The following is a 139,382-nucleotide window of genomic DNA, read 5'->3' as shown; positions in this document are numbered from 1 at the left end:
TCAGGAATATGATGGTTGAGGCCACTAAGTAGAAGAATGATGGAACACTCTAAGAGGCCCAGTGTTGTTCTTTGCTGCAGCTGTGGACAAGGAAACACGATCCAACAAACTCAACAAACCAACATGGAGTTTATTGGGAAAGGGAGCAAAGGGAGGGGAGCAGAAATGGAAAGAAGCAGCAAACAGGCTGGAGACAATTGCACATGTAGGGAATGAAACCACAGCACTTGGGGGCCACTGAAACCGGATTCATGGAGCGGCCGCTGGCCCAGCTCCTCGAGGCCCCAGCTCCACATGGTTTCTGCAAGCACGGCCCTTATGCAGCCACCTAATGCTAATGCATGCACAACACAGCCATGCAGCCTTTGACAGTGGTCAGTGAGGAGCAGTCACCTGTCAAAGATGGATCCCAGGGAGAGGGAGGGTAGCCCAGAGAAGAGCGTAGAGAGCCCTCGGATTAGAGAGGCCCCATGACCAGGAAAGGTTCCCTAAGGAGAAGGCAGAGGCCCAGGAGAGGGCTGGTGCAGAGTGACACACAGGTGCAGAGGAGAAAGCGTGGGGTAGGAGTTGGGCACAGGAACAAGGCCAGGTTGCCCAGGACCCAGGGAGAGGGAGAAGCCAGGATGTCAACACCCAGGACTCTTTGAGACACCCTTCTTTAAGGATACTTGGAACCTCAGCCCTCCTGAGCTACAGACAGTAAGATGTGCAGAGTGCCAGCTCTGGGGGAGTTCCCATGTAGCTAACCTTTTTCTTCCCATAGGAAGAGGCAAAAAACTTCATTACCCGGGAGAACCTGGAGGCTCGGATAGAAGAAGCATTGAACTCTCCAAAGGACTATAACTGGGCCATCACCAGAGAAGGGAATGTGGTCAGGAACTGAGCACAGAGGGTCCTAGGAGCCCAAAGTAAGGACAGTGCTTGCCAAGGACCCAAGTGTATTGGGACAGGAATTGGTGCACCCTATGTGGGATGGCTCAGCCTTTTCCAGAGCAGCCGCCATTCAGTCTAGGTCACCACCTGACTGGAAAATGTTCTGACACCACATCCAAACTCAGGACAGATGAGACTCTGGGAAGTTTCCTATCACACAGGATCAGACTAGACTATATCCCCTCTAGCAGCCAAGCTATCTTCTGAGTCTCGGGGAGTACTGTGAACCAAATGTTTGCTGCTTTTAAAATAAAGTTTTTTGGAACCCAGTCTTGCCTGTTCACTGACTGTAATTATAGTGCTGTAATGACAGAAATCAGTAGATGCAGTGAAGCTTAAACTGCTTGTAAAAATCAAAGGCATTTGTTATATGTCTTTTTTTTTTTTTTTTTTTTTTGTAGAGTAAGTTTATTTGTCTCGGAATTCTTGGGTCTTTAACTTACTAGGCAAAAGTAAGTTTCACCTAACTGAGACATAAGTTAGTTAACTGCTTTGCTCAATCCTGGGCATTGCTGACTAGAGTCTGCTGTGTCTAAGATGCAGTAAGGAAACAGAATATCTTGTTTCTCCTGGTAGTGGTTTCTGTGACATGCCCCTGTCCTGATATAATGTCACTAGATAACCCATCAGGTTCTTCTGTCTGGGAAGACCTAGTTGCCAAAAGTGATTTGACTTAAAAAGCTCTTTGAGTTCCAGGAATAGTAAACACAGTGATAGTACAGATCCCATTCAGTTGTAGGCCCTGGAGAAACATGTTATCTTCCAGCCAGTTGCTGCTCTTAGAGAGAGAGAGAGAGAGAGAGAGAGAGAGAGAGAGAGAGAGAGAGAGAGAGAAGATACCAGAAGATACCATTCAGTTGTAGGCCCTGGAGAAACATGTATCTTCCAGCCAGTTGCTGCCCTTCAGTGTGTGTGTGTGTGTGTGTGTGTGTGTGTGTGTGTGTGTGTGTGTGTGTGTGTGTGTGGTCCAAAAGTCAGCCTTATCATTCCTCAGGACTCTCTTACCTTAGTCTGTTCTTTCAGTTTGTTTTCTTTGGTTCTTTGAGGCAGGGTCTTTAGCTAGATGCTGGGGCTCACTGGTTAGACTGCCTAGCCAGCTAGCCACAAAGACTCCATCTGTGTCTGCTTGCCTGGCACTGGGATTAGATGAACATGCCATCACTTTGGGCTTTTATGTGGTACCAGGGATTAAACTCAGACCTTCATGACTACATTACATGCACTTTAGTGACTGAGCTGTGTCGTCAACTCCTGTTGATGCCTTTTTACTGTCATTGCCATGAACTTGAATCCATTGTCATGAGACACAGATAACATCCAAAGAGAAGAATCCTAGTTACTTTCCACAATTCTGAGGATTTTATAATCCCCAAGAAACTTCGGCGACTATGGCAGCCTCTTTGTAGTGAAGAAGCAGGTGTTAAGGTGCAAAGTAGAGGTGCCATCCTGCACGCACACCCCTGACAGACATGACCCCCTCTCTCCCTGACTGGTCAGAACAGGTGATGTCCTGCCCTCATATATCTGAGGTAAGCTGATTTGATCATGTCAGGAGCAACTTGGTCCATGCCTGTCTTTGTTGTCACAGTGAGAAGTTGACCTGAACCCAGGAACTCTGCTCAATGAGTAACCCTACCCACCCTGCCCAGGATCTATCTCCCCAGTCACAGTCAAGCACTGATACTCTACCAAGACACCTTGGGTCCTTGCCCCTTCCAACTTTGAGGCTAAAGCTGCATCATCAGTGAGTGCTGGGGATCAATCCTGTGGTCATCGCCTTCAGGGTTAGGTTAGGTCATATAAAACCAAAGGAGGCGGCCAGGGGATGTTCCCTTGGTAGAGTGCTAGCCTGGTGTGCACAGGCCCTGGGTTCAGTTCCCAGTACTGCATAACCTTGCTTTCTGGAGGTGAAGGCAAGAGCACCAGTAGAATTCCAAGGTCATCCCCAGTTACATAGGGAGTTTGAGATCAACCTGGTTCCTCATGAGACTCCCAAAAGGTGCCCAAGGGCTCATCAGTAGATGGGAGGTGAAGGTGCCCTACTGCTGGGTGAAGGCAAATGGCTTCAGTGAGTCCAAGGCTAGGAAAGCTGCACCTGCCAGCTCAGTAGGTGTTGGGTATTTTGTCAATCTGTGTCATCTAGGTCTATGAAGGACCTATGCTCAGTTTCTGCAGTGTACAGTTTCTCCTGAAGCACAGGTGTGCAACAGTCCTAGACATCTTGAGCATCCCCTGTGACTTTTCCAGAGCAATTAAATCAGAGTAAGCCTATTGAATGCTAAAGAGTGAGTCTGGCAAGAAATCAAATTGGGAATTATTTTTTCTTGCCAAAATCTGGAACTTATATTTTGCCAGAATTTCAGGTAGTGTAAATCCTCAATTGTCAAAATATATTACTATCTCAAATTTTATTTCAATAGCCTTTTGGGGGGCTAGAAGGATGGCTGAGTGGTTAAGAGCACAAGCTGCTTTTCCAGAGGACCCAGGTTCAATTCCCAGTATCCACCTGGCAGCTCACCATTGTCTGTAACTCCTGTCCCAGGGGATCCAGCACACTCACACAGACATACCCACAGGCAAAACACCAAATACTGGGTTTCAAATCCAAATTGGTTGGGGAAGCAAATGGCCCAGTGGATAAGGGGACTTGCCAGCCAGCCTGACAACCTAGTTTAGTGTCCGGAACCCACATGGTAGGAGGAGGGACTTGAGTCACCAGGCCAGCAATCACACTGCAGCCACTCACAGTGTTTTCTCCAGTTCTGACTCATTCATATGGATGTCTAGGTAGAAGCACACAGTAGGCCAGTCGTACACACACTCTCCCATCTCTCTTGGGGTGGTTTCTTTCTAAATTATTCTAATAATTATTTGAGATAGGATCTCATGGTGTACTTCACGCTGACCTATAATTATGTATCCCAAGCAGGCCTACGATTCATATCAACCCTCCTGCCTCAGCCTTCCAAATGCTGGGAACAGGTGTTAGCTACCATAGCAGGCCAACCTCTATTTTATTTTTCAAACTCACTGAAGGGCCCAGAAAGCCCTATGGTGCTCTGGTGTGACTCACTCAGACAAAGCATCCCCAGGAGTTAGTGTCTGTGCAGGGATCATCACAAGACAAGGCTGGACCTGAGCTCTACAAGCTCAAGAGGTGGGAATGGAAGACCTACAATATAACATGGATTCTTGGGATACACTCAGATAACTCAGCAATAACCCAATGACATATGTTTCTTAAGTCACATTTTGTCCCCCTCTGTGACATATGAATCCATAGGAACAGAGATTTTACTGCTGGTGCTGACATGGTACTCAAGGCTTCAAGTACACAGCCTTGCATATATGCTAGACAAGGGTTTTCCCTCTGAGCTGCAGCCCCAACCTGAGGACGGGGCTCTGTCTGCTGTTTACTGGTGTTCCCAAGCACAGAGAAGCTGGTGAGCACATGAAGGCATGCTGGCCTTAGGAGAGCATTCTGTGAGTATTATCATATGCTAATTTATGTGCATGGATTACCTTAGATGAGATCACCCTGCCCACAGAGTAAGTGGGAGGCTCTCTGGGGCCACTTTGAGGTGAAGCTTTTGGCCTTCAGTACCAAGAATGCCAATGAACTAATCTGGAGAAGAAATGAGCTGAGTGTAAGGCAGGTCAACTGATGACAGCTCAGCGGCTCATAGCTCACACAGTGACTCCGGATCTGTGACTGGACTGAATGAGCTCTGGAGCAGGCTTTGCCCCCTTGGCTTCAGTCCCTTGTGGAGGAGGTTAACCACTAAGACAAAGACCCTCGGGGCTTTCCCATTCTCCCTAGGGCAGAGACTGCCTGTGGTGAGCTGGTCTCTGGGACTTTGGCTGCCATTTCTTCCTGGATGCTGCAGGTCACTTCCTCAGAAAGGGGGCTGAGACAGAGTGTTGTAGGGAGACATCCTAGCCCCGCCCCAGGCAACCCGGACAGATGCCAGGTATACCGGGACACGCCCATGAGGGCGGGGTGAAGGGAAGTCGGGGGTGACGTAAGGGAAGAATCTTAAGGGCTGCACTTGGAGACCCCCGGCCCTTCTCTCTTCTGCTCCTCCCTCTCGTTTGATTGATGTATCTCAATAAAGAAAACCTTAGGACTATCTGCTCGGGCTGTTCACTCCTCAGAGTGTAGTGGCATCTTGCCTTGCCAGTGTACATATGGTAGTTGCCACACCCTTTGGGCGGGGTTTCAAGTGCAGATGTGACCCCTTAAGATAGAGGAGGTGCTAGCACACATTTTCTTGGGTGCAGAGAGCATTGGAAGAGCAGAGACGTCATCCTCTGTAGCAGGAAGACCTGGGTGGTCATTTACTCTTGTCTGTGTAAGTCATTCCCTAATAAACACCTGCTTGTCGTTTATCTTGGGTCTGGCGAACTCATTTACCCTCCCCTACCCCCAACAGAGATTAGAACACAGGCTTGGGACTCACCTCTATGGAAGAGAAGGGATGGATGAGCAGAACCGCCATGCAGAATTCAGCTGACCTACAGACCAAAGCTGAAGTGCAGTTAGAAGTGCCAAGCAAAATGGACCAAAAGTTATATGTGACCACTTGAGAAGGGCCATGGCCAGGGGGCTCTCTGCAGCTGAGACCATTGTTGTCCATACTCCAGCAGCTAATGGCAAATGTTTTCTTTAGGTACCTAGCATGGTGGTGTATGCCTTTAATCCCAGCACTTGGGAGGCAGATGCAAGTGGAGAGATGGCTCATCAGTTAAGAGCACCGGCTGCTCTCCCAGAGGGCCTGAGTTCAATTCCCAGCAATCACATGGTGACTCACAACCATCTCTAATGAGATCTGGTGCCCTCTTCTGGCCTGCAAGGATACATGCAGACAGAACACTGTATACATAATTAATAAATCTTTAACTAACAAAACAAAAATCTGGCCAATGCTTCTCCTTCTTTAACATTTTTTCAATTTATTTACTTTGTTTTCTGTGTATACATTCCGTGTATGCATGTTCTGCCTGCATGTATGTAATGCTCTATGTATGAGCCTGAAGTTCAGAAGAGGCATTGGCTCCAGTGGAATTAGAGTTACAGATGCTTGTGAGCCACCATGTGGGTGCTGGGATTCAAACCTGGCTCCTCTGCAAGGGCAACTCATTAACACTGAGCCAACTCCCCAGCCCCAGGATGGTAAGATAGTTAAGACTGGAACTCAGCAAGTGATCATCAGGTCATTGAGGCAAGCACGAGAGGGAGCAGTGACTCTTTTGTCCCTCCTGAAGATCTATGTTTTATTTTTCAGCCATGAATTAAAGGAGTGGAGTCTTCCACGCCTTCTTGTCATTATGCTTTTCTTTTTAAACTGGATAAAAAGTACAAAAAACACAGGCTAAAGAGAGATGGCTCAGTGGTTAAAGTGAACACTGCTCTTGCAGAGAACTGAATTTTGTTCCCAGGCTCCACAGAAGTGGACCCAAAACGCCTTCTAACTATTGCTCCTGGGACCCAGCATCCTTTTCTGGCCTCCAAAAAAACCTGCACAAACAAACATGCACACAAATAAAAATAAAAGTTAAAGGTGTAAGCAAAAACTGCTCCCAAAATGTATTTCTGCTACAGAACTGGAGAGTAGACCCAAGGCTCTCACACACTAGGCAAGCAGTCGCCTCTGAGATGCTTGGGACATCCTTCCCATGCAGACTTCAGCAGACAACAGCCCAAAGCTGAAGTGCATCCTGAGGTGTCCAGTGTTTGTGCCAAACTGGACCAACCATTGTATGTGGCCACCTGGGAAGGGTATGACCTCAGGCCAGGTGGCTGTCTTCAGCTGAGGCACCTATTGGCCACACTCCAACAGTTTATGGCAAATGTTTCCTCAAACAGGAGTCTAGGCACCTGGCATGGTGGGGAATAACTTTAATCTCAGAAATTGGGAGGTAGAGGGCAGGTGGATCACTGAATCCAAGGCCAGCCTGGTCTACATAGAGAGTTCTAATACAGAGTTTTAAATACAAACACAAGTTTTCTTTTGGTTTGTTATGATTTTTCTTTCTTTCTTTTCTTTGGTTTCTTTGCTGTGTTTTAGATTTGATCTCTATTGATATTTTGTCTTACCATCTAGCTGGAAGAAGGGCTGAACTACATTCAAAAGTAGAAGGAAGGTGTGATCTTATCCCCCATTCCAGTTTCAGGGACATGTAAGGCCTCCCACATTGACACCCCCTACCCTGAGGTACTGGACATCTGTGAAAACAGCTCTAGGCTGGGCTGGGCCTCCACCCCACACCTAATTCTGTCTATGATGTTGTAACCCAGGTCACCCCTTCCAGGCTGCTTCTCTTTCCAGCTCCAGGTCATTAGCTGAGGCTGTGACCTTGACCTAGCCTAGACCCTGCAAATGAATGATCTGCCTCTAAACAGTATGAGATGAGTTGACCCGCAGTGACCTTCTGTGACCAGTCATGCAGTCGCCCTCTTTAGCCAGTACTGCACCAAGCAGAGCCCAGACATAAAAAGGGTGCACTGGGCTGGAGAAACCATCACCTCTGCTGGGTCCTGGACTCAGAGCACCAGCGCCATGGCCTGCCCCAGTCTCGCTTGCTGCCTGCTTTGCCTAGTGGCTCTGACCTCTGCCTGCTACATCCAGAACTGTCCCCTGGGCGGCAAGAGGGCTGTGCTGGACATGGATATCCGCAAGGTGAGTCTCCCCCATCCGGTCCGTTTCCAGCAGCGCTAAGGAACAGAGAGGACACCCACCTGTAGAGAGAGAGCATCCTGCACCCTTGCCAGCCCTTCCCCAGCCTCACATGGGAACCCAGGGCACTGGGAATGGTTAGGCTCCCACTTGACAACCTGAAGGCAGAGACAAAGCCCAGGCACCCACTGTCACTCTGCCTGCCACAGTCCTTTTAAAGGACCATTCTTTGGCAACTGTGCACTGTGCCCAATTGCTGCCCCTCCCCTACAGTGCCTCTCCTGTGGCCCCGGTGGCAAAGGGAGCTGCTTTGGTCCGAACATCTGCTGTGCCAATGGGCTGGGCTGCTTCATGGGCACCGCCGAGGCGCTGCGCTGCCAGGAAGAGAAACACCTGCCCACACCCTGCCAGTCGGGTGGGATGAGGTGCGGGACCCGGGGCCGCTGTGCCACCCAGGACATCTGCTGCACACAAAGTAAGCAGGAGAGGACTGGCGGGACCGCCCAGCAGGAAGCCCTTAGATTTGCTGCTCAGACCACTGACCCATTTTTCTTACAGCTGACTGCTTCTTGGACCCTGCCTGCAACCCTCCTGAGTCTGCCTTCTCTGAGAGCTGAGCCCTCTGGGCGATACCTTCAGAGTGCATCCTTCACTTCCCATGGCCATCGCCAGAAAATATGACAAATAAAGCAGATTTCCTCTTCAAACTTGCCTTGTGTCTAATTATCAGGAACGGGAGGGAGGAAAGGCATCGGGATTCATGGGCCCTGGCAATTCAGAGCAAGGACAGCCCAACAGGCTAGGCTGCTCCAGGGACAGGACTGTCACCACCCACCCTACAGGTTAGCCCCACTCTGCACTCCCGACTGGGGTGGGCCTGCGGCAGACAGACTTGAGAGCAGCATGTGAAAGTCTGAACAGCAATGGTGGACATCTGTGGGAAAGACAGGCTCAAGAAGACATGTGAAAGGGGACTGAATAAAGAGAGTCAGACAGGCAGAGGAGCTCATCCAGTCTCACCCTGAGCTGAGACTTTACCCACCACCTCAGAAGTTAGGGGGAAGCCTGGCCTAGAAAGAAGGGTCTTGGCCAGGGGATGGTTGTTGCAGAGCCATAGGTTTCCCCAGAGCTGAATTCTCACACAGGCCTCACTGAGGCCACAGCTGGAAACCCCGAGAACTGGCAGGCCTCTCTGCTGTCTTCAGGTGAGGCACCTGAGCTCAGGGATCCTGCTTCTGCCTCTGCAGGACAGTATTCCCTGGGACAGCATGGAATCTAAGAGCCTGTGGGCACAAATGACCACAAAACTTAGAGCTCACAGGCAAACAGAGAAACCCACAATCTATACTGCTCATCTATTGCTGGATTAAACACAACCACCACCACCACCCCCCACAAAGCATGCCTCACTTAGCTGCCTGTGTTCTCAGCAGTGATGGCAGAAAGCACATGCCCCTCCTCCACTCCCCACAGGGCACCTGATTCATTGTCTGTTGGAATAAAATGCTACCGTTTAGGAGGAGTCAGTGCTGGAGATCTTGTCCCACATGTGTAAGGCCTGGGCTCCATGCCATCACTGAAAGTAAAGAAATATATAAACAAGCACTTTCTGTGGGCCTCACACCCAGCCAAAGAACACACGTGACCCCTGTCACCACATATGGGACTCACAGACAGAGGGGAGAACAAAAAGATACATGAAAGAGACTCCAGTTTTAATTTGTTGTTTCTTATTTTGTTGTTGTTTTCATTTTTCTGTGGCTGGGGTTTGAAGACTTTCAATTTATTTTTTGCTTTGTTTATTATGCATATAGTGTTCTGCCAGCATGTATGTCTACATGTCAGAAGTGGGCACCGGGTTTCATTGTTGATGGTGTGAGCCACCATGTGGTTGCTGGGATTTGAACACAGGGCCTCTGGAAGAACAACCATCTTAACCTCTTAGCCATGTCTCCAGTCCCAAGATTTTCAATCTTAAGATTTCTGTTCTGTTATATTTCTATTTCTGTGCATGAGTCTCTGTGTGAAGGGTATTTGCACCTGAGTGCAATGTCCATGGAGACCAGAAGAGGGCATTATACCCACTAACCCTGGAGTCCTCTTCAAGAACAGTGTGCTCTTAACTCCTGAGCCATCTCTCCAGCCTAAAATTAGATTAATTACATTTCATCATTTCTTTATTGTGTGTGGAGAGGATGGGGCACACATTCCACAGCCTGCATGTGGAAGTCAGAACTCTTGGCATCTGTTCCCATGAGCCCCTTTGCTTCTGCAGGCTGCAGAGGGGAGACAAGTGCTTACTGTGAACTCTAGAAGTGCCCTTCAGGGGTTCTGTAGCTGGGCAAGCAACTCCCTAAAAGAGAGATAGAGAGAACAGAAGGTCCAGTGGGCAGAAATAATTCCTCTCCTGAGGAACAGGAGACGGATTATTCTAGAAGCAGGTGTGGGAAAGAGGTGTTACAATTCTGCACCTGGACAGAGGGGTGGAATGAGGGGTCTCAACCTCAGCCTGAAGCAGCGTGTAGACCAGCCCTAGGAATCAAATCAAGTGTAGCCAAGCCTCTAGCCACTCCAACCTCCTTCTCTTCCTCTTTGGTCTGGTCTTTTCCTTGGCCCTACCCTAGTGGAGGTCAGACCCTGAGAGGGCCCCATAGGAAGGAGGCTGTGGTAGGAGGAGTCTGCCTGGCCCCTGTACCACCTGGTCCATCCCAGGCATGCAGATAAACTTAGCGGTGCTGAGATGGGAGGCAACCTGCAGACTGGGTAGGGCACCTTGACTCTGTGCCGGGCTGACCATGCTGAGCCACCAGGTCAGGTCACTCAGACTGACCTCTGTCTTCCACAATTGTGCCTGACCGGGGAGCCTTAGAACATCCCAAATTAGGGGTGTTTAGCTTACTAGGCAGAAGCAACTTTCACCTAACTGAGCCTTAAGTCAGTTACCTGCTTTGCTCTATCTTGGCCATTGCTGGCTGGGGTCTGCTGTGTCCAATATGCAGAAAGGAACAGGATAACCTGCTTGTTCTAGTAGTCACTTCTGTGACATGCTTCTCTCCGGATACCAGGTCACTGGATTACCCATCAGGTTCTCCTGTCTGGGAAGACCTGGTTGTCCAAAGGTGACTTGATTTAACAAAAGTCTTTGAGTTCCAGGAGTAGTAAACACATTGATAGTAGAGATCCCATTCAGTTGTAGGCCTCAAGCAACATGTTTCTTCCAGGCAGTTGCTGCCCTTCAGTGTGTGTGTGTGTGTGTGTGTGTGTGTGTGTGTGTGTGTGTGTTGGCCAAAAGGCAGCCTAGTTGTCATTCCTCAGGAATCTCACCTTGGTCTTTTCTTTCAGTAATTTTTGATTTTGTTTTGTTCTGTTCTTTGAGGCAGGGTCTTTCCCTAGAAGCTGTGGCTCAATGATTAGACTGTATGGCCAGCTAGCCTGGCACATGCCATTATATTTAGCTTTCATTTGGTACCAGGGATCAAACCCAGACCTTCATAACTACATTACATGTACTTTAGTGATTGAGCTGTGTCCCCAACTCCTGTTGCTGCCTTTTTACTGTCATTGTCATAAACTTGAATGCCATTGACATGAGACCAAGATACCATCTAAAGAAGAGAATCCTAGTTACTTTCCACAATTCTGAGGGTTTGGATTCCTCAAGAAACGTTGGGGACTATGGGAGCCTCTTTCCAGTGAAGAAGCAGGTGTTAAAGAGCAAAGTAGAGGTGGTGTCCTGTACTCAACACCCCTAACAGCCATGAACCCCCCCCCCACTGATCAGACAACAGTGAGGTCCTGCACTCAAATATCTGAGGTAAACTGATGGAATCATGTCAGGAGGAACTTAGTCCATGCCTGGATTTGTTGTCATAGTAAGACATTGACTTGTGCTACTGACCGTCCCAGCCAGTTTGGAGGTCCCTGGGGTGAGGCTTCTTGAAGACTAGGTGGGTAATAATTCAGTGGTGACAAACAGAAACAAACACAGAGGCAGTTTCAATCTGAGTGTATTTTGCAGCTTTTAAGTAAGAATTTTTATCCAGGATAAAGCATACCTTCTCAGAGTTTGTGTTCACTGAAGCAAACCCAGATAGAACAAATGACATCATCAACACTAGGCACAGTAACATACAACTTATCCAAGGCTAGCAATAAATCAGAAAATTATTCAAAGCTAACCACAGCTAACCGCCTATTTTCTAAGACCAGGTTAATACTTTTTATGGTCAGTTATTGTTTAACATTTGTTGCCTAGCTCTTGTGAATCTTTGAAACATTGAGCCATTTTGACTTTTTCTTATCAAAAAAACTTGCTTTATGAAACATTTAAACCTACTTTCAATTACACACGTACAGCATATGAAATTTTATTGTTGGGAAAGTTTTCATCAATACTAATTGTACTGATGTGAATGCCGTGAATGATTTGAAGAGCGCTGGTTTTCCTGGAGATGGGGTCATGGACAGTGACCATGTCTCAGAGCACGGTTTCTCATTTATATCCTTTGTTTAAAATGTCAGCGTAGGCTTTCAGGAACATTTCATTAATATAAGAAAATAATAGAGGATCAGTGATTGCCAAGAGAACTACCATTCAATATTTTTTTCCGACCTATTCCACAACTGTTTTCATGAGAACTCCTTCTTTTGAAGTTATTGCCTGTGGAACTTGTCACAAAGAATCTACTGGATTTGGTGTGGTAGATCTGAACCCAGAAACTCTGCTCAGTGGGTAACCCTTCCAACCCCTGTCCAGGATCTATCTCCCCAGTCACAGTCAAGCACTGATACTCTACCAAGACACCTTGGGTCCTTGCCCCTTCCAACTTTGAGACTAAAGCTGCATCATCAGTGAGTGCTGGGGATCAATCCTGTGGTCATCGCCTTCAGGGTTAGGTTAGGTCATATAAAACCAAAGGAGGCGGCCAGGGGATGTTCCCTTGGTAGAGTGCTAGCCTGGTGTGCACAGGCCCTGGGTTCAGTTCCCAATACTGCATAACCTTGCTTTCTGGAGGTGAAGGCAAGAGCACCAGTAGAATTCCAAGGTCATCCCCAGTTACATAGGGAGTTTGAGATCAACCTGGTTCCTCATGAGACTCCCAAAAGGTGCCCAAGGGCTCATCAGTAGATGGGAGGTGAAGGTGCCCTACTGCTGGGTGAAGGCAAATGGCTTCAGTGAGTCCAAGGCTAGGAAATCTGCACCTGCCAGCTCAGTAGGTGTTGGGTATTTTGTCAATCTGTGTCATCTAGGTCTATGAAGGACCTATGCTCAGTTTCTGCAGTGTACAGTTTCTCCTGAAGCACAGGTGTGCAACAGTCCTAGACATCTTGAGCATCCCCTATGACTTTTCCAGAGCAATTAAATCAGAGAGTAAGCCTATTGAATGCTAAAGAGTGAGTCTGGTAAGAAATTAAATTTGGAATTTTTTTCTTGCCAAAATCTGGAACTTATATTTTTCCAGAATTCAGTAGCGTAAATCCTAATTGTCAAAATATATTACTATCTCAAATTTTATTTCAATAGCCTTTTGGGGGGCTGGAAGGATGGCTGAGTGGTTAAGAGCACAAGCTGCTTTTCCAGAGGACCCAGGTTCAATTCCCAGCATCCACCTGGCAGCTCACCATTGTCTGTAACTCCTGTCCCAGGGGATCCAGCACACTCACACAGACATACCCACAGGCAAAACAACAAATACTGAGTTTCAAATCCAAATTGGTTGGGGAAGCAAATGGCCCAGTGGATAAGGGGACTTGCCAGCCAGCCTGACAACCTAGTTTAGTGTCCGGAACCCACATGGTAGGAGGAGGGACTTGAGTCACCAGGCCAGCAATCACACTGCAGCCACTCACAGTGTTTTCTCCAGTTCTGATTCATTCATATGGATGTCTAGGTAGAAGCACACAGTAGGCCAGTCGTACACACACTCTCCCATCTCTCTTGGGGTGGTTTCTTTCTAAATTATTCTAATAATTATTTGAGATAGGATCTCATGGTGTACTTCACGCTGACCTATAATTATGTATCCCAAGCAGGCCTACCATTCATATCAACCCTCCTGCCTCAGCCTTCCAAATGCTGGGAACAGGTGTTAGCTATCATGGCAGACCCAGCCAAAGTCTTTTTTTTTTTTTTTTTTTTTTTTTTTTTTTTGACAAACTCACTGAAGGGCCCAGAAAGCCGTATAGTGCTCTGGTGTGACTCACTCAGCCAAGGCATCCCCAGGAGTTAGTGTCTGTGCAGGGATCATCACAAGACAAGGCGGGACCTAAGCTCCACGAGCTCAAGAGCTGGGAATGGAACATTAACAGTTTTTCTAAGTCTTAAATGTCACAGGCAACAATAAAATATTCAGAGACAAAAGTAACAACGTGTCTCACATAAGGAAGTTCCTGAAATAATATAAAGACTCAGACTAGCTCATATTTGTAAACTCTTCTATCCTGTCTTGAAATGGCCCCTCCATGGGAGGTGGAGTGCCAAGGTGCTTACTGCAATCCCCACCCCTCTTACCTATCTATACCTTTGCATAATCTCCTGCAGCGTGTGAGTGGGACCCATAACTTCTTCTAACCTACAGACAAACACAGCAAAAGTGGTGTAGAGTCACCCTCACGGGTGCACTACTGTTATACCAGGCAGAGGGCTTTCATCGGTGTGATGTCTTGAAAGCTTCTACTCAGTCTCAGTTCAAAATGTAGTGACCCTGGTGGATCTGGCCTAATCAAATGAGCTGTTTGTTTATTTGCAAGGAGGGGTCTGTTTTCAAGACAGAGTCCCCGTGTAGCTCTGGCTTGCCTGTAACTCACTACATAGAATAGACTGGCCCCAAAGCCAAAGAGCTGCCTTCCTCTGCCTTCCAAGTGCTGGCATTAAGATGTGCACCATCACAGCCAGCCAAGGGAGCCCTTTACAAGTCAGCCTAACCCCTGAGTAATGGCAGAGGCAGCTGGACCTCTGCAAGGTAGAAGCCAGCCTGGTCTACATAGAAAGTTCCAGGGCTACATAATGACATCCTACCTCAATGAGTAAATAATAAATAATAAATAAGGGCTACACAGTGAGACCCTTTCTAGATAGGAGATAGACGATAGATAGATAGATAGATAGATAGATAGATAGATAGATAGATAGATAGATAGATGGATAGAAATGTGACCCTAGGCCTTCCTTGTAAGGGTTACAGATCTAATGGAAAGGTTTCCTGGCAGTTGGGAGCCAAGGAATATCACAAAGTCACAGCACACAAGAAACCTCATATAAAAGATTTATTAGGAGAGAAAAACCTAGGAGGTGGCTGCCTATGCTTGGGAAAAAAGCAGCAGGGAACTGAGCAGTGGCTAGGTTTATATAGAGTTTCCTGAGGGGAAGGGTAGACCTTTTCATGGTGGCCTGGGATTGGAGGAAGTATTTGGTCTGATCTTGGGGACAAACTCAGGGATTTGTGGGTTTTTTTTTCTAGTACAGCAGGGCCTAGCCATACTCCTGCCTTTGGACTGGGAATAGCCCTTAGAGTCTTTAGGACCATTAGAGAAGTTTGGGGGCAGGTCTGTCATTTGCACCCCTGGAGGGTTTATAAAGTTTAAAAGGGTGTGTCTTCGAAAACCTTCCTTGCTGCTTGAGTTGTCATGAATAGCCAGCATCCCCCATGCTCAGAGACTTATGGAACAGTCTTTCACTTTTCCTTTGTCTCCTGTTTTCAGAGAAGCAGGGACTGGAGAGACGGTTCAATGGTTAAGAGCATTAGTTGCTCTTCCAGAACACTAGGGTTCATTTCCCAGAACCTATATGCCAGCTCACAAACACCTGGAACTCCAGTTCTAGGGGGATCTGATGACTTCTTCTGGCCTCTGTGGACATTGTGCACATGTGAGTTAAACACTCATACACATGCATGTAAAAAAAAAAAAAAAAAAAAAAAAAAAAAAAAAAAACAAAAAAACTTTTTTTTGTCTGTTTTTTGAAGAGGGTTTCACTAAGTGGCTGTCCTGGAACTAGCTCTGTAGACCAGGCTGATCATGAACTCACAGAGACCTGCCTGCCTCTGCCTCCAGAGTGCTGCGATTAAAGACGTGTGTCACCATCTCCTGGTGCCCTATTTTAAAGATGTGAGTTGTCCTGTGATTTATAGCTGCAGGGTAATTGGTTTTGCCCACAATCACCAAGCTCCTGTAAGGAATTTATACCTGCTGACAGCCTGGTTTCTGCCAGAGACCATGAGTAGAGAAGCCCTGCACAGACTTTGTCCACATAACTGCCGTGATACATGGACGTTACTTTAAGAGGCTACATTTGTGTTCATTTGTTCACAACAGCGGTTTCTTTCCTCTCCTCTGAGAACTCACAGGTCACCCTAAGGGGAATGACAATAGATGCCATCTTTCTTTCCATAGCATTTACTAATGCTCCACCTGCACAGCTTGGGTCTGGAAACCGAAGGAGAACAGTGAGAGAATGAAGGACAGACACATGAAAGCCACACAGAAAGGCTGGGCTCAGGGGACTGTCTGCAGCACCCCAGGACCTCAGCGTGTTCATATTGCTGAGAGGAGAGGAGTATGAGAGGAGAGGCTGGCTGAGCATCTCTGTGGGCAGAAGTCCCAGGTTGTAAACCTCCTGGAGGAATCTGCTGTTTCCTTTGGCTAAAGCACTCTCTGGTCAATTCTTTGTAAGCACTGGGACACACAGCCAATGTTGAACCGGGTCCTCAGAGCACAGAGACGAACCCAAGGAAAGGTTTCTTTTTATTTCAATCTGGCCAGCTAGGATATCACTGCATGGCGGGCAAATGAGATGCCAACCAGCCAAAAAGAGAAGCTTTTAAAGGGGCAGACCATAAGGTTGTAGGACACAAATTTTAGAGTTTCCATGGTTACTTCAGGCCATACAAAGCACAGAGTAAAGCAGTAGCTATATGTTTTAAGTGAAATAAATTTGAGTGAGATAACACAGGGCATGGGCTTGCAGGGTTACAGGGTCACAGAGTCTGTCCATTATCCCCTGGCCGGGGGTGGGGGGAGTGGGGGGGTGGGGGTGATCTTTATAACCAGCAATTAGCAAAGGAATGTTAACAGAATGGTGGACAATTACCTCCCCTTCTCTGAGAGCAGGGGATCAGGCACCAGCCATGGCACTCCTGACTTAAGGAGTTAAATTTTCCTTTACCATTAGATGTTCCCTTTTCAGGGCCTAAGTCTTTAAACTTTTACTAATTTTAATTTTTGGTTCCTCAGTCAACATTTTCACTCAGAGCAGAGGAAGGCTTTTCCAAATCCCTATTCACTTCAGTACCCCCTCATGGGAGTTGCCAATTCGCATGTGTCCAAGGAACATCAAACAGTACACATTCATCAGCTCTCCTTGGGGGATCCAGACATAGACCTTGTCTCAGCACTCAGCATGCTGGTGCCACCACCAGTGCTCCTAGCAAGCACATGATAACACTGGAGTATGTTATGCTTACTTTGTGGCTTTTAATTGCTATAGCAAAACCACTGACAATTTTTAACTGGTAAAAACAGAAGGTTTAATTTGGTGGGTTTTGAGATAGCCGAAAGTGGTCTTGAACTCCTGATCCTCTTGTACATTTCCAGCATGCTAAGATGACAGGCGTGTGCCATCATGCCTGGAAGAAAGGTTTATTTTGGCTCACAGTTTCAGAGGCTCCAGTTCATGATCTGTTGGCCCTGTGCTTACAGGTCTATGGAGAAGAACACATCAAGGTAGGAGCACATGGAAAAATGAACTCCTTCATTTCATGGCTGAGAAAACAACAAAAAATAAGACCTAGGAGGGACCAAGGTCTAACCACCTCCATCAAGGACATGCCCTCAATAACCTAATGGCCTTCCACTAGATTTCTATCTTAAAGATCTTGGATTTTCAGGCCCGGTGTTGGTGGCGCACGTCTTTAATCCCAGCACTCGGGAGGCAGAGGCAGGCAGATCTCTGTGAATTCGAGGCCAGCCTGGTCTCCAGAGCGAGTGCCAGGATAGGCTCCAAAGCTACACAGAGAAACCTTGTCTCGGAAAAACAAACAAACAAACAAACAAACAAACAAACAAGATCTTGCATTTTCCCAATACACCTTCATAAGGACCTACAATTTAACGCACAGATTATTGGGATACACTCAGATAACTCAGCAATAACCCAATGTCATATGCTTCTTAATTCACATTTTGCCTTCTTCAGTGACACATGAACCAATGGGAACAGAGACTTTTCTGCTGGTGCTGACATGGTAATCAAGGCTTCAAGCACACAGCCTTGCATATATGCTAGACAAGGGTTTTCCCTCTGAGCTGCAGCCCCAACCTGAGGACGGGGCTCTGTCTGCTGTTTACTGGTGTTCCCAAGCATAGAGGAGTTGGTGAGCACATGAAGGCATGCTGGCCTTAGGAGAGCATTCTGTGAGTATTATCATATGCTAATTTATGTGCATGGATTACCTTAGATGAGATCACCCTGCCCACAGAGTAAGTGGGAGGCTCTCTGGGGCCACTTTGAGGTGAAGCTTTTGGCCTTCAGTACCAAGAATGCCAATGAACTAATCTGGAGAAGAAATGAGCTGAGTGTAAGGCAGGTCAACTGAAGACAGCTCAGCGGCTCATAGCTCACACAGTGACTCCGGATCTGTGACTGGACTGAATGAGCTCTGGAGCAGGCTTTGCCCCCTTGGCTTCAGTCCCTTGTGGAGGAGGTTAACCACTAAGACAAAGACCCTCAGGGCTTTCCCATTCTCCCTAGGGCAGAGACTGCATGTGGTGAGCTGGGCTCTGGGATTTTGGCTGTCATTTCTTCCTGGATGCTGCAGGTCACTTCCTCAGAAAGGTGTCTGAGACAGAGTGTGGTGGCATCTTGCCTTGCCAGTGAACATGTAGTAGCGGCCACACCCTTTGGGCGGGGTTTCAGGTGCAGAAGTGACCCTTAAGATAAAGAAGGTGCTAACAAGGACTCTCTTGGTTGGCAGAGAGCATGGGAATAGCAGAGACCTCATCTTCTGGAGCAGGAACACCTGGGCAGTTATTTACTCTTATCTGTGTAAGTCATTCCCTAATAAACAGCTACTTATCATTTATCTTGGGTCTGGTGAACTCATTTGTTCCCCTTACCCCCAACACCCCCAACAGAGATTAGAACACAGGCCTAGGACTCACCTCTATGGAAGAGAAGGGATGGATGAACAGAACCCCCATGCAGAATTCAGCTGACCTACAGCCCAAAGATAAAGTGCATCCTGAGGTGTCCAGTGTTTGTGCCAAACTGGACCAACCATTGTATGTGGCCACCTGGGAAGGGTATGACCTCAGGCCAGGTGGCTGTCTTCAGCTGAGGCACCTATTGGCCACACTCCAACAGTTTATGGCAAATGTTTCCTCAAGCAGGAATCAAGGCATCTGGAATGGTGGGGAATAACTTTAATCTGATTATTTAGGAAGCAGAGGCAGGTGGATCACTGAATCCAAGGTCAGCCTGGTCTACATAGAGAGTTCTAATACAGAGTTTTAAATATAAACACAAGTTTTCTTTTGGTTTGTTATGATTTTTCTTTCTTTCTTTTCTTTGGTTTCTTTGCTGTGTTTTAGATTTGATCTCTATTGATATTTTGTCTTACCATCTAGCTGGAAGAAGGGCTGAACTACATTCAAAAGTAGAAGGAAGGTGTGATCTTTTCCCCCATTCCAGTTTCAGGGACATGTAAGGCCTCCCACATTGACACCCACTACCCTGAGGTACTGGACATCTGTGAAAACAGCTCTAGGCTGGGCTGGGCCTCCACCCCACACCTAATTCTGTCTATGATGTTGTAACCCAGGTCACCCCTTCCAGGCTGCTTCTCTTTCCAGCTCCAGGTCATTAGCTGAGGCTGTGACCTTGACCTAGCCTAGACCCTGCAAATGAATGATCTGCCTCTAAACAGTATGAGATGAGTTGACCCGCAGTGACCTTCTGTGACCAGTCATGCAGTCGCCCTCTTTAGCCAGTACTGCACCAAGCAGAGCCCAGACATAAAAAGGGTGCACTGGGCTGGAGAAACCATCACCTCTGCTGGGTCCTGGACTCAGAACACCAGCGCCATGGCCTGCCCCAGTCTCGCTTGCTGCCTGCTTTGCCTAGTGGCTCTGACCTCTGCCTGCTACATCCAGAACTGTCCCCTGGGCGGCAAGAGGGCTGTGCTGGACGTGGATATCCGCAAGGTGAGTCTCCCCCATCCGGTCCGTTTCCAGCAGCGCTAAGGAACAGAGAGGACACCCACCTGTAGAGAGAGAGCATCCTGCACCCTTGCCAGTCCTTCCCCAGCCTCACATGGGAACCCAGGGCACTGGGAATGGTTAGGCTCCCACTTGACAACCTGAAGGCAGAGACAAAGCCCAGGCACCCACTGTCACTCTGCCTGCCACAGTCCTTTTAAAGGACCATTCTTTGGCAACTGTGCACTGTGCCCAATTGCTGCCCCTCCCCTACAGTGCCTCTCCTGTGGCCCCGGTGGCAAAGGGAGCTGCTTTGGTCCGAACATCTGCTGCGCCAATGGGCTGGGCTGCTTCATGGGCACCGCCGAGGCGCTGCGCTGCCAGGAAGAGAAACACCTGCCCACACCCTGCCAATCGGGTGGGAAGTGGTGCGGAACCTGGGGCCGCTGTGCCACCCAGGACATCTGCTGCACACAAAGTAAGCAGGAGAGGACTGGCGGGACCGCCCAGCAGGAAGCCCTTAGATTTGCTGCTTAGACCTCTGACCCATTTTTCTTACAGCTGGCTGCTTCTTGGACCCTGCCTGCAACCCTCCTGAGTCTGCCTTCTCTGAGAGCTGAGCCCACTGGGTGATACTTTCAGAGTGCATCCTTCACTTCCCATGGCCATCGCCAGAAAATATGACAAATAAAGCAGATTTCCTCTTCAAACTTGCCTTGTGTCTAATTATCAGGAACGGGAGGGAGGAAAGGCATTGGGATCCATGGGTCCTGGCAATTCAGAGCAAGAACAGCCCAACAGGCTAGGCTGCTCCGGGGACAGGACTGTCACCACCCACCCTACAGGTTAGCCCCACTCTGCACTCCCGACTGGGGTGGGCCTGTGGCAGACAGACTTGAGAGCAGCATGTGAAAGTCTGAACAGCAATGGTGGACATCTGTGGGAAAGACAGGCTCAAGAAGACATGTGAAAGGGGACTGAATAAAGAGAGTCAGACAGGCAGAGGAGCTCATCCAGTCTCGTCCTGAGCTGAGACTTTACCCACCACCTCAGAAGCTAGGGGGAAGCCTGGCCTAGAAAGAAGGGTCTTGGCCAGGGGATGGTTGTTGCAGAGTCATAGGTTTCCCCAGAGCTGAATTCTCACACAGGCCTCACTGAGGCCACAGCTGGAAACCCCGAGAACTGGCAGGCCTCTCCTCTGCTGTCTTCAGGTGAGGCACCTGAGCTCAGGGATCCTGCTTCTGCCTCTGCAGGACAGTATTCCCTGGGACAGCATGGAATCTAAGAGCCTGTGGGCACAAATGACCACAAAACTTAGAGCTCACAGGCAAACAGAGAAACCCACAATCTATACTGCTCATCTATTGCTGGATTAAACACAATCACCACCACCACCCCCCACAAAGCATGCCTCACTTAGCTGCCTGTGTTCTCAGCAGTGATGGCAGAAAGCACATGCCCCTCCTCCACTCCCCACAGGGCACCTGATTCATTGTCTGTTGGAATAAAATACTACCGCTTGGGAGGAGCCAGTACTGGAGATCTTGTACCACACGTGTAAGGCCTGGGCTCCATGCCATCACTGAGAGTAAAGAAATATATAAACAAGCACTTTCTGTGGGCCTCACACCCAGCCAAAGAACACACGTGACCCCTGTCATCACATATGGGACTCACAGACAAGGGGAGAACAAAAAGATACATGAAAGAGACTCCAGGATTGATTTGTTGTTTCTTATTTTGTTGTTGTTTTCATTTTTCTGGGGCTGGGGTTTGAAGATTTTCTTTTCTTTCTTTCTTTCTTTCTTTCTTTTTTTTTTTTGTTTATTACCCATACAGTGTTCTGCCAGCATGTATGTCTATATGTCAGAAGTGGGCACAAGATCCTATTATTGATGGTTGTGGGCCACCATGTGGTTGCTGGGAATTGAAATCAGAACCTCTGAAACAGCACCCATTCTCTTAACCTCTGAGCCATCTCTCCAGTCCCAGGATTTTCTATCTTGAGATTTCTTACTGTACATGTATCTATGTGTGAGGGTATGTGCACCCAAGTGCACTGCTCATGGAAACCAGAAGAGGGCTTTAGACCCACTAACCTTGGAGTCAAGGTGGTTGTGAGTCCCAGGAACAGAACTGGGGTCCTCTGCAAGAACAGTGTGCTCTTAACTCCTGAGCCATCTCTCCATCCTAAAATTAGATTAATTACATTTCATCATTTCCTTATTGTGTGTGGAGAGGAATCAATCAAATCAAATTTGGAATTATTTTTTGTTGCCAAATAGGAAGTCAAAAGCAGTATTTCAACCCCAAACCTGGCCAGTGTAGTGGTGATGCTGACCATTCCTCTTTGGATACTGTATCAAATACGTTGGATAGAGGCAAATTCAAAAGCAGAAAGTGGAAACTTGAATGTTTATCCTTGTCAAGGGACAGAACCAATCACTGTCTGGTCTGGCTTCAGGGCTAAGTCTCTCATTTTTCCCTTCCCCTCCCTCCCCTTCTTTTCTCTTTCCTTTCCTTTCCTTTCCTTTCCTTTCCTTTCCTTTCCTTTCCTTTCCTTTCCTTTCCTTTCCTTTCCTTTCCTTTCCCTGCCCTGCCCTGCCCTGCCCTGCCCTGCCCTTCCCTGCCCTGCCCTGTCCTTCCCTTCCCTTCCCTTCCCTTCCCTTCCCTTCCCTTCCCTTCCCTTTACTGTTTTTCCCTGAGACAAGATCTCTCCCTGGCTGTGCTGGAGCTCCATAGCTCCATATGTAGACCAGGCTAGCCTCAAACTTACAAAAATCCACTTCCCTCTGTTTTTCAAGTGCAGAGATTAAAAGTGTGTACCTCAAATCCAGTTAAGGGTTAAATTTCTAAAACCTTGAAGTGTAGAACCTAAAAGGGAACTGGGAAGCTGTCTCTGTGGTTAAGAGCCAGTATTGGGGCTGGAGAAATGGCTCAGAGGTTAAGAGCACTAGCTACTCTTCAAGAGGTCTTGAGTTCAAGTCCCAGCAACCACATGGTGGCTCACAACCAACTATAATGAGATCCTGGTGTCCTCTTCTGACAAGTGTATACACAATAAACAAATATTTAAAAAAAAAAAAAGAGCCAGTACTGTTCTACCAGAAGATCTGGATTCAGTCCCCAGCACCCATGCCAGTCAACTTGCAATTCCCTAGGTCTCCAAATCTGGGGGATACAATGCCACCAGCCTCCATAGGCATATGCACTTTCCCGAATAGACACAAAAATAATGAAAATAGCTGGGCATGGTGGCATACCCCTGCCAGCCCCTCAAGGGAGAGTTTAAAGCTGGCCTTACTCATTCACTGTGAAGCCAGCTTGGGCTACATAAAACCCTATCTCAACAAAAAAGGTAAAGGACACAGCAGGCCAGTTATACACACACTCTCCCATCTCTCATGGAGGTGTGTTTTTTTTCTAAATTATTCTAATAATTATTTAAAGATTGGATCTCATGCTGTACTTCAAGCTGATATAATTAACTGTGTATCCCAGGTAGGCCTACCATTCATATCAGTTCTCGGTGCCTCAGCCTTCCAAATGCTGGGAACAGGTGTTAGCTACCATGGCAGGCCAACCTCTTTTTTTCTTTTCTTTTCTTTTTTTTTTTTACAAACTCACTGAAGGGCCCAGAAAGCCCTATGGTGCTCTAGTGTGACTCACTCAGCCAAAGTATCCCCAAGAGTTAGTGCCTGTGCAGGGATCATCACAAGACAAGGCAGGGAATGGGAGACCTACAATATAACACATGGATTCTTGGGATACACTCAGATAACTCAGCAAAAACCCAATGTCATATGCTTCTTAATTCACATTTTGTCTCCTTCAGTGTCATATGAGCCCCAAGAGGACAGAGACTTTTCTCCTAATGCTGACATGGTACCCAAGGCTTCAAGTACACAACAAGGGTTTTCCCTCTGAGCTGCAGCCCCAACCTGAGGGCGGGGCTCTGTCTGCTGTTTACTGGTGTTCCCAAGCATAGAGGAGTTGGTGAGCACATGAAGGCATGCTGGCCTTAGGAGAGCATTCTGTGAGTATTATCATATGCTAATTTATGTGCATGGATTACCTTAGATGAGATCACCCTGCCACAGAGTAAGTGGGAGGCTCTCTGGGGCCACTTTGAGGTGAAGCTTTTGGCCTTCAGTACCAAGAATGCCAATGAACTAATCTGGAGAAGAAATGAGCTGAGTGTAAGGCAGGTCAACTGATGACAGCTCAGCTGCTCATAGCTCACACAGTGACTCCGGATCTGTGACTGGACTGAATGAGCTCTGGAGCAGGCTTTGCCCCCTTGGCTTCAGTCCCTTGTGGAGGAGGTTAACCACTAAGACAAAGACCCTCGGGGCTTTCCCATTCTCCCTAGGGCAGAGACTGCATGTGGTGAGCTGGTCTCTGGGACTTTGGCTGCCATTTCTTCCTGGATGCTGCAAATCACTTCCTCAGAAAGGGGCCTGAGACAGAGTATGGTAGCATCTTGCCTTGCCAGTGAACATGTAGTAGTGGCCACACCCTTTGGGCGGGGTTTCAGGTGCAGATGTGACCCCTTAAGATAGAGGAGGTACTAGCACACATTTTCTTGGGTGCAGAGAGCATTGGAAGAGCAGAGACGTCATCCTCTGTAGCAGGAAGACCTGGGTGGTCATTTACTCTTGTCTGTGTAAGTCATTCCCTAATAAACACCTGCTTGTCGTTTATCTTGGGTCTGGCGAACTCATTTAAACCCCTACCTTGAATTGGAGCCCACGTAGATTGATTCCCATTATCTGCCTGGGAGTGAGTGTCCCTGAAATGGCTGTCCCCTGCTTCTGTAGTTTGGGAAATTACATGTCTCCCAGTTTCTGTGGCCGGGACCAGGTTAGGGTGCACTCTCCTGTGCTCTTCGCCCACAGGTGCCAAGGCTTTCCCTGAGCCCATGTTGGGATTTGCCAGAGCTAGTGGACAGTTGTGTGCTGCGAATTTGCATGTGCTCCTGTGGGAAGTGGCCACAATTTCCTGTAGCTATAGCAGCTTTTTTAAAAAGACATTTTTATTTAAATTAAAAACAATCTTATTTTACATACCAAATCCAGTTCTCTCTCCCATCCTCTCATGTCCCATACCGACCCCCCCATCCCACCCCCATCCACTCCCCAGCGAGCATGAGGCCTTCCACGGGGAATCATCAAAGTCTGACACATCATTTGGGGCAGGATGTAGGCCCTCCCTCATGTATCCACCATGTGTCTAGGCTGAGAGAATATCCCTACATAGGGCATGGGCTGGTTCCACTATGAGAGGCCTCATAGACTGCCCAGGCCTCCTAACAGACACCCACATTCAGGGGGCCTGGTTTGGTCCTATGCTGGTTCCCCAGCTGTCAGACTGGGGTCTGTGAGCTCCCACTTGCTCAGGTCAGCTGTTTCTGTGGGTTTCCCCAGCATGGTCTTGACCCCTTTGCTCATCACTCCTGCCTCTCTACAACTGGATTCCAGGAGTTCATCTTGCTGCTTAGCTGTGGATGCTTGCTTCTGCTTTCATCAGCTACTGGGTGAAGACTCTAGGATGGCATCTAAGGTAGTCATCAATCTCATTATAGGAGACAGGCATTTAAAGTAGACTCTCCACTGCTGCTTAGATTCTTAGTTTGGGTGCCAGATTTCTCTTTAAACCTATAATGGCTCCCTCTATTAAGGTATCTCTTTTAAGGTATCTCTTTTCTTGCTCTCCTCTATTCTTCCCTCTACTCAATCTTCCTGCTTCCTCATGTTCTCCTCCCTCTCCTTCTCCCTTCCTCTTTCTCCTACCCCTCCCTCTCCCCAATTAGCTCAGGAGATCTTGTTCCTTTCCCCTTCTCCAGGGGACCGAACTCCTTGTTTCCTAGCTTCTCTGGTGTTGTGGCTGGTAATCTTTTGCTCTATGACTAATATCCACTTATGAATGAGTACATACCATGTTTGTCTTTCTGTGTCTGGGTTACCTCACTCAGGATGGTTTCTTCTAGTTCCTTCAAATTTCAAGATTCCATTGTTTTTTTCTGCTAAGTAATACTCCATTGTGTAAATGTACCAAATTTTCTCCATCCATTCTTCAGTTGAGGGGCATCTAGGTAGCTTCCAGGTTCTGGATATTTCAAATAATGCTGCTATGAACATAGTTGAACAGATGTTCTTGTGGTATGAGTGTGCATCCTTTGGGTATATGCCTAAGAGTGGAATTGCTGGATCTTGAGTTAGACTGATTCCCATTTTCCTGAGAAATCACCATGCTGATTTCCAAAGTTGCTGTACCAGTTTGCATTCCCACCAGCAATGGAGGAGTGTTCTCCTTTCTCCACATCCTCTCCAGCATAAACTATCATTGGTGTTTTTGATTTTAGCCATTCTGACAGGTATGAGATGGTTTCTCAGAGTTGTTTTGATTTGCATTTCCCTGATGGCTAAGGATGTTGAGCAATTTCTTAAGTGCCTTTCAGCCATTTTAGATTCTTCTGTTAAGAATTCTCTATTTAGTTCTGTACCCCCACTTTTTAATTGGATTGTTTGGTGTTTTTGGTGACTAGCTTCTTGAGTTCTTTGTATATTTTGGAAATCAGCCCTCTGTCAGATGTGGGATTGGTGAAGATCTTCTCCCATTTTGTGGGCTACCTTTTTGTCTTGCTGACTGTGTCCTTTGCCTTACAGAAGCTTCTCAGTTTCAGGAGGTCCCATTTACTAATTGTCGATCTCAGTGTCTGTGCTACTGGTGTTATGTTCAGGAAGTGGTCTCCTATACCAATTCCTTCAAGGGTATTTCCCACTTTCTCTTCTAAGAGGTTCAGTGTTGCTGGATATATGTTGAGGTCTTTGGTCCATTTGGACTTAAGTTTTGTGCATGGCGATAGATATGAATCTATCTGCAGTCTTCTACATGTCAACATCCAGTTATGCCAGCACCACTTGTTGAAGATGCTTTCTTTTTTTCCATTATATAATTTTTAGCTTCTTTATCAAAAATCAGGTGTTCATGGTGTGCAAATTAATATCAGGGTCTTCAATTCGATTCCATTGGTATACGTGCCTGGGTTTTTTGTTGTTTTTTGTTTGTTTTGTTTTGTTTTTTTTGAGATAGGGTTTATCTGTGGCTTTGGAGGCTGTCCTGGAACTAGCTTTTATAGACCAGACTGGTCTTGAACTCACAGAGATCTGCCTGCCTCTGCCTCCTGAGTGCTGGGATTAAAGACATGTATTACCACCTCCCAGCCTATGTGTCTGTTTTTGTGCCAATACCAAGCTGTTCTCATTATTATAGCTCTATGGTAGAGCTTGAAGTCAGGGATGGTGATGCCTCTGGAAGTTACTTTATTGTACAGGGTTGTTTTGGCTATCCTGGGCTTTTTGTTTTTTCCATATAAAGGTGAATGTTGTTCTTTCAAGGTATGTGAAGAATTGTGCTGGGATTTTGATGGGGATTGCATTGAATCTGTAGATTGTTTTTGGCAAGATTGCCATTTTTACTATGTTGATCCTACCTATCCAAGAGCATGGGAGATCTTTCCATTTTCTGGCATCTTCTTTAATTCTTTTCTTTCTTTCTTTCTTTCTCCCTTTCTTCCTTTCTCTCTTTCTCTCTTTCTCTCTTTCTCTCTTTCTCTCTTTCTCTCTTTCTCTCTTTCTCTCTTTCTCTCTTTCTCTTTCTTTCTTTCTTTCTTTCTTTCTTTCTTTCTTTCTTTCTTTCTTTCTTTCTTTCTTTTTTTGGTACATAAAGTCCCATTTTATTTTTCCAAGGTGTTTTTTTCTTCTGTCCTCATGAGGCCATCTCTTTACACAGGCTTTGGTGCAGCACCAGCAGGTCTAAATCGTGGTGGGGTGTTCTGTCCTTCCGGGCTTCCGGAGATCGATTCCTGACTACTTTGCTATAAATAGCACAGCTCACACAGTAATGCAGCTTGACATAGAGTTTGGGAAGCAGGTAAGCCTCAAAGACGCTTGCTTCTGATATGTCCCTGACAGCAGCGACTTCTACAATGTTCTGAAAGACGAACTTCTTAATGGCCTTGTCCTTGAGCATGCAACAGGCACAGTTTGTGAAGCAAATTGGCTGCACATGGCCGAGGCCCTTTTTTGGCATGCCCGTTTTTTCGTCTTTTTTTTTTTTTTGTCATCTTGGAGCCAAGACCCGAAAGAGTTTAATTTTTTTCTTTAAAGACTCAAAGTTCTTGTCATGCAAGTCTTTCACTTGTTTGCCTAGTGTTACCCAAGATAATTTATGTTGTTTGTGGCTATTGTAAAGAGTGATGTTTCAGCCGGGCATTGGTGGCGCACGCCTTTAATCCCAGCACTCGGGAGGCAGGCGGATCTCTGTGAGTTTGAGGCCAGCCTGGTCTCCTGAGCGAGTTCCAGGATAGGCTTCAAAGCTACACAGAGAAACCCTGTCTCGGAAAAAAAAAAAAAAAAAAAAAAAAAAAAAAAGTGTGATGTTTCTCTGATTTCTTCTCAGCCCATTTATCATCTGTATGTAGTAGGGCTAACTGTTTTTTTTTTTTTTTTTTTTTTTTTTTTTTTAGTAATCTTTTATCCTACCATTTTGCTGAAGGTGTCAGCTGTAGGAGTTCCCTGGTTGAGTCTTTTGAGTCACTTATGTAAACTACCATATCATCTGCAAATACTGAAAGTTTGACTACTTCCTTTCCAATTTGTATCCCATTGATCTCCTTTTGTAGTCTTATTGCTCTGGCTAGAACTTCGAGTACAATATTAAAGAGATATGGAGAGAGTGGGCAACCTTGTCTTGTTCCTGATTTTAGAGGAATCTCGGTGACTTTCTCTCCATTTAGTTTGATGTTGGCTGTTGGCTTGCCTATATTATGTTTGGCTGTGTTTCTGTTATCCCTGATCTCTCTGAGATCTTTATCATGAAGGTTCATTGATCATTGAATTTTGTCAGCATCTAGTGAGATGATCATGTGGTTTTTCTTTTTCAGTGTATTTATATGGTGGATTGCATAGACAGATTTTTGTATGTTGAACCATCCCTGCATCTCTGGAATGAAGCCTACTTGATCATGGTGGATGATGTTATGCCCAAGTCATGAAAATCCCCAAAGGTCACCAGGGACACAGACACACCAAACTGCAAAAGCAAGGTTTATTGTTCATCCAACCATGACAGGGACCTCATCTGTCCAGCTGACGCTGCAGCCACCAGAGGAAGTGGAGTTCCCTTTCTACTGCTAGATTTTTAAAGGAAAAAAAATCACAGGATCACATCTGTAGGTATGAGTTGGTTTCTGATTGGATGACATTTGGGAACAATTAGGGGAATTTTTTAAAGTCTTATTTTGGTATGAAGTACCTGTGTACCAATTATTCTCATTGGTCTGTGCTAAGAGGGAACATTCTGTGGTTTCTATGGCTTTGTTTTGTTATTTGCAGGTGGCCTGTTTTTTTGTGGATACCAATATTTTTAGAAATGTATCCTGGAGACTACATGTGAGTTTTTGGTCTCCCCAGGAGTTTCTTTTGTGGCCAAACAGTTCCCAGGAACCAAGTATCTAGGAGGCTAGGAGCAGGGGCAGTCTAGAGTTTCTTTGTGTTCAGTTTTGGTCCTAGGCTCCAGGAGGCCAGGGATCTGGAGTTTCTTTGTGTCACGTGCTGAGTCAGAGGTCTATATGCCTTTTCTATACCCTGTCATGGCTGCTAAAGCAGGGAGCTGAGTGAGGGTCTGGTCCCTTTGGATGACTTTTCTGATGTGTTCTTGGATTCAATTTCCCAGTATTTTATTGAGCATTTTTGCATCAATATTCACAAGGGAGATTGGTCTGTAGTTCTCTTTCTTAGTTGTGTTTTTGTGTGGTTTGGGTACCAGGGTAATTGTAGCATCGTAAAAAGAGTTTGGCAATGACCCTTCTGCTTCTACTGTGTGGAATAATTTGAGGGGTATTGGTATTAGCTCTTCTTTGAATTTCTGGTAGAATTCTGCACTGACATGATCTTGCCCTGGGCTTTTTTTTGGGGGGGGGGATTTGATGACTGCTTCTATTTCATTAGTGGTTATAGGTCTATTTAAATGGCTTATCTGTTCTTGGTTTAATTTTGGCAAATGATATCTATCCAGAAAATTTTCCTTTTCCTTTAAATTTTCCAGTTTTTTGGAGTACAGGTTTTCAAAGTATGACCTGATGATTCTCTGGATTTCCTCAGTGTCTGTTGTTATGTCCACTTTCTCATTTCTGATTTCATGAATTTGCATGTTTTCTCTCTGCTTTTTGGTTAGTTTGGATAAAGGTTTGTCTATCTTGTTGATTTTCTCAAAGAACCAACTCTTTGTTTTGTTGATTCTTTGTGTTGTTTTCTTTGTTTCTACTTTATTGGTTTCAGCCTTCAATTTGATTATTTCCTGGCATCTAGTCCTCCTGGGTAAGTTTGCTTCTTTTTGTTCTAGAACTTTTAGATGTGCTGTTAAGTCTCTAGTGTGACTATTCTTCAGTTTCTTCATGTGGACACTTAGTGGTATGAACTTTCCTCTTAGTACTACTTTCAATGTGCATAACCTTGTGTATGTTGTGCCTTCATTTTCATTGAATTCTAGGAAGTCTTTAATTTCTTTCTTTATTTCTTTCTTGACCCAGGAGTGATGCAATTGAGCATTGTTCAAGTCCCATGAGTTTGAAGGTTTTCTGCAATTTGTGTTGTTGTTGAATTCTAACTTTAAACCATGCTGATCTGATAAGATACAGGGGGTTAATCCAATTTTTTGTATCTGTTGAGGTTTGCTTTGTTGCCAAGCATGTGGGCAATTTTAGAGAAGGGTCCAAGTGGTGCTGAGAAAAAGGCATATTCTTTTGTGTTTGGATGGAATGTTCTGTAAATGTCTATTAAACCCAAATGGGTCATAACTTCTGTTAATTCTTTTGTTTCTTTAAGTTTCTGTCTGGTGGTCCTGTCCAGTGTTGAGAGTGAGGTATTGAAGTCTCCGACTATAAGTGTGTGGAATTTTCTGTGTGATTTCAGTTTTAGTAATGTTTCTTTTAGAAATGTGGGTGCCTTAGTATTTGGGGCATAGATGTTCAGAATTGAGACTGCATCTTGATGGATTTTTCCTGATTATGAAATGCCCTTCTTCATCTCTTTTGATTGATTTTAGTTTGAAGTCTAATTTGTTAAATAGTAGGATTGCTACACCAACTTGTTTCTTGGGTCCATTTAATTGGAAAATCTTTCCTAACCCTTTACTCTGAAGTAACATCTGTCTTTGAAGTTGAGGTGTGTGTGGCAGAAAGATGGATTCTGTCTTCATATCTATTCTGTTACCCTGTGTCTTTTTATATGTGAGTTAAGTAAGACCATGGATATTGAAGGATATTAATGAGCATTGTTTGTTGATTCTTGTTTGTTTAGGATTTGTTGGTGCTGGTGGTATTGTATGTGGATCCCCCCCTTGTTTTGGCTTTTGATAAAGTGGGATTATCTATTGCCTATGTTTTTGTGAGTGTTGTTAACATACTTGGGTTGGAGTTTTCCTTCCAGTACTGTCTGTAGGGCTGGATTTGTGGATATGTATTGTTTAAGTCTGGTTTTGTCATGGAATATCTTATTTTCTCCATCTATAGTGATTGAAAGCTTTGCTGGTATAGTAGCCTGGGTTAGCATCTGTGGTCTATTAGTGTTTGTAGAGCATCTATCCAGGACCTTCTGATTTTCAGTTTCCATTGAGAAGTCAGGTGTAATTCTCGTCGATCTGATCAATAAGTTACTTGGCTTTTGGCCTTTGGCCTTTGCTGCTCTTAATAGTCTTTCTTTATTCTGTATGTTTGATGTTTTGATTATTATATGGCAAGGGCACTTTTTTGTGGTCTAGTCTATTTGGCGTTCTGTAACCTTCTTGTACCTTCATAAGCATATCTTTCTTTAGGTTGGGAAAGTTTCCTTCTATGATTTTGTTGAATATGTTTTCTGAAGCTTTGAGCTGGGTTCCTTTGCCTTCATCTATACCTATTATTCTTAGCCGTTAGAGCGGCTAAAAGCTCCCCACAGCCAGGCCGCAGTGGTGGCAAAGAAAAGCTGATGCAAACCATCCAGTGACTGCTACCACTGGAGTCTTGGACCCACCTGCACCCTCACAGAGAGGTGAGCGCCCGCCTTCTCTTGCCCACCTCACCCTCCTCCTTGGAGTCTCCACACCCGGGGGCTGCACCTAGTCCTGCCCACCAATGAATCCTCCAGAGACCTGGGGGCAGACCAAACCATCCAGCATCTGCCACCATTGGAGTCTTGGACCCACATGAACCCACCTGCACCCACGGGGAGAGAGCCTTGAACCCATACCCACTGGGAGAGGACGAGACCCCACCTGCACCCACGGTGGGTATTATTCTTAGGTTTGGTCTTTTCCCCATATCCCTATTTCCTGGATATTTTGTGTTAAGGATTTGTTGGACTTAAGATTTTCTTTGGTCAATGAGTCTATTTCCTCTAGTGTATCTTCAACGCCTGAGATTCTCTCTTACACCTCTTGTATTCTGTTGGTTATGCTTGTATCTGTAGTTTCTGATAATTTACCCAGATTTTCTATTTCCAGCACTCCCTCAGTTTGTGTTTTCTTTATTGCCTCTATTTCAGTTTTCATGTCTTGACTGTTTGAATTGTTTCCTTCATCTGTTTGATTGTTTTTTCCTTGCTTTATTTAAGAGGGTTGTTGAATTCTTGCATTTTTTTGTTTGTCTTTTCCTCCATTTCTTTGATTTTTTTTTGTTTGTCTTTTCCTCCATTTCTTTGATTTTTTTTTGTTTGTCTTTTTTTCCATTTCTTAAAGGGAATTTCTCAATTACTCTTTAAGGACCTCTATCATCTTCATAAAGTTATTTTTAAGGTTGTTTTCTTTTGCTTCATCTGCATTGGGATGTTCACATCTTGCTGGTATAGATCCCATAGTCTCTGGTGGTGTCATATTGATCTTTCTGTTGTTGAATGTGTTATTTTACTGTTGTCTTCCCATCCTTTCTTCTAGTGGGTGCAGGTGGGGTCTCGTCCTCTCCCAGTGGGTATGGGTTCAAGGCTCTCTCCCCGTGGGTGCAGGTGGGTTCATGTGGGTCCAAGACTCCAATGGTGGCAGATGCTGGATGGTTTGGTCTGCCCCCAGGTCTCTGGAGGATTCATTGGTGGGCAGGACTAGGTGCAGCCCCCGGGTGTGGAGACTCCAAGGAGGAGGGTGAGGTGGGCAAGAGAAGGCGGGCGCTCACCTCTCTGTGAGGGTGCAGGTGGGTCCAAGACTCCAGTGGCAGCAGTCACTGGATGGTTTGCATCAGCTTTTCTTTGCCACCACTGCGGCCTGGCTGTGGGGAGCTTTTAGCCGCTCTAACGGCTGCCCAGCTCCACTGGCCCAGCGGCACCTGTTGTTTGCGCGGGTGTGTCCCTTCTTTTCTCTCTAACAAAAATTCATTCGGTTTGGGTTTGTTGAGTGTTTCTTAGAAATTGCAGATTGTAATACATAAGAGACAAGTCAGACTCCAGTTTCTTTGCCACTGGATTTGCTTCAGAGGTACACCTCTGACACCCGCTGGCCAAGCATAGTCACTGCAACACAAGCTCAACACTCAAAACCGCAAGCTCCCAGGCCTCACTCTTCCACAATTTTACCTAAGGTAAATAGTGCACGTTTTACAATTTAAGATAATAATTAAATACATGAATACACAAAATTAACTACTCCAGGCCAATAGCGGATAATATTACTATACGGTAATTAAAAAATATTTTCGTTTCTTCTATTGATGGGATTTTAGAAGAGGTTTATGATCTACCTGGAATGTATTTCCTATTTGCCACAGTTGCCATTAGCTTGATAATCCATGTAATATCCTTAAAGAAATGGTTTGATAATAGCGCTAAGAATGAGAAACTTACAGAAATTAGAGCTAAGAATGAGGAACTTATAGAAATCATACAGACTTTACAGATTGGTAATGAGAGCTTAGTGAAAAAGAATTCATACCATTGAAAATGACAATCATGATTTGACAAACAGAACTAATGATTTGACAAGCATAACGCAAAAAATGTAACATAATAATGAGCTGCTAACAGAAAAAATGTGCTCCATGTCTAATGTTTGGACAAACAGAACCCCAAGAATGGACTATACCAATGAACAGCTACCAAAAACACTTTGTTCCATGTCTAATGATTTGATAATCAGGACACAAAAAAAGGAACTTAATAATGAACTGGCTAACAGAAAAAATTTGCTCCATGTCTGAGATTAATGACAAACTAGCAGATAGAACATTGTTTTTGGAAGGCAATCTACATGCCATTCAGATAGCATGTTGGATGAGAATACTAAATCTCTAAAATCATATGTGAATGAAGGAAACAAAAACTGTTGATTCAGTGAAATTGTTGGAAGTCTATACTGTCCAGGAGATTCAAACACTCTGAGAAGCAATGGTGGATAGATTACAGGCCATGGAAACCTTAAAACTGATACACCAGGAGCTGAGGTGCAAGCCAAAGAGAATGAGAGGGATTTAACATCACCAGTACCATTCGGAGTCAGAGACGACTTACCAAAGTTCCAATCATCACCTCCTATGGTCTATCCTGTTACTATTACTCAAAAGCCAGCAAATAAGCAACATCCAGAAGGATTCAATGAATGCCAGTGGCAGCCAACAGGTATTAAATATTTAAAAGGTATTAAGGAAGCAGTAGTTTCTTATGGATGCACTCACCATATGTGAGGCAGTTAGTAGACTCCTGGGCTACAAGTTATAGAATGACAAACTCCAAATGACTGGATACAATTAGTCTCGGATGTCCTAGACCTTGGTCCTCAGATGCAGTGGTGGTCATATTGGAGGGAGGAGACCAAAGCCTTTGAACATCGGGTGAAATGAAAGGTTATAAGGCTTCCCAAGATCAAATTCTTGGCGGGGGGGGGGGTCCTTATGCTGACACAAATACTCAAGCTACATACAAGAACACATCTTGTCCCTATGCCATACAGCAGCCTTGAATACCTGGGACAAGATTCAAGAACCAGGGGAAAAAATTGAGTCATATACTAAGGTTATATAAGGCCCAAAAGAAATTTTAGTGACTTTTTGCAAAGATTGACTAAAGCAGTTCAAATAGGGGTAGCAAATCCAGAAGCTAGATGAGTACTCATTGAATCTCTCGGTTTTTTTTTTTTAAATACTAATTTAGAATGCAAAAAGGTGCTTGGGCACAATGGATGAATGGATGCTGCACACAGCCAATATTGAGTCTTTTGACTATAGCACTAAGGTTTGGATAGGAGAAGCAATCTCCAAAAGAATGAAAAATACCAAAATAGAAAAATAGACATAAAAATACCAAATGTGTGCATTGTGGTAGCATAGGACATCTGAGAAGAAATGGTAGACAAGGCATTTCTAGAAATAATGCGTCTTGTCAGGTAGTGGTGGCACACGCCTTTAATCCCAGCACTCGGGAGGCAGAGGCAGGCAGATCTATGTGAGTCCGAGACCAGCCTGGTCTACAAGAGCTAGTTCCAGGACAGCCTCTAAAACAATACAGAGAAACCCTGTCTCGAACCCCCGCCCCCCCCCAAAAAAAGAACAAGAAATAATGTGCCTTCTAGGAATAGCCCAAACAGAAGGCCCCAACCTTCTGGATTATGTAGAAGATCCGTCAAAGGCTGACACTGGGCCAACGAATGTAGTTCAACAACAGACAAGCAAAGCAACCCTTTACCATTCAGAAACTCCTTGGTGGGACATCTTGAATGCCCCATGTCAAATGTGGTCAGGTCATTCCCAGTCACTGTGGAGGACAATCCTCCCCAGTAGAATTAGGAAATTAAGTGCTTATTGTAAAAAATGGTACTGCTCTGGGTGGTAAATTAGCTTTGGAGGATGAATCAAATGTTCACAGAGGAAACAGAAACATATAGTTTGGCAGATGTCTATAAATGAACAAAATTAAGAGTACAGGTAAATAGCGATATGCTTGAAGGATTGCTGGACACAGGGCAGAAGTCACCATTATAACTCGAGAATCCTGGCATACAGGTTGGCCTCTTCAGGAGGTTAATTTATCGCATAGATTGCCTTAGATGAGATCACTGTGCCCACAGAGAAAGTGGGAGGCCTCTCTGGGGCTATTTTGGGGAGTCAAGCTCTTGGCCTTCTGATGGGGGATGTCCTTCTGTATATATGTTTCTCTTATTGGTTAATAAATAAAACACTGGTTGGCTGATTGGCCACGCAGGAAGTATAAGCAGGGCTAGGAGATGAGGAGAATTCTGGGAAAAGTAGGCAGAATGAAACTCCATGTGAGCCTGGGAAGAGAGGATGCTCCAGTCATTCTCCAGTAAGCCAAGACCATGTGGAAATACATAGGTTAATAGAAATGGGTTAATAATTAAGACAGAGCTAGCCAATAAGAAGCCTAAGCATTTGGCCAACAGTTTTATAATTAATATATATCTCTGTGTGCTTATTTGGGGTTGAAGCAGCTGTGGATTGAGCAGGAAATGGTTTGGAGAGAATGATGCCCAAATTCCCAAATATTGTTTATAAATGTTTGTTTTCATTTAAATGGGGTTGGTTATAATGGTTAATGGTCACAGCCAATCACTTTCTAAAAGGTGGGGGGATATGGTATGCAAATGAATACATTGGTATGGATTTTGGTTTATTGATATAAATTTAAGGTCAATATTGTTACATATATATTTCTCCTCTTTGTTTAGGTATTGTTTTATAGCTCATTTAAAATTATATATTATAACATATAATTAAATACAGATAATAAATAGTCATCTATATTAGTAAAACTTATAGTTAGGTTAGTACGTTTTTCCAGGTATACAGAGATATATTCAAATTGATATTCTTCAAACATTTCAAAGACCTACAGAATATGGCATTTAAAATGGTTTAGGGTTTTTCATGACAGTGAGACACAACTGCTCCTGGCAACACCAATTACTTCAGAAAGAAGATGGGCATTGAAGAAACTCCTTGTGGAGTTTGCTTTCAATATGGGCAAGAAACTGCTCTTGCCTAGAGTGTTTGACTGTCTGCTGTATAAACTGGACATGCAGGACCCACAGAAAAGTGACTGCTGAACTTGCAAAACAAGATGTACAGTCCTACAGGGTTCCTGCTATGGGGAAGAGTATGGCAGACATTCTGCAGGACACAGAGGAAAATGGCTGACAAACTGCCAGTACAGGCGAGACAGTTTTAAATTTCCCACTTTGCTGAGAAGTCTGCCAGACACTACGGCCTATGGGCTGAAGATGGATGCTCCAACATTACAGAATAACTTCGGGTGATTGTTCAGGCAGCGACATGTCTCTGTAAATTCTAGAGTTTATATATTATCTGTCTAAGATCTTTGATGGAGCTGAAGACAGATAGTTTCCTTAGTTATGACAAAAGATAGTTACATATAAAACTTTAGATTCACAAAGATAGGAGAGATGATAGAATATTTTCTTTAAATTTTGCCAAATGTTAATAGACTAAATATTGTAACTATAGTTCTTGCTTGATAACTGTTTTGTTATATATATTTTTACTATGTTAAAGTTAAAAGCTTTCTTTTTATTTAGACTGAAAAGAAGAGATGATAGGGGGTGTCCTTCTGTATATATGTTTCTCTTACTGGTTAATGAATAAAACACTGATTGGCTGATTGGCCACGCAGGAAGTATAGGCAGGGCTAGGAGATGAGGGGAATTCTGGGAAAAGTAGGCAGAGTGAAACACCATGTGAGCCTGGGAAAAGAGGGTGTACCAGGCATTCTCCAGTAATCCAAGACCATGTGGAAATACATAGGTTAATAGAAATGGGTTAATAATTAAGACAGAGCTAGCCAATAAGAAGCCCAGGTCACCAGCCCACAGGTTTATAGCTAATGTAGCCTCCGTGTGTTTACTTGGGCCTCAAAGGCAGAGTGACCCTGCCAGGCCAGGAAAAATACACACAGCTTTCTATGGGAACAATGCCAATGAACTAATCTGGATAAGAAATGAGCTGAGTGTAAGGCAGGTCAATCTGAAGACAGCTCAGCGGCTGATAACTCACACAGTGACTCCGGATCTGTGACTGGACTGAATTAGCTCTGGAGCAGGCTTTGCTCCCTTGGCTTCAGTCCCTTGTGGAGGAGGTTAACCACTAAGACAAAGACCCTTGGGGCTTTCCCATTCTCCCTAGGGCAGAGACTGCATGTGGCGAGCTGCTCTCTGGGACTTTGGCTGCCATTTCTTCCTGGATGCTGCAGGTCACCTGAGTTTACAACACAGGCCTGGGACTCACTGCTATGGAAGAGAAGGGATGGATGAGCAGAACCACCATGCAGAATTCAGCTGACCTACAGACCAAAGCTGAAATGCAGTTAGAGGTGCCCAACATTTGGAGCAGAATGAACCAAAAGTTATATGTGGCCACTTGAGAAGGGCCACAGCCAGGTGGCTCTCTGTACCTGAGACCATTGTTTCCCATACTCTAGCAGCTGATGGCAAACATTTTCTTAAACAGGAGTCTAAATACCTGGCATGGTGGTGTATGCCTTTAATCCCAGCACTTGGGAGGCAGATGCAAGTGGATGGCTGTGAGATGAGGACAGCTTGGTTCATACACTAAGTTCCAGGCTAACCAAGACAATATAATGAGATGTTATTTCAAAACAAACAAAAAACGAGAGTCTGAGCAATGCTTCTCCTTCCTTTAGAATGTTTTTAGACTTATTTATTTTGCTATCTTTGGATGCATCTTCTCCCTGCAGGTATGTAACGCTCTATGTGTGAGCCTGGTGTTTAGAAGAGGTATTGGCAACACTGGAATTGGATTTAACGGATGGTTTTGAGCCACCATGTGGGTGCTGGGATTCAAACCTGGGTCCTCTTAACACTGAGCCAACCCCCAGCATCAGGTTGGTAAGAGTGTTAAGACTGGGGCCCAGCAGATGATCACCATGTCATTGAGACAAGCTCTCGAATGGAGCAGTAAGTCTTTAGTCCCTCCTGGAGATCTGTGTTTTATTTGTCAGTCATGAAGTAAAGGAGTTGAGTCTTCTATGCCTTCCTCTCATGATGTTTTTCCTTTTAAACTGCGTGAAAAAAAAAAACAAAAAATCAACGGGCTAAAGAGAGAGAGCTCAGCGGGGCGGTGGTAGCACGTACCTTTAATCCCAGCACTCAGAAGGCAGAAGCAGGAGGATCTCTGTGAGTTTGAGACCAGCCTGGTCTACATGAGCTAGTTTCAGGACAGACTCGAAAGCCACAGGGAGGGGGTGGGGGGGCTCAGTGGTTAAAGTGAACACTGCTCTTGCAGAGAACTGAATTTTGTTCCCAGGCTCCACAGAAGTGGGCCCACAATGCCTTCTAACTATTGCTCCTAGGACCCAGCATCCTCTTCTGGCCTCCAAGAAAACCTGCACACAAAAACATGCACACAAATAAAAATACAAATTAAAAGTGTAATGCAAAAACTGCTCCCAAAACGTATTTCTGCTACAGAACTGGAGAGTAGACCCAAGGCTCTCACACACTAGGCAAGCAGCCGCCTCTGAGCTGCTTGGGACATCCTTCCCATGCAGACTTCAGCAGACTACAGCCCAAAGCTGAAGTGCAGCCAGACATGTCCAGTGTTTGTGCCAAACTGGACCAACCATTGTATGTGGCCACCCGGCCTGAGGTGGTACCCTTCCCAGGCCAGGTGACTGTCTGCAGCTGAGGCACCTATAGGTCACACTGCAGCAGCGGATGGCAAATGTTTCCTCAAACAGGAATCTAGGCACCTGGCATGGTGGGGAATAACTTTAATCTCAGAAATTGGGAGGTAGAGGGCAGGTGATCACTGAATCCAAGGCCAGCCTGGTCTACATAGAGAGTTCTAATACAGAGTTTTAAATACAAACACAAGTTTTCTTTTGTTTTGTTGTGATTTTTCATTCTTACTTTTATTTTGGTTTCTTTGTTGTGTTTTAGATTTGATCTCTATTGATATTTTGTCATCTAGCTGGAAGAAGGGTTGAACTACATTCAAAAGTTGAAGGAAGGTGTGATCTTTTTCCCCATCCAAGTTTAAGGGACATGTAAAGACCCCCACATTCACCCCGCCCCCCAGGTACTGGACATCTGTGAAAATAGCTCCAGGCCGGGCTGTGCCTCCACCCGCCACCGAATTTTTTCTATTCTCTTGTAACCCAGGACACCTACCAGGCTGCTTACTTTTGAACCTACAGCATTAACTGAGGCTGTGATCTTAACCTAGCCTAGACCCTGCAAATAGTGACCCGAAGTGAACTGCTGAGACCAGTCATGCAGTCACCCTCTTTAGACAGAGCCCAGACACCCTCTTTAGACAGAGTCCAGAAATAAAAGGTTGGGCTGGGCTGAGAAACCATCACCTCTGCTGGGTCGTGGACTCAGCACCAGCGCCATGGCCTGCCCCAGTCTCGCTTGCTGCCTGCTTTGCCTAGTGGCTCTGACCTCTGCCTGCTACATCCAGAACTGTCCCCTGGGCGGCAAGAGGGCTGTGCTGGACTTGGAAATTCCCAAGGTGAGTCTCCCCCATCCGGTCTGGCTCCAGCAGCGCTAAGGAACAGAGAAGACGCCCATCCACAGAGACAGAGCATCCTGCACCCTTGCCAGCCTGCCATGGGAACCCAGAGCATTGGGCAGGGTTAGGCTCTGGCTTGAAACCCTGAAGGCTGAGCACCCAATGACTTTCTCCCTGCCACAGTTCCAATACTGGACGGTGCCTCAATGACCTTGCACTGTGCCCATTCTCATCCATTCCTACAGTGCCCCCCTGTGGCCCTGGTGACAAAGGAAGCTGTTTCGGGCCAAACATCTGCTGCTCCAACGAGCTAGGCAGCTTCATCAGCACCGCCGAGACACTGCGCTGCCTGGAGGAGAACCACCGCCCACACCGTGTCAGTCTGGTGAGAAGCCTTGCAGGAACTTCGGCCACTGTGCCATCCGGGGCGTTTGCTGCAATCTCAGTAAGCAAGAGGGGGTTGGGAGGACCGCCCCGCAGTGAACCTTCCAGTTTGCTGCTCAGACCACTGACCCATTTTTTTCTTACCGCTGGCTGCTTCTTGGACCCTGCCTGCAACCCTCCTGAGTCTGCCTTCTCTGAGAGCTGAACCCACTGGGCGATACCTTCAGAGTACATCCTTCACTTCCCATGGCTATCGCCAGAAAATATGACAAATAAAGCAGATTTCTCTTCAAACTTGCCTGGTGTTTAATTGTCAGGAACGGGAGGGAGGAAAGGCATCGGGATTCATGGGCCCTGGCAATTTAGAGCAAGAACAGCCCAACAGGCTAGGCTGCTCCGGGGACAGGACTGTCACCACCCACCCTACAGGTTAGCCCCACTCTGCACTCCCGGCTGGGGTGGGCCTGCGGCAGACAGACTTGAGAGCAGCATGTGAAAGTCTGAACAGCAATGGTGGACATCTGTGGGAAAGACAGGCTCAAGAAGACATGTGAAAGGGGACTGAATAAAGAGAGTCAGACAGGCAGAGGAGCTCATCCAGTCTTGCCCTGAGCTGAGACTTTACCCACCACCTCAGAAGTTAGGGGGAAGCCTGGCCTAGAAAGAAGGGTCTTGGCCAGGGGATGGTGTTGCAGAGCCATAGGTTTCCCCAGAGCTGAATTCTCACACAGGCCTCACTGAGGCCACAGCTGGAAACCTCGAGAACTGGCAGGCCTCTCTGCTGTCTTCAGGTGAGGCACCTGAGCTCAGGGACCCTGCTTCTGCCTCTGCAGGACAGTATTCCCTGGGACAGCATGGAATCTAAGAGCCTGTGGACACAAATGACCACAAAACTTAGAGCTCACAGGCAAACAGAGAAACCCACAATCTATACTGCTCATCTATTGCTGGATTAAACACAACCACCCCCCCCCCCACAAAGCATGCCTCACTTAGCTGCCTGTGTTCTCAGCAGTGATGACAGAAAGCACATGCCCCTCCTCCACTCCCCACAGGGCACCTGATTCATTGTCTGTTGGAATAAAATGCTACCGCTTGGGAGGAGCCAGTGCTGGAGATCTTGTCCCACATGTGTAAGGCCTGGGCTCCATGCCATCACTGCGAGTAAAGAAATATATAAACAAGCACTTTCTGTGGGCCTCACACCCAGCCAAAGAACACACGTGACCCCTGTCATCACATATGGGACTCACAGACAAGGGGAGAACAAAAAGATACATGAAAGAAACTCCAGAGTTAATTTGTTGTTTCTTATTTTGTTGTTTTCATTTTTGGGGGCTGGGTTTTGAACATTTTTTATTTACTTTTGATTTATTTATTTATTTATTGCTTTGTTTATTATGCATATAGTGTTCTGCCAGCATGTATGTCTACATGTCAGAAGTGGGCACCGGGTTTCATTGTTGATGGTGCGAGCCACCATGTGGTTGCTGGGATTTGAACACAGGGCCTCTGAAAGAACAACCATCTTAACCTCTAAGCCTTGTCTCCAGTCCCAAGATTTTCAATCTTAAGATTTCTGTTCTGTTATATTTCTATTTCTGTGCATGAATCTCTGTGTGAAGGGTATTTGCACCTGAGTGCAATGCCTATGGAGACCAGAAGAGGGCATTAGAACCACTAACCCTGGATTCAAGGTGGTTGTCATCCTATGTGGGTCCCAGGAACAGAACTGGGGTCCTCTGCAAGAACAGTGTACTCTTAACACCAGATAGCCCAGGAGCTGAGGTGAGCATACACAGTGCTCAACGGAAAAACACCTGTACACCTAAATAAATTTAAAATTTTAGGGAAAAAAAAAAAAGAAAAGCTAATGAGAAGTGCGGAAGGAGACAGAGGTCAAGTTCAGGTGCCATCTTTGCTCCAAAATCGGATGTGCCAAAGGGGAAGAAGTACCTACGTCTGGGAGCTCCTTGTTGCTAGACACAGATATTTCTCTGGGTCTGTAGCTATGGTTGAGGTCTAGAGTCATGGAAATGCCCCTAGCAGCTGTTGTCTTTTCCTCCTCTCCCCTTCCATGTCCTTCCTTCTTCCTCTGTGGTGGGCACCAAATTCAGGCTAGGGAAGCCTTCTACTTCTGAGCCACAGTTGCAGCCACAGCCACAACCACAGCCTGGCTTGTTTATTTCCCTGCCTGAGAGTGAGTGTGGTGGTTTGAATATGCTCCTATAGGGGACGTTCAGCAGGACACTCACCGTGAGGTGCAGAGTGTCTACCCCGCAGTGGTTGGGCCTTGATGATAGAGAGCCTGGAGATGACAGCAGGTTGCACTGTCTCATTTAAGTCTGGGTAGGTCTTTGTGACTTCTCCCACCCAAGCTCAGTCTTGGGCAAAAGTGACATTGAAACCAGGGTCCCTCAAGCTGTTTGTCTTAGTCTGGGATGAAATTGGGGCAGAGATGGTCACCCTTGGCTTGTCCCCTTACTTCTCTGTCACCCTCGGTGATTCTGTCTCTCATACCTTGCTTTCTCTCTCTTGTCCACCAGTGCCCTTCCCCCACCCCACCCCGATTTTATTTCGGTCTTAGAGAATCGCTAAACCACCCTCTTCAGGGCCTCCCTGAGCCTCAGGCCCTTCCCTTCCTCTGAGCTTGGGGTTGCCTTTGTCCTGAGTATTATGTCCGGGTGTCCGGGAGCTCCAGAACGCTTCCCTTATAAAACTTATAGGCTCTGCCCCATCTGGGCATGAGGACGTGGATTGTGAACGATTTGGGGTGTGCGGATTAGCCAGTGCTGAGTAGAAAGCTCCAAGCTTTGCCCTCCCTTCTCCATGTCCTCCCCTCCCCTCCCCTCCCCTCCCCTCTCCTCTTCTCCCTTTCCCTCCCCACCCCAGCGATAGAGAAAGACACCAGGGTGCATTTTTTTTTAAAGTTTATTTTCCATGCTATAGGGGCGAGTCGTGGGGGCGATGGCTCAGTAGACCCGGGGTTTAGCAGAATCCACGGGCTCCCGCGCCCCAGCCATCTGCACCAGCCGGAGCAGCAGCGCCCGGGCGGGCCCGTCCAGCTGCGTAGCGTTGCTCGGCTCGCGAGCGCGCGTGAGGCGGAGAAAACCCTCGCGGCACTCAGGCTCAGTCACGCAGCTCTCTGAAGGAGAGGCTCTGTGAGCGCAGGCACCCTGAGGTGTGCGCAGCTCCAGGGGCGCCGTCCCAACGCTGCACTCCCACCCTGACACCCCCCACCCCGCCACGTTCCACCCCTCGCCCCCCTTTGTTTTCACACTCCAACCGGGCGTCCCTGACCCTCCCACCTCGCACCCCCATCCCAACCCCCCACACACACACACCTAACGCCCCCGATCCACCCTCCCCATCCTACCCGCACCCCGCGCCCCCGCCCCCACCCCGCCCGTCCTCGTCCGCACCGTCGCTGCAGCAGACGCCCGCGGTGGCGCAGCGGCCCCCGCTCCCGCACGGCTTCTGGCCGGACTGGCAGGGCGAGGGCAGGTAGTTCTCCTCCTGGCAGCGCAGCGCCTCGGCGGTGCCCACGAAGCAGCCCAGCTCGTCGGCGCAGCAGATGTTTGGCCCGAAGCAGCGCCCTTTGCCACCCGGGCCACAGGGGAGGCACTGCGGGGAAGGACATGGATAGGAGAGTGGCGGTGGGAACCGGGGCCACTCTGCTGCTGTCCCGGCCTCGCGCTGCAGGTGCCCTGACGGCTATCCAGGCCGAGACAGCACAGCAGTGAGAGCAGGAGTGGAAATCTAAACTGCTAGGTTATCAGAGAGTCAGTTCTCACTCGGAGCTCTCAAAGTCCTCACCTGTGTTGGCAGTCTCAGCCGGGGCTACAGCGCTTGGGGACCTTGCTCAACTCTGAAATGTCAGTCTCTCAGAGGCTTACTTCTCTGTGTTGGAGTGGTCCTCCTACACAGCCCTAGCCCCTCTTTCCTACTACCTCCCCCCCCACACACATAGAGCACTCTTGCTTCTAGAACGTTCATTCCCTTTCTCTCATTTTCTGACCTTGATCTTACTCCTGCCCCAAGCTGGGCGGCCTCACCTGTCCACCTCCTGTTACATGGGTGGAAGGGACCAAAAAAGAGTGATGTGTGCACGGGCACCTAATGCCTCGAGCCTCCAAAGGAACTCTGTCCTCGGAAGGAGGACTGTGGAAGCTGCCTGCTCCAACTTGTTCAGCAACTCAAAATTGAGCCTGGAGCTGGATCCCCTTAAGCTCTTCCAGAAGGGCAAGACTCACATCTGGACATACAGACAAGAGATTTGGGCAAGAGGTTGGAGTGAGATAAGGGACACACCAATCAGGCATGTGCAGAGCAATGGCCATCTTCTTGTGGCAGGAAGAAGCTGGCACTGGTGGCTAGAAAAGGAGCTGTGAGAGGCTGAGCTGGGTGGGAAAGGCCTTGAATTCAGACTAGAACAGAGCTTTGTATAATCTAGCCAGTTCTGGTGAGCTGACACCCCACCCCTCCCTCAAGAGTTCAGGGGCCTGGGCGCCCAGTTCAACCTGCTCTCGTCCCAAGCCCAGTTATAAGGAAGTATGGTCTCCTTTTCTGGCATATCCCCTACATGGGAACAGTCCCTCATGTGGCTTCCCTGACACCTGGTCCCCTCTCGCCCATTGGAGGAGTTCATCCACTGTGCTACATTGCCTCCTTCCAGGAGCCTCCCCTAAAGTCTGACTTCTCTCACAATTTGTCTCCCTCTCCTAGCCCCTGACCCATTCCTAGGGCACTGCCAGCATCCCTGAAATGGACCACAGTGGTACCTGTCTCAGCTCCGTGTCAGACATGGCCCTCTTGCCGCCTCTCGGGCAGTTCTGGAAGTAGCAGGCAGAGGTGAAGGCCAGGAGGCTCAGGAAGCAAGCACACAGCGTAGCGTTGAGCATTCTGGCGAGCATAGGTGGGCACTGTGTGCAGCGCTGCTCTGCTGGCTCTGTTCTGCTGCCTTGGCGGGCTGTCTATTTATGTCTGCAGGTGTTCCCTAGGAGGCGACAACGTGGCTGCTAACCCCCTCTCCAGTGGCTCCCCAGGAGCCCATAGCCGACAGGTCCCAAGCTGTCAGCAGTGATTCAGGCATCTGGGGACACACGTGGGCCTGTCTGTGCAGAGCATGTTGGAGGAGGGGGCAGGCCAGCGGGCTGTCATTGGCCACAATATGACTGGAGCAACTGTTACAGTGACTGTGGTGCTGTATAGTGTGGGGAGGTGAGCCGATTCAAGGATCACCTGGAAATCATATCTGAGCATCCTAGCTGCTCTCAACGGGCTGTAGGGGTCAACAGGCCCCATCCAGTACAGACTGTCTTGTTAGGAGCAGGGTCAGGACCAAGAGGGGTGGGGCAGACTTGTTAGTTGTGGGGTAGGATGAGTGAGAGGCACCACACATATCAGGTAAGTTTTTGGAAGAAAAGTCCCATTTGCAGCCTCATTGGCCAGCAGCACACAGATTCTAAGGTCTTCCCTGTGCTGGGTGATCTGGCTTCGGGAAGCCCAGGATGTTTCTAGCCCATGCATGCCCCTGTAGAGCCAGGTATGGGGACTCAGGCTCTGAGAATGGGATTCTTAGGGATAGTGCCTGCCTGGTTCCCACTAAAGACATGAATTGGAAGCTACTGAGGGAATGAGAACTGCAGGCTCAGTAATGTGCAAAAATTGTGTGGAGGGTCTGAGCTACTTGGGAAGCTGAGGTGGGAAGGTCAAAAGTTCCAGGCCAGACTGGGTAACTTACTGAGACCCTGTCTCAATATTGAAAACAAAAATAAAAAGAAGAAATCTGGGTGGTGCTGGTGCATGCCTTTGCTCCCAGCACTTAGGAGGCAGAGGCAGATAGATCTCTGTGAGTGCCAGGCCTCCTAGGGCTTCATTGTGAGATCCTGTCTCAAATAAATAAGGCAGAGGGCTGAGGATACAGCTTAGAAATAGTTCTGGATGTAATTTCCAGAACTAAAAAGAGGAAAAAGCTGTGGAGAGAGACCCATGCCCCTAGGCTGGTACCATCTCAGGCCTAAACCAGGAGTGGAAATGGACTGTTGTTCTATGGGAGGAAATGGGAGGAGCCACAGCCAGACATATCCATTCTGAGGAAACAGTTTATTCCTGCCTTTAGGCTGTAAGTCATTTGTTTCTTTCTAAGGCAGTCTACTATAGTCCAAGCTGGCCTTGAACCTACCGTTTAACAGAAGCTGGCTTTGAACTCTTGGTTGTTGTTGTTGTTCAAGATAGGGTTTCTCTGTGTAGCCCTAGCTGTCCTTGAACTAGCTCTGTAGACCAGGCTGACCTTGAACTCACAGAACTCCACCTGGTATCAAAGGCGTGTGCCACCACTGCCCCTCCTGGCTTTGAACTCTTAATCTTTCTATCTCCACCTCTGGAGTGCTAGGATTATAGGCATGTGCCATCACACTCTGCCTTAGTCCTCACAGCGTCCTTTCATTGGCCATCGGAAAACCCTCTGGGTTTGGGCCCAGACTAGCCAGCCCATTCCTTCCAGACTGTGCTCAGGTCAGGGACCTTCCAGCTCACATAGGCTCCTGCTACCTCTCCTGGGTATATTAGTGTTGCTTCAAGGGAGCTCCAGAGAACTGTTTGGCCGCTACCTCACCAAGTACAGTGGGGCCTGGTAGCCAAGGTGGCCTCCCCTACTCAGGCTTTGAGACCAGACCTTTGTGGGGAATAACTGTTAGCACTTGAAGCCTCTGTATGAGGCAACTGATTGGTAGGAAGTATGTTGGCTTCTGTGTTGTGAAGCTTCCTGTCTGGGATGGGTCACTGGGTATCTGATTGCCCACTCAGTTCCAGCATAAAGTAGTGAATCAGGGTAACCTCAGCATAGGTGAGCACTGAGTCACTTAATGTAACAGTGCTTGCGTCATGGTCATGTTACTTGACAGCGGCATTGTATTATTAATGTCCTCATTAAGAGAGAAGATGTTGTTTTCCGGAGTGAACAGCTTCCTTGGCCAGAAGAAACCTTCTTCTCCCACTTATGGATGAGAATAAGCTTTGAGTAGACTGTCATCCTGTTCAGTTGTGAGGCAGGCTACTGCAGGGGGTGGGGGTGGGGTGGGGGGGAGCAGATGCCTGGCTCAGGCCTGTCGTGTGGCCTTGTCCCCAGTTTACCCTCTCTACACTTTAGTTCCAAATTATTTGAAAGCTGATGGGGCAAGATTGAAAGACACAAGTCCTGGGACCAGTTGGGGAATGTCCAGGGCCCTTGATCAGCCCTATCTACCAGAGCTGTCATTCTAAGGCCCTTGGATGATCCTATGCTCTGTCCACAAGCATGGATGTCAGAGGTCCACTAGACCTACTCTCCGCCTTCTCAGTGTCTCTGCTGGCTAGAGAAGGTCCCGTGAGTACGCTGGCTCTTTTCATCTCAGACCCCCGACCCCTGCCCCACCCCACGTGCTGAATGGATTGCCACGTCTTCTACATTTCCCTTGGCTTATTTTTCCCAAATAACTGGGTTTTTGTTGTTGTTGTTGTTGTTGTTTTGAGACAGGGTCTTATTCTATAGCTCTGGCTGGACTGGAAATCTCTAAGAAGAGCAGGCTAGCCTCAAACTCACAGCCTACTTCTGCTTTGGGAGTGTTGCCATTAAAGATACTAGCCATCGTGTCTGTCCTGTTGTGTGCCATTCTTATCCAAAAGTCAGTATTTCCTCTGTAACCCCCTCCACTCAGATTCCCACCCAAACCAGCCTACCGCCATTTATTATGGTCACACAGTGTGCTGCCATTTTGGTGGGCCCATCCATCTCAATCTCACATGGCCTCTCTTGCATGGTGAAACCTTTGTCTTTTTTACAACACTTACTTCAATTGGTTCCCCTGACATACTTTCTTGGCTCTTGCTTCACATTGGCTTCCACACTGGAACCATCCCAAGACTTGGTATTGTGTCCCTTCCTTTCTCTTCTTCCTGGGGTATTTTTATACTTTTTACAAACCAATGATGCCCCAGATCATGTCTTCATTTTGAGCATTTTAGAAAGGCCCAATGATGGTTCCCATTGGCCTGGAATCTGGCCTTATGACTTAACATAGTCTGGTCTAACTCGTGGTTTTCTTCCAGGTTTCCAATCTTCAGTGATATCACCATTCAAATAGCCTCACCTCCCACACTGCCCTGATGTGCCCACGTCTGTAAGTCCACATGAGTACAGGAGCACAGAGTGCAGAAGCATCAGTCCTTGGAGCTGGAGTTCCAGGCAGTTGTGAGCCACTGCCCCGAGTGCTAGGTACCAAGCTGGTCCTTTGCAAGAGCAGGATGCAGTCATATCTCTCCAGCCCCTCATGCCTTTTACCTTCTCTAACTTGGGTCTGTGTTGATGGTACACAGCTGGTTAATACCTCCCTTACCCTGAAGTTCCTCCCTCCCTCCCTCCCTGCCCCCTCCACCTGTACCTCTCTTTCTGTGGTTGTGTGCATGTGGGTATGTTTGCATTCTTTCTAGAATGAAAGCAGCCCTCAGACATGAAGGACACCATTATTTGTGTTTCCTGCTCTCCTAGGAGATTTTGTCAAATGGTGGGCTTTTCAATTCTAGAAAGAATGGAGGGAGGGTGGGAAGCCCTAGGGACCAGCCTTAGCTCTCCAAGGCATTGCTGTGTGACCTTGGGCAAGTCAAACTCGTTTCCAAGGTTACTTACGTGATGTAGCAGCCCACTTCCCACTGTAGACAGGTACGTGCAGCACCGTCTACCCATGAACTTGCTCTGTAGCTGAATCTGGCCCTGATCCCCTTGCCTCCACCGCCCCCTGCTCTGGGATTTCAGGCATGAGCCACCATGCCCAGTTTCACTGAGGGCTAAGAAAATCAGGTGAGGTGTTCTAGGTTAGGGCATTCAGTTGTTCTGTCTTGTCTTATTGTTTGTTTTTCAAGAAGGGGTTTCTGTGTAGCCTTGGCTGTCCTGGAACAGGTCATTCTATAGACCAGATCTGCCTACCTGTGCTGTGATTAAAGACATGTACCACCACCACCCATTCTGTCTTGTCTTTTTAAGACAGGATCTCTTTCTTGCCATCATGGAACACTTTGTGTAGACCAAGCTGCTTTGAATTTCATAGAGATCCCCCTGCCTCTACCTCCAGAGTTCTGGAATTAAAGGCCAGGGTCACCAGGTCAGATGACAATGCTTGTTCCGTTTTAAAATCCTGTGTGGTGGGTGCTGGACAGAGAACTAAGCAGTTAAGCACTCTTCAAGAAGATTCAGGTTCTGTTTCCAGCAAACTTGTGATGGCTCACAATGGTCTGTAACTTCATTTCCAGGGAATCTAGTGTCCTCTGCTGACCTCTGTGAGCATCAGACATGCCATGGTGCAGACATACATGCAAACAACACTCATACACATAAAAATAAAAACTACTAAATCTTTAAAAGCTCAGTTGGGCAGTGGTGGCAGGCTCTGAGCTGGAGGCTACCCTTCCCTACAGAGCTAGTTCCAAGAGAGTCAGAACTACACAGAGAAACCCTGTCTTGAAAACAACAACAACAAAAATTTAACTCAGTACAGAGACAAGTTGGGTAGATTCACAGTTCTGGCTCTGGTGGCTTGCTGCGCTTGACAGGGACAAGGGCCCCTCTTTGTGAGGTGTGGGAAGAATCAGCCCTGTCCTTCTGCCAATACAGGCAGCCATGCAAAGAGGCAAGAAACACCGCTGGGTGAAGAGAAAGCTCACAGGGAAAACAAGAGGCCTTCAGGGTTGTAGAAGAGCTGCGACCTAGGTCGAACACAAATTGTGCGTGCGGCTTAGCTGGCCTGAGGCACACAGTGCCCTGACTTCTGGGACACATGAGACATCGGACCCGGCATCACTCAGCACCATCACTGCAGGAGAGGTTTGGGAGAGAGGTTGCACAATGCTGGGCCCCAGGCCTGCAGATCCAGGCTGGACACTTAGGGGGCCTGCTGCTGGAGTCCTCCTGTGCTCTCAGCTCCTCTTCAAAGGGGAAGTCACTGAGTAGGTGGTAGGCTACCTGCCCACAGTGTGGAGACTGCAGTCCTTGGGAAGGGCAGAGGGCACAAACTCGAAGGATACACGGCTTGCAAGGGTCTGAAGCCAGATCCAGGAATGTGTGTGTGGATGCCTACCTGTGTGTGAGTGGGGGGGGGGTATGTGTATGCATGCATCTGTGTCAGCGTTTGGTATGTGTACGTGTGTGTGCGTGCGCTTGGATTACAGGCATGTGCCACCCACCACTCTGGGCTTCACACACAGGTGTCATTAGAGTATGTGGCAGTCTTTTTACCCAATTCACATGAAACCCCTCTTCTTAGAAAGCTCAGCACCAAACTTGAGTTGCATGCCCAAGAATACAAAGGCAAGGCGGCAAATGCTTTTCATCCCAGCACTAAAGATGCAGAGCAGATGGAGCTACATAAATTCAAGGCCTGGTCTACAGAACAAGTTCCAGACTAACCAGGGTCAGAGGATGAGGCCCCTACTGAAAACCTCCACAGTTGACTAAGCCCTGAAGGCATTTTACTCAAATGTTATTTTTGAGGGGCTGGCCACTGAACTCAGAGTGGTGTTGTTACATGTTCAAAATGAAGTTCCCAGGAAAGCCTTACCTGTGTTAGAATTCTACAGCACACATGGCTAAAACTTTTGTGAATGTGGAGAGATGGAATGTTCTGAGTTCAAAGCCAACACCATGGCTCTCTTTAGCTCCACACCCCTGCCCCCCACAGTAGCTATCCATTGACAGCGTCTTTGTTTAACCAGCATCCATTCTAGTGACTGAGTGCCATGGCTCAGAAACACAAATTTAGATTACTCTCAAAGCTGTTGTCTAAGCATGGTAGCGTTTTAAGAAGGTTTTTTGTTAATTACTATTATGTGTGTGTATGATGTGTGTATGGTGGAGGTGTGCACATGGAACCCAGAAAACAACTTTATGGAGTCATTCTTTCCTTCCACCCTCATGGACTCTGGGGACCAAACTCAGGTCATCAGGCAAGCACTTTGCCATTGAAACCACCTTAACTGCCCTCATGAGGGTTTTATAGTAACAGAACAAAGCCATAAATCAAGATACTTAAAAACTCTTTGGTTGGATGTGGGGCATGGTGGCGCTCGCCTTTAATCCCAGCATTCGGGAGGCAGAGGCAGGCAGATCTCTCTGAGTTAGAGGCCAGCCTGGTCTACAGAGTGAGTGCCAGGACAGGCTCCAAAGCTACACAGAGAAACTCTGTCTCAAAAAACAAAAACAAACAACAACAACAACAACAACAAAGCGTGTGCCACCATGCCATGTCCTTGTGTACAGGGTTTTAAAACAGAACGTATTTATTGCCCATATTGGTGCCTTTCACAACTTTAATCCCAGCACTTGGGAGGCAGAGGCAGGTTGACCTCTGAGTTTTAGGTGTACATAGTGAGTTTCAGGCTGTCCAGGGCTGTAGAATGATACCCTGTGTCCAAAACAAAAACAAAAACAAAAACAAAACAATGGTTGCAGCCTCAGCTTCTGGAAGCAGAGCTGGAACATCTGGGCTGGGCCACACCCCAATCTCCCTCTGGGTTCCTAAGAGGGAACTCTGAGGGTTCAGGCAGGTTAGTTCATTTCCATCGTCTCATTATAGGTGACCTCTGAGACATCACAGGCACACGCGTGTGGCCCAGCATCTCATTTCCCCTGTTGCTCATGCTTTCCTTCCCCTCTTCCGTCTCAGGGGCAAAGCTCCTCTGTCTGAGCTCATCCCCTGAGTGAGAGGGAGGAAGGCAGGTGAAAGGGGTTCTCTCTGGAGGCCCCAGGCTTTCAAGACAAGCTAATTACAGACTTCCTAATTAATAAGCCATGGGGTTGCATTTCATCAGCTGAGTCATAACTAATGTCTGGGTCTCACTCTGGGCCCAAAGAGAGGACACCAAGAAGCAAGGCGGGGGGAGGGCGTCTTAGGAGGTAGAAGCCAGCTTGGGTCTGCTGTCTAATCCATTTGATGGTCTGCATTTACTCTTCTAATTTTTTTAACTTATTTTTAATGTACTTGTATATGTGTGTGTCCTAGTCTTGTGAAGGCAGGTAGGTGCCTGAAGAGGCATTGGATCTCCAGGCTGGAATTACAGGTGTTTTTGAGTCACCTGACATGGGTTCTGGGAGCTGAATCCAGGTCCTGGGGAAGAGCGATGAGTGCTCTTACCCACTGGGGTTCTCTCTCCAGACTCCTGCCCTCCCCCCTTTCAGACTCATTAATGTACTTTATGTATATGAGCATTTTTCTGGCATATATGTCTGTGTACCACATGTATGCTTGGTGCCCACAGAGGTCAGAAGAGGGCTTCAGATCCCCTGGAACTGGAGTTAACTGCTGAGCCCTTTCTCCAGCTTTCCCCAACCTGCTTTTTGAGACAAGAGTCTCGATCTGTAGCCCTAGCTGGCCTGGAATTTGCTATGCAGACCAAGCTGGCCTTGAATTCACAGAGATCTGCTTGCCTTAAAGCCAGTTGCCACAATGCCTGACATGTCTTTTCTTTATTAAAGCCCAGTTCTTCCCACCAGTTGGGAATCATCCCAATCCACCCTTCTTTCTTAGTCATGAATTATTTCTGGGACTGCTGCCTCCCAATCTCTCTGGCCCTCATGCCTTAATTTCACCAAGGGCCACACAAAGTTCATTGGGCATCAGATCGCATATACTTCTGTCATGCAGTTTCTCTGCCAGACTTCTTGTCTCCGGCCACATGTATCACACACGTGGAGTCTCCATGAAGCACAAGCCTCATCAGGATCCCGACACCCCCTACTCCTGGATGCAATCTAAGAATCTTCTCACATTTTCCTCCCAGTGACTGCACGGTGGGTACTCTTCCATTCACACCTAGAGCCCCAGGAGATGGACCCACTTGCATGAGGCCTGAAGCCGATTCTACAGAGTGTTTTCCTTTTTGTTTTTTTTTTTTTTTTTTGTTTTTTGTTTTTTGTTTTTTTTGAGACAGGGTTTCTCTGTAGCTTTGGAGGCTGTCCTGGAACTCATTCTGTAGACCAAGCGGGCCTTAAGCTCACAGAGATCTGCCTGCCTCTGCCTCCAGAGTGCTGGGATTAAAGGCCACCTGGCTCTACAGAGCATCTATTTAGGGAAGCATTTTTAATTTTTGCACCAAGAGGTGTAACGGGAGAAACCCCAAATCTGTGCTGTGGGTGGGCCATGTGCTTGCTTTCTGTGCTTAAGCTCTGCTGTGCTTCTTCAGGTGGAGGGTCCTGTGGATTAGTGGTTCTCAACCTGGGGGTCACCCAAGACCATAGGAAAACACAGATATTTACATTCCAATTCATATAACATAGAATTAGTTATGAAGTAGCAATGAAAATAATATTATTGTTGGGGTCACCACAACATGAGGAATTATTAAAGGGTATTAAAGGGTCGAAGAATAGGAAGGTTGAGAAACCGCTGCTGTAGACCCTGTGCCAATGTCTTTCACCAGATCAGTGCAGGCTGGGATCTATGGAGACTACTCAAATACGGCAACGGAGCAGGTCACATTACCTCACATGGCTGCATCTCATTTTGCTCCCAAACCTAGAGTTGTGTTGATTAAATAATTCATATAAAGCATCCAGCACAGAACCCAGGACATCCCCCTCAGCACGTGTGCGTGTGCGTGTGCGTGTGTGTGTGTGTGTGTGTGTGTGTGTGTGTGAGAGAGAGAGAGAGAGAGAGAGAGAGAGAGAGAGAGAGAGAGAGAAATCAAACCCAGGGAAGTACCACAGCCCTCTTTTAGCATTTTAATGCAAAGCTTCTTTAAAACATGGATGCCCTTCAAGGTATTCATAACTTCCTAAGTAATAAATGTAAATCCTACATGCCACCTGTTTGAGTCTACAGTCTGGATGGAGGTAGTTCCTCCACAGGGTAACATGGCTCCCCAGTCCCCAAAGGACCAGCTCAAGCTGCCTACACTGCTTTCTGGTAGAACAAAAAGTTTATAAAAGTTTTTGGCTTTTTATTCTCATTTTTAAAAATTTATTTTATGTGTATGAGTGTTTTGCCTACAGGTGTATATATCTGTGCACTATTTTTGTGCCTTGTGACCCCAAAGGCCAGAAGAGGATACTGAGTCGCCCTGGAACTGGAGTAACTGTAGATGGTTGTGAGCCACCATGTGGGTGTTGGGAGTCAATCCAGGTCCCTCGGAAGAACAGCCAGTGCTGACAGTCTCATACACGTATGTAATGCATCTTGATTACTCTCTACTCATCTCCCTGCCATCCTATGCCGTCATCCACCTCCCTCACCCCACCCCACCCTCGGACTCTTCTTTACCAGTCTCCTCAGAATCACAACTTTTGGTTGTTTTTTGTTTGTTTGTTTGGGGTGTGCGTGTGTGTGTGTGTGTGTGTGTGTGTGTGTGGTGTATGTGTGTGTGTGTGTGTGTGTGGTGTATGTGTGTGTGTGTAGACCTGGCTGTCCTGGAACTGGCTCTATAGACCAGGCTAGCCTCAAACACTCACAGAAATCCACCTGCCTCTTCCTCCTTAGTGCTGGGATTAAAGGTGCTTGCCACCACTGCCCAGCTGGTTTTGTGACCCATTTAGGTTAACCAGGGCCATCTGTGTGAGTTGAAGGCACTATCTCCCCTCTGTCCCTCTATCTGTCAGAAGTAAACAGTTCAGCAGTGAAAATAGGGACCCCAAGCCCTTCCTCCAGCCATGCCTGTTGTTGATGGACCCATCCTTTTTCAGAAGAGGTGCTGGATCTCCCGGAATTGGAGTTACAGAAGGTGTGAGCCACCATGTGGATGCTGGGAATAGAATCCTGGTCCTCTGTAAGAGCAGGATGTTTTCGTAACCATTGAGCCATCTCTCCATTCCCTGAAGGGCCATTCTCTTTTTTCCCCCTTTACTTCTGTTCTTTCTTGAGACAGGATCTCTTTATGCATCCCTGGCTGTCTTAGAACTTGCTATATAGACCAGGCTGACCTCTAACCTACAGAGATCTTCCTGCCTCTGCCTCCTGAGTGCCGAGATTAAAGACGTGTCACCAAGCCAAGCTGTTTTTGTTGTTTTGTTTTTGAGACAGGGTCTTGCTGTGTTGCCTGCTCTCATCTTGAACTCAGGACTCAACTGACCCTTCGGCTTCAACCTATACAGCTGGGCTGTACCCGTGCCTCGAGGCAGGAATTCTTTCCATATTTTCCCATTAGAATTTTGGACTAGAATCTAGAGGGAAAGTGACTTGGCTAGATAGTGTCACATACCCCTCTCCACAGAGCTTGTGCCCTTTGTGCTCCCTCCAGTAGGACTTAACAGAGCTTGTGGATGAGCAGCTCACCAACAGGTTGGAGTTACACTGAGACTTCATCAGAATCATTTTCCTCTCACTTTGACGAGTTGCTCATCCTGGTGTTCCTTTAGCCATCTTCACCCTCCCCAAGACTGACAAACTACTTATTGACACGTTGAAAAGTCCATTTGCTACCTTTTTTGAAAAAAAAAAATGGCTGTCCTTCCAGTAAGCTTGACAAGAATAACCACCAGGCACTTGTGCACAGATTAGCTATTAAACATGCTATATACACAGCTCTTGGGGCTGGTGAGGTTACTCAGGGGTTAATGCTCTTCCTGCACTTCCAATGGAGTTGCATTCCCAGCACCCCGCTATCTGCCAGCTCACAACTACCTAGAACTCTGGTTCCAGGGGATCTGATGTCCTGTTCTGGCCGCCATGGGCACGCATGTGTGTACTCACACCCTACACACATATAAAAGCCCCCATTTTGGGGGGGTAGGGGTTGTAGCTCAGTAGTAGCTTACTTGCCTCATATGCCTGAAGTCTGGGGTTTGATTCCCCTAGCACAGGTGCCCAGCGGGGATGGCTTTCATTAGAGACGTGCTGGGAGACAATGCCAAAATATTCTGAGTGGTGACAAGAAGCGATGTCTTGCTGCTAGAAGATCCTAGCAGTAGTAACAAGCTGTCCCTCTCCTTCATCTTCACCTCTGTGCCCTCTGGAAATCCTTTCTTCTGGGCAGATTATGAGGATGTTGCATGAGGGTGAATACTTGCCTAGAATGAGACCCTAGATGTCACCCCAAGAACGGGGCAGGGGGGAGGGTGGCAGGCAGAGCCACTTCAGCAAGTGGGGCCCCAGGCGGTGGCCAACGTTAGTTAGTACAGAATGGGGTTCAGGCCAGTGCTCTCTTCTCCATTTAGGGGGTCTTCTGTCTCAGGAGGAAGGTTTCTATGAGAGGATGGACATGCCAGGCTCACATTCCTATCTTGGCCTTGCACTGTGATGGCAGAATTGGTCTGTATCTCAAGTGTTCAGACCAGTAGCTTCATGAAATGTGGCTGGCTGGTGACACTTGGAACTTAAGTTCAATTTGCTTTGTTCTGAGACAGGGTCTCTGTAACCCAGGGTGCCTCAAATGCATAAGAACTGTGAATACAGGCATAACCTGTATGTCTCCCAGCTTTTAAGACAGTCACACTGCTCTCAACAGTGGCTTTAGCCAGTTCCAGCCTGGCTCTTCTCTGAGAGAAGACGCTGCACGTGCAAGTGGCCTAGAGGCCAGGTGAGAAGAAAGCAGTCCTGAATAGGGAGCCGGGTGGGGGAAGCTGTGGGCCAGGCCCTCCTTACAGAATACCCATGGGAGCTCTGTGGGGGAAGGCCAGCCCACAGGAGCCTCACTTCTACCTCAGTGGCCATCACAATGGCACTCAGGTCTGCGTCACAATGCCCCTGGCAGTGGGAGGCTGGTCTCTTTGTCTGCAGACCTAGTTACAGGAACTCCAGCGTCAGAGGACCCTGTTTGTGCTGAATGGAAAGGAGCCCAGCAGCTGACTGGCCTCAAGATGGAGACCTATAAGAAGAAGTCAAATAAGTGTGGAACTGGGCGACCCCAACCAGTCGCAGAACCCCGGGTCTGCAGTTTCCAGCTGCCCACCTTCAGGGAGTATGGGTTCTCCATGAGCACTGAGCAGCTGCTGGCCTTCTTCCTGGCTATCTGGTTCTTCTATTTCTTCTACCTTCAGGACTAATTCTGGCAGAACTTCCCCCAGGGAGTGGCTGGGGGTCAAGGCTTTGGTCCCATAGGGCAGCTGAGCAGACTTGACTTGTTGCCTAGGGAATGAAGACCCAGAGCCTGCAGCTGCTGTGGGCCTGTCACCTCAAGCTGGCCTGCCTTCTGTCCTCAGAAGACCCAAGTGCTGCATGTCTTCAACAGTCTCCAATCTTGTACCTCCATTGAGTACGTGACCCCAATACTAGGCAAAGGCCAGGACAGCTCTGGAAGGCTGCTGGGTGGAGACAAGGTTGTGGCTAAGTCGTCTTGGTCAGTGGAGTTGAGCTCTGCATGTTTACTGGGAAGCTGTTTTATGCATGGCCCCAGGCCCAGTTTATAATGAGAAATAAAATGTCCATGGGGCCAAATAACATATTTCTTTTTATTTTAGTGTCTTTGAGACAAGTAGCCCAGGCTGGCCTTGAACTCATGGCAGTCCTCCTGATGTTTGGATTTACGAGCTTGTACCACACCAGGTCCTAGGGAAGAAAAACAGCTCTGTGGTGCTGGCAAGGGCAGAGAAAAGATCACTTCCTTGGGGGAGGTGGGGTCAGATCTTGAATACAATCACACTGAGTGTGTGGGTGACTCCCCACTGGACTTGGGTTAGGTCCTGCCACCAACCTAGTTTTCCAGCAGAATAGGATAGGCACCTCTGGTATAGCTGCAGGGGAGTGGCAGCTTGGGGGTTCTGGGGAGCCCAGGGTGGAGGGCAGAGATAGCTCCCTGAGCTCTCATTGAGGCCTAAAGGCTGAGGGGGAGGTGGGCCCACTCCAGAGACCATTACAGGTTGTGGGTAGTTTATGACCCCCCCAAACCAAGGCCTCTGTAGTTGTAGGCTGATAACGCAGCACCCAGGAGGGAAGCTCAGGCAGAGTGGGGATGTGTGGAGCCACCAGACAGTGCAGGGTGGCCTATCCATGCAGACCCTGGTGTCTTGAATGATGCTGCAGTACAGTAGGTACCGGTGGTGTAGTGTGTAGGAGAAAGGAGTGATAATCCCCTACTGGCCACCTCTGTGGACATTTCCCCTGGGAACCCTGAAAGCAGATTCCCTAAGCCCCAGGACTAAGCTCTGGGCAACCTGAAGGAACAGAGAACATGTGGTTCAAGGGACTGTGATTCATCTCAAAGATAAGGTGGACCATACCCAGAAGGGATTGGAAACAGTGTGGTGACCTGCACAGATATTCTAATGGCTAGAAGCTCCTGACAGTGAACAGATTTGTATGGAATCAGGTTTAATTTTGAATGGAAAAAAAAAAAAAAAAAAAAGCATAGCCTAAGGAGCCACTGAGGTGATTCAGAGAGTATAGGAGACTGCCACAATGCTAATGGTCTGAATTTCAGTTCTGGGAGCCACGCAGGTGGAAGGAGTGAGCCAACTGGAGGGTGTAGTCTGACTTCCACAGGTATACCATGCCACACAGGTTCCCATACACGGACACATAAATTGTTAAAAATGTTGCCTCTAAACAAGTGTTTTCCTGTAGTGGGCCACACAGAACAGGGATGTCCTCTCTCAGAGAGTGGCTCCAGGAACAACCAGACACACTGGCAACTGGCCAGATGGAAGCTACTCCCCCTCCTTTGCACTGACACACCATGCTGGCTAGATCTAAACCACTGCCTGACAGGTGGCAGCCACTGCACATGGCTGTCTTGTCCTGTGTGCCAGGAGTAAGCCTCAGTGAATGTCAACTGTCATTTTATTAAGGCTCTAAGTATCTGCAGGGGTGGGAGTACACATAGCTAAGTTGTGTGCTTGACAACCCCTACCATGGTCCACATGTGAGTGACCCTGAGGCAGAGAAGGCTGTGTGAGGTCCCACGTTACAGTCTACTGAGTGTCATCCACAAGGTTCCATTAGAAGGTTATGTGCAGCCAGGTGGCAGTGGTACATGCCTTTAATCTCAGCACTTGGGAGAGAGGCAGATGGAGCTCTCTATGACTTTGAGGCCAGCCTGGTTTACAGAGAGTTCCAGGACAGCCAGGGCTATACAGAGAAACCCTGTCTCAAAAAAACAAAACCAAAAAATGAAACAAACAAAACATTGTGTGCAGATAACAGGGGGCATCAGGGGAGTGCTTCTGAACAGCTGGGGCTGGCTCTGGTTGGGGAGTGGCAAGGTAGACCAGGGAGAATAGGGACGTCTTCCCTAGCCTAGCCTATGGCTTTATTATCCTGTTGTTGCCTAAGCAGGAGTGGGGTGTCCTAAACCAGTCCCCGTAACACACCATGAGGTGCTAAAACCCAGGAGAGAACAGGGGCACTGGGATCCTGTTCTTGCTTCCTCCACCTGCAGGTCTCTTCCAAAACGGGGCTTCCTGGTTGAGGCTGGGCACTCAAAAATGGACCCGAAGCACATCCTGGCTGGTGACTGGCTGCTGGCAGGCTGTGCACATCATGGGCTGAGAGCGTTGCTTCTCACTCAGGCAGGGTCGGCACAGAAGGTGGCCACAGGGCAGCTGGTACACAGGCTCCTTTGTGGAGTAGGAAGAAAATGCTCTTTTGCAGGACACACACTCTGGACCACAAACAGTCCTGGGATGCCCTGGTGAGTCAGAAGAACAAGGCAGGGTTAGTGAGCTGTTCCTCAGTGCTGTCCCTGAAGCTGGGAACGGCAGGTCTCCCTTCTACCACCTCTATCAGTGTTGGTAGTGTCTATGAATGCGTGAGAACTGGGCTCTGAATGTCATGTGCAGGACCAGGCCTGTCCCCTGGCCTCCCAGACAAAGTGTACATTCCCCTGCCAAAGGCCGAGCAAGGTACAAGCTAACCCTGACAGGACCAGCTGCAAGAAGAGAGAAAAGCAGAATGTGGTCCACATATCAGAACACTCAGGCTGAAGGAAATCGCCAGAGGGGCAGCTTCAATCTGCCAATAGCTGCCTTCCAACCCTTAATCCCTTTCCTGAACTGCCCTCGCCTTGGGTGGACCCTCCCTCCCACTGTAAGATTCACTACAAGATTCCCTGCTGTGATCAACAGACAGGGGGCTTCGACTCATGCTCATGCGGTTGATCCCCCTGTGATGTTAACTAACTGTAAGGACCATGGGGCCATGGTCGACGGGGATGGGGAGCACAGTAGCTGTAGGGAGCTCACAAGGGTTCATATTCCTGGGACTGGGAAAGAGGATGCAGAGTTGGTTCCAGGGTGTCCTCAGAACCACAGCAAAGAAAAGCACAAAAGGGGCTGATGAGATGCCTCAGTGGATAGAAGTACTTCCTGCATAAGCCTGATGACCTGAGCTCCATCCCTGGAACCCAGTGGAGGAGAACCAACTTCTCAAAGTTGTCTTTTGACCTCCATATGTGTGCTGTGGCATGTGTATACTGTGCACAGACCCCACCCTCCCAAATACCAATGAGAAGCATCCCAGCAGCTATCTGAGAGGGTGGGTTTGAGTTCCAAGGAGAGGCAGGAGCCACAAGAGCAGTACTAGATGAGGGCTCTCAGTGGCAGAAACTCTAGCAATGGAATCTGAAAAGAAACGGCTGAAGGCAGGAAAGAAGCTGCACCATCGGAAGACCAAAAGAAAGAGAAGGTGGCTAAGGCAGGACAGGCTGGCCACATCACATCCCTGGGTACTGAGAGGCCAAGCAGCCACAAGACTTAACCATTTCACTGGGTACTTTGAAAGATACGTTCTTGGGAATAGTTAGGGAAGAAACAATCAGAGTGGGCAAGAGTGAAATGGAAATCCAGATGACCATAGAAGGGACAGGCTCTGCATCCACAGGAGGAATCAACAACCTGTCTTATCAGCCTCACCAGGCTTCATTTTGTCCTTTGTTTAATAAAGGGGCTTGGGGAGCTGGTGTGATATTTCAAATGTTAGAGAGCACTGGCTGCTCTCTCAGAGGACCTGGAGTCAACTCCAAGCACCCACATGGTGGCTCACAAGTATCTGTAATTCCAGTTTCAGGTGACCTGACACTTGTTTCTGATCTCCACCAGGCAAAGGGCAAAACATTCATACACATAAAAAAAGAAAGACAGACAGACAAGACAGAAAGTGTAGTCAGTTCCTCACTTTGTATCTGCCATACAAAATTTGGCCCATTAATCTACCACTGTGATAAAAATGCTACCAAAAAGGACAGAAGATGCTGGGTAGTGGTGGCAACATGCCTTTAATCCCAGCATGTGGGAGGCTGGCGGAGCTCAGTGAGTTTGAGGCCAGTCTGGTCTACAAAGTGAGTTCCAGAACAACCAAGGCTGTTAAACAGAGAAACCCTGTCTTGAACCCACCCCCCAAAAGGGCAGAAGATGACATCTGAAAGCTAACCCTTTCTTCACATGTAGATAAAATAACCCAGATGTCAAATGAAAGGAATATTAGGGAACAAAAAAGGAGGGGCAAAGTCCCAGGAGAACTATGCAGTTCACCTCAGCCAAGTGTGGTGGGCACCTCTGTAATCCCAGAACTTGGGAACTGGATGAGTCCCATTTCCAGGTGGCCCCTCATCTCCTTCTGGAAAAGACAAAAGTGCTCTCTTCAGATGGGAATTACATAAGAGAGCTGGCTATGAAGTCCCACAGAACACAAAGAGACTGGCCCAGCATCCTGCACAGGCAGATGCTAGAGCTCACAGAGGATTACCATGGCTGGTGTCTGGCCTCCTGGAAGCACTGCTCCCTCTTGTGCCCAGCTGTTGGAGCTGCCCCTTGGAGAGCCGGGCAGTGAAGGAAGGCATGGAGCCAAGGGTGGAAGTCAAGGCAATTTCCAAACTTTGCGACAGCTTCTGCTCATGGGACACTGGACCTGTGAGAGAGACACAGACCATGACATCCAGGAAGGCTCAGCAAGAGAGAGACAGCTACACATTCTTGGAGGACCAGAGGATGACCCTTCCTACTTTAGACACGTGGTATAAAGAAAACCTCTTCCTGTGTCTCCCAGGATTTTGAAGGTAGAACAAAGGAGGCCTGGGAACCCTGATAATTACTCCCCATCGCCTATGCCTACAAAGCTTAGGGCTTTCTCCAGTTTTCCCCTAGACAAAGTGTCATGCAGGAGAGAGCCACCTTGAGGCTTTGACAAAGAACTGCACCTACTTTTTTATTTTGTGGTGCTGGGGTATGGTCCTGGATTTGTGTCATTACACCCACAAGCCCCTGTGTCACATTTTGAAAGGCCTGCCTGCCGGCCCAAGAAATTATGAGACAGCAGCCACTAGCTCTATACAGTCCCCACAAACCCTATCCTCTGCCTCAGCATACTTCCCTTCCCTTTTCCTTTTTTTTTTAGCCAGGAGTATCACTATGTAACCCAAGCTGGCCTCAAACTCATGTTGATTCTCCAGCCTTTGCCTCTTGAATGCTGGAAATAAAGGCATTTGCTACCATACCTTTTTTGGTTTTGTTTTTTGGGTTTTCGTGACAGGGTTTCTCTTTGCGTAGCCCTAGCTGCCCACTGTGCTGGGACTAAAGGCATGTACTACTATCACCTGGCACTTTTTTTTTTAATAAGAAAGGTATGCCGGTCAATGGAGGCAGAGGCAGGTGGAGCTCTGTGAGTTCAAGGCCAGCCTGGTCTACAGAGTGAGTTCCAGGAAATCCAAGGCTACACAAAGAGAAACCCTGCCTCCAAAAACAAACAGAAGCTCAAGTGCTAGGGAAATGGCTTTGCCAGTAAAGTGCTATCAGCAAAAGCACGAGGACCTGAGTTCGGTCCCCCAGAATCTGTGCGTGCATGTGCCCACCTGTGTGGGTTTGTGTGTTCCACTTGTATGCAGGTACTGGCAGAGACCAGGGGGTATCAGGACCCCTGGAATTGTAATTACAGGAGGATTTTAGTCCCTGATGTGTCTATTTGCCTCTGGAAGAACATTAAGTGCTTTTAACTGGTAAGCCATTTCTCCAGCTCCAATATTCCTTTCTTTCTTATCTGCCTGTCTTTTCAAAAATAACATGTCAGCTGGGCATGGCGGCTGTACTGGCTGATTGTGTGTCAACTTGACACAAGCTAGAGTCATCAGAGGAAGGAGCCTCAGCTGAGGAAATGCCTCCATGAGATCCTGCTGGAAGGCATTTTCTCAGTTAGTGATCAATGGGGGAGAGCCCAGCCCCTGGTGGGTGATGCCATCCCTGGGCTGGTGGTCCTGGGTTCTATAAGATGGGCCTAGCAAGCCGTGGAGAACCAGACAGTAAGCAGCACCCTCCATGGCCTCTGCATCAGCTCCTGCCTCTGTGGTCCTATCCTGTCTGAGTTCCTGTTCTTACTTTCTTCAGTGATAAACAGCAATGCTGAAGTGTAAGCCAAATAAACCCTTCCCTTAACTTGCTTTTTGGGCATGATGTTTCGTCACAGCAATTGAAACTCTAACTAAGACCTTCAATCCCAGCACTTGGGAGGCAGAAGCAGGTGGATTTCCAAGTTTGAGGCCAGTTTGGTCTACAGAGCAAGATCCAGGACAACCAGGGCTGCATAGAGAAACCCTGTCTTGAAAACAAAACAAACAACAAATGAATACAAGTCTTGTCAGTCTGAAAAGTTACGCCAGACATTTCCAGGTTCAGAGTTTCCTAAGCAAGCCAGGCTGCTCTGCTCAAGTGGGGGAAGGACTGTGGCTTCCAGGAACTGGTGATACCAGAGGAAAAAGGCGGAAGCCAGGCAGCTTAACTCTCAACTCACTCTCATATTTACCGACTGTATTTCCTTTCTGAGAGGCAGGCCTCCAGCCTCACACTTTTCCACTTTTCTGCAGATAAGTGAGGCAGAGAGAACCACAGTGCATTTGCATCTATCTCTTCTGGGAAGACTAGACATAATACTTCAAGGGCGTCCAGACACATGACAATACAAGGTTCCAGAAAAAAAGGACATAGGCTGCTTGAATGGACCTACTGTTTTTCCTTCCAGCAGGTCTGAATGGAGGATTCAAGATAGGAAAATACATTGATCTTGCCGGGAAAGACAAAGGGAACACCAAGCAGGTGAGTCTACCAATGGGACCATTACTGGAGAAGGCACAAAGCATGATGACAGAACTCAGGAATAATCAGCTGTGGGGTTTCCATCTGCAGTCTCAGCACTCAGGGATGGAGACAGGAGGAGCAACACAATTCAACCCTGGTCAGGACTCCATAATGAGCCTTGAAAAAGCCTGAGCTACAGACCCTCTTTCTAAATAAATAAATAAACAAACAAATAACTAGAAAAATAAGTGTCAGAATAATAAGAGAATACACACAACCCTTTGAGACTTCCAGGTTATCTATACACCAAGGACAAAACTGAGATGTCCTTACAAAAATAAGTAGGAAGCAACATGGCCCCAGCTTTGTAAATGTAAGCTGGTACAGCATAAAGCCACGTACAGAAGCATCTCACTGCAGGAAGGGAAGGGATGCCCGAGCCATGGACACAGAAGACTTACCTGCTGAACAGTCCATATCTGTCAGGCTGAGCTCAGCAGGGGCTTTCATCTTCTTGGCAGTAGGCTCTGAGGTAGAGTATGAGAGCAGAGGGCTTGTGGCAGAGGAAGTTGAACTCATGCCAAGGTTGTAGTCTGAGCTGTGTCCAGCCTGCTCTGGCTTCCTTTTCCTTGAGGGCAGGGTAATGATAGAAGGGGCCATTGCTGATGTAGTTTGTGCTCTCCCAAGCAGGTGGCAGCCAGAAACAGAGTGCTGGAGTAGGAAATGGTCAATCCGGGCCTTCAGGGAAGGATGAGGTAGGGGGTGGGACTGTGGGGTAAAGGCTAACCCTGTGAAAGGGTCACTGGGCACTCGGCCCCAAGTAGCTTCACTGAGGTTACACTTCTCCAGAGTGCTCTGGTCAATGACCTTGCCTGAGGGCAGCAGCATGGGGCATGGCATGATCTCCAGGGTGATAGGATCTAGGAACTCCTCTGGCACATCATTAACCATCTCAGACATCTCCTGTAAGATACAGGGACCCTGCTGGCCCTCAGATTGACCCCCAGGGTCACAGTCACTCTCCATGGGCAAGGCTGGAGTGTGCACACCCAAGTCCTTAGGCAGGCTTTCTGATGCTATCAACAAGACACTATTTATCACCTCCTGAGAGCAGGTCTTGGCTGGCTGACCCCACACTTCTAAACGCTTTATGCAAGAGATGCCACTGCCTGTCACATGGGTGATTCCAATCTTGAGGTGGGCCACGTGGCTAAGGGAAAGAGCCCCTTTATTCCAGAGTTCCTGGGCTACAACAGCAGGAGAGAAAAGTGTGACTTCCATTGGGCTAAATGGTGGCCTGGCCTTGAAGCCCCTGTGGCTGAACACCACATGGTTCTGGTTTTTCAGTAAGACTTTGCCTACCAAGGTGAATGCCTCCTTGTCTGGAACAGAGAGCTCCATGGGGTCTGTAGTCCAGCACCCGTGTGAATCCAGAGAGGCCCTACTGGATAAGGCAGATGTGTATAACTCCAGGCCAGTGACATTCTGACATCCTCCAGCTGTGAGATCTATATTAATCCTACAGATTTCCACATTAAAGGGAAAGGAAACTGTCACATAGATTGGAGGTCTAATGAAATACTCTGTCCTAAAGCCATGGCTTCTCTTTATGAGGTCTTCAGAGATGAGATTTTCTACTTCATAACCATCAGCTGACACCTAGATTTAATGACAGAGGAGACACACTGATCCAAATGAAGTCAACCAGTTTTCAAGAACTTGTCACTTACAAAAAGACTTTTCATATTTGTTTGTTTGTTTGCTTGTTTTATGTATATGGGTGTTTTGACTGCTTACATGTCTGTGTACCTGTGCATGCAGTGCCCACTGAGGCCAGAAGAGGACGTCAGATCCTCTGGAACTGAAGTTCTAGATGGTTGCAAGCCACCATGTGGGTGCTAGAAATTTCATCTAAGTCCTCTGGAAGAATAGCCAGTAATAGTAACCACTGAGCCCACTCTCCAGTCCCACAAAATTTTATTTTACAGAAAACCTTAAGTTCTTAATTTTTCTTTACAATACAGGGTTTTTTCTGAGTAGCCCTGGTTGTCCTGGAGCTCTCTCTGTAGATCAGACTGGCCTTGAACTCAGGGATTCACTTACTTCTATCTCCCCAGTGCTAGGATTAAAGAAGGTGTGCGCCACCACCACTTGGCTAAGTTCTTAAATTTTTTTTTTTTTTTTTTTTGGTTTTTTGAAACAGTGTTTCTCTGTAGCTTTGCAGCCTGTCCTGGAACTCTGTTCTGTAGACCAGGCTGGTCTCAAACTCACAGAGATCAACCTGTTTCTGTCTCTCGAGTGCTGGGATTAAAGGTGGGCACCACCACTGCCTGGCTTCTAAATTCTTAATTTTTAAATTTATCTGTTAAACTGAATTATCTCAAGTTTTTGGAGGCACTCAAAATCATGCCAAAGGCTAAATGTAAATGTCTCCAAGCATGACCCACTATTAAAAATATGAGCAATAAGTGAGGTACATGATACATATCTAAAAATCCCAGCACTTGAGAGGTAAAGCAGAATGATCAGGAATTCAATATCATTCTAAACTACATAGTAAGTTAAAGGCCAGCCAGGGCTACATGAGACAAACAAACCAACCCAAAAACAAAGTCTGTCTCAGTGGTTAAGAGTACTTGCTGTTCGGGGCTGGACAGAAGGCTCAGTGGTTAAGAGCACCGACTCTTCTTCCAAAGGTCCTGAGTTCAATTCCCAGCAACCACATGGTGGCTCACAACCTCCTTGAATGAGACCTGGTGCCCTCTGCTGGCATGCAAGCAGAAGACATAATAAATAAATAAAACCTTAAAAAAAAAAAAAAGTACTTGCTGCTCTTCGAGAAAGGACCCAGATTCAGTTAGTTCCCAGCACTCACAGAGATTCTTATCCTGCTAAGATTTAAGGTAGTCACCACAACACCTGGCAAAAGTAAATAAATCTTAAAAGCAAAAAAATAAAATAAAATAAAAGCAATGACAACACAACAGAAAACATAAGAGGGGGCCAGGCGTTGCCAGCACTCGGGAGGCAGAGGCAGAGGCAGGTGGATCTCTGTGAGTTTGAGGCCAGTCTGGTCTCCAGATCGAGTGCCAGGATAGGCTCCAAAGCTACACAGAGAAACCCTGTCTCGAAAAACAAAAACAACAACAAAAAAAAAATAAGGGGGGGGGATGTGAGATATTGAGTGAGTGATTCTACTCTGCTATGACTGCACATGTGACATGATCTGTCTCTGCTGTGACTGCACATGTGACACTGATCTGTCTCTGCTGTGACTGCACCTGTGACACTGATCTGTCTCTGCTGTGACTGCACCTGTGACACTGATCTGTCTCTGCTGTGACTGCACCTGTGACACTGATCTGTCTCTGCTGTGACTGCACCTGTGACACTGATCTGTCTCTGCTGTGACTGCACCTGTGACACTGATCTGTCTCTGCTGTGACTGCACCTGTGACACTGATCTGTCTCTGCTGTGACTGCACCTGTGACACTGATCTGTCTCTGCTGTGACTGCACCTGTGACACTGATCTGTCTCTGCTGTGACTGCACCTGTGACACTGATCTGTCTCTGCTGTGACTGCACCTGTGACACTGATCTGTCTCTGCTGTGACTGCACCTGTGACACTGATCTGTCTCTGCTGTGACTGCACCTGTGACACTGATCTGTCTCTGCTGTGACTGCACCTGTGACACTGATCTGTCTCTGCTGTGACTGCACCTGTGACACTGATCTGTCTCTGCTGTGACTGCACCTGTGACACTGATCTGTCTCTGCTGTGACTGCACCTGTGACACTGATCTGTCTCTGCTGTGACTGCACCTGTGACACTGATCTGTCTCTGCTGTGACTGCACCTGTGACACTGATCTGTCTCTGCTGTGACTGCACATGTGACACTGATCTGTCAAGAGGAGTGCACAATTAAGTCGATTTCTCACAAAATGAATCACAGAACACCTCACAGCAGTGTTCTATAATTCTAGCAACTGCCCAGTACTTGTCTAAATGCTGTCTGCTGGAACCCAAGGGTGCAAGTACAGTAAGCCTAAATCAAGGCAGGAAATGGGAGAAAGTATGAAGACTATATTACATATTTATGTGTATAATTTGTTTGGCTTACCTTGTTGCAGTGAATTCTTGGTCTGAACTGTGGGAGGCAAAGATTTATTACCATCTTTGTGGCTGAAAGAATAGCTTCCAAGCATCAGAAACAGCCTTTAAAAAAAAAATGAAACTTAGTATTAGCCAGACACATTAAAATTCAGCTTTAAAGCCAGGCATAGTGGCACACGCCTTTGATCACAGAATTAGGGAGGCAGATCTCAGTGAGTTTCAGGCCAGCCTGATCTACAGAGTGAGTTCCAGGACAGCCAAGGCTACACAGAGAAACCTGTTTTGAAAAACCAAATAAATAAATAAATAAATAAATAAACAAACAGTTTTGAACTTTCAGAAGTTGAATCTAAGAGAGGAGCAAATAGAGAAGAAGCAGAAGCTGTAGCATATTCTCCTAGTCCAGACCATTTTCCTTGTGTCGTAATGATAATGGGGAAAATTACTCACTGAAAAGTTAAGAAGGTGATTTTTCCATCCTTTTAAAAAATATTTTGGCCCGGCAGTGGTGGTGCACACCTTTAATCCCAGCACTTGGGAGGCAGAGGCAGGAGGATCTCTGTGAGTTCGAGACCAGCCTGATCTACAGAGCAAGTTCCAGGACAGCCTCCAAAGCCACAGAGAAACCCTGTCTAGAAAAACCAAAAAAAAAAAAAAAGAAAAAAAAAAGTGTTTAATGTGTATGTGTGTGTGTGTGTGTCTGTGTGTATGTCTGTGCACCATGGGTGTGCAGGAACGCACAAAGGTCAGAAGCTGCAGACACCCTGGGACTAGGGTTATAGAGAAGGTTGTGAGCCGCCATGTGGTGCTGGTCTCCAGGCCTGAGAAGGCCATTTTCTAATGTCAGCTCTGCAGAGTCTCCTATAGGAAAGAGACAGTGCACAGCAGCAGAACACAAGAAGGGGGTGGTGAATGGATAGGGTCACAGAAACAATGACAGTGGTGCTGGGCACTTTTAACCTTGTAAGTATAACTGCTTCCTTACTAAACACACCTGGAGGAGTCAAAACTGTTTTTCAAAAGGCTGGGGTGTTTTTCTCGGTTTATAAACTCTATGCAACACTTGAGCATGCTATCATGGCATCCTCATGGCATGGAATTCTCATGAGCATGGCATTTATGTTCATTTATTTAAATATACCAGATTCCCCTTTCCTTTTTTAATTGCAAAAATTGCTTGCATATTTATGCATGTGATGTGCGTGTGAAGACACATTACCACAGCACGTGTGGAGGTCAGAGGACAGCCCCTTTTCTCCTTTCACCTTTACATGGGTTCCAGGTCTTTAACTCAGGTAGTTAGGCTTGTACTGCAGGTACCTTTACTCTGAGCCATCTCACTGATCCCTCAGATTCCCTCATTTAAGAAACTTCTGTAAATCAGGCAGCGGTGGCACACACTTTTAATCCTAGAACTTGGGAGTAGAGGCAGGCGGATCTCAGTGAGTTCAAGGCCAACCCGGTCTACAAAGTGAGTTCCAGGACATCCAGGACTGTTACATAGAGAAACCCTGTCTCGGACCCCCCCCCAAAAAAAGAAACTTTTGTAAAATTACATGTACTTAATACTATGCATGTATGCTCATACATGCCACAGTGTGTGTGGGAAGTCAGAGGACAACTTGTCAGGAGTTGGTTCTCTCATTCTACTACAGGGTGGTGGGGAGGGGGAGTGTTCCTATGAGCAGAATTCAGGTCATCAAGCTTTCATAACAAGTGCCTTTATTGGCTACATCACCTCACCTATCCCCAGAGTACTCAATGAATTAAAATTAGAGTAGCTTCTAAGAGAAGGCACAGACGTTAAGAGTACTGGTTGTTCTTCCGGAGGACCTAGGTTCAATTCTCACAGGATACCTTAAAATCAACTGTAACTCCAGTCCACAGTATCTGGTGCCTTCTTCTGGCCTCTCTGGGCACCAGGCATATACATGGTACAAATACCATTCACATAATATAAAATTTAAAAATTAATGTATGATATAGAAATGTGGAAGTCTTTTTTGGTTGTTTTGTTTTGTATTTTTGAGATAAGGTCTCTAGTAGCCCAGGCCATGAACTTCTGATCCTCCTGCCTCTCCTTTCCACAAGGTATGTGCACCACTCGGTTTATGTGGTGATGGAGATTAAACCAGGGATTTCCACATGTTAAGCAAGGACTCTACCAAACGAGATACATCCCCAGCCCTGAACCATGGGAATCTTGATTACCCTTTCCAACATCTATTGTATTAAGAATGGAGAAGGAGAACTATAGTGGGCCCTGCTCACTGTTACTGCCTCTTTACCCTTGTGTAGGAGGAGCCTTCTAGTCAAAAGTCGTAAAGCTGCTCCAACTTAGTCCATGGTCGCCAGCTCCAGGAGAACATTCCTAAAGCATGAGCCTAGGCTAGCAGAACATGGACTACCTTTCTTCACAGCACTTACTGAGGTGGAAGAAACACACAGAGGCTGTTGAGTCCATCCACATTAAATTCTCTTCATTGTCAGCGTCAATACCACCTCTTGCTTTCTGCCTGGTATCTTTGGGGACTGTGGCAGATCATATCCCATACTACTATCTGGCAGATTTCTCAGGAATTTGGATGATCCTCACCTGTAGCAAAAACAAATGGTAACACATTAATTCAATTTTAGGACTCTGGGTGGGCCTCAGTGGTAGTGCATTTACCTAGCTAGCATGCATGAGGTTCTGGGTTCAATCCCAAGCATCACAAATAACTTTAAAAAAATACAAATTAGGGCAGGAAATAAAGCTCAGTGGCAGAGAGGTTGATTAGTATTTGTAAAACTCTAGGCTTAATCCCTAGCACTAAAAATTTTTAAATATATAAAAATAATTCAGTTGGTGGTTTGAATGAGAATGACTCCAAAGGCACTTATGTTTGAACAGTTGGTCCCAGTTACTGGAACTGTTCGAGAAGGATTGTTGGAGGTGGTGTGTTGTAACACAAGTTCTAATGGGTCTTAATAATAAAAGCCTGGAGTCATATATTAAGGGGGTGAAAGCTGAAAGATCAGAGAAGCAGAGCAGCCAGCCACTAGAGCTTTTACCTCTACAAAATCCTCAGACTGAAAAGAGACTGAGCTCCTGTCTCTTCCTGCCTTATCACTTTCTCTCTCTGCCCAACCTTACCACCTCCTATCTGTCTGTACAGACCTCTAGACCTTTATGGTTAACTAGTGGCTAGTTCCGCCCTCTGATCTTCAGACAAGCTTCATTTGTTAGGTTATAAACAAGATATCATTACCGAGTGTTACTGGAGGAGGCTTCAAAAGCTCACACCAGGCCCAATCTATCTGTTTCTCTCTCTGCCTATAACTGTGAGCTCTCAGTTACTTCTCCAAGACTGCCTGCCTGCCACCATGTTCCCTGCCATGATGACCAAGGACTAATCCCCTGAAACTGTAAGCAAGCTTCCAAATTAAGAGCTTTTTTTCTATAAGTTGCCTTGGTCATGGTGTCTCCCCCTGCATAGAACAGTAATTACAACACTGTATTAGTCTGCATTTTGTTGCTGGAGAAAGGGTTTAGTTGGCTTACACTTTCACATCACAGTCCATCACTGTGGGAAGTCTGGGCAGGAACCAAGCAGCTACCTGGAGGCAGGAAACCCGAGCAGAGACCTTGGGTAATGCAGCTTACTAGCTTTCTAAACTTCATGAGTTACTTCACTTACTGTTTTTTTTTTATAGTCCCCAGACCTCCTGCCCAGGGCTGGCACTGTCCACGTGGGCTACACCATCCCACATCAATTGTTAATTAAGAAAATGATTCACAGACTTGCCTACAGGCTTATCTGATGGAGGCTTTTTAAAGCTTTTGAGTTGGGTCTCTCTAGCTTTGGCTGTCCTGGAACTCATTGTGTAGACCAGACTGGCCTCAAACTTACAGAGAACTGCCTGCCTTTGCCTCTCCAGTGCTGGGATTAGAGGCGTGTGCCACTTCTGCTGGCTAGAGCCTCCCGCCCCCCCCCCCCCGTTTGTTTTTGCCTGCATGTTTAACTGTGTATCACATGCATTCCTGGTGCCTATGGAAGCCAGAGGGATGTCAGAGACTGGAGTTACAGATGGTTACAAGCTGCCATATGTTTGGTCCTCTGGAGGAGCAGTTGGTTTTCTTGACCACTGAGCCATCTCTCCATCCCCCAATTTTTTTGCCAACTGAGGTTCTCCTGTCTTCCCAGATGACTCTAGCTTGTGTGAAGTTTAGGACACAGGCAGGTAGTACAACACGTTAACTGACAACTACAACATACCCAAGGTATCTTTTCTCAGCTGGCTCTCTCTGGGTGCTGCTCTGGCCTATCCCTGAGACCATTAACACCACCGTGCTCCTTGCACCTGCAGTGCACACGCATGCACCTGACTGCTCCACAACATTGTGCAAAACAGTTTGTAAGGTAGGATGTAGTTTTCTTAAGTTAAGACAATTATTCTCTACCTGATATGCTCTTTTTGAGACCCAAGAGAAATTTTTCTTTTGGTTCTCTATATTAAAATAATTGTTTATCCCAAGCAACTCAATGTCATTAAGGTATGTCCAGGATCCTTTACTTGGGCTGCTATAAAGCAGGAATAAATCAGGTTTTGTGGTACAGGCCTTTAATCCCAGAACTAGAGACAGAGGTAGGCAGATCTTGGAGTAACAAGACAGTCAGGGCTATGTAAAGAGACCATGTCTTAAACACCAAAAACAAATTTTTTTAAAAAAGAAAAAGAAGTAATAAAATCTGTAGCCTGGTGCTTAAATTTATCTTTGTCTAAAATATTTATTTCATAGAGCATAAAATTGCTTTTGAAATAGTTTTCAAACAGCATGGATAAAGTATAATCCAACAGTAATTCATCTCTTTTTGGTAGATATTCAATGCTAACAGCCTGCCTTCACTCTTGTAGCTGGCCTCAAGATGCCCATGCAGAAAGAGACTCCCGACTGCTGATCTGCCTGCCTCCACTTCCCAAGTGCCAGGATTATATATACACATGTGTGCTGCCACACCAGACCTGAGACAAACATTCTAGTAGACTGCTGTTTAGTCTTACTTCAGCTTGCATTTTTTAACGAATTCTACATGTTTTTAAAGATTTCAATTATAATAAATTGGATCTTTTTGTCAGTATGCTTTTAATTTAAATTAAAAACAATCTTATTTTGCATACCAATCCCAGTTCCCTCTCCCTCCCATCCAACCCCCGTCCCACGCCGCAAGGAGAGTGAGGCCTCCCATGGGGGATCATCAGAGTCTGTCACATCATTTGGAGCAGGGCCCATGTATCTAGACTGAGAGAGTATCCCTCCATAGGGAATGGGCTCCCAAAATCCATTCATACACTAGGGATAAATACTATCATAAATACACTAGGGTTCCACTGCCAGAGGTCCCATAGACTGCCCTGGCCTCTCAACTGACACTCACATTCAGGGAACCTGGTTCGGTAGTATGCTGGTAAATTGGATCTTACTCTCTTAATTTTTGTTGTCTAACAGATGCTGGGTAAGTTTACCTGGGGTTTTATAATATCAGTAATAGTGATAGTAGGCATTCTGAAGTGATAATACTTTTTTTTTTTTTTTAGAGGGGGTGATTTTTTGTGTATAACAGTCTTAGAACTCATTCTGTAGATCAGGCTGGCCTCAAACTCACAGAGATCTGCCTACCTCTGCTTTCCAAGTGCTGTGTTTAGATAATTCTTATTTTTAACTCTGCATTACTAGAACTTTCAGAATTCTATAACAGTTGCTATTCCTATTCATTCTCATAAGAAAATGGTTCTTTGGAAGAAAATGAAAGCCTCTGATATGGTTCAGTGGGCAAAAGCACTTTCCACCAAATTTGATGACCATCTCCAGGACCAAGAGGGTAGGAGAAAACATACACACATGCACACACTCTGTGGCAGATACTTCCCCTATTAAATCTAATACAATTGTTTTGTTATTTGTTTTTACAGACAGTGTTCCTCTTTGTAACCCTGGCTATCCTAGAACTAGCTATGTAGACCAGGTTGGTCTCAAACTCAAGAGATCAGCCTGCTTCTGTCTCCCAAATGCTGGAATTAGAGGGATGTACCATCATGCCCAGCAATAAATGTTTAGTTTAAAACAAAATGCCTCTTTAAAAACAATGCTTATTGTTCAACTGATATTTTTATTAACATACTAAACTCTGATACTTTCTTGAAAATTCTGAATTATATATATGCACACATATATATTCGGGCAGACCAGGATATACCAACCTATTTTCCTACTTAAACTATCTTTTTAATTCCCAAGACAGGCTCTGTGTAGCCAGGCTGATCCTAAACCTAAGATCCTCGGCCTTATCCTCTTTAAGACTGGGATTACATACTCTACCACTGCACACAGCCAAACAGTTCTTTAAATGGACAACTGAATCCTACTGTATATTCATACACTTACAAATCTTTTACAAGGCACTGAGAGGCAGATAAAAATGAAGTAGCCGGGTGGTAACATTACTAGATATTATAATGCAGTGGTTAAATACATGACCTCCTGTTCAACTTCCTAAATCTGGGTTCCACCAATGCTGGCTCTATCAAGATCTTTCACTGGTATGATCTTACATGTCAGCTTTGAAGTCTCCTATGCTCAAGCTATACCCAGTGAGACAGACAGACCACTTCCTGTTGCCTGTGAGTCTAGATTTAAGAACTCTTAGCTCTTTTTCTAGCACCACATACAAGGGTGAGCATTGTTTTGTGAAACCTTGTTTCAGTTATGGCTGTGTGTGTATGTGTGTGTGTATACATATACACAGGCTAAGGATATGGCTCAATTGGTAGAGTGCTTATCTCACATGCATGAAGCCCTGCATTTGATTACCAGTACTGCATAAGCTGAGCGTGGTGGTACATGCCTATAATCCTAGCATTGGAGAGGTAGAGACAGGAAGATTAAGAGTCAAAGGCCCTATTTGTCTATACAGGGAGTTTGAGATTAGCCTGGAATACATAAGACCCTATTTCAAAACAACACACACACAAGGCTGGTGAGATATGTCAGTGGGTAAAAGTACTTGCTATGCAAATCTGATGACCTGAGTTTGATTGCTGGAACTGAAAGTGGGAGAGAAATGACTCTCAAAAGGTGATCTCTGACCTCTACATGTGCCCTGTAACATGTACATGTCCAAACTTACACATACACATTACTCACATAATATAGTAACAAATTAAATTGTAAAAAATTTAAAAGCTACATATAGTGGGGTGACTTGAAAGAAAATGCCACCCAAACGGAATGGCACTAAGGGAGGTGTGGCCTTTTTGGAGGAAGTGTGTCATCGTGGGGGTGGGCTTTGAGGTCTCCTATGTTCAAGCTACACCCAGTGAGACAGACCACTTCCTGTTGCCTGTGAATCTAGATTTAAGAACTCAGCTCCTTTTCTAGCACCATGTCTGCCTACATGCTGCCTTGCTCTGCGCCATGACAATGGACTAAACCTTTGAACTGTAAGCAAGTCACCCCAATTAAATGTTTTCCATGCTCAAGTAAGACATAATACTTACTTCCCCATTCAAGGTTTGTATGTGAAAGGCATTTCTTCCTAAAGGTTATAGTAAATAAAACAATAGGCTGAAGAGATGGTTTAGTTCAGATCTCTAAAACTCACATAAAAGTCATATGTGGCTGCAAAACTCACATAAAAGTCATGTGTGGCTGCACAAGCCATGTGTGGCTGCACACACCTGTAATCTACCTTGTGCTAAAGAGGCAAATACAGGAGGTCTCAGGAGGTCTTGGGACTTGCTGGCATGCCAGTCTAACCAATTGGTGAACTTCAGGTTCAGCGAGAGACCCTGTCTCAAAAAATAAAATAGAGAATGATTGATGGAGACACACCTGATATTACCCTGTGGCCTCCACACACACCTACATGTGCACACACCTAAATGTGCACACACTGACACAGACACACAAAGAGCTGAGAATATAACTCAGTTGTAAAGTGGGTGGTCAATCACTTGAAAGGTTCTGTGTTTGATCCCTAGAACAGAACCAATCAACCCCACCCCCCACCACACACACACCAAAATAACTCTTCAAATTCTCAAGTTGGTGATGTAGCTCCATTTGCAGTAGCCCTGTCTAGCATATACAAGGCCCTCAATTTGATTCCTTTCCCACATAAACCTGCAGTGCTGATACACACCTGTATTACCAGTACTCAAGAGGTGAAGGCAGGAAGATCAATATTTCAAAGTCATCCCTGGCTACATAGGAGTTCAAAGCCAGCCTAGACTATATGACAACCTGTATCAAACAACAACAAAAAATTTGAGCCAGGTGTTGGTGGTGCCTTTAATCTCAGCACTCAGAAGGCAGAGGCAGGTGGATCTCTGTGAGTTCGAGGTCAGCCTGGTCTCCAGAGCGAGCGCCAGGACAGGCTCCAAAGCTACACAGAGAAACCCTGTCTTTAAAAAAAAAAAAAAGTTGAAAGCTACTGGTTATAAGTAATTGAAGGCTTATAACAAAGAAGATAAAGGACATTAATGAGGTCAGCCATTAATCTAGATGACAAAAGCAATTTTGAACCACTTAGAAGCAATTCAACCTTCAAAGGGCCCCTTTTCCTTCTGGCTAAAGGGTTCTCACAATCTTTCTATTCTACAGGAAGGGCATGAAGACAGCAAAGATGAGCACTAAGGTACAAACTACTCAGAGATAAAAACCTTTAGTTTCAGGTTTTCCTTTGGCATATTTTCCCTCTTGCCTTTTTTTGAGGAAGAGATATTATTCAAAAGAAAAACAAGGAATATGGACTATGTCCCATGTATTATTGAGTATACTGAAAAAAAATTCAAAGCTTTCAAAGAAATTGGTTGGGTTTGCTTATTTTGATTTTTTTTTTTTTTTTTTTTTTTTTTTTGAGACAAGAGTCTTACTCTGTAGCTCAGGCTGGTCTGGAACTCAGTATGTAGCCCAGGATGGCATGGAATATGAGGCAATTCTCCTGTTTCAGCCTGACAATTGCTAGTATTACAGGTATGAGCTACTATGGCCAGCAAAACTGCGTATCAATTTAAAAATATTTATATGGGGTTGGTGGTGGGGGAGTGTCACACAACATGCCAAAGCATGTGTGGAGGTCTAAGTGAAGGACAACCTGGGAAGCTGACACAGGACAATTTATAGAGTTCAAGGCCAGAATGGTCTACACAGTAAATCTGTCTCAAAAAAAGTTAGGAATTGATTGGAGATATAGGCTTAATGTTGAACATTTGCCTCAAATCCACAGGCCTTAGGTTAGATCTCCAGCACCACAGAAATGAAACCCCTCCATCTAGGAATGCACACACAGTTTGGAAAGTAATGTGTGCATGTAGAAATTAACTAGACTGGACAGTTAAGTTCAGGATATATTCTCTTTTGTTTAAAGTTGAGGTACATTAAATTAAACACTGAACTGGATTCCTCAGGTCTCAGACATGTAAGGACTGAGCATCTACATCCACACTCTGGGCAGGGTCAAATCTGTTTCTTCTTCCATCCAGTGCTCAGGGATAGGAAGGGAAGAGTCAAGAGGAATTATCTACTAGGTACTGGTCTACCAGGGACTAAGGGATTTCCTAGAACATGGGACTTTCAATGCTGAAGTGGGGTAAGTCCTGGGCAAATGGGATGAGTCACCATCTCTAAAAGGCAGCCATCTGTGTACCCCAGAGCTTGAAGCAACCAAGCTGACTTTTGTTGTTGCTGAGGTTCAAAACCTGGAGGCAGGGAAATATAGAGAGCTACTTTAGAGGAGATTAGGGTGACCATGACACTCTGAGCACTTGAAAGAAGACCCATTTGGGGCCTACACAAAAGTAGCTGACTTACACAATGGAACTTCTGAGTTTCACAAGAATGTAATGGAAAGTAATTCTGGAAGATACATATATTTTAAAGAGTAGGTCCAAACAGGTTAGCGGGGAGGTGGGTCATCTGTCAAATACTGGAAAAGCATTTAACTTTAACGTAGGTGAAACACTGATGCAGTGAGCAATTTCAGAAATTGGACACTTTAGCTTTTAAAGACACATAGTACTTCTTATAATTTCCAAACTGAGTTACCTGTCCATCCAAGAAAAAGTGTGACTTGCAACAATTTTCAGAGCAAGTTAAAATGAAAGACAGCTCTCCTAGCGTTTCCCACACAATGTCCATTAGGACAGAAAGACTAGACACAGGTGTGAGCCTAAAAGGTGCCTGCAATTTGATGTTATTTGCAGGCAAAGCAAAGGCTTAGGCACCGTATGAGGCACATGTGAAGTTTTATTTTTATGATGCTGGGGATCAAATCCAGCATCTCACACATGGGCGGCAAATATACTGTCACTGACTCACATCCTTAACCCTGTTTTTGCTTTTTGGAAAAAAATTGAGCAGCTTTTCCTCTTAGAAAACTATCAAGATTAGCTGGATGTTGGTAGCTCAAGCCTTTACTCCCAGCAAAGACAAGTGGATCTCTGTGAGTTTGAGGTCAGCCTGGTCTATAGAGCAAGTTCCAGGACAATCTCCAAAGCTATAGAGAAATCCTGTCTTAAAAAAACAAGAAAAATATCAAGATTAACAATTTACTCAATACCTCAGTATTACTGTCTGAAAACTCTGTGGGATCCTGAGTAAGGTAAGGAGGCAAATTTGACTCTGACCTTGTTACTTTTCTTTAGAGCCTTATTTCATGTGCTTTTAAGTTTCTCCTGAATTTTTCAACTTAAATCAATGCCTATTAAACCCTAACTCAACACAATCTCATTCAGATCTTTTCTGTGATCCTAAACCTCAAGATACCATCTTGATTCTGTGTCTATGGGTTGCCTGACTTACCAAACAGGGCTTACCTAAACTGCTTCAGATAAACAATGAATTTTTTTCAGACTTACAACTGTCCTATTGGCTAATCGTGGTGACACCAGCCTTTTAATACCAACACCTGGGAGGTGGAGGAAGGTGGCTATCTGTGAGTCTAAGGCTAAGATAGGGAGTTCCAAGACAGCCAGGGCTACAGAAAGACCCACCTCAAAAATAAAAACAAGCCAGGAGGTGGTGGTGGCGCATGCCCTTAGTCCCAGCACTCAGAAGGCAGAGGCAGATGGAGCTCAGTAAGATTGAGTTAAAGACCAGCCTGGCCTACAGAGCAAGTTCCAAGATAATCAGCACTATTATACAGAGAAACACTTTCTCAAAAAGCCAAAAGAAAAAAAAAGAGTGCTTACTGTTCTTGTAGAAAACCCAAGTTTGGTTCCCAGCACACACGAACAGACATAATAGTAATTAAAACAAAAATAAAACACCACCTCAAAATAACTAAATTAGACTAATAAAGAAAAAATGCATAAGATTTTGTGGCTCAAGGTCATTTTGAAGATGCTTATTTATTCTGAGCAAAATACACTACAGCAGCTTGCCATTACCATAGGTTATATACACTCCGTAGTAACATAAAAATAGCTACAGGCTCTGCAACAGAAAAAGTATACCCACAGCTACTTGATAGACGGTTTTATTATCCACCTACACTTTTGTAATTGGTTGGAAGACAGGTTGAGAATCTCTATATCAAATACTTAGGACCAAAGGTGTTTCAGATTTCAAGTCTGGGGTATCTGCATGGACTACCACTTGAATATCCCTGATCTGAGATCTATCAGTACTCAGTATCAGATTTTGGAACATTTTTGACTTTGATTTCCTGGCTAAGGATGCTCACCCTATAGGTGTAGAGTGTGCACCTATTGCTTTTATGAGCATAAATGCCCATGAAGGTACTTCAGAGAGCAGAGGTGAATACTTTCTCATGGAGGTATGCTAGCTTCTCTAAGCGAGTCCGTTTCAGTAGTGGAAGCCATTCCCAGTAGGATAATTCTACCACGCGGTACCCAATTCGAACCAGCTGCCTCCTCTTCATATTGTGCAGTCCAAGCAGAACCCTGGTACCATAGCAATATTGGTTCTTGTTTGTCAACTGAATAGCTAGCTTCACTAGTGGAGGCTGCATGTGGGCTACAGGGCACAGGCCATCTATCCCCACATCCCCTGATCTGTCTGTCACATTACAAGCAGAGTCCACCAAGGGTCCGGCTGTCTTCTTTCTTAACTCCATAGGTGGCTGGCCAGTCTCTAACTCACTTTCCCTCTGGAAAGACCTCTTGGCTTTTGCCTTTAGCAACCGGTTCATCAAACCATCTGTGAGGCTGACTCCCACCTGCTTAAACCGTAATTGGGCTACATCATCTGTTGGTGTTACTTCGATGTTAATTGGCAGTGGCTTCATGTTAGCATCAAGCTGAACCTCTAAGTCAGAAGATCGGGTGTGAGGCAAAATCATATGATGCTTGATGTACTGGGGGCCACCTAAGATGGTCTCAAGTAAACAGAGAGCTTCTAAGAACTCGGGCTTTGACCTCATATCCTTACGTGCTAAATTCCACAGGTTTACAGATGCCTCTTGCTGAAGGTGAGAATTAAGACGATTGCCCTCGTAATCTGGACACTCAATGGCAACTGTACCATCAAGAGTATACAGTTCCTTAGTGAGTTCAAACTTACTATTCTCTTGAGCTAACCTGACAAATTCTGGACTTAGAGCAACATTGATGAACTCAGTCGGAAAGTATTCAGAAAAAGCCAAGCCAAGAAGGGAGGTCAGAAGGTGCTCCGGGTACTTGTTGAATTCAGGCATCTTTCTGTGGATTTCATTTATCAGACTGGAATAAAATTCTTCTGTGTTGGGTGGTTTATAGTTCAGGGTTCCAAATGACCACAGAATTTTGGCAACATCTTTACTTCGACAGTGTGTTACCCTTGGAGGCAAAGAGGCAGCTACTGCATTCATTACTCTTTCATCCAGGAAGCGTAAGGCGGAGCAGGCAAGAGTGAGGTGCATAACACCCTGAACCCCCAAAGAAGGGATTCGCTGAGGAGCAATTTCTCCAAACCGCCTCATGAAATTCACATGATCTACATGAGTAAAGCGGAACATTTTAAGAATGTGAACTAAGGTGTGGTTGCTGAGATGCTGCATGTTAGCACAAGCTACATCTCCAATTTTCCGCATGACAAATTCAGAGAGATTACTACTTGATTTAAAAAACCCCAAACAGATTGTACCAACCTCCTCTAAATTTATCAGATCAAAATACTTAAGGATCAGTGATTCTAGTTTTTGCATTAGGTCCTGTGGTACCTGACGATTTTCACCTATTATATAAATTAAGTGAATCAGTTGAGACAAGGATAGCTCTTTCCAGTGTAAATGAAGGTAACTAAAAAAAAAATTTAAAAAACGAGGCACTCTGTGGCCTAAGTTCCGCCAGAGATCAGCGACCAAGAGAAGCTGATCCAGATTCATCTCCCACACCTGACGGCAAAATCTGGTTTCATACACATTCAGCATTGAAGGGGAGAGAGGTATTCTTAAATCAACAAAGGCTTTCAAAATACTGATCAGATCTGAGGTAGTAAAGAGTTGCATGTTTTTCACACTCAGTTGGCAGAGCAAAGCAAAGCTGTTACTGGACAGCACAACAGAATGCTGTTCCACTGGCAGAGAGCTCAGCTTACAAAAATAAGTAGTAATGACTTCTGGCTGCAGTTTATTTTGATGAACTCTGACTTTGTGCAAAATTAGTTCACCTTCTGAAACAGACAGGGGCTGGTGAGTCTCGGATCTGTTATAGCTGTGAAGCTGGTACTCTGGCCTTAGCTTTAAGAACACTCGGGTTCCTTCGAAGGAATCAAAATACTCTACATCCTCTTTACCAACTCTTTTGGTAGAGGGTGAGCCTGGATGCAATGTGCTGGCCTTAAGGGTAGAAGCTTTGTTGAATTCCAAACTCAGGTGGGCACTGCCGGTTGAGCAGATTCTCTGTGACAAGGTGGTATTACCAATGTTCTTAACTTCTCTGGCAGGATGGCAGGAGCTATTACGTTCAGGAAGGTTCTGTCCCCCATGATGTATGCTGTTTTTCATATTCCAATATGCCATGCTTTGGGCTGCACAGTAGGCAGAAGGATTACAAGATGCTTGATATTTTAAAAGTTTTAACAACTTGAGAGTGGCTGCCATTCTGGAGCCTGTACTGATCTTTTTGGCAGTCAGAGGACAGTCCTCACACGTGTGACTAGGCAAGTTCTTGTTTATATGGTACTTGATTAGAGACGGACAGGGAGATGTTCCACAGAAACTGCCTGTGAATCTTCGGCATACCACAAGAGTCGTGGGCCACAAATGATGGGGCCAGAATTGGTGCCAGATACTGAAAAAAGGGTAGATGAAGAATGAGTGGCTTCTACCTATAATACAAAATTTACACATTATAAGAAATAGGTGCAGCCAGGTGTGGTGGCACACACCCTTTAGTAGCAATGCTTAGGAGGTAGAGGCAAGAGGAGCTATTGGAGTTTCAGGCCAGCCAGGACTATCTTGTGAGGCCCCATCTCAAAAGACAAAAGGAAAAAAGAGATATAAAGATGCAGGTTGGACCACTGTCCATGCAAATGTTTAATGTTTTCGAATGCCCAAAGCACAAGCATCAAGTGTGAAGGACAAATTGTGCTTTGCAAACAAGAAAACCTCACACCAGAAGCAGTATTATGTGGTTTCTAAACTGCTACTTGACATAAACTCACTTCCTTGTAGGGAAGGACAGGATGGGGAAGGCAGATTTCCAAAAGGAAGCTGGGGATACAAGTAGGCAAGTCATTCCATTTCTTTACTATCAACATGTATGAGTCCTCTGGAGAATAAGAACACTTGTAAAAGCTGCTGTGTTAATAGTATAAAGGAAAATAGGAGATTTGCTTTATTTTTCAACATTTATTTGATGTGTATGGATGTTTTGTCTGCATGTATGTCTGTGCACTAGTTGTGTGATTGGTATCTGAGGTCAGAAAAGAGAGTTGGATCCTCTGGAGCTGGAGTTACAAGCACTTGTGAGCCACTAGACTTGGGTGGTGGGAACTGAGCTCAGGTTCTCTCAAAGTGCAAAAAACAAACAAACAAAAAACAAAAATCACTGTTCTTTTAAGCTTTTTTTGTTGTTGTTTATTTATTTATGTGTATGGGTGTTTTGCACACCAGAAGAGGGCATGAGCTTCCATGGGACTACAATTATGAATGACAGAGAACAGCTATGTGGGTGCAGGGAATTGAACTCAGAGCCTCTGGAAGAGCAAACAGTGCTCTTAACTGCTGAGACATTTCTCCAGCCCATAACAGGCACTTTGTGATTCTATTCTTCTAGGTTCAGTTTTTGTTGTTGTTGTTTTAAAACAGTGTCTCGGGCTGGAGAAATGGCTCAGCGGTTAAGACTATTCTTCCAGAGGTCCTGAGTTCAATTCCCAGCAACCATGTGGTGGCTCACAACCACCTTAATGATATCTGGTGCCCTCTGCTGGCAGGCAGGCAGGCAGAAGACTGTATACATAATAAATAAAATCTTAAAAAAAAAAAAAAAGTGTCTCACTGTGTAGTCTTGGCGGTCCTAGCCTTGGTCACTTTGTAAACCAGCCTCAAACTCAGAGGGATCTTCCTGTCTCTGTCTCCCAAGTGCTGAGATAAAAGACATAGACCACCACATCTGGCTGAAGTTCAGTTTTAAAATGAAAATATGCTAGGGTTAAGAGAGGATTATGCAAGAGTAGTACTCTGACTGACAAAACTTAGCAGAAGGTACCAACACAACTCTGCAATGACTCTTTACGGTAGGAAGGATCAGGAACTAAGACTAGCCAACAAAATCTAAATAATGAGGACTTCCATTTTAGAAAACATGAAGAAAACACAGGAGAAATCCTGAACTCCAGGCACAGCTTTGGGAAACTTTAATGCTGGCGTCAAGGAGGAGGACAATAATCTCAGCTTCTCAGCAGGTCGAAACATCTCTCCAGTCCCTTAATTTGCTTAAAGCAGGCACAAACTTTAATTAATTATAATGACAGTAACCCTCACAGTTCTTACAGTACAAACTTAATTATAGAGCCTGGCGGTTTGGGCACTATTCCTCTTAGAAAAGGACAACTGTCCTCTTTAGGCTGCTTTGTTTTCTGAGCTTAGGCTGGCCTCCAATTCATGACATTCTTGCCTCAGTCTACTTGCTAGATGCTGGGATTACAGATGGGTGCCATCACACCCACTTCCAGATTGCTTAGAACAGAATTTAGACCACTAGTACAGATAATCAGGACCTGGGATGCATACTCAGAAACTCGTGAATGGGAATGGGGGTAATCGAAGTTCAGAAGCCTGATCACCATTGGTCCCTAGTAGAAAACAGCCACTCAAAGCTGTGCTTCAAGGTACAAGGAATCCCACAGTTCATATGACTGTCTGCTGACAAGCCCAGGGACAGCACAGGTCTCCTCGGGGAGAGGCAGATTGGCAATGCTGCCACTGAATCAGGCACTAACTAGGTACTCACTTGGCTGGAAGCAGTACAATTTCCATTTTTCCTCCCACGGGGAAAAAAAATGAGCAGGCCATGAAACTGGGTCTCCCATATTCCTCTACCTCCTCTTGAAAAAAACAAAGGTGTTGTGTCCTCTGGGACTGGAGTCTCGTATATTAACTACCATATAGGTGTTGGGAACTGAACTGTCGTCCTCTGTAAGAGCAACAGTGCTTTTAACCACTGAGCAATCGCTCCAGTCCATATTCTTTCTTTCTTCAATGTTTTTTTTTCATACTTACTAGCAAATTCCAAGGACATGTGAGCAGCCAATCAACAGACCATACAAGGTTATTGCTGCAAAATTTCCATGAAATGATCTTCTGAAATCTCTTCCTCTCTGCTTTTAGCCTGTTAGGTCTCAAACCCTGGACAAATGACTGAGGTACCTATTTAATATATCAAAGCACGCCTAGCCACCAGGTTCTCCTAGCATCCCTTAGTCCCTACCTGTTACAGGGTGCTCATGGCTGGCTGCCCTCTCCCCCCAGAGGCTCTTCCCTATATCATCCAGACATTCTGGTTACCCGCTCTTTATATCTTTTGCCCTCTTGGCTGCTGCACCAGGTTCCCTTTCTCCCTTCTCCTTTCCTATCTCAGTCTCCTCACATGGCTTAGGGTCATGTCCACTCTGGACTCCTCCAGATGTCTCTGCCTCTGGCAACACTCTCCCTTTTTATCCACAGTAAACTTTCTCCTCCACCATACCTGGGAGCAGTCATGTCCTGTCCAGGGCTATGCAAGGGTACCAACAGGCCGCATTGGAACTCATGGAACATGGCTGGGCTGTTGGCAAAGCCATGCATGAATGATCTTTGGAGAGGCAACTCCCTGAGGACTGACTATGTGTCCTGAGGACCTCATGCTGTTATTCAGCATAGCTCTGATTGTTGCCTTCATGGTCACCACATCCTCATAACCTATGTGTTGTATGAAAACTCTGATGGGGTTTCTGGAACCTCACTGAGCAATGTTATTGGTACTTATTATTATAATAGTGATTGACTTTTTCCAAGCATTGCTGCTAGAGCAGATTAATGATTCAACCACCATCTTTAGAAAGAATTTAGACATGTACAATTGTTAATAAGGTTAGGTTAAGGTGTTTTTGTTAATGGCTTTGAGGCAGAAAATCTTGGGGACAATTTAAAGTTTAGAAAAACAAATAGTTGAACAAGACACTCATAGAGGTCAGGGAACAAAACAATGGCAACGGGGCTATTGCTGGCTCGGATAAGTTGGTGATCAAAGGTAATGATTAATTCCTTATCACATTTCTGCCCTCAGCTTCCTGATATGATTTAATAAAAAAACTGTTGATGAGTGGGTATGCACCCTGAGGATTTCATATATAAAAGTTTAGATTTAAAATTCCTTTAAGACTTTTTTATAAGATTACCTTTCTTTATAAGATTATAAGGTAATCTTTTATAAGGTAATCTTATATTATAAGGTAATTATAATTATAAGGTGATTGATAATCACTTTCTAAAGTGATTGATTCTTTCTTTGTAACTAACAAATGCAGCCTGCCAGCAAAGGATCTAGCTAATAAAAACACCTTGCTTGCTTACACTGTTAATCTATAACGAACTGCTTGGGTGTGAATGTATGTGGGTTCTTGGGACAACTCATTTTTCACCTGTAATACATAAAATGTTTAATCATGTAAAGGATATGGAAAACATGTTGTTTTTTACTTGTATTCATTGTAATCATTCACATGAAAAATAGAATGTAACCACATTGGAATTTTTATACTGCTTGAGAAATTTTGCTGTAAGGAAAAAAAATTAAGACATGAGAGAAGGAAAACACTAAGAAAGATATAGAAGGAAAGATGAAGAAAGAAGACATCAGGAAATAGTTAGAAGGAAGTCATCAAGAAAGATACAGAAGGGAACATCAGGGTAGAAGATTGAAACCAAAAAGAATAGAGTAAGAAGTCTGTATGTTTTTCTCACGACTCTGCATCTCACTCTCAGTCTGACTACATCCCTCTACAATGTCCTTTCTTATTTACTTACTTATTTATTTGTTGTTCATCTGGTGCCGAAATCTAGGACCGGTAAAGTCCTTTCCTTCTCTGTTTCTTTTTTTTCACTCAGCCTCTTCTTACCAGAGTCCATAAGGAGCCAGGACTGAAGGGCAGGCCAAAAGGTTTTATTCTGCCTACCAGGCTTCTTTCTCTGGGTGACAGCAAAGTATGTTTTAATTTCATGGTAAATCTTTATACACTGGGTTCCTTTTTTTGAGACAGGAAGGATCTCACTATGTGGTCCTGGTAGTCACTAGGTAGACTAGGATGAACTTTGAACTTAGAGATCTACCTGCCTCCAAGTCCCTAATGTGGCATGTGCCACCATACCTGGTACTACATTTGGTGTTTAACGTGCCCAGCTTCAACTGCTCAGGTGGTCACAAGCTACATCCTTGGGCCCAAATTAAACCCTGTACCTGATTTCCATAAATAAAGTTTTTTCTGGACATATCTAATGTCTGTGTTGGCTTTCTCAATACAAGAACTGAGTAACTGTCTCAGAGATTGTACAGCTGTAAAACAAGTGTTTCTTATCTAGCTCTTTATGGAAAAAGTTCACAGTCCCCTGATACAGATCACTAGTTATTTGTGACTAAAACTACTAATATGAAAGAACGTATCAATTAACAACAAATTCTCTGTTTACTTTTAAATTGTATCTATAGTTGTTTTTTTATTTTGTTTTGTTTTTGTTCCCCAGGCAGAGTTTCAAAACCCACACTGGCCTTGAGCCTATGATCTTCCTGCCTCCACTCCTTATTACAGGCATGTGCTGCCATATCTAGTTTATAAATGGTAATTTTTATAGTTTTTTATTTGTTTGTTTTCTAAGAATGAGTGGAACAGTGCAGGCTAGTATCAAATTCACTATGTAGTGGGGACTGCCTGACCTTCTGAGTCTCCTGCCTCCTATCCTAGTGCTTGAGCTGCAGGTGTGTGCTACAATGCCCGTTGGATGAGGTATTGGGGACTGAACCCAGAGCTTTCTGCATGCTAAACAAGTACTTGACCAAGTGAGCTGTATCCTTGGGCCTATAAACAATAATTTAAAAAATTACTTCCCTATGAGACAGAGATGTCTCCGTGGTTAAGTGCATTTGCAGGTCTAATAGGGGACCCAGGGTCAGTTGTCAACACCTGTATGGTGGCTCACAACCAAATCCAGTTCCAGGGATCTGACACCCTCTTCTGGCTTCTGTGGGCACTAGGCATGAATGCAGCACACAAACATATACATGCAAGGCAAACCATTCATACATATAAAAAGAAATAAATATAGAAAACATTTTTAAAAATTACCTTTATAAACCAAGTATGGTGGTGCACAGCTTTAATCCCAGCACTTGAATGGCAGAGGCAGGTGGATCTCTGAGTTCAAGGCCAGCCTTGTCTACACAGAGTTCTAGGACAGCCAGGGCTATATAAAGAGATCTTGTCTCCAAATAACCATTGGGCTAAGCTCCTGGAGTACAATCAAAGTGAGGGAGAAGCCATAATATGAACAAAGGAGACAAGATCATGATGGGGAAACCCACAGAAACAGCTGACTGGAGCTAGTGAGAGCTCACTGATTCAGGTCTGACAAATGGCGAACCAGCATAAGACTGAACTAGATTCCCTTAATATAGGTGATAAAGTTGTGACTGGGACAATATATGAGGCCACTGGCAGTGTGTCCAAGATCTAACACTAATACACAAACTGAATAGTAGAGCCCATTCTATATGGACAGATACCTTGCCCAGTCTAGACACAGGGGTGTGGGGATAGAGAGGTGCCTTGGCCCTGCTCAATGAGATGATGAGATGGACTTAGTGAATTCCTAGGGGAGGTCCTACCCTCTCTGAGGAGTAGATGGGAGGTGGTGGGGAGAGTAGAGGGAGTGGGAGGAGAAGAGGAAGGAGGAATTAGGATTGGAATGTAAAAATAAATTAATAAAAGAGAGAGAGAATCTTGTCTCAAAAACACAAACAAAAACAAAAGAAAAAAAGGGGGTAAGGAAAGAAAATTACCTCAATAACTAGACAGGTGACACACACCTGTAATCTCTGCACTCAGAAAGCAGAGGCAGAAGGATCTCTCTAAGTTGAGGCAAACATTGTCTACATAGTTCTAGTTTAGCCATGACTTCATACTGAGACTTTTGTCTTAAGAAAGAAGGCGCCAGGCACTGGTGGTACACACCTTTAGTCCCAGCACTCAGGAGGCTGAGGCAGGTGGATCATCTCTGTGAGTTTGAGACCAACCTGGTCTATAGAGCAAGTTCCAGGACAGCCGCCAAAAGCCACAAGGAAACCCTGTCTCGAAGAAGAAGAAAGAAGAGAGATGAAGAAAGAAGAAAGAAGAAGAAAGAAGGAAGAAGAGGAGGAGGAGGAGGAGGAGGCTGGACTGGAGAGATGGCTCATCAGTTAAGAGTGCTGGCTGTTTTTCCAGAAGATCCAGGATTCAATTTCCAGCCATATGGTGGCTCACAACCATCTATATAATTCCAGTCCCAGGGGGGTCAATACCCTCTTCTGGCCTCTCCATGCACATAGTACACAGACATATATGCAAACAAAACACCCACACACATAAAATAAGTAAATAGAAGGCCATGGCTACATGAAAGCCCGTCTCAAAACAAAGACAAAAAAATAAATAAAGTTCTAAGATGGAAATAACAAGAGCCCCAACTGTCTTGGGACCTCTTCTGTACCAATGCTGTCTTTTTTTCTTTTCCTAATTAAAATCTGTGTTAGTGAACAACAGGTTTTTAAATTTTTAAGACATAATTATTTTTACAACTATTTACTTAATGTGTGTGTGTTTGTGTATGTGGAGACACTCATACCATGGCACATGTGTGAAGGTCACAAGACAACTTGCAGGAGTCAGTTTTCTTCTTTTACTACAAGGGTCCTAAGGACTGAAGTCAGACTGCCAGGATTGGTGACAAGTGCCTTTAGCCATCTCAATGACCCAAAAGAATGGGTTTTATTTATGACATGTCCATATATGTACATCACTCTATACTGCTGAGATTCACACCCCTCCACTATAGTTTCTTGTCCCCATTCTGCTTTTACTATGGTGTGTGCTATACACACGTGGAGACAAGAGGTCAATGTGATGTCTTCCTCGATAGCTCATCACTTTATTTTTGAGACAGGATCTGTTACTGAATCTGAAGGTCACAATTGGCTAGACTGGCCAATGAGCCCTGGGGATCTTCCAGTCTCCACCTCCCAGGAGGGCTAGGATTACAGGCACATGACACATCATATCCAGTTTTTTATTCAAGGTTCTGGGAATCCAAACTTGAGCCCTCAGACATGTGGGTGAAGCACTTTATTCACTGAGCCATCTCCCAAGTACCACCCCTACTTTCATGTGTAGTCTAAATTCTGCACATGAGACAACATGCAATCTGTCTTTCTCCCTTTCTCCTCTCATTAGTCTCCCTTCAAGGCTCAGAGGCTAAATGAACTATTTGACATGAACCAACCCCCATATCCCTTTAGGTTTTTGGGGGGAGGATTTTTGTTTTTTGGGTTTTTTGGTTTTTTGTTTGTTTTTTGTTTTTTCGAGACAGAGTTTCCCTTTAGTTTTTTGAGACAGGATCTCATTATGTAGTTCTGGCAGGTCTGGAACTTGGAAGAGTTCTGCCTCTGCCTCCCAAGTGCCACCACATCCCGCTTAATTCTCATTCTAACAATACTTCTGTAAGGTAGGTTTATTATTTCAGTATTATTTATGAATAAGAGATTTTACAAGATAAAGGAAATTCTCACAAGAAAAAAAAAATCTTTCATATATGGTAACAGAACCAAAAAATGGAATGGAGCTTGCTGTCAAAGACTCCAAAGGCCACACTACTAGTATGCAGAGGTAGCTGTCGGCCCGAAAAATATCAATTATGGTATTCCAGATACAGGCCTCAAACTCTATCCCAGGAGCTCAAATCTCCCATTGTCTTTCAGATGTCCGGCTAATTACCGATGGATGGCTTGGCCTCAGTGGAGAAAGTCTCCTAGTTTGCATAACAACAGACCTAGGCCCTGGGTGCACCAGCACCTGTTCTGAGGGCTTGTTTTCATGCCTAGGGACTGTTTAGGGATGTCTCTAGGATTAAACGAATTATTTGATATCAGCTATATACATGATAGTAGATGTCTTCTGTGGTCAACCCCACTGTTGGAAAGCTATTTAAGAGGATGCTTGAACAAACCGTGGACTCCAGACTCCAGCATAGACTGAGAGCCCTCCTGAAATGACAAGATGTCTGTGTCTCATCTTTTATCACCATTGGGTAGCTAGGAGTTTCCCAGTCCAGCACTCTCCGACTCAGGGATGGACCTGGGACCATTCGGCTGGCTTAAATCGCAGCCCCAAAGACATCAGTCCGGAATAGATAGCATCTGTAGCGTGGGACTAATACAAGCCAGGCCCCGCAGGTAGCAATACAATTCACAAAGGAGAGGTCCAGATCTGGGAGCAGGGCTGAAGAAGCTACTCTCCCAGATTTCCAGATGCCAGAATCTAGAGTATTAATATATGATCAGCTCAAGAGCATCTCCTACCTATCACATCCTAGTGTTCTAGTTACCACTATAGTTAGTTCACCCTACTTATAAAAAAAATAAAGAGCCGGGCGTTGGTGGCGCATGCCTTTAATCCCAGCACTTGGGAGGCAGAGGCAGGCGGATCTCTGTGATTTCAAGACCAGCCTGATCTACAAGAGCTAGTTCCACGACAGCCTCCAAAGCCACAGGGAAACCCTGTCTCGAAAAAAAAAAAAAAAAAAAAGAGAGAAGTCTCAAAAACTGACAACTATATGAAAGAATGGATATTGCAGAACATTCTACAAAGAAAGAGTATCATTAACTGAAGACCCAAAAGTTGGCAAGAGATACTTGAGATGGAAAAATTAAGAGTTCTAGGGGCTGAGGGGCTAAAGAGATGGCACGGCAATTGAGAGCATTGGCTGCTATTCCAGAGCGGTTGACTGCTTAAGCAGAACAGTCTTTCAGGAATGGGTGTTGATTCCCAAAACCCACATGGCTCATACCATCTGTAATTCCAGTTCCAGGGGATCTAATGCCCTCCTCTGGGCTGTATGGGCACTGCATGAACATGGTACATAGACATACATGCAGGCACATGAAATAAAATAATTCTAAAAAAGAAGAGGCACACAACTTTAATCCCAGCACTTGGGAGGCAGAGGCAGGCAGATCTCTGAATTCAAGGCCAGGTTAATCTACAGAGTGAGTTCCAGAATAGCCAAGGCTACACAGAAAAACCCTGTCTCAAAAAAAAAAAAACAAAAAAAAAAAAAAAAAAAAAAAAAAAACCCAAAAAACAAAAACAAAATAAGTAAATAAACAAACAGTTTTAAGGGCTAGTAAGAACACTTGCTCTTGCAGAGGACCCTAGCTCATTTCCCAGCACCCACATGGGGACTTACAACTCCAGTTCCTGAGATCTGATGCCCTTTTCTGAACATTGAGGGCACCAGGTATGCACACAGTGCAGATACATACGTGCAGGCAAAAACCTTTCTACCTGTAAAATAAAATAAATTTAAAGGAAATTTTAAAAAGAAGAATTAAGAGTTTTAAGATGCTGGATATAATAACACATGCCTTTAATGTACTGGTGAGAAAGAGGCAGATATATCAATCTAAATTTGAAGCCAACCTAGTCTATATAGCAAGTTCTGGGCCAGCCAGAGCTATGCAATGAGACCCTAACTCAGGAAAGTGGGAGAGTGAGTTAGTTTTAAATTAGGTGGGGTGTATGTATAGTATGTATAACTATACATAATTATAACCCAAGGACTTAAGAGACTCAGACAGGATTGACACACGTTCAAAGCTAGACTAAACTAAATAAAAGCCTATCTTTCCAAAATAACAACGGATAAACAAAAATACTTAAGAGTTCAACACAGGAGAGAAAAAAAGAGAAAACTCAAAATAGAGGAAAGATCTCAGGGCAAGAACTGCAAGCAGATAAAAAGAACAATCAGTTCATATTGAACAAAATAGATGGGCGATATCTGGGAAAGAACTTCTAATGGATAATCTAGGGATGAACAAACAGAAAAATAACCCAGTAATAACACCAACAGAAATTATTGCCAGGTATACAGGTATACACTATAGGCGTAGTGGTGCATATAACCTCAGCACTTAAGAGGCTGAAGCAGGAAGATCATGAGTTTGATGCCAACATGGTCTATACTGAGATCTTGTTTCCAATTTTTTTTTTTAAAAAGGGGGGAGGGGCTGTATAGATAACTCCTTGATTAAGAAAACTTTCCGCTTTTCCAGAAGATCTGAGTTCAGTTCAGCTGTAACTGTACCTCCAAGGGATGTGATAACCTTGCTGGCCTTTGCAGGCACACTCATACACATGGCACTTACTCACATACACATATACATAAATAAAGTCTGAGCCAGGTGGTGGTGGCACACACCTTTAACCCCAGCACTTGGGAGGCAGAGACAGGCAGATCTCTGTGAGTTCGAGACCAGCCTTGTCTATAAGAGCTAGTTCCAGGACAGCCTCCAAAGCCACAGAGAAACCCTGTTTCAAAAATAAAAAAAAAAAAAAAAAAAAAATTAAGAGTCTGTTTCAAAATCAAAACAAAGAGAGGGAGGGATGGAGGGTAGGCAACACTAGCTATAAGATGGCTCATACCTGAAATCCCAGGTACTCAGGAGGCTGAGCTAGGATACAAAATTCTACCTGGGCAACTTAGTGAGTCCCAGTTTCAAAACAACAATGTGGTTAAAAGCACTTGCTGCTCTTTTGGAGGACCAGGGTTCTACTCCCAATACCCTCATGGTGGCTAATAACGATCTATAATTCCAGCTCCAGAAGATCTGATGCCCTCTTCTGAGTTCCATGGGTACCAGACAAGCATGTAGTGCACATATATTCATTTAGGCAAAACACTCATATACATAAAATAAAACTAAAAACAGAAACAATAAAAAGGGCCCATGCCCATGAGTGTAGCTCAGTATTTGTCCATTGACTACCATACTGAGGCCCTGAGTTCACTGCCTAGTACCTCATGAAAACAGGAAGAAAGAGCAATACAAATGTGTAATATGAAAGAGCTGCTCTAAAACTTCTCTTAATCATGTTGCTATAATACTGGATCAAACCTCAAAGAAAAAGAAATAAACCAATAGGTGCAGGAAGGAACAGACTGTTGAAAACGATTTTGGGGAACAAAAATGGAGGAGGAAAATGGAAAGAACAGAGTGTTACAAGCTCTATTGAACTATTTAAATCACAAACATGCGTAACTTTAACAAAAATTAAATTTACAAAATACATGTGCTAGAGGTGTGGTGATGCATGCCTGTAATCCTAGCACTTGTGAGGTGGAGGCAGGAGTCATGGTCATCCTTAATTATCTACTGACTTTGAAGCCAGGCTTGGATATATGAGACCCTGTCTCAAAAACAAAACAGCCAAGTCTAACCAGGCGTGGTGGTCCAGGCCTTTAGTCCCAGAACTTTTGAAGCAGAGGTAGGTGGATCTGTGAGTTCAAGGCCAGCCTGGTCTGCAGTGTGAGTTCCAAGACAGCCAGGGCTGTTACATAGAGAAACCCTCTCTTGAAAAGCCAGGTCCTGAGATCAATTCCTAGCAACCACATGGTGGCTCATAACCATCTGTAATGAGACCTGGTGCCCTCTTCTGGCGTGCAGGCACACATGCAGGCAGAACACTATATGTATAATTAATAAATAAATCTTTTTTAAAAAAGAAAAGTCAAAACAACAACAAAAAGCCAGCCTAGTGGTGCATTACTTTAATCTCAGTACTAGAAAGGCAGGAGCAGCTCTGTGGTTCTGAGGCCAGCCTGGTCTATACAGCAAGCTCCCAGCTAGCCAGGGCTACACAGCAAAAGGGAGAAGAAGAGTAAGACAGTAGGAAGAGTGTTGCAGAGGAGACAGGTACTGACAGGTAGAGAAAATAGGTGGACAGAGAGTTAGTTAATTCTTATTTCCTCAAGGGTTCCCAGAGTACAAACAAGAAACCTGGAAACTAATTAATTGCTGGCTCCTTACAGGGTCCAACCTGACTTCACTACACTAAGCTCCCTGCCTAATTTAAATTTTCTAAACATATCCTCTTCTCTATCTCCTCTTTAGGGTGCTAATAGACCACAGCAGTTTCAGAGCATTGGAATTTCCAAAACTGCTCAACTACCCAGAACAATGTGATAATATAGAATCCAGGAATCTTACCTTTCTATCTTCCAGATACATGCCTCAGCAAGGCCATCTTAAACCACAGTCCAGAAGTTAGAAAAAGGGAACCAGGCAGAAAAGTGCATCCATGGTAACTGTGAATCAATTAAATTATATGACACATTTAGTATATTCAAATTACCAACTACTGATTCTCTCTCTCTCTCTCTCTCTCTCTCTCTCTCTCTCTCTTTTTTTTTTTTTTTTTTTTTTTTGGTTTTTCGAGACAAGGTTTCTATGTGGCTTTGGTCCTGGAACTAGCTCTTGTAGACCAGGCTGGCCTCGAACTCACAGAGATCAGCCTGCCTCTGCCTCCTGAGTGCTGGGATTAAAGGTGTGTGCCACCACCGCCCGGTTCATATTGTCTTTTCTTTTTTTGCAGTGCTAATAATCAAACTCAGGGCTTCATAAATACTAGGCTTACTCTAGCCTTAGTCCCTAACTTTTTTCTAGGAGCTAAAGTCTCCTGATGGAAGTCTACCAAAAACAAAGGCTTATAAACTGACAGTAAGGATCCTAAGCTGTCAGTGAGATGTTAACTAGGACATTTCTTCCCTTTTGTTCCCACATAGGAGCAGAGTCTACCAGTAGTCTAAGAAGGTTAAGGCACAAGTGCATAAGACAAGGGTCTATGGGCTAAACCAAAACAAAAATCAAAGCTGGGGGAAGGGAAGCCCAAATCTAGCACAAACCATCCCTTTTTCCTCCCTTCCTTTTTTTTTTTTTTTTTTAAAAAAAAGACAGGGTCTCAGTTGGGCAGTGGTGGCACATGTCTTTAATCCAGCACTCAAGAGGCAGAGGCAGGTGGATTTCTTTGAGTTTGGGGCCAGCCAGGTCTATAGGTGGAGCTCCAGGACAGCCAGAGCCACCCAAAGAAATAGTGTTTCAAAGAAACCCTGTCTCCATAAAACAAACAACAAAAAAAAGACAGGGTCTCATGTATCCTAGACTGAATGAGGGTAAACTACAACATGACTGCTCCTAGGTATGGGTTGAGGATTATTGTAAATATGAAAGAGAGCATGAGGAGAGGCATCTGGAAGAGTCCAGGGTGAACATGGTGGACAGATTGCACCGGGCCATGTGGGAGAGGGAGGCAGAAGCCAAGAGGTGATGGGGGAGGTCCTTCTGTGTGTATGTTTGTCTTATTGGTTGATAAATAAAGCACTGTTGGCCAACAGGGAAGCAAGTTAGGCAGGACTGGGAGAGGAGGATTCTGGGAAATGTAATAAAGGGAGATCGCCATGTGATCCTGGGAGGAAAGGACACACATGTCCGGCATCCTCAATAAGATAAGTCCTTATAAAATATATAGATTAATAGTTATGGTTGATACTTAAGACAGAGCTAGCAAATAAGAAATCCTAGTCATTGGCCAGCAACAGTGTAACTAACATAAGACTCTGTGTGTTATCTGGGGGCCCTGAAGCAGGCAGAGTTATGATTACAAAGAGGTCAGGAGAATGGGCACTAAGGGCAGTGGCCAAGAGGCAAAGGGGCCCTTAGCAAAAGGGCAGGTAGTCAAAATGGCTGAAGATATGTAGGAATCAGAGAAGCTGGGGGAACGGAAGCCCAGCTCCTGGGCTGGAGAGTTTAGGGTAAAAGCAGGGTATGACAGCCAGGATGACTCTCTAACAGGTACTGAGAGTTGCTGGTAGAACCCGGCAGCCAGTGATATGATATGCTAAACAGGCACTTCAGCCCTAATAGTAGCCAGTAGAGGCAGGCCTTGAACTCCTGTGTGATTGGATTATAGGCAAGAATGGCTAAAGAGCAGTCAGGTAAAGATAAATATAAAAATCCACACAGTCATGAGAGAAAATTCCCAACAATAACTCCAGTCACATACAACCAAACACTTGGGTTTTTATTGTTGTTTTTTTTACCTGTTTTTCCTATTTTTGAGGTTTCAAAGTAAGAAACTTCAGATTTCCCCCTTTTTTTTTTAAGTGGGGTGGGAGAGTGCAGAGTCTTACTATAGCCCTGCCTGGCCTTAAACTCACAGAGATGTGCTTCCTCTATTTCCTGAGTGCTGGAATTAAAGATATGCACTACCACTCCTGGCCAGAATTCCTTTATATATAAGTTGACTTATGCCAGGCGGTGGTGGCGCACACCTTTAATCCCAGCACTGGGGAGGCAGAGGCAGGTGGATCTCTGTGAGTTCGAGACCAGCCTGGTCTACAAGAGCTAGTTTCAGGACAGCCTCCAAAGCCACAGAGAAACCCTATCTCGAAAAAATAACAACAACAAAAAAGTTGACTTATTGGCAGGAGAGATGGCTAAATGTTTAAGAGCACTGACTGCTCTCCCAGAGGATCAGGGTTTGATTCCTAGTCCACACTTTGGCTCACAACCAACTATAAATCAAGTTCCAGCAGATCCGATGTCCTCTTCTGGCCTCCTCCACATGGCGTACAGACAAGCACAAAGGCAAAAGGCCATATACATAAAATAAAAATAAAGAAAAAAAAAATTAAGTTGGCTTATTTACACAATGAAAGCCAAGGCTTCATTGGGGAGCGGAAAATAACAACCCACTAAGTGTGGAAGACACACAGATACAGCAGACCCGCATAACTGCCAAAATGACCCCACTTTCTCAGCTCTATGAAGCAAGGAGTAGTCTTCAGATTTTAAACTGGTCACCTAGGGCTAGCCTGTGGCAACTGAGGGCAGCAGGCCTAAGAACCTAATTCTAGAAGAGCACTTTCTGAGTACTCACACTGTGGGCAAAGTATAGAAAATATGAGCACGGAATACCAGTTATCTCTGACACTGAAGTACCCAGATAGGAACTCCACAGGATGAGGCAATCAATGCCCAGATGTCCACACTGAGTGAACAATGAAGCCCCCAAGAAGACTCATGAATGTACAAAGTATAAAGGCTCCTGTCCAAAGTTCCTAGAATCAGAGCAAAGAGATGTCAAGATTTGAACAGAAAGGGAGGAAAACACTACTACCTCGAGTTGGGCTCGTACAACCAGGGACTGCTAAAAAATGAAGGAATAGGTCCCACTACCTCACCCCATCCCAAGCCCGACTCCGCCGGGCGGTGCGGGAGCACGCCTTTAATCCCGACACTTGGGAGGCAGAGGCAGGTGGATCTCTGTGAGTTCCAGGGCAGCCAGGCTACACAGGGAAACCGTGTCTCGAAACACTCCAGAAAGAAATAAAAGAAAAAGAAACATCGACTCCCGGGACCCACCCAAGACCGGCTAAGTCACTTTCCAAGGGCTTTGCGTGCACGCCAGACTGTGGAGAGGGGCGGAGCAGAAGGTATCGTCACAGCCCTGTGAGACACGTACAGACACGATCTCCACTTCACAAGGGGTCAAAAGCGCTTTCAGAGAAGTCTTTCGCCCACAGTCACAGCAGCCTGGAGCGCCGAGGGTGGCCCAGATACTGAGAGGGGCTCCGGCTGGGAAGCACCGCCTCCGCGCGGCAGGCCCGGGAGAACCAGGGAGACGGAGCGCGCCGCCCGCCCGGTGGGGCAGGCAGTAAGCCGAGTATGGTCCTCCCCGGCAGCCCACTCACCTGAGGGCCCTAAAGGGAGCTCCCCAGAGCCAGTCCCAGGCCGCAGACTGAAAGTCAACACACACACAACCCTGCAGCATCAACCGCTCCACAACTCACTTCCGGCCAGCGGCCTTCTACTTCCGCTTGCGTCAGTCCCGGAGCCGCCGAGGCTCAAAAGACCCCAGTCAGCGTTTTCCACTGGCATTTTTCTAGTGTCAGATGTAACGAGGTAACCTATGCCAAATATAAAGAGGCAACCTAGATTGTTCAGAGGGAAAAGTAGTACCCCGGATGGATCGCTTTGGAAGTAATTGAGCGGCTTTGCACAGGCTCGAATCCTAGGGATACCATCAAGGTTTCTGAAAAGTTTCTGCACCCCGTAAGCCTCGCCGCCACCAACGCACGCAGCAATCCAAATTAGACCAAATCAAACCGCATTAGAAAAAAGCCCACGTTTAGTGCGTACAACGCTTCCGGATAGTTTTCCAGCTCTCCCAGAGAGGAAATGGGAACGAGAGAGTAGAAAACCACAAGTCTGTTTTCTGAGGGAACAGTACCCTGTGGGAGTGGTCTTGAGCATCTGTGTGTGTGTGTGGGGGGGGGGTCATCATTTGGTGGACTTTCTGAGATGCAGAGGGTTTGGAGAGAGATAGGAGAGGGGCCTTAGGGTAGAACTTCCACCAGAACATCCCAGACTCTCTGGCTATATGGATGGATGCCAGGGGCTGGGGTGAAGCTTTCACCAGAACAATTTTATGACTTTGAGAAGACACATAAACCTTTCAAGCCTGGTTTGTCATCTATACAATGAAGATAATGATGCATTCCCAATAGTGAAAATGTTTATGCTTTCGGAAGAGGAACCAGCAATAGGTAGACAGAAAACCGGTGCAAGGAGCCAGCCGTGATGGTGCACACCTTTAATCCCAGCGCTCAGGAGGCAGAGGCAGGCAAATCTTTATGAATTGGAAGCCAGCCTGGTCTACATAGTGAGTTCCAGGATAGCCACAGCTGTGTATCAAAATCTTGCCTACAAATAAATAAATGATAAAGAAAAATGGATGCAAGCCAGGCATGGTGGAATGCACCTTTAATCCCAACGCTTGGGAGGCAGAGACAGGCAGATCTCTGAGTTTGAGGCCAGTCTGATCTATAGAGGGCATTCCAGGATAGCCAGGGTTACACTGAGAAATCCTGTCTCGAAAAACCTAAGGGGTTAAAAATGGACGAAAGAAGCTGGGACTGGAGGAGGGTAGATCAGGGTGGCCTTGTATGTCTCTTAGGAGGGCCTCAAATCTGGGTTGAAGAGATTCTACCAAGCCCTTTGTAGCAGGAAGGCCTGGTCCCAGGCTGCCATCTACTTTAAAAGATGTGAAGGAGAATTGAGACATCATACTCCCTCCAGGGCACTGATGGGGAAACAAGGGCACTGTAAGAGATTGTGACAAAAGTTGGAGCCCAGCATCCCAGCTTCTGAGTTCTCAGTAAGGCTGTTTGCCTGGGTGTGAACATTTGTGCCCTTGGACCATTGGTAACATGGTTTATACTGGTCAGGGACTTCTTGCTGTTAGGTTTCAAACCCGGAACAAAAAGGTTGAAGTGCCTATTTAACATATCAAAGCGGGCCTAGCTGCCAGGTTTTCCCAGCATCCCTCAGTCCCTACCTGTTACAGGGTCCTCTTGGCTTGCATTCCTCACCGCCTGCTCTAAACTTCTTCAACCCAGCAGCTGATCTGCTCTTCCCATACCTACCCTTCCCTCTATAATCAACCACTTCGGTTACCTGGTCCCCTTTTGTCTGCTCCTGGCTGCTGCACCTGGTTCCCCCTTCTCTCCCCACCCCCTTCTCCCTCTCCTTACATGACTCAGGATCATGCCCACCACTCTAGGCTCTCCCAGATATCTGCCTCTGACTATGTCTCCCGTTCATCAACAATAAATGCTCTTCTCTACTATACCTAGGAGCAGCCATGTCCTTTCCTTTCTCTTCTTTTCATTCACTTACCTGATTACAACCTGCCTGCAAACTCAGAGAGAACAATTCCACACACAGGGGACAAAACTTTGATTGCTCCTGAGCAGCCATGGGAGTCCAGTTTGTCTTTGCCAAATACGGTTTCCTAATCTCCTTTGAAGTGAGAGGATCTGATGGCCCAGCTCTAGCCAACAGGACTGGAAGGAGATGACTTATGGCATGGTTCTGAGAACTTTTGTTGGTGTGTGTGATTGTGTGTGTGTGTGTGTGTGTATGTGTAGGCCAGTGGTCATCAGATAGACATCAGGTGTCTTTCTCAGTCACTCTTCTCCTTACTTTTTGAGACAGTGTCTCTAACTGAAACTGGAGCTCACAGATTCAGGTTCAGCTATACAGGCTTGCCTCTGAAAACCAGTGACCCACCTGTATTCTGGTGGCCCCTGTGCTGGGGTTACAGATGCAGACAGGGCCTCAGGGCCAGCCTTTATGTGGGTGCTGGAAATCCAAGATCAGGTTCACATGCCTGTATGGCAGGCTATTTATTGATTAAGCCATTTCCCCAGCCCAAAGAAACTTTTTTCTTGGGGGGAGGGGTCGAGATGGGGTTTCTCTGTGGCTTTGGAGGATGTCCTGGAACTAGCTCTTGTAGACCAGGCTGGCCTTGAACTCACAGAGATCTGCCTGCCTCTGCCTCCCAGAGTGCTGGAATTAAAGGCCAGAAGAAGAAGCTTTTTTTTTTTTTTTTTTTTTTTTTTTTTTTAGTACCAGCATTTGTTAATTTTGTTTGTTTGAGACAGGGTCTCACTATACAGTCCTGGCTGTTCTGGAACTCACTATGTAGACTAGACTGGCCTCCAACTCATAGATCTACCTTCCTCTATCTCCTGAGTACTGGGATTAAAGATGTGTGCTAACTCAGAAAACTTCAATTCCCCCTCCCCACAAGTCAGGGTTTTTCTGTGTACCAAACAGCCTTGACTGTCCTGGAACTAGCTCTGTAGTCCAGGCTGGCATCAAACTCACAGAGATCTATCCTGTCTCTACCTCCCAAGTGCTGGGATGGATAGAAGGTGTGTGCCACCACTGTCTGGCTCAAAAAAAAAACTTCTGATATAATGATAAAGTGGTGTAAATCAAGCTTATCGAACAAGATAGGATGGAAGAATGTGAAGATTAAAAACTAAACTCTAGGGCAGTGTTTCTCAACCATTAAACTATATTCATTGCTACTTCAGAACTGTAATTTTGCTACTGTTATGAATCTTAATGTAAATCTGGTATGCTACCCCGATGAAAGGGTTGTTCAACCCCAAGAGGTCACAACCCACAGGTTGAGAACTGCTGCTCTAGATCCACAAGGAACCCGTGACACCTGTCAGGGGAAAGGAAAAGAAACCACTCTTTAAAAGTGTAGATCTAAGAAAAAAAAAAGTGTAGATCTAGTTGTGATGTTTACAAAAAACTACTTTTTTCCCCCTGTGAAGCTTTGTGAGAACGGAAGGAACTACCATAAAGGACAGCTTACCACTTACTGCATGCATGAGTGTCTGCTACTCACAGTGGGTTGTTTTAAGTGCCTGCAGGCTGCACCTAGCTGTCCCATATCACCTGCCTTCTAGACAGCAGCCTAGTGTACTGCTCCTGAGCTAGACCCAGCTGGTAACACTCCTAACAGTCTGAGCTGAAGAGGAAACCTCCCTAACTCCCCACCCCCAGTGGTAGGGAAGGTAGAACCATGACTCCTGGACAAACATGGAAGACTGGAGCTTTGAGTCAGTCCCTTTGCACAGCACAATGAGGTCCTCTGGTCCCATGCCTCCTCTGGAGACCATTTGTTCCAGCTTTGCCTGCGCTCCCAAGCCTTACTTCCCATACTTGTAAAGATACAAGCTGGCCACAGGATGCCATTTAAGAGGCTTCTCCATTTTATTTCTTTGGGAAAGGAAAATGAAAAGTCTTTCCATCACATATGGTAGATATATATATATATATATTTATATATTTATATATAATTTATTTTGTGGTTGGACATTCCAAAGCTGTTCTTATTTTTCTCTCCCCCCATCTCTGTTTTGTTTTGTGTTGATGCCTTCTCCCAGTCCCTGTGGACCAGGCTCAGGGTCTGGAGCAGGTGCAGTGAGGAGTGGGCAGTGATTACCAGAGTGGCCGCCAATCAAGGGCAAAAGCCTGTTGAGGACCACCCAGAAGGAGCTGTGCAGAGGGCTGGAGGCCACAAACAGGGCACTCCTGTTTTTGTGGGGGGTGCACAGCTTGTTAAACAGTCACCAGTCGTGGGAGGAGGCTGGTCAGGGGTTGGGGGACTTGCTCACAGTAGTTACCAACCCTCTCCATCCAGACCCCAAAATTCCATCTTGGGGCTGGAAGAGGGAGTGAAAAAGAGAAATACAAGGACTGAGGGCCAAGTCTCCTCTGATTGTTATTGCTGGTGAATTGGAGATTTACTTTCTTAATAGAGAAATCAGAATTTCCCTGCCTGTCTTGGGGAGATAGACTCTGAGAGATCCTAGATAATAAGGAAGTGACATTGACTGTCCCAACCCATACCAGCCATCATTGCCTGGACAAATGAGCCAACTCAAGAGTCTGACAAGCAACCAAAGGGTGATCCTCGAAGGTTAGCCTTGTTCTTCAGGGGTAGTCACATCCAACCCTGACCGGCCCCTCAAAACAAGGGGCCCAGGCTCAGACTTGGGCCAGTGGAGCTGGGGAGTGAGCAGTGCACCAAAAATCAAGCAGAGCTTTCTGCTGGGAGAAAAGGTGAGACTTGGAAGAAAAGGCAGCCTGGGAAGACGACGAGGTGAGATGTGAGCATGAGAGCAGGAGGCTGGGGGAGACAGGGAGGGAAAACACAAGAAGACAGCAGACATCCATCTGACCTCAGAAATGGGGCAAACAGAATACCTAAGAGGCAGGGAGCACTTCATAGCTATAATTAGAGCTGAACAGTGAGTGACCCTGAGTATGGTGGGGTCAACCAAGCAGCAGGGGATATAGCCTTGTATGATCCTGGCCAGAGGGTGAGGGTGGGGCAGAGAAGCCTCCAGGTGACCCTTTCCAAGAATAGGAGGGCGGATCTACCCTGGGTGATGAGCTTCCGGCCCCAACTCTCACCTCCCTCAATATACACAGAGGGACACACGCTCAGGACTAGCCCAAGCTCTAAGGCCTGAGCCAGATTCCTTGCTGGGGGTTGGGCAGGTAGCCCTCTCAACCACAGGCAGGCCATCTGCTCCTACTTCTGCTATCTGTTTGGGGAAGGAGAACACCACATGAAGGAGAGAGACCAGGAGCCTAGGGTCTGTCACCATTGGTAGACCCACGAAGGCTCCTTCAGGCTCTGTGGCCGAGGAGGAGAGTACGGACAGTAGCATTGGACACAAGGCAGCCAGAAACTTTGGCCCAAGATCCGGGAAGGAGGCTGGGGTACTTCCTGGCATTGCAAGCCTGCTGCCTCCATCTCCAACAAGGGGCTTCCCAGAAAAGGAGCATGCTCCCTGCACCTGGGATTTCACCCCCATGCACTTTGCCCTCCCCCACACTCTCCTTAGCAGGAGGGTCTGGAGTGGCAACCCACAAAGGCAGTGCTGGAGCTGCGTGGACGGGGATAATGGGGCTGGTCACAGCTGCTTTGAGAACCTCTTTGGTCTGGGGATATGCAGCACACAAGGGGAAGGGAAATGGATGGAAGGGGACATTGGTGACTCCAACCTTCAGACTGGGCACTTGTCAGAAGGTTGTGCACGCAGATAGAGAATCAGATTTCTGTGGACTCGATGCGCTCGAGGCGGGAGGGAGTCCAGGCTTTCTTCTCCTCGCCATGCTGGGGAGTAGGCGTGCTGGCACCCCCTGCTGCCCCACGCTCCCGAAGTCGCCGCTCCAGTTGCTGGTTGCGCTGGTACATCTCCACATAACTCAGCTGGAGCTGCTTCTGGTACTCAATGACCTTCTCCTTCTCTTCCAACCACACCCGGCGCTCCTCTGCAAAGCTGGCGCCCTGGCGCTCCCGGGCACGCCGCTCAGCAGCCAGCTCCGCCTGCAGTCTCCCCACCTCCCTGCGCAGGGCCCGTGTCCCACCCTCTCCCCCAGCATCCACTTCCGCATCAACAGAAACCAGGGAAGCAGCAGCTGCCACCCCAGCCTGCCGGCGCATCTTGGCCTCATCACTCTCACAGGAGGCCAGTGCTTCCTGTGGCTCGGCCAGGTCCACGGGGGTCAGTGCAGGCTTGAAGCAGGCAGTGGGCAGCTCGCCTTCACTCAGCTCCAGGCTGGCCTGTTTGCTGCCGAAGGAGTCCCTTAAGCTGAGAAGCTGTTCCTCCTTCTCCCGGAGCGAGGCCCTACCCTCCCGAAGCTGTGAGCGCAGCCCCACGATCTCACTCAACTTCTGCGACACATCAGCCTGCGAGTCCTTCAGCTGCTGCTTCAGGAGGGAAATCTCACCGGCCTTCTGGCACACCTGGACAGGGACAGGTGAAAGCAGAAGCCAGGGTAAAGGCAGAGCCGAGGGAGTAAAGGCTCCTCTCAACCCAGCTCCCAGATCTAGTTCCAGAGACATGGAGCGTCCCCTGGTCAGGCTCAGGCCCACTGGAGGCTCCCTGCCTTACTCGGGACAGATCTGATCCGATACAGCCCAACCAAGGGCGACCTCTGTTCTCATAGTCACTCTGAGTTGATTTGGTCCTACTCCTTTCACAGCTACCCCCACTACACAGTAGTAAGTTGCTGCTCTGGGGTCTCCAGAGGAAGAGAAGTTGGAAGGGAGCCAGAGAGGAAAGATCTAAGCCCCCCAGCCCGCACCTCCCACTTAGTTTCCTCCATCCGGGGCAGGAAGTCGGCCTGCTCCTTCTGGCAGGCGGCCACCTTGTCCTCTAGCTCTTCCCGCTGCCTCATCAGCTGGGCTGCCTCTTCCTGCAGCTGCTTCTTGTCCTGCTGTAGCCGCAGCACCTGCAGCTGGAGGCCCTGCTGGGCGCGCTGGGCACGGCGGGCCACCTGCTGCAGCTTTCCACTGCAGCCCTGCCGGAGCTCAGCGAGCTCACGTTCCCATGCCTTCTGTCGCTCCTCCAACACCTGGGCCACTGCCGCCTCACTCTGTTCCAGGCTGCGCCGCAGAGCTGCCACCTCCTGCTCCTTCTCCCACAGCCGCTCCTCCAGCTCCTGGATCAGTGCACTGGGCGAGGGTGGTGAACAGGCTGCAAATGGCAGGCCCCCACTTCCACCCTCTCCAGATCCCAGGTGGCCTGACCGCCCCATGGATGACGATGACCCACTCTTACTGGAGGCCCGCCCACTGTCAGAGGTCCCCAGATCTTGGTAACCTGACCCCCCACCGCTGCTGCTACTACTATAGCCAGCAGTGCCAATCCGGTTGATGTGGCTGGTGGAAGCACTGAGGGGTGCCAGATGCTGGCTATAGCTGGAACTATAGGTAGGCAAGCTTGTGAGTGAGTTCCGGCCTGAGTCTGAGAGGCCACCCCCACTCCCACCCGATGGGGTCATGGTCCGAGACTTGTCCAGTCCACCCTTGAGGCCAGCAGGGCCCTGTCGTCCCTCAGGGGTCCCATTGGTCTGTGGAGGACACAAGTTCTGCATGGAATGAAAGTTCTTGGGTACAACAGGCTTGAAGGCTGATGGCCGAACTAGTGGCTCTGAGCACTGCATAAAAGGAAGGGGTGAGGGGGGAAGAGGCATCAGACTGAGAATTTATCCTTGGCCCCTCCTCTTCTTTATGCCCAAGACTTGTTCAAAAAATGCCTCCTTCCCCTATTATAGATCTCCAAACCAAGTCTCCCACAAGCCATCTCTGTCCTGGATCCACAAGTGAGACTTAGCGGCAACTGCATTCCACAACTATCCACAGTGGCTTTCATCCAGGCTCCCATATTCCCCCTAAGAAGCTCCACTTTAGTCTCACCTCTTGGTTACCCCACATACACACACACACACTAAAGCAGGCTATGAGGCTCTCAGGTCCTGGGGACTAACCTGGTCTAGCTTGCCAGAGGTGGTCAGGAGCTTGGGTGGGTGATTGGCTTCACGATATTGTGGTGGAGCCTTGTCGCTGCCCCCACTGCTGCTGCTGCCCCCACTGCTGCCCACCACGTTACCGCAGACGTCTGTGTGGTCGCTGCCCCGCAGCTCGCCATTGAGGTAGAGAGAGTTGGCGAGAACCTTGTCCTCTGATGGGTAGCGTCCAGGTCTCTCCCTGCTGGGTCCACTACCACTGCTTCTTGGACCAGGGAAACTGCCCTGGCTGCCCCCACCCCCCGTTCGAGTGCCCACGCTTTTCATAGGAAACTCCTGGGCATGGGTAACCCCACTACCCACACCACCCATGGTCAGGCGGGGATCTGGGGGTCCAAGCTCAGAAGGCCGGGGGGCAAAGCCCAGGAGAGGGTCCCTCCCTGGATCAGCGCGCACAGGTAATGTCTCCAGCTTGGCCATGACTGAGCCAGAAGGGCACTGTGGGCACAAGTGGGAAGGCAACCAGGTCAGAATCCACCCCCAGCTCCAAGCAAGTCTGCCCAGGCCCCACTTTGTCTGTGTTCCTTACAGTGGACAACAGAGTAACCAGACTCCCAAGGCACCATGCACATACCTTCGCAGGGGGCTCACTGTTAACCCTCACTCCACCCATGAGCCTCCCAGACTCAGTGACTTAACTGTGCGCTACAACACCCAGAGTTTAGTTTTCACTAAATTGACCCCGGGTTAATGGAGAGACACAATTACCCTATACCCCTATACAAAAAGAGATAACAGTGCGGGTCTTTCTCAGCCCCCCCCCGCCCCCCGATCTAAGATGGTAAACAAGATGAAAGCTAATTACAGGAGAGATATCTCTCCTTACCTTTCCAAAGAGGTGGTGGGCTGGCGGGTCCTCAAGCTTGGGACCCTCCGAGGCCGAGTCTGCAGGGGCCATGTGGCTCACTGTGGAAATCCGGGCTAGGCCCGAACCAGCTGCGTGACTTTGGACTAGCCGACCAAGCCATCCCGTTCTACAGTTTTCTCCTCTGTGAAATGGGAAGAATTAAAAAACCGAGCTGCCGCGCGCCAGGTGCCCGGAGGCGGCAGGCGAGGGAAAAAAGCCAGTCTCCGAGTTGGGTGGGCGGAGCTGCCGCTGCGGCCTGCGCCAAGGTCGCCGGTGGGCGCAGCCGTGGTTATGCAGACCGACGTACACAGCAGGACGTACACCGCAGCAGCAGGTGGCAAGCGAGCCTTCCCGGAGGTTTTCCTAACTTGGCCTCGTAGGGGCCTGGCCCCAGAGTGCCCTACTCCCTGAGATCAGTACTCCACAGCAGTCCCTAAACTGGGAGAGACCGGGCAGGTGTGACACCACAGCCAGCTCCTCCCTCCTGGTTTTTCCCACAGGTGGGTGAAGGAAGGGCGGGACTTGTGCAACCAGTGGTGATGACCCCTGAAGATTCCAAGCCTGCTGAACCCTGCTAAGAATGCAGTACCACCAGGAAGTTTTGGATTAGCCATTCCTCCACACTCCCCTTCCCTTTGGACTTTGACCCGTTCAGTTGACCATGAAGTCCTCTAAGCCAGTTCTGTTGGGTGTGCTCTCCCTCAAAGCTTACCCACAGAAGGGGGAGCAAAGCCTCGTGTTCAAAGAGGCCTAGCTTGCTTCCTGGTTCTTTTGTCTCAAGTCAGCACCTTGGAACACCTGTCCGGGAGATCTGTATAATACAGGTGGGCAGGGATACTAGGCAAATCCCAGCTACTGGCACGAGGCTCTCATAGCTCAAATATGTGTCTCAGTTATGAAAGAGGGATGCTCCTCTAGCCCGTAAACCCCAGAAAACAGGCAGGGCACCCATTTTCCCTATTAAAGTTAAGAGGTCCATGGATTTTCCCTTGACTGCTCTGCAGACCTCCTTCTACCCTGATGCCCAATGCTAATGCTGCATCCTTCCTGTCGGGGTCCAAACCTAGGGAGGCTGCCAACACATGTGCCCCTCAGTTTCTTCTGGCCACAATATACATTGTGGCTGTAGGTAGTGGCTAAGTTCACTAGCAAGGTGGTCATCGACATTGTGGAAATTCACTCAGTGCTTACCCCCTTACCCCCGCAGGTATGGAAAACAGCACAGTTGCCACCCTCCTCTTTTTGGCCATTCTGTGCCCATGTGCAGCCTGACACTAGGCACAGGAAGCACCTAAGAAAACACTGAGGTGCAGGATGTACAGGTGTACCACCCCAAGAGTGAGGCCTCTTTACATTTGTGCCCTCAGGCTCCTTTGCCTTACCGGAGCTCCTGCTGCCTCCACTTGGGAGATGCTCTAGCCTGCTAGCTCTCAACCTTGAAGCCCCCTCCCACACTAAGCATCACCCCCCCCCTCGTCCTCGCCGAGTTCAATGTAGAGAATGGCTGGGACTGGCAGGGTGAAGATTGAATGGCCCAAGGCTTGAAGCCAAGAGGGAGGCCTGGACATGGTTACGGAAGAACTGGCAAATCCTCATGCAGCTGGAGCTCAGGTGTAGGGAACACGAGAAGAGGCCAGGGCACCAGTGTGGGTGTGACATCATTAACATGACAGGGAGAGATTGCTTAGGAGAAATAGGTGTTTTTGAGAAGACCCAAAGATACCTTTTACAGGGTGGAAAGACTGAGACTGTTAGCATCCAAAAGCAGTGTGGGTGGGCCTAGCAGCAAGCAAGGATGGTAGAGCCCCATAAGTCTGGGAGGTAGTGTGGGAGCAGGAAAATGTCCAAGAGACACTGTGTCTGAAAGCCAAAATGGGGAGGGGGGATTCAAAATAGGGGCGCTAACCAGCCTGGAGGCAGGCCCATAATCTCTTCTACTCAGGATTCTGAAACAAAGCTTACAAATTCAAGGCCAGCCTGAGCAATTTTGTGAGACCCCATCTTAAAGTAGAAAAAAGTGGCCAGAGATTGACTACTTCCCTAGCAAGTGCAAGACCCTAGATTCAATCCCTAGTTCCCTAGTACCCCCCCAAAAAAATCAGGAGTCAAGAAGGAAGAAACGAAGGAGGGAGCAGCAGGGCAGCCTGGGCTACTTGGAGGTTATCACTTGAGCCCAGAAATTTGATACAACTCTGAGAACCAAGTGAGATTCCATCTTAAAAAACAAAGAAACAAAATAAAATGAGAGAGACAGGCAGAGAGGGAAAAAAGGGGGAAAGAATACAAGGGCAGTTTCTAGTCCTGAAAAGAAAAGGAAGGGCCCAGAAGGTAAGACTGGAATTGGGAGTGTAGCCTGGATTAGGAGCTGAAAACATCACTGGTGTCTATGGCAAGACGGTTTTAGAAAAGTGGTGCAAGCAAAAGCAGACCAACCACGGGGATGGAAAGATGCTGAGGAGAGAGAGCTGAGTTCTCTGTTAAAAGAGGACAGCGGTTAAGAGCACTCACTACTCTTCCAGAGGACCAGGATTCAATTCCCAGCACCCACATGGCAGCTCACAACTGAAGTCACACCCTCACATAGACATACATCTGGGCAAAACACCAATGTACATAAAATACAAATAAACAAAGTGAAAAAAGAAAGGTTGGGGAGGAGGCCTTTATTTAAGAAAGTTTTGAATCACTGGGTGGTGGTGGTGGTGCAGGCCTTTAATCCCAGCACTCAGGAGACAGAGACAGGTGGATCTCTGTGAGTTTGAGGCCAGCCTGGTCCAGGACAGGCTCCAAAGCTACAGAGATGTCTCAAAAAACAAAACAAAACAAAATGTTTGGAATCAAAGGACTTTTATTTTAAAATTAACCCTAAAAGCTTGATGTGGTGGCATGAAGGCAGAGGCAGGAGGATCAAGAGCTCAAGGCCTGCCTTGAATACATACTGAGTTTGAGCCCGGTATAGGCTACATTAGATCCTGTCTCAAACAAACAAAAAATGAGAAATGTAATAATAAAACATCAGGCTGGGGAGATGGCTCAGCGAGTAAGGGCACCTGCTACCTGAGCATGAGAACCTGCGTTTGAATCCCCAGCAGCCACATTAAAAAGCCAGTTGTGGCTGGGCCAGTGCCTGTAACCTCAGCAATATGGAGGGCAAAGAATGGAGGATCACTGAGATTTGCTCACTACCAACCTAACTCCAGGTTTAGTGAGAGACCCTGTCTCAAGCGAAGGAGGCAGTGAGTGATGGAGCAGGACATCCACCTTTCTTCTCTGTGAATGCATACACACACTTGGCCGAAACCCAAAAGTTTGATAGCAATTAAAAATTTGATAGGAACACTGAAGGCAGATACCACTAGTGAGATCCAGGCAGAGGACTAGCAAGGGAGCTGCACCAGAGGCTGGGGTGGAGGAAGGAACAAACTCCAGGAGTGACCATGCTGATTTTGAGTGACAGGGAGTAAGGTAATGAGATGCTTTATAAATAACTGCAGAGCGAACTCCTTTCTGAGTTCCAAGGAAGGAGACTCAGACCACAGTTTGGAGGTGGTCATGAGTCACTCTGCTTTACTCTTCCTCTGGAGTGGATCCTGGTCAAATTCAGATGCTTAGGGTCCTAGACTTTGTCCTGAGCCACCCTTCTCATGCTCTGCATGAGGACTGGTTTGTAGTCCACTGGTAGGCAATTCCCACAGAGTTCCTTGCCATGAATCTAACGTGTTATAGTCAACCTCTTGTAACTACTCCCTGTCCTTTGTCTCTTACAACCTTGAGCTCCTGCGAATTCTTTCCACAAAACCCTGGTAGAGAGCTGGAAGAAGAACAAGGAGTGGGATGTATTTCCTTGTAAGTAGGAACTGAGGGGAGAGGAAGGGCTGAGCCCCCTCTGTAGGTCAGGCTCCTGGACTGGCCCTAGGTAACAGTAATTGACAAGGGCAGTTGAATAGCATCACTCTGGGATGATAGTCCGTTGCCTGAGCCTGTCTCTGTTTCTGTTCTATCACCCCTCAGTGCCCATGATATTACAATACTAGTGGTCAAAGGGGCCAAATGGACTCTGGCTAAACCCTTCCATGAGCAGGGCAATAGAGTTCTAGCAGCATCGGCTCCAGGTGCAAATCACAGCTCAACTGATTAGGAATGGAACCTCATGCAGATTCTTCCACCTCAGATTCTCACACCTACCTTACAGCAATTTAAAGAAGGGAAGATATTATGTGTCAAATGCCTGGTATTCTTTCTGGCATCCACAACCAAGTAGAGCCTGTAGCAGAGTCCTTAAGGCCGCTCCTCATAGCCATCCCGTGTTTCTCCTGACATGAGCTCTTCACACACAACCTATTCTCAGCTCTCTGCCCATGCTATATTCTTCTGGAACCAGTCCAGATACTGCTTTTCAGCATAGCATCCTTGATACCCCAGGGGTCTTGGAGCACTTAGCTCAGGATGCCCCAGGGAGATTTCACTGTGCAGCTTCCCCCATCGGAAGCCTGTGTTACCTCAGGCCATAAAAGATGTCTTTAGAGGGTCTCTGGGCCCTGACATCAAGAAAATGCAAGGCAAATGCATGTGGGAATGTTGGTTATGAGCAATGCAAATAGGAAATAAATCCAGACAGAGAAACCAGGAAGGGCTTCCAGGAAAGATTAAGGGAAGAGATTCAAGGAGCAGAACTTCTTGGTTGGGATGTATGAGAGGATATCCATCTTCCCTTGGAAACATGGACACCTGCAGGGGAAGAGGCCCATTCCCTGGATCCGGGCTGTGATGAAGCCAATGCTTCAGGGCTGAGGGTACCGACAGCACACCCCCACCCACCCGCTGCTCACACAGGAGCCTGCCTCTGCTGTGCATATGTGTGTGTGTGTGTGTGTGTGTGTGTGTGTGTGTGTGTGTGTGTGCGCGCGCGCGCGGCGCGCCGCGCGAGGCGGGGGTGCGGGGGGGGGAGGGTCGACATTCACTAGCACATAGACCCCCCAGCCACAAATCCTCTGCAAAGGTGCCACAGAGGTCTCTGCAGTTGGAGAAATTCCACCCAAACCTTCCTCGGTCCCCACCAACGCGCGTGGCCCCGGGGGGGCGGGGTGCAGAGAGAAGAGGTGACATAATCCGGGCCGCACCCCCTTCGGCCGCCACCCCCCCCCCGCCGGGTGAAGCGTCCATGACATCATCGGCCTCATCCCCCAACTCCCAGTACCCTAGCAGCGGGACGCGCCCCCTCCCCAGCTTCCCACCGGCTAGAAGCGGCACGCGATGCAGCGGGCATGGTGACCCGAGGAAGAACCTGGAGGGGCGCCCCGGTAGGCCTGTATCACTTACTCACTGCCTCAGAGTCCGGAGCAGAGGCTCAGACACCGGCGACAGCTGCCCCACTCTCTGGCGCAGCCCGAAGCCCGCCCCGCTGGGCGCGCGGCGCGGCCCGTCTCTGCTCTTGGCCCCTCCCGCCCCGCTCCCGGCCCGCCCACCGGCGGCTGCGGCAAACGCGGGCCCGCCCTCCGGCCACGCCCCCTGAAGCCACCAATCCTGGACGGAGGCGGGGCTCGGTGCCTTAACCCCTTTGGTCGCTGAGTGCTGGCCGGCCTGCCCTACAGGCTTGGTGGCACAGATATTTGGCCTCAGATCCTTTTAACCACTGTACCAAATTCTTGGGGTCGGCCCCCAGTTTTTGCTCTCCAACAAATCCAGCAGGCTCCCACTCTTTCTGAACCCTTTGGTTTGGTCACAACCCCACTTGGACTCTGATTCAACTCCTGCACCAGCTACTCCCGGTACTTTTGACGTCCTAAATCCTTCAAATCTCAAATCTGGGGCTGGAGAGATGGCTCAGTGGCCAAGAACCCTGGCTGCACTTACATAGAACCTGGGTTTAATTTCCAGCACCCACATGGTGACTAGTTCCAAGGGATCCGACACCTTCTTCTGGCCTCCGCGGGTGCTTCATAAATATGTGACCGGAACAAACATACATAGAACATAAAAATTTAAGGAAAAACAACAAAAACACTGAAGATCCTTCAAACGGGCAAGGTGTACCCGGGGTGTGAGGGACCTGTGGTTATGATATCGCTGGAGGAAAGAGTCAATAAACTGACCAATTTAAAACTTGTCACTACAGGAAATATGTATTTTACACTCCATGGGGTTGAACGTTTTCACCTTGTGCTCGTGCCTAGTGTAAAACTAACAATCTCCTTCCCCATCCCAGAGAGGCCTGAGTGGTGACTATACTTCATCTTGACTCAGATCCCCACCTCGGCAAGCACACATGGAGTCAGTATACTGCAGTGACTACCAGAGGCCCAGAAAGACTGCCTGAAGGAAGCAGTCAGCATTAACTATGGCCTTGACTTGAGGATAGGAGGGCATAAGCTAGTCCTAGACTTCAGCAAAAAGCTATGACATTTAATTCATAAAACCTGATGTGATACCTGGTGAGTTTGGCCTTCAGTCATCCTATGTCACAGCTTTTATTTTTCCCCCCTAATTGTTTTCATTGTCTATGGTGACTTTAATGAATGCCTATTTTCAGTTCTAATGATTGCCTTTAAATGTATTAACTAAGTTCCTATTTTACAATTATTAATCAATGACAAATCGTTTCTATATTCTGGAACTCTGTAAACTAGTGTGTCATGGAACTTGCAATGATCTTCCTGGCTTGTGGTCACCATATCATGAGATAAATTCATTTTGTGGCAGTTGGAGATGTGCCTGCATGTCACACTTGCTTTAAACAGATAAGCCCTGCTTTGCTACTATTTTCAGCGAGTTCACAAGAAAAGGTAGAAGACAGGAAGACTCTCCAAAAGGCCTTTTCCTTTTTTCTTTTTCTTTGGAAGGGGGTGTTGAGGCAGGGTCTCTCTACAGAGTCTGGCTGTCCTGGAACTCACTATGTAGACCAGGCTGGCCCTGAACTCGGAGATCCACCTGCTTCTGACTCTGAAGTGCGTGGTTTAAAGGTGTGTACCGGGGAGTGGTAGGGGAGGAGGGGAGGGAGAAGGGAACTGGGATTGTCACGAATTCAGTCGTGTTTGTAACTCAAATAAAACAAAAAAGAAAAAAAAAAGGAAAAAAATAAAGGTGTGTACCACCATGCCACAGGCAAGAGAATTTTTTTTTTTTTTTTTGATTTTTTGAGACAGGGTTTCTCTGTGGCTTTGGAGGCTGTCCTGGAACTAGCTCTTGTAGACCAGACTGGTCTCGAACTTACAGAGATCCACTTGCAGGCAAGCTAAATTTTTGTTTTTTGATTGACACACAATTATACATATTTTGAGGAGTTATGGTGAGGGTTTTTTTAAAAAATAATTCATTTTTATTTTATATGATTTGGTGTTTTGCCTTCTGTTTGAGGGTGTTAGATTTCTTGGAACTGGAGTCACAGACAGTTGGGAGCTACCATATGGGTGCTGGGAATTGAACCGACGGCCTCTGGAAGAGCAGTCAGTGCTCTTCTGAGACATCTCTCCAGCCCCTTTTTGTTTGTTTGTTTTTAAGACAGGGTCTGGCTTTCTGTTTCCTCTCTGCTTCCTGTCTACTCTCTCTCTCACCTATGCTCTCTCTGTCTCTCTGCGGCGACCGGCCATGGCGGTCAGTCACTTACCCTGTTCTTCTCCTCTTCTTAGTCTCCCTACTCTGCCGGGCCTTATAATAAACTTATAGCCAAAAAAAAAAAAAAAAAGACAGGGTCTCACTAGGTAGCCCTGGCTGTCTGCTAGTCTGAATTCACTATGTATTCACCATGGCCCTGAAATCAGAGATCAGCTTAGCCTCTCTGCCTCTAGAGTGTTAGGTGAGGATGGTGTAATTCGGGATAGTGTTAACCTATTATGTATGAAACCCTGGGTTTCATCTAGTACCACACCCCATCTAGTACTTACCCCCAAGAAAGGGCTTCTCTGTGTAACAGCTCTTTCTGGAACTCTGGCCTTGAATTCACAGAGATCTGTGTGCCTCTGCATCCTCCCAAGGGTGGGGTTTAAAACTGTTCACCATCACACTTAGCACACATCCTTTTTTTTTTTTTTTAAAGATTTATTTATTATATATACAGTGTTCTGTCTATGTGACAGAAGAGGGCACCAGACTGAATTGTAGATGGTTGTTCAATTCCCATGTGGTTGCTGGGAATTGAACTCAGGATCCCTGGAAGAGCAGTCAGTGCTCTTAACCTCTGAGCCATCTCTCCAGCCCCCCCTTATTTTTTCAAAAAATTTAATTATTTATATATTTTATGTATACGGATACTTTGTCTGAATGTACACCTGCATGCCAGAATAGGGTACCAAACATTTGTGAGCTGCCATGTGGGTTCTGGGAATTGAACTCAGGACCTTGGAAGAGCAATAAGTGCTCTTAACCACTGAGCCAAAGTTGTTTTTTGGCTGGATGATGGTGGTGCTTGCCTTTAATCCCAGCACTTGGGGGGCAGAGGCAGCTTGGTCACAGAGCAAGCTCCAGGACAGCCAGGGCTACACAGAGAAACCCTGTCTCTAAAAGCTAAAAAGAAAAAAATTAAGTTGTTTTTTGCTTCTGCCAATTCTGTTTACTTGGTCTCAATATCATTGGCAATATTTATGCTCTGGATTTTCTATTCCTTCTTTAGCCCCATCTGTCACATGGCCAATTTCTGGGAGGACAGTTCTTCTAAGCATCTGACCTATGTGAAAATGCTTCTCCAGACCCTTCCTGTTCACAGAATTCTTCCCATCTTCCGTTATCTCATTGTCTTCTCACTAGAAGTGGTAGCAGAGCTGGATTTTCAGTTTAAAGCAAGTACTTTGTCTCATGCTTTTAAGAATGTGTCTCATCCTTTTAAAATGTATTATTTAGGGTGCTGAAGAGATGGCTCAGGGATTAAGTTCTTGCCTGTTCTTCCAAAGGTCCTGAGTTCAATTCCCAGCACCACATAGTGATGGCTTGCAACCATCTGAAATAAAGTCTAGTGCCCTCTTCTGGCCTTCAGAGATACATCCAGGCAGAACACTGTATACGTAATAAACAAATCTTTAAAAGATTGTTAATGAATTTTTGAGTAAGAGTGGGTATACCATGGCAGGTATGTGGGGTCAGAGGACAACTTTCAAAAGTCAATTTTCTCCTTCCATCCTTCCATCATGGCTTTGGGGAAAGGAATGCAGGTCGTGTCCCAAGCACTTTTACCTGCTGAACTATCTCATCTGCCTAGAGTTTTTCTTTATCCTCAGAACTCAAACATGTTGCTTTTATATATCTCAGGAGCACCATCTGTTAACTTTCTAGAAACAAAAGATGTCTTCTCAACTTAAAAATGTCATAATATGATGGATATGGTAATTCATGCCTTTAATCCCAGATCTCTTTGAGTTTGAGGCCAGCCTGGTCTACAAAACAAGTAGGGCTGTTTTACACAGAGAAACCCAGTCTTGAAAAACCAAAACCAAGCACCCGGGAGGCAGAGACAGGCGGATCTCTGAGTTTGAGGCCAGCCTGGTCTACAGAGCAAGTACCAGGATAGGCTCTAAAGCTCCAAAGCTCCACAGAGAAACCCTGTCTCAAAACACAAAAAAAAAAGAAAGAAAGAAAGAAAGAAAGAAAGAAAGAACGAAAGAAAGAAAGAAAGAAAACCAAAACCAGCCAGGCATTCAGGCATTTTGGTATATGCCTTTAATCCTAGCATTCAGAATGCTAAGGCGGGTAGGTGGATCGTGTGAATTTGAGGTTAGCCTGATCTACAAAGTGAGTTCTAGGACAATTACACAGAGAAACCCTGTCTCAAAAGAAAAAAAAAAAAAAAAAAAAAAAGAAAGACTATTCAAGCCCTCAAACTAGAAATCATCAAGGATGACTCAGTATAAGACTCCTTCTCAAAAAGTCAATTATTCAGGGGCTGGAGAGATGGATCAGTAGTTAAGAGAATCAGCCAGCTGCTCTTCCAGAAGACCCATTCCTCTGGAGGTTCGAGCCCCTGCACCTACATGACAGCTTACAACCACCTGGAACTTCATTCTCAGAAGATACAATACCCTCTTCTGGCCTCCAAGGGCATCAAGTGTGTATGTGGTGCACAGGCGTACAGAGGCAAAACATCCATCCACATGAAAAAACCACAAAAGTGTCACACACCTGTAATCCCAGCACTGGAGGGGCACTGGGGTAGGAGAGAGGCAAGAAGATTGCCACAGGCCAGCTTGGGGTACATAGTGAGCTCCAGATCAGCTAGAACTACACAGAGAGATGGTAGCTAAAACAAACAAACAAACAAATAAATAAAAGAGGAACCAATACTTAAAATTGGGTGTATCATCCTGGCATTTGGAGCTGAGACAGGCAGATCAAAGTTCAAGACTAGCCTAGGCTATATACTAAGTTCTAGGTCAGCCTGGGCTACATAGTGAGATACAGTTTCCAAACAAAGAATAAACTAACTTTAAAAATTCCCAAGCCAAGCATGGTGGTTCAAGCCTGCAATCCCAGCTCTTGTGAGGCTGAAGCAGAATTACTGTGACTTCAAGGCCACAAAAGATTCAAGATTATGTACTACCTTGACTAGGGTAAAATCAGGAAGGCGTAAATGGTCTAAGCACAGGTTGCCCTCCTACTTTGAATATGTAAATAAAGCCCCCAAGTTCTGTGCCAAGTGTAGCAGGTAGGGCTCTTACTTCTTCATCAGCAAGGTTTTTTTGTTTTGTTTTGTTTTTTTGGTTTTTCGAGACAGGGTTTTTCTGTGGCTTTGGAGGCTGTCCTGGAACTAGCTCTTGTAGACCAGGGTGGTCTCGAACTCACAGAGATCCGCCTGCTTCTGCCTCCCGAGTGCTGGGATTAAAGGCGTGCACCACCATCAGCAGGTTTTAATTCCTTTCTTAGTTCTAGGATTCAAACCGGCCAATCACATTCACCAACAGAGCTAGAGGGCACCCCCACCCTCTTGCTACTACGAAGCTTGCCTCCACAGCTATTGTTTTCTCCATTGCCAAGGGCAGATCCAGTGCAGCCATGTCTGGCTTGCAGTATTGTCTTCCCTTGAACTGCGGTCACATTTAAGAAACACATGTTATCAATCTCACTTGTCTAGTGTCAGATGTTCTGTTTGGCAGCTCCTGTAACTTTAGGCTTGGGAATCCCTCTCTTATCAATAGGATAAAGAAGAGCCATTAAAAACAGAAGTAGTGGCGAATGCCTTTGATCCCAGCACTTGGGAGGCAGAGACAGGAGGATCTCTGTGAGTTCGAGGCCAGCATGATCTAATGATCGAGTTACAAGACAGTCTCCAAAGCTACAGAGAAACCCTGTCTTGAAAGATTAAAAAAAAAAAAATCTAAAAGTCAAAGGAGACTGATTGAGAAGAAAGGAAGGAAGGAGCGGGGGGGGGGGGGGGGAGGAAAGGACAGGACAAGACAAATGAGAAGACTGATGATTGGGTCTGGTATGGTGGCTTTATCTCAGCACTCTGACGAGGCAGAGGCAGAGGCAGGTGGATTTCTCTGCAATGGGCTGTGTCTTTAACTCAGTGCTTGCATGAAGTCCTGGATTTGAGCACTATCACGACATAAAACTGAGCAGGCAGCACACACCTGTCATCCTAGCACTTGGAGTTAAGCCGAGGATCAGAAGTTCATCGTCATCCACAGCTATATATGGAGTTCAAGCCCAGCATCAAAATAACTACACACATAAATAAATCTGTGTTGTTCCCCAGCACTAGGCTTTGGGCAAGACGTCATGGCAGCAGTGGAAACAGACTCAGAGGGATGATTATTGTTAAATGGTGAATAAAACCACAAAGGCCCCAGTCTACAGAAGAACAGGCAAACAGATCACTCATATAACCCAAACGGCCACTCTGAAGGAGAACGTGGGGCTTCTTCTGTAGGAGGACTGTAACTGCCAACACCAAATTGGTAGAGAATGCACTTTAATTCGCATTGTAGTTTGGGTGTTTGTACTAAAGCTTGTGTAGAGTTTTGTGCACATGAATATGTGGAGTCCAGAGGGCATCAGGTGTCTTCCTCGATTACTTTCCACCTTGATCACTCTCCACCTAGTTTTCTGAAACAAGGTCTTTCACTAAAGCTGTGTTGCTCATGGATTTGGCTAGACTTAATGGTCAATGAGGTATAAAGATTGGCATGCTTGTCCCCACCCCCAGTTACAGACATACTCCGGGCACCGGGCATTTATATGGGTGCCCATTAAGCACTTTACCAACTGAGTCGCCTCTCTAGCCCCAGTATTAAACTTTTTTTTCCTTACAGCAGTGCTTACTTAATGAAGAACTAAAATCCTTTGGAACTGGACTGAATATTTATGGAAATTACCTGTAAAAGTTCTTAAGACTACATAGATCAATATGAAAAAATATAACTGGAATGGCCATGATCCAAGTATGGCATCATCTTTTATAATGTTTTATAAGATGATTACATGTGCAACACAGCCCATGAAAATCAAAAAGTCAACAAAAACATAAAACTATATTCATGATTGTATTCTTCTCAATTTTTGACTAATTGCATACCATACTTAAAGTAGATAGTTTATACTTTTATGTTCCCCAAGGTCTTAACATTCAATATTGTTTTTGTTTTGGGAGCAATGGAGCACACCTTTGATTTCAAGCACTCATTGGCAGAGAGGGGGAACCTCAGTGAGTTAGTTCAAGGCCAGCCTGGTCTACATAGAGAGTTCTAGGCCTGCCAAGACTACACAGTGAGACTTTGTTTCTAAATAAATAATAAAACAATAAAATAATTGATGGGTCATATTATAATACTAAGGAGCCACCTGTACTTGATCACTGTAAACTTCCTTGTAAGATACAAGGTCAAAAGAAAGACCAATCACTATCCTCAAATAAGCTCTCTGTACTCACAACTGTTTGTCATACAGGTTTTTCTGTCTTGTTTTGAAGGAAAGTCTGGTTCTCCAGGCTGGCTAGAGCTTGCTATATAGCCAGAGAGCCTTGAACTCCTCATCTTGTAGCTCCTATCTGCTGGGGTAACAGAGACCCAGTCAATTTCATGGAAATGTACAAACTTAAAACAGCTCTAAGTTTTTGTTTGTTTTGTTTTTCTAGACAGGGTTTCTCTGTGTAATAGCCCTAGCTGTCCTGGAACTCGATCAGTGGGCCAGGCCTTGAACTCACAGAGATCTACCTGCTTCTGCCTCCCAAGTGCTGGGATTAAGGCATGTGCCATCACCTTCTGGTTAGCTCTAAGTTTTGTAATAGCTAGAATAAATCAAGCCACTTCAGAATTTTCTCTGTAAACTTGTTTTACATAATTACTACAGACAGACTTGGTGATGACCTAATAAAACTTTTATTATCTGCCTTTGTGTCTTTCACTTTGCTATGCCATTGTCTCTTCTCCTGAGTTGTTGTTGTCACTCAGTAGGACAGTAACTGAGTTGTGGAAACAATTTCCTGAAGATTATGGACAATATGTTCAATACTATCTCCCTTATGAATTTATATTTGTTACTCTGGTCTATTTTGATGAAACAATATGCACAGAATAAAAGGATATTAAGGCAGCCAGGCATTTGAGAGGCAGAAGAAATCAAAAGTTCATGCCAGTTTTGAATGAGATTGGCCCCCATAGGCTCATATATTTGTATGCTTAGTCTCCAGCTGATGTCAGAGGATAGGAACAGCCTTGTCAGAGTGGATGTGGCCTTGTTGGAGGAGGTGTCACACCAAGCCCAGTGTCTGTCTTTCTGTTTGTCTATCTGCTTGCCTCTGCCTGGTCACTGACAATAAGGATGTAGAGTTCTCAACTACTGCTTCAGAACCTTTTGTTTGCTGCCACGCTCCCCTCCATAATGGACTAACACTCTGAAACTGTGAGCAAGACCCCCAATTAAATGCTTTCCTTTATACAGATTGCCTTGCTCCGGTATCTCTTCACACAGTAATATAAAAGTGACTAAGGGGCTGGAGAGATGGCTCAGAGGCTAAGAGCACTGGCTGCTCTTCCAGAGGTCCTGAGTTCAATTCCCAGCAACCACATGGTGGCTCACAGCTCTGGTGTCCTCTTCTGGTGTGAACATTGTATACATAATAAATAAATGTTAAAAAAGAAAGAAAAAACACAAACAAAAAGGGCTGAGGATGTACCATCGTACAATGCTTGCCTGCATGCAGGAGGCTTTGGGCTCAATCCCTAGTACCACATAAACTAGACATGGTAACTAACACATGCCTATAATCCCAGCACTTTCATGGAAAGAGAAGGATCAAGGTCATCCTCAGTTTTATAGCCAGTTCAGGGCCAGCCTAGGCCAAAACAGACCTTGTCTCAAAAAACAAACAGGACTGAAGAAATGGCTTAGTGGTTAAGAACACTTTCTGTTTTCTGGAGGACATAGGTTTAGTTCCTAGCACCCACGTTGGGTGCTCATAATCACTTGTAACTCTAACTTCTGGGATCAGACACCCTCCATGGATACCTGATGCACACACATATACAATAAATCTTTAAACAAACTAAGAACAGGGCTGAAGATGTGGCTCAGTGGTAAGGAACACTACTATTCTTGAAGATGTCTTGAGTTCAGTTCCCACCACCCATATGTGGCTGTCACAATTGCCTGACTCTCCAGCTTTAGGAGACACTGCTGGCCTCCTTAAGTACCTGTACACACACACACACAGAGTTATGTACAATACATAACACTTACCTAGATACTCACTCTTGGCCCTGTACTCAATACAAAAGGAACAAGGGTCTTTAAGACTCTTTCTTTTTTTTCTTTTTAATTTCTGTATGTAACTTTTTTTCCCCAACTTTTTTATTTGAATTAGGAACAGGATTGTTTTACATGACAATCCCATTTCCCTTCTCCCACCCGTCCTCCCCTACCCCCCACCCACTAAAACCTTATCTGTCACATATCTTCTCTGCTCCTCCTGGAGCAGAGAAGACTCTATTTCTTTCTCTTTTATTTTTGCAGGACCTCACATTCAAGTACTCTAATACTGAATTACATTTCCACATCTATCGGTCAAAGCTCTGTTCATGGAGCAGGGCATAGTAGTGTAAAACCAAAACCCCAGTGCTTATAAGGCAGAAGTTGGAGCACTGAGAGTTCAAGGCCAGCTTAGGCTGGATCTTAGTAAGATCCTGTTTAAAATAAACAAAAATTAGATTTGTTGATGAGCTGTAAAATCAAACCACCATTGGTGTGCTGAAAGCTTAGCCACCACTGGCAATGAAATACAATAGACAAAAAGCATCACGGACCAGGATATAGCAAGTAATGTACTGTGAAATGCTTGCTTCAGCTCCCTACAAGAAGATATGCTTGAGTTACATAAGACCCTATCTAGAAACAGAAACAAGTGTTTAAAATATTTATATATTAGCTTATTGTGTATGGTGCTAGAGTTCAAACATGAGACTCTATATGAGATGCATCCACAGCCCTGAGAATGTTTAATTAAAAACTTAGAATTTTTTAACACTTAATGTTTAAAAAATTTTAAGTTGCTTATCCTGGCTGTCCTGGAACTCACAGAGATCTACTTGCCTCTGCTTCCAGACTAATGGTGTGTGCTACCAGCATAGCTTATCCTTCGGGTTTTAACTGAGGAGCTGTGGAAACAATTTATACACATTTAGCAAACCATTAGCTACTTAGTATGTGGTAAACTGTTCATTTACTAAGTTTATTACATTAACAGGCTAAGCACTAAAAATGAACACATAATGCACAAAAGATTATATGTCTTGTGTGTGGGTGGGCTGGAGAGATGGCTCAGTGGTTAAGAGCACTGGCTGCTCTTCTAGACAGCCTAGGCTTGATTCCTAGCATCTAAATGGCAGCTCATAACTGTTTGTAACCCCAATTCCAGGGAGCCAATGCTCTTTTCTGACTTCCATGGACACTAATGTTTGCAGACAAAATAAAATACGTTACAGGCTTTTCCTTTTACACCAAGCCCTTGAAATATCATAAATTAAAGGCTGATGCCAGGAATGTGACTGTGTATGCCTGTAATTCCAGCATTTGCGAGGCTGAGTCCAAAGTACCCTAATTTGAAGCCTGCTTGGGCTACATGACTCCATCTCAAAAAAAGAATTTTTTTTTTTTTTAAATGTCAAGAAATTGGGTGGTGGTAGTGAATGCCTTTAATCCCAGTACTCAGGAGGAGGCAGAGGTAGGCAGATCTCTGACAGTTCAAGGTCAGCCTGGTCTACAGAGTTCCAGGACAGCCAAGGCTATACAAAGAAACCTTGTCTTGAAAACAAGACAAGAAAAGATGTCAATATATGCTTTCATCCTACTTCAGGCCTTGAGTAGGTCCTGAATGAATGGCCTAGCAGTGCCAGAGCTGCATCTCGATACCTAGAGGCAGAGTACTGGTACATCTCAATACCTAGAGACAGATGTTAGGGGTGTGCTAGGTGGAGGCAGGGTACTGGAACAGTCTTGGTCTGAAAAGCCTCTCTTATTGGGGATTTTTTTGTTGTTGTTGTTATTTGTGTTCGTGTAAGTGAATGTGGCTCTATATGTGCCATGGAGCCTGTGTGGTGGTCAGAGGACAATTTTCTGGAATAGGTCTCAATTGCCACTTGCTGAGGCAGGGGCACTCTTGTTTCTGTTGTTATACTGCATATTCCAGGCTAGCAGCTGGGCTGTGCTACCATCTCACTGCAGGAATTCTGGGATTACAGATGCATGGTAACATAGCTACCTTTGTCCATGGTGTCAGGGATTGAACCTGGTCAACACACTTGCACAGACAGTGCTTTTACCTGGGGAACCACCTCCCTAGCCTCCACTGTGTAGTCCATGTCTTCCTGGGCTTTCAGCCTTGCTGCCGTTATGGATCTGCTGATGTACTCTGATGGTATCAAGATTCTGCCTTAACTGCCTAGAGGGAGAGTATTAAGAACTGCACAGGTTGTTCTAATGGTAACCACTGATGAGCTGACTCTACCGTCAGTTATGCCTCTCCTACCTTACCCTTTACCACAGTTATCCCTATTTTTTCTACTATTAAGACTAGGTTATAGTTGACTTTACCAACAATGGATATAGCCTTTTATTCACTAGAAGTGCCTACTGTCTCCAAAAACAAATAAAGGAGGCTGTACATGGTGGCACATGCCTTTAATTCTAGTACTTGGAAAGTAGAATCAGGCAGATCTCTGTGAGTTCAAGGCCAGCTTGGTGTATACAGTGAGCTCCAAGCCAGTTAGTGAGATATTGTACACACACACACATACACCCAAGAGATTAGAGAAGAGATGGCTCAAAGGTTAGGACTCTACCAGAGTCCTCAGCACCTACATGGCGGCTCTCAACCCTTTCTAACACCAGGACCAAGGGATCTGATGCCCTCCTCTGGACTCTGCAGGCATGTGCATGGTGCACACAAATCCACACAGGCAAAAACACCCATATACAGAAAATAAAAAAAAAAAAAAAGTGTCTTGTCTTCAGCACAATATGATGCCCACTCCATACACAGCCCACGGGAAGCGGAGCAAATGACCCTACAAGAGACACACATCCCACACCACTTCTGAACACATGTTCTTCATACCTCCAGTGGGTGGAATCACCCACACCACTCAGAACTTTTTTTGTCAAGGATTCAGGGCTGAGTTCATGTGATGTGCTGTCAGAACAATTACATCCAGACCAAATGGGCCTTCTTCTTCCTCTCCCTGCCTCATGAGAAGCTGGCCAGTCTTTCTTCCAGAGACCTCCCTTTCAGAGGCTACAAAGACAGCCTTTGTCCCCAGGTCTCTATCATTGGCATTTCTCATTAACTCTTCTCCCCAGGGCTCTTGACTCTACTCAGAACTCCTGGGTCTGTAATAAGATGGAGAAACTTCCTTCAACAACTGGAGGAGATATGACCTGAGAGATTCTCCGATATGCACTTCTGCTGCCCAAGAAAAGGAACTCATCCTGGGAGCTGGGCTTGCAGGGCACAAATGGATACAATAAAGGTGCAATAGGTTGTTTTTGTTTTTTGAAATCATGAATGGGACTTTTGCCACCTCATAAGGGTGGAACCGCTATGATACACCCTGAGGTCTAGATTTTACCTGCTTATCTGGGACGACAGGCCAGGCCCTCGACACCAAGCTACAGGAAGCTCAGCAGTGCTCAGAGGCCTTTAATCCCCAACTTTCTGGTCAGATGCCATCCCTGCCCCAAGATGGCAGGGAAGGAAGTCGAGGTATGTAGGCCACATGATACATTCAAGTGGGGGCTGGAGTCAGGCTGAAGCCTGGGCAGGAAGGTCCTGGCCCCAGGAGATGAGGGAGTTGCTGGCCTGGGCAAGCTCAGTGATGGACACCCGGCCCCGCTGTCTGATGAAATTGGCCACGGCAGCCAGCTCCTCTGGGGTTATGTAGATGAATTTGCCCCGGTCGTCAATCACACCTGTAGGAACATGCACGTTGCAGGACTGAGTCCTCCCGGGCTTTCCCTACCTAACCTGAAAATGCCCGTTTATTCCTTTACAACTATTTAGAGCCTTTTTGTTCTCCTGTCGGTCTGGCTCTTCCTGGGTATATCAAATCCCATGCAGGTGAGTCACACCAATCCTTTCTTCATATTCCTCATTCCACCGCTAGGCCGAGGCCTCTATATGTCTTCCTTGTAACCAAGTCCAATTCCTCAGTTTCCCTCATTGCATATCCCTCCCAACCGAGAGAGGCCAAGCTGCTCTTGGAACAAGTCCCAGCAGCCTTCTGTGGTCACACACTCCCCCAGGCCAGGGATATATAGTTGATTCTCATTCTCTCACCTGTTAGAGTCCCCTCGGTGAGTAGGTCTTGGATGCGGTTTATGGTGTCCTATGAGGAAAACAAGACTCAGAGCTTGTCTTGGGGTTTCCATTCCCACAGTCCCATTACCCCTCTACTACTCCAGTCAAATTTCCCCCTCTCCTTATCAAGCTTATCCCGTGGCTGTGACCATGGTTCCCATTGGAGGGACTCTTGAAGTGACTTTGATCCTAGGATATGCCAGCTCTCTTTCAGCTGGAAAAGGAATAATGGAGCTGTATGGCTGCAAAATAGCCTGTTTGCAAGAGGTAATTGGATTCAGGCTGCTTTGGTCACAGGGAAGGCTAGAGTATGGCATTTGAATTTCCTTTTTCTTTCCTGTTCTTTTCATCTCTGTAGAAATGCAGGATTCCTGGAATGTCCTATTCACTCTTGGTTGGAGATAGCCTCGAGGGGCATCACAACTTACCATATTCAGGCCAGCCCCCTACTTGCCTCATAGACCCATTAGCTATATCCCATATTCTAATCCACAGCCAGAGCTTACCTGAGTCCTTAGACCCATCTGGAAAGCCAGATCTTCCAAAAGCACAACCTTGGACTGCTATAGATAAAAGGAAGAAGAGAGAGGCTGAGACCACTTGGCCAGCTCAAAGCCAGTGAGATGCCATTTATTGATTGATTGATTGATTGATTGATTTACTTATTTATTTTTTCCCAGTTTTTGGAGACAGGGTTTCTCTGTGTAGCTCTGGAACCTGTCCTAGAACTTGATCTGTAGAGTAGGCTGGTCTCGAACTCAGAGGTCCACCTGCTTCTGCCTCACAGTGCTGGGACTAAAGGTGTGTGCCACCACCATCTGGCTTGCACATCATTTTCCTAAACTAACACTTTTAGAGGTGTGTGTGTTTGTGTGTGTGTGTGTACACCTGCAACAACATATATGTAGCAGCCAGAGGAAACCTTCAGAAATCAGTTCTCTCCATTCACCATGTGAGTCGCAGGAACTGAACTGAGATCTTGAGATCTTGAGGTCTGACAGTGAGGGCCTTTACCTGCTGAGTCATCTTGCCAGCCCAAATTTTGATCTTTTTGTTTTTAACCTTTTAAAAATAAAATAGTTACCTAAACCAGGTGCTGCAGATAATACCTGTAATCCCAGTACTTCGAAGTTCGAGGCAGGAAGGTCAGTTCAAAACTATTTTTGGCCATGTATTGAGTCTAAGGCCTGTTTAAGCTACAAGACTCCATCTCAAAAAGCCAAAACTATAAAACATAACTTTTCATCTAGAGTTGTGCTTGCTGAGGACCTGCCAGACAAGAAATTAAGATGGGAGATGGAGAGGTGGCTCAGTGATTTAGAGCACTTGGACTCTTGCAGAGGACCAGGTTTGATTCCTAGCACCCTCATGGTGACTCACAACCATCACAACTCCAGGTCCACAGAACTCCAGGAGCACAGGCATGTTTGTGGTGCACATACATTCATGCAGGTAAAAACATTCACATACATTAAAAGGGGAGGTTGAAGAAATAGTAAACAAGAGAGACAGTTCCTACCCCTGGGCTAAAAGCCTCTCTGATGAACAGAAGTAGATAGAAAAGGAAAGCTAACAGGCCTGAGGTCTTTCATAAGTGATCCCTTCCTTCAGGCTAGATTTCCATAAAACTGACATATCCATACTTCTTTCCAATCACTCTCTTCACACTGTCTGATGCATACCCCCTCTCACTGGGATTGGTCAAATAATTACCACTAGGGCTGGCAAGATGGTTGTCAGTCAAGTGCTTGTGTGCTGTCAAGGACCAGAGTCTAATCCCCAGAACTCACATAAAGAAGGTGGGTGTGACTGTGGCAGTGCATGAACTTAGGACGCAGAGGCAGAGGCAGAGGCAGAGAGGCAGAGGCAGAGAGGCAGAGGCAGAGAGGCAGAGGCAGAGAGGCAGAGAGGCAGAGAGGCAGAGAGGCAGAGAGGCAGAGGCAGAGGCAGAGGCAGAGGCAGAGGCAGAGGCAGATAGATTTCTGGGAGCTCGAATCTATACAGTGAGAACCTGTCTCAGAAACAAACAAATAGCTGAGTGTGTTGACATCATGCACCTGGAACCTCAGCGATGGAAAAACAGAGATAGGTAGATTACTGGGGCTCACTGGTCAGCCAGTGTAGCCTGTTTGGTGAGATCCAGGCCACTGGGCAACTGCACATCACCTTCTTACAAAAAATAAAAACAAAATTTAAAAAGGGGGTGGACAGTACTCGAGGAACAAGCAATACTAGAAGTTCCCCGCATATGTGTATATCTATGTATACACACCAGTACACAGGAACACCCACACATACAAACACGCAAAGTAACCATATTAACATGCCATGTTTCATGTGCTGCTCTCACATCCTCAGGAGAAACTTTAGCTCCCAGCAGCTCAGTCAAGGAGTCACAGCTGGGTCTACACATGCAGCTGCCCCCACCTTTGCCACATATAGCATATGCTTTGGGAGAAGGCGGTCCCTTGCATTTCCGTGAATCTTCCACAGCAAATGAGCTGGGGGAGTAATGACATGGGGACGCCTCCTCAGCTACATATGGCATGTGACTTGTTGGAATGCCAACCTGCATGTGCAAGCAGGGATACGGGGTGGGGAGTGGAAAGGTTGGGGAGGGTACAATCAAGAGGCAGTTAGATCACGGATCGGGCAAGCACAGGTGATCTTGCCAGCAGCTTCTACCTATAAAACAGACCAGGCACTAGGCCCTCAGTAGCAGTTTGGAGCAGGAACATAGTCGCCTCCTGCGGTGCCTGGTTCCTGAGGATGTGGTCTGAGGATGCTACTAGGGTCAAAAGTGTATTTGAACAAACAGTTATACGTAGCCATGGCAGAAAGTGGAACAGACATTCCTATTGTTCATATGAAGCAAGCTGTGTGCAGAAACCTTCTCCAGTTCTGAAGTTCTGTCTAGAAGGACTGATCCCTTGAAGTGTGGAAGAAAGTGGAAGGGATGAATTTCAGAGGTGTCCTTCTTCCTCTAAGGTGGTAGCTCCAAAGGGATAAGCTAGCACAGGCTGAACAAACTCCTAAGCTCAAGCGTTTGGAGAGCATCACGAATGGGGTGATGGTAGCACATGCCTTTAATCCTAGTACTCAAGAAGCAGAGGCAGGCAGATCCACAGTGTCTGCTCTACTAAGTGAGTTCCAGTATAGCCTGGTCTACAAAGTGAGTTCCAGTACAGACAGAATTACACAGAGAAATATCTAGAACAACAACAACATCAAAAAAGAAAAGGAACCTCCAGGGAGCCACCAAAGCCAGAGCCAGACCTACCTGGAAACTTCCTGCTAGCCTCTGCAGAAAAGAGGGCAACACTGAAGCTGACCTCTAAATCCACCTGGGAGGCCTCAAAGGAAGTGCTGCTTCCCACTGTAGGTAGGGATAGCAAGTTCTCAACAACAGCAGGAAGGACAGTGTGAAAAAAATTTGCCCAGGGCAGTGTGCCAGGGTAGAGTATGGGCTTCATTGAGGGGAAATGCGCACAATCTAAGGGAAAAGGGCCCTCTGGAAGATCCTGGGCCCCAGACATGTGCCCAGCCCCTCGCTGTTGTGGAGAGACATCTAAACCCTGCTCTCTTTTAGGAGAGGTGGGGGAGGATTATGCAAGCCCCAGCTTCTTGGCAGCCCCTGATACCACCCCCACCATCGCCCCCGCTCCCTCTGTACTCCTTCCCTCAGCTGCCTCTGCACCTCTGAGCTGCACTTGAAAACCTCTCCCCTTCTCGCATCCTTTGTGGGAGAGAAGTTGCTTAGCAGCAAAGCAGATCAGGATGTGCTTACGCACTGCAGAGCAGCATCGGGGCAGCCTGTGAAGCGGCTATGGATGGAGGGACACTGCTGACTGCTCTAGGTTACAATGGAAACACCATCCTATTTCTTCTTGAAGGTCCAAGTTCCCAGGCAGGACCACAGAGCACAGGACATTTGTTCCAACTCAGTGGCACCTCAGCGTGACAGCACTGACAGAAAACACATGTGAATTGACTTCAAAACACGATGACTCATTGAGCGTGGGGTCTGAAGAGCAGAGGAACTGTCAAACCAAGAATTAGGAAGCCATCAGAGGCTTGCGCTTCCCACACAGACCACTGTCCTTCTCTACCTCCTGGGTGTGAAGGGAAGGGACTTTCCTGGCCAAGAACCAGTCGCTGGACCCCATGCTCATTCTGGTCCAGGACTAAATGAAACATCCCCCGCTTGGTCCTGAGAACATCTACAAAACACACATAGACACTTACGCACACTCACATGGCAGGAGAAGATACCGGAGTTCTCTGAGCCTCTTACCTTAATGTAATTGATGAATTCTGCCAGGAAGCTGTGAGACTAAAGGCAGAGAAACCAGTGAGCATCACCCCTGGCTGGAGGCACATGATTCTATGCCTGGCCCTAACTATCTATACTCCCTGATCACCTGCCTGCTGCCCTCTGCTTTCATGAGGGGTAGAGCCTCTCAGACTAAGGAACAACAGGACAACATTCTCTGCTGAGATGAAGGCTACAGTTACTCTTACAGGCACCCACCCTGCTTCTCAGTGCACAGCCAGAAGTGTCTAAGGTGGAGTGGATGGCCTTGGACCTAACACACAATACCCTTGTGGCACAGGTTTCCCAGGAGTGGTGTGCCCACCTGTTCCTCAGTCATGGTTTCGCTAACACCTTCCTCTTCTACCACGAAGGCCTCCTTCAGTTTCAGGTATTCCTCGTGCTCCCGCCGGGCCTGCTCCTCCCGAGCCTTTCTTTCTTCCTCCTCCTGTGGACACAGAGAAAGGAGAGGCAGGTATTTGGGGCAGCTGCCCACTCACATCTGTTCTGGTTTCTGCTGTCTCTGCAGGACACAAGCACATACAGCCTAGAGACAGTGTTTCTGCAAGACTTTCACCCTTTGGTCTCGAGCTAAACAACCGGTGGAGGCTTCCTCACCATCCCTATCAACCAGGCAATGCTGCTCAGTCCCTCCCCTGTCTCTTGCTCAGGAGGTAATATAGGAAAAAATTCTCTCTCTCTCTCTCTCTCTCTCTCTCTCTCTCTCTCTCTCTCTCTCTTTCTCTCTTTCTCTCTTTCTCTCTTTCTCTCTTTCTCTCTTTCTCTCTTTCTCTCTTTCTCTCTTTCTCTCTCTCTCTCTCTCTCTCTCTTTTTCTCTCTCTCTTTTTCTCTCTCTTTCTCTCTCTTTCTCTCTCTTTCTCTCTCTTTCTCTCTCTTTCTCTCTCTCTCTTTTTTTCGGTCTTTTTGAGACAGAGTTTCTCTGTGTAGCTTTGGAGCCTATCCTGGCACTCGCTCTGGAGACCAGGCTGGCCTCGAACTCACAGAGATCCACCTGCCTCTGCCTCCCGAGTGCTGGGATTAAAGGCGTGTGCCACCAACGCGGTAGGAAAAAATTCTTGAAAAAATCCTTGGTCATGTCCAGATATAAACAAACAGCAGATTCTGCTTCCTACTACCCATGCACACAGCCTACTACCCACTATAGAGTCTGACTTCTGAGTCACCTGAGTAGATAGCCTCACCAGAAGTACCGTCCTGGCTGCCTTGATGGATGTGGGAAGGCCCACCTTCCAGTAGCAGCCCAGATAAAAAGGGCAGGTCAGAGGAGACTTGTAGGGGAAGCTGTAGCCACGCCTACTTAGGGGCTGGCTACAGCTTCCCCTACAATTCCCCTTTTAGTCTGCCAGCCCCTAAGTAGGCGTGGCTACAGCTTCCCCTACAGAGACTATCTGGCCTTTTGCTCAACCAGTGTCTTTGCTCACCTCCCTCTTGCCCATGGAGGCCAAGAGTGGACATCAGAACCTCTGGAGCTGGAGTCACCAGTGTTTGTGCGACACTTAATAAGGGTGCTAGGATAAAAACTCTGGTCCTCCAATAAAGCAGTAAACATCCTTCCCACTGACCTAGCTTTCTAGATCCAACTCTCCATTCTCTCTCTCTCTCTCTCTCTCTCTCTCTCTCTCTTTCTCTCTCTCTCTCTCTCTGTCTCTGTCTTGTCTCTCTTTCTCTTTGGTTTTATTCAAGACAGGGTTTCTCTGTGTAGCTTTGGAGCCTATCCTGGCACTCACTCTGTAGACTCCATTTTCTAAATGAAGCAAAACAGTGACTTATTTCCAAACAAGTATGAGAAGATGGGGGAAAATAGTAGAAGGAAAAGCATACAGTAATAGCTCAACAGTGGAACACGTCCCTGGAATGTACAGGCCGTGATCAATATTCAGTACTGGAAACAAAACAAAAACAAAACCTAACCTCACTCTAACCACAAGATAGACACCAGTCATTCCAGCACTCAAAGGCAGGTGTAAGCAGAGTGCCACAAGTTTGAGACCAGCCTATGCTACACAGAGTTGAGGCCTGCCTTTACATAGTAAGACCCTGTCTTGAAAAAAACAAATTAATTGATTAAAAACAAAAATCAGGCTGGAGAGATGGCTCAAAACAGTTAAAAGCACTAGCTGTTCTTTCAGAGGACTCAAGTTTGGCCATATGGTGGCCCTTATTTTTTTAATCTAAAAGACAAATAAATAAAATAAAAATAAAAATCAGTCAATCCAAATCAAGGTACAACCTACAACCGCTTTCCCAGTACCCCTCAAAACTATCAAGAGGCTAAACAGGAAAACCTGACAATCAAATCCCACAGAGGTCTAAGAAGACTTGACAGATAAATAAAACAGTATGTTTCATTTATATATATTTCATATATATGACCCTGCAAGAGAAAAATATTTGGGCTGGAGAGATGGCTCAGCAGTTAGGAGCAGTGGCAGCTCTTTCAGAGGACCTGGGATTGATTTCCAGCACCCACATGGTGGCTCAGAAGATTCTATAACTACAGTTCCAGAGGAATCTGGCACCCTCATCTGGCCTCCAAGCATAAAAGCAGGCAAAACACCATATACATAAAATAAAATTAAAAAAAAAAATTACTAGGGCTGGGATGTATGTAGCTCAGTTGATAGGGTCTTTGCCCAGCAAGCATGAAGCCCTGGGTTCAATTCCCATCTAAACCAGACTAATAGTGCATGCCTCTCCTCTCAGGGTGTGGGAAGTAGAAACAGGAGGAAAAGACATCCTTGGCTACACAGCAAGTTCAAATCCAGTCTGTTGCCTCAAAAACCAAAAGGAAGAAAAAACACCTGAATAAATTGTGACACTTAATTAAGGGTATGTTAGTACAGCTTTGAGAAATGGGCCAATATCACAGTGAGGGGAGCTGCTGAGAAACCTAAAACAGGGAGAAAGCCAGAACACCAAAGGTAGATTAGGCATGATGACTACTCAAAGGTAATCAACTTTCTCTGCTCGTGCCTCCCACGGCCACTCTCCATGGCCAGGCGTCCTCCAGATATAAGAGTTCAACAACAAGGCCAGCCAGAGGCCCTCTTATTTTATGTACCCTACATGTTTGAACTTTCCCCTTTCTTGGAAACCTGGATCTTGAATAATCTGGCTGACAAAGAATCATTAACCACCTTTCTATGTGGCTCCAGTTCTCCAAGCACCACTCCTTTGCCAGGCACTCAATGGATTCATCATCTCTTAAAACTGTGGATAACCAGCTGGGCTGTGGTGGTGCATACCTTTAATCCCAGCACTTTGGAGACAGAGGCAGGAGGATCTCTATGAGTTCGAGGCCAGCCTAGTTCCAAAGCTACATGGAGAAACCCTGCCCCCACCCCAGCCCCTCACCCCCCCCAAAAAAAAGGAAAGAAAAAGAGACTGTGGATAATAACCTCAAGGTCCTTGGACCTAGAAATGACCTATTTCTCCACCTCCTTTTCTTTGTCCAGAGGCTCTGACCACGTTCAATGTTTCTCAAATGTTCTATACTTTGCAGCTCATGATCACAAGAATCCCCAGCTCTGGGCTGGAGAGATTGCTCAGAAATTAAGAGCATTGGTTGCTCTTCCAGAGGACCTGAGTTCCAATCCCAGAACCTACATGGTAGTTCACAGCCATTTTTAACTCCAGTTGTGATGTCCTCTCCTGGTCTCCATAGGCACCAGGCACACACATAGTGACAGGGTAAACAGACATACATGCAGGCAAAACACCCATACACATAAAGTTTGTTTTGTTTTCTGAGACAGGATCTCTTTACATAGCTCTGGCTGTCCTGGAATACAAATATCTGCCTGCCTCTGACTCCCAAGTGCTGGGCATGTACCACCATGTCTGGCTTTTTTTTTAAAACCCCATTCACATTAAAAAAATTAATTAAAAAAAAAAAAGAGCCAGGCATAATAGTGTACACCTTTAGTCCCAACACTCAGGAGGCAGAGGCAGATGGATCTCTGAGTTCAAGGCCAGCCTGGTCTAGAGTTCCAGGACAGCCAGGCCTACACAGAGAAACACTATCAGTTCAAACCCATGGTGCTTCTACAGGTGATATTTTGAAGCCAGGGGAAAGCATAGAACAGGGCAAGCCCTTGTGCTGGATTCACAATCCATTTTCTATTTTAGAGACTGGACGTAGCTAGTTAGCCCAAGCTGACCTTGAACTCAGGTCCTCCTGCTTCAGCTTCTCAAGTGCTGGGACCACATGTATGAGCCACCACCGCACCCAGTGCCATGCCTGTCTTGTAGGAGGGAGGCATTTGGGAGCTATCTCGGAGCCAGGTTAGGTCATAATGGGCCAGACAACCGTGTCTGGAATCAGCCTCACCTTCTGTTCTTCCTTCAAGCGAAGCCGCTCCTCTTCCTTCTTCCATTCAGCCTCACGTTGGGACTCGAGGCGTTTCCGTTCCTCACGTTCAGCTTCCTCAGCCTGGAGAGAGGTGTTTCTAGGTCCTTCTCTCTTCCTCTGGCTAGTCTGCCCACCCCTGTGCCAGGACATAAGCTAAGACTGCAGGAGAGCAAGCCAGGTTGGCAGCAATACCAGTCTAGCATTAAAAGAACCCCAGGGGCAGTCTGTCCTGGGAACTAAAGGTTAGGCCCTTTCCCACCCTTGGGAGTTATGCCCCATCCTCTTGCTTGCCTCACGCTGGGCTTTTCGAGCCTGTTTTTCCTCTAGTTTCCGTAGTTTCTTGGCTCCAATTTTCCCTGTTGGGTGAGCTTCTGCTGGCTTCTCAACACCTTCTTCCTCCTGGGCTGGGTATGGTCAGGCAAAAACAATTTTAAGTCCTAGACAGAAAAGACATCCTCTCCTCCATCACCTTCCTCAAGGGATGGGGGGATGGGGGTAGGGATGGAGTGCGGTTCTACCCACCCCTGCCTTTCAGAAGCATCCACCACAAGTGTGCACATACGAGTGTGGGTGTGAGAAAATACTCATGTGTACTGGGTGGGGGATGGGGGATGGGTTGGGGGGTGTTGAAAGGCCACAGGTACAAATGAGACTTTAGGTGCCACACAGCTGTAAGAAGGTCTCAACACCTGAATGTTTGTGGATCACAGGTGTCTGCACCTGAAGGTGTCCCTGATTTCTGTCTCTGTGCCAAACCTCCAGGGAAAGATGAACTTGTGGGCAAATTTATTCCAACCATAAATTCAACACCCTCCATGTTCTAGTCAGGAACTGATGGGTTCCTTCAACCAGGATCCTCCTCCCTTTATTTTAACAGAGCCAGATTGAAAAAAATAACTCCAACCTCAGGGCCTGCTGGAAATTAATAACATGTTGATGCCCGAGCCTCAGAGTGTATGACTGAAATCTGAAACAGGAAAGATGGCAACAGGAGGGCTCTCTGCTGTTGTCGTGTGCTGCTTTTGAAACAGCTGTGTAGCCCAGGTTGGCCTAAAACTCGACATGCTCCTGCCTCTGTCTTCTGAGCGCACGAATTATAAACATACACCACATATCCACTAAAGGGCTCTTTTTAAGCCAAAGGGTCTAATAATCCCAAGGTGAAAGTCAAATCAAGACAAAGTCCCAAATTTGCCTAAATTCTGAGTAAAGTTTAGCAATCTCTTCTTCATACTGAAGTCAGACTTTAAGTACCAGAGAAGAGACATTCTTTCCCATAATCCTAAAGACTTTCTGAGACTCCCAGGAGCTGGTATATGGAGGTACATGTCAACAGAAATGTCTCTATTTCCAAGCACTTATTTACAGATAATCCCAATGAACCAAGGTAATTGCCCAATGGAGGAGGGACTGGGCTAAGGAATGTCGACTCTGAGGACCAAAGTGTAGGCCCAAGACTCTGGCCCCACCACTAAATGGTCTTCCTACACTGTAGCTTCATGCTCCTTGCCCTTATCTAGTCTGGGGGACTCATTAACGCCTTTAATACAGTTCCCTTCCCCCAGACTGGGCCCTCTCACCTGGAATAACAGCTTCATCCTCATTCTCATCCACTTCTGCCCAGGCCACTCGCTGGGCTCGACGATGGGCCTGTAGACGGCTGCCCAAGTCCCTCCGACGCCGGGGCCTGCCTCCAGCGGTTCTCTGCTCCTCAGACTCCTGGGGCCAAGGCTGGGCTACCTGGCCTGCTCCTGCCCGCTCTTCCTCATTGTGCAGTGGCTCTCCACTAGCTTTCGGGAGGGAGGAACCAGAACACTGTCAAGCAGCCCATCCTCTTGACAGTGAAGAAAAACAGCATCTTGGGAGTCTCATCCTCCTCTGCTTAACTTCCTTCTAGACTACTGATGCCCACAGCACAATGTTCCAATTTTGGTCTGTCAAGGCCTTTATTACTCATGCCTCGGTGTCATGCTGCAAGCTTATTTCTCATTTCCTAACTGCTTTAACACCTTTACCTCCTTTCAACTCACTCCTCCTCCCCTTTGCAGGAGACTTGTTAGGATACTCTCGCCCTGAGGTTTACAGATCGCACTCGATGCCCACTGCAAGACTGCATTTACTCCTTGCATGCTGTAATTTTATAGGGTACTCCAACCGGAGAGCACTTTTCACACTCAGGGTTTCAATCTCCCCTCCCTGGAAGATTGGTTGGCTATTAGCTTTACCTCTCTTCCGCCCCTGCGGCACAGAGATGCTCTGAAGTAGCCTATGGGGGTCAGGCATCAGAGACTTAAGAAACTCCTAAGCAAACCTTAAGTGTTAGTAAGGAAGAGTGACAGGTTATATGTTTTGTGCCAGGCCAATGACATGGCCTTCTGATCCTGGTGGAGGGTAGGGCCATGGGTGCCCTCTTGGGCGGAGAGGAAGATGCCTTCAGAGTTCCCGGAGGCTGCCTCGCCCTGGTAAGTAGAACACACCGGGCAGGATTAGGGAGCCTGCAGCCTCTCCTATTGGTGTAGAGCAGAACCGCAGGCTTGGTTCCCAGGTTGGGTCCCCAGCCCTAGGATGCCTATTAGTCCCGAATGCATCCACATGCGCGTGCGCAGAGCTGTTCCCGGCCCGCGCTCCTCGTAAGCGCAGCAAGGCACGTCCGTGCATGCGCACCAGTCGCGATGCGACGGCCTACCAAAGCCCAGGAGTCCTGAGGAACGGACTCCTCCGGCCCTGGGTCGGCGGCACCTCCTACCTGCTGCCGCCCGACCCCGGCTGCGGGTCAGGAAGAAGATAACGCCGATGAGCAAAACCGCCGCCGCCAGATACACCCAGGGCCCCACCATGACGACAGACAGCCCGGCAGTGAAGCCAGCGCGCCCGCGGGACCCGGATCACCAGGCCCCGCCCACTACCGTACGCCCTGCCCAGCTGCACGTTGTGCTCCGCCCCCGCCCAGGGGTGACCAGGGCCTCGGTTAACCCCCAAGTCCTGGCTGCCGCACGTGTCTGTCACTCCAGCACTCGGGAAGTGGGGACCCGAAGACCAGGATTTCAAGGTCGTCTTTGGCTATATAGCGAGTCTGCAGTTAAGAGCACGGGTTGCTATTCCAGAGGGTCCGAGTTCGGATCGCAGCACCCATTTGGTGGCTCACAGCCTCTGTGATTTCAATTCACAGGGATCGGATGCCCTCTACAGACCTCCTCGAGCACCAAGCACGCACGTTGTACACATACATGCCTGCAAAACATACTCATAAAATAAATCATAAACAGCCGGGATGGGTAAGTGGGTATCAATTAAACTGGGGTTATAGGTTGGTAGTAGAGCACTCACGGCCAAGGCCCTTAGTTTGATCTTGAGCACTGAAGAAAGGCAGCATGTGTGTTAATATCTTACTAATACTGCAGCTTTGGCATCTATTGCGTTATTTTCTGTAAATTTTGAATATTTTGTAATTTTTTTTCAATATCTGGCAAGTGCTGTTACAGTAAGCTGAATCTAGCGCCTACATTCTTTATATTTGGAGATTGAAACCCATGTTCTTATGCAGGCGAAGGCTCTGCCATGGAGTTTTATCTCAGCCCAGGCCCCTGAATTGATTTTTTTTTTTTTTCTGAGACAGGGTCTCTGGTAGCCTAGGTTGGCTTGAAACTTGCTGTGTAGCAGAGGATGGCTATGAACTCCTGATCGTTTTACTTCAACCCCCCTAGTGCTTGAGTTAGCTGGGATTATAGGCATGCACCCTGATGCCCAGATTCTCCTCCAGTTTTTGTTTGTGGGTAGGTTGTTTTGTTTCTTTGAGACATGATCTCATTATATCGCCCTGCTTAGCCTAGAACTCATTATGTAGACAAGGCTAGCCTCAAACTTACAGGGATCTGCCAGCCTCTGCCTCAGTTGTAATTAAAGGCATGTGCCACCAGGGACTTGGCTGGCTCCTGCATTTTTTAACAAATATTATTTCATTTTGTGTGTATGTGAGTGTAGTATATGTGTGGACCAGATACTAGAAGAG

At 46.5% G+C, this 139,382-nt stretch overlaps 8 protein-coding genes and 1 pseudogene across 19 annotated transcripts in view; 4 read left to right on the top strand and 5 right to left on the bottom strand.

Annotated features, from left to right (window-relative positions):
• The window catches only part of Mrps26 (mitochondrial ribosomal protein S26), a 2,325-nt gene extending 1,123 nt beyond the window's left edge, over positions 1–1,202 (top strand). The window contains exon 4 of the mRNA XM_027421794.2: positions 764–1,202. Coding sequence (XP_027277595.1) covers positions 764–883 — 120 coding nt within the window. The 3' untranslated portion in view covers positions 884–1,202. The remainder of the gene's footprint in view (positions 1–763) is intronic.
• A 6,071-nt stretch (positions 1,203–7,273) lies between these two features.
• Positions 7,274–8,317, top strand: LOC100769463 (oxytocin-neurophysin 1). The gene is made up of 3 exons (XM_027420981.2): positions 7,274–7,613; positions 7,884–8,085; positions 8,169–8,317. Exons 1-3 carry the CDS (start codon positions 7,494–7,496, stop codon positions 8,225–8,227), a joined length of 381 nt encoding a protein of 126 aa, XP_027276782.1. The 5' UTR covers positions 7,274–7,493; the 3' UTR covers positions 8,228–8,317.
• Positions 8,318–19,688: 11,371 nt separating this feature from the next.
• Positions 19,689–20,506, top strand: LOC100750370 (oxytocin-neurophysin 1). The gene is made up of 3 exons (XM_027420980.2): positions 19,689–19,808; positions 20,079–20,280; positions 20,364–20,506. The coding sequence occupies exons 1-3, from the start codon at positions 19,689–19,691 to the stop codon at positions 20,420–20,422; spliced, it is 381 nt and encodes a 126-aa protein (XP_027276781.1). The 3' UTR covers positions 20,423–20,506.
• Positions 20,507–40,203: 19,697 nt separating this feature from the next.
• On the top strand, positions 40,204–40,987 carry LOC100774850 (annotated as a pseudogene).
• A 2,692-nt stretch (positions 40,988–43,679) lies between these two features.
• Positions 43,680–45,620, bottom strand: LOC113836353 (vasopressin-neurophysin 2-copeptin). The gene is made up of 3 exons (XM_027420979.2): positions 45,489–45,620; positions 44,130–44,331; positions 43,680–43,852 (listed from the first exon to the last, which is right to left on the bottom strand). The coding sequence occupies exons 1-3, from the start codon at positions 45,618–45,620 to the stop codon at positions 43,680–43,682; spliced, it is 507 nt and encodes a 168-aa protein (XP_027276780.1).
• A 13,803-nt stretch (positions 45,621–59,423) lies between these two features.
• On the bottom strand, positions 59,424–99,116 carry Ubox5 (U-box domain containing 5). 5 transcript variants are annotated; one of them, XM_035446220.1, is made up of 8 exons: positions 99,078–99,116; positions 95,536–95,633; positions 76,498–76,608; positions 71,206–71,374; positions 68,786–68,880; positions 65,122–66,319; positions 62,343–62,504; positions 59,424–60,288 (listed from the first exon to the last, which is right to left on the bottom strand). In XM_035446220.1, the coding sequence occupies exons 5-8, from the start codon at positions 68,837–68,839 to the stop codon at positions 60,080–60,082; spliced, it is 1,623 nt and encodes a 540-aa protein (XP_035302111.1). In that variant the 5' UTR covers positions 68,840–68,880; positions 71,206–71,374; positions 76,498–76,608; positions 95,536–95,633; positions 99,078–99,116; the 3' UTR covers positions 59,424–60,079. The 5 variants fall into 5 exon arrangements, with proteins under 5 accessions (XP_035302111.1, XP_027277589.1, XP_027277588.1 ...); XM_027421788.2 differs by having other exon boundaries at positions 76,509–76,608; XM_027421787.2 differs by lacking the exon at positions 76,498–76,608 and having other exon boundaries at positions 99,078–99,113.
• Fastkd5 (FAST kinase domains 5) lies at positions 80,151–99,118 on the bottom strand. 6 transcript variants are annotated; one of them, XM_027421785.2, is made up of 3 exons: positions 99,078–99,118; positions 95,536–95,633; positions 80,540–83,052 (listed from the first exon to the last, which is right to left on the bottom strand). In XM_027421785.2, the coding sequence occupies exon 3, from the start codon at positions 82,860–82,862 to the stop codon at positions 80,565–80,567; it is 2,298 nt and encodes a 765-aa protein (XP_027277586.1). In that variant the 5' UTR covers positions 82,863–83,052; positions 95,536–95,633; positions 99,078–99,118; the 3' UTR covers positions 80,540–80,564. The 6 variants fall into 6 exon arrangements, with proteins under 6 accessions (XP_035302108.1, XP_027277586.1, XP_027277587.1 ...); XM_027421786.2 differs by having other exon boundaries at positions 80,540–83,089; positions 99,078–99,115; XM_027421784.2 differs by lacking the exons at positions 95,536–95,633; positions 99,078–99,118 and adding exons at positions 85,216–85,398; positions 85,485–87,258.
• A 3,905-nt stretch (positions 99,119–103,023) lies between these two features.
• Positions 103,024–113,359, bottom strand: Lzts3 (leucine zipper tumor suppressor family member 3). 2 transcript variants are annotated; one of them, XM_027421781.2, is made up of 5 exons: positions 113,240–113,359; positions 107,900–108,062; positions 107,035–107,511; positions 105,850–106,704; positions 103,024–105,508 (listed from the first exon to the last, which is right to left on the bottom strand). In XM_027421781.2, exons 2-5 carry the CDS (start codon positions 107,969–107,971, stop codon positions 104,810–104,812), a joined length of 2,103 nt encoding a protein of 700 aa, XP_027277582.1. In that variant the 5' UTR covers positions 107,972–108,062; positions 113,240–113,359; the 3' UTR covers positions 103,024–104,809. The 2 variants fall into 2 exon arrangements, with proteins under 2 accessions (XP_027277582.1, XP_027277584.1); XM_027421783.2 differs by having other exon boundaries at positions 105,913–106,704.
• An 11,948-nt stretch (positions 113,360–125,307) lies between these two features.
• Positions 125,308–138,277, bottom strand: Ddrgk1 (DDRGK domain containing 1). 2 transcript variants are annotated; one of them, XM_035446381.1, is made up of 9 exons: positions 138,120–138,277; positions 136,954–137,163; positions 135,665–135,777; positions 135,353–135,454; positions 131,327–131,449; positions 130,984–131,022; positions 127,196–127,252; positions 126,669–126,717; positions 125,308–125,722 (listed from the first exon to the last, which is right to left on the bottom strand). In XM_035446381.1, the coding sequence occupies exons 1-9, from the start codon at positions 138,208–138,210 to the stop codon at positions 125,676–125,678; spliced, it is 831 nt and encodes a 276-aa protein (XP_035302272.1). In that variant the 5' UTR covers positions 138,211–138,277; the 3' UTR covers positions 125,308–125,675. The 2 variants fall into 2 exon arrangements, with proteins under 2 accessions (XP_035302272.1, XP_027277580.1); XM_027421779.2 differs by lacking the exon at positions 125,308–125,722 and adding an exon at positions 126,013–126,301.
• Between the last annotated feature and the right edge of the window lie 1,105 nt (positions 138,278–139,382).

The sequence above is a fragment of the Cricetulus griseus genome, chromosome 6, assembly GCF_003668045.3.
Source record: "Cricetulus griseus strain 17A/GY chromosome 6, alternate assembly CriGri-PICRH-1.0, whole genome shotgun sequence".
Lineage (NCBI taxonomy): Eukaryota > Metazoa > Chordata > Mammalia > Rodentia > Cricetidae > Cricetulus > Cricetulus griseus.
Note: the sequence above shows the minus strand (reverse complement) of the source record. Positions and strands in the feature narration are given on the sequence as shown.

Coding starts and splice junctions, on each gene's coding strand:
- LOC100769463 (XM_027420981.2), top strand. CDS start 7,494: ATGGCCTGCCCCAGTCTCGCTTGCTGCCTGCTTTGCCTAGTGGCTCTG. Junction 7,614..7,883: donor TGGACATGGATATCCGCAAG/GTGAGTCTCCCC, acceptor CCTCCCCTACAG/TGCCTCTCCTGTGGCCCCGG. Junction 8,086..8,168: donor GGACATCTGCTGCACACAAA/GTAAGCAGGAGA, acceptor TTTTTCTTACAG/CTGACTGCTTCTTGGACCCT.
- LOC100750370 (XM_027420980.2), top strand. CDS start 19,689: ATGGCCTGCCCCAGTCTCGCTTGCTGCCTGCTTTGCCTAGTGGCTCTG. Junction 19,809..20,078: donor TGGACGTGGATATCCGCAAG/GTGAGTCTCCCC, acceptor CCTCCCCTACAG/TGCCTCTCCTGTGGCCCCGG. Junction 20,281..20,363: donor GGACATCTGCTGCACACAAA/GTAAGCAGGAGA, acceptor TTTTTCTTACAG/CTGGCTGCTTCTTGGACCCT.
- LOC113836353 (XM_027420979.2), bottom strand. CDS start 45,620: ATGCTCGCCAGAATGCTCAACGCTACGCTGTGTGCTTGCTTCCTGAGC. Junction 44,332..45,488: donor CTGACACGGAGCTGAGACAG/GTACCACTGTGG, acceptor CCTTCCCCGCAG/TGCCTCCCCTGTGGCCCGGG. Junction 43,853..44,129: donor GGGCGTCTGCTGCAGCGACG/GTGCGGACGAGG, acceptor CCTCTCCTTCAG/AGAGCTGCGTGACTGAGCCT.
- Ubox5 (XM_035446220.1), bottom strand. CDS start 68,839: ATGGTAATAAATCTTTGCCTCCCACAGTTCAGACCAAGAATTCACTGC. Junction 66,320..68,785: donor CAAGAATTCACTGCAACAAG/GTAAGCCAAACA, acceptor CATTAAATCTAG/GTGTCAGCTGATGGTTATGA. Junction 62,505..65,121: donor AGATATGGACTGTTCAGCAG/GTAAGTCTTCTG, acceptor TCTCTCTCACAG/GTCCAGTGTCCCATGAGCAG.
- Fastkd5 (XM_035446218.1), bottom strand. CDS start 85,277: ATGGCCTGCTCATTTTTTTTCCCCGTGGGAGGAAAAATGGAAATTGTA. Junction 83,053..85,215: donor ATTGTACTGCTTCCAGCCAA/GTGAGTACCTAG, acceptor CCCTTTTTTCAG/TATCTGGCACCAATTCTGGC.
- Lzts3 (XM_027421781.2), bottom strand. CDS start 107,971: ATGGCCCCTGCAGACTCGGCCTCGGAGGGTCCCAAGCTTGAGGACCCG. Junction 107,512..107,899: donor CCCACCACCTCTTTGGAAAG/GTAAGGAGAGAT, acceptor TTGTGCCCACAG/TGCCCTTCTGGCTCAGTCAT. Junction 105,509..105,849: donor TGGAGGAAACTAAGTGGGAG/GTGCGGGCTGGG, acceptor GTCCCTGTCCAG/GTGTGCCAGAAGGCCGGTGA.
- Ddrgk1 (XM_027421779.2), bottom strand. CDS start 138,210: ATGGTGGGGCCCTGGGTGTATCTGGCGGCGGCGGTTTTGCTCATCGGC. Junction 135,778..136,953: donor GGATGAAGCTGTTATTCCAG/GTGAGAGGGCCC, acceptor GACCATACCCAG/CCCAGGAGGAAGAAGGTGTT. Junction 126,718..127,195: donor AGATGGGTCTAAGGACTCAG/GTAAGCTCTGGC, acceptor TTTTCCTCATAG/GACACCATAAACCGCATCCA.